General features: G+C 32.6%; 7 protein-coding genes and 1 non-coding gene across 10 annotated transcripts; 4 read left to right on the top strand and 4 right to left on the bottom strand.

Moving 5' to 3' along the window:
• The first annotated feature begins 12,284 nt into the window (after nt 1-12,284).
• On the top strand, nt 12,285-15,772 carry LOC113392671 (dynein regulatory complex protein 9-like). Its single transcript, XM_026629211.2, has 7 exons — nt 12,285-12,345; nt 12,665-12,749; nt 12,944-13,090; nt 13,165-13,270; nt 13,385-13,555; nt 14,623-14,754; nt 15,546-15,772. The coding sequence occupies exons 1-7, from the start codon at nt 12,285-12,287 to the stop codon at nt 15,747-15,749; spliced, it is 906 nt and encodes a 301-aa protein (XP_026484996.2). The 3' UTR covers nt 15,750-15,772.
• Nucleotides 15,773-16,673: 901 nt separating this feature from the next.
• LOC113392650 (uncharacterized) lies at nt 16,674-54,379 on the top strand. The gene is made up of 11 exons (XM_026629180.2): nt 16,674-16,896; nt 22,549-22,759; nt 45,883-46,064; nt 46,719-46,814; nt 47,554-47,662; nt 50,066-50,199; nt 50,490-50,684; nt 51,279-51,419; nt 52,095-52,240; nt 52,844-53,017; nt 53,206-54,379. Exons 2-11 carry the CDS (start codon nt 22,563-22,565, stop codon nt 53,275-53,277), a joined length of 1,446 nt encoding a protein of 481 aa, XP_026484965.2. The 5' UTR covers nt 16,674-16,896; nt 22,549-22,562; the 3' UTR covers nt 53,278-54,379.
• Nucleotides 54,380-55,319: 940 nt separating this feature from the next.
• Nucleotides 55,320-84,933, bottom strand: LOC113392624 (ATP-binding cassette sub-family C member 4-like). 2 transcript variants are annotated; one of them, XM_064220764.1, is made up of 27 exons: nt 84,619-84,933; nt 84,296-84,392; nt 84,113-84,198; nt 82,238-82,394; nt 75,425-75,632; nt 72,229-72,451; nt 67,909-68,065; nt 66,877-67,079; nt 66,397-66,645; nt 65,784-65,952; nt 65,098-65,240; nt 64,811-64,963; nt 64,096-64,289; nt 63,636-63,836; nt 63,199-63,407; nt 62,465-62,628; nt 61,925-62,151; nt 61,339-61,489; nt 59,483-59,609; nt 59,098-59,201; nt 58,833-58,950; nt 58,521-58,760; nt 58,092-58,278; nt 57,807-57,979; nt 57,472-57,571; nt 57,058-57,198; nt 55,320-56,380 (listed from the first exon to the last, which is right to left on the bottom strand). In XM_064220764.1, exons 2-27 carry the CDS (start codon nt 84,370-84,372, stop codon nt 56,336-56,338), a joined length of 4,206 nt encoding a protein of 1,401 aa, XP_064076834.1. In that variant the 5' UTR covers nt 84,373-84,392; nt 84,619-84,933; the 3' UTR covers nt 55,320-56,335. The 2 variants fall into 2 exon arrangements, with proteins under 2 accessions (XP_064076834.1, XP_064076835.1); XM_064220765.1 differs by having other exon boundaries at nt 65,784-65,931.
• A 696-nt stretch (nt 84,934-85,629) lies between these two features.
• Nucleotides 85,630-87,662, top strand: LOC113392663 (beta-1,3-galactosyltransferase 6). The gene is made up of 3 exons (XM_026629201.2): nt 85,630-86,497; nt 86,595-86,785; nt 87,373-87,662. The coding sequence occupies exons 1-3, from the start codon at nt 85,859-85,861 to the stop codon at nt 87,653-87,655; spliced, it is 1,113 nt and encodes a 370-aa protein (XP_026484986.2). The 5' UTR covers nt 85,630-85,858; the 3' UTR covers nt 87,656-87,662.
• A 690-nt stretch (nt 87,663-88,352) lies between these two features.
• Nucleotides 88,353-94,226, bottom strand: LOC113392653 (UDP-glucuronic acid decarboxylase 1). Of its 2 annotated transcripts, none has more exons than XM_026629192.2 (9): nt 93,978-94,226; nt 93,521-93,815; nt 92,992-93,171; nt 91,312-91,417; nt 90,818-90,931; nt 90,280-90,467; nt 89,703-89,835; nt 89,492-89,628; nt 88,353-88,821 (listed from the first exon to the last, which is right to left on the bottom strand). In XM_026629192.2, the coding sequence occupies exons 2-9, from the start codon at nt 93,680-93,682 to the stop codon at nt 88,705-88,707; spliced, it is 1,137 nt and encodes a 378-aa protein (XP_026484977.1). In that variant the 5' UTR covers nt 93,683-93,815; nt 93,978-94,226; the 3' UTR covers nt 88,353-88,704. The 2 variants fall into 2 exon arrangements, with proteins under 2 accessions (XP_026484977.1, XP_026484976.1); XM_026629191.2 differs by having other exon boundaries at nt 93,521-93,840; nt 93,978-94,225.
• A 4,514-nt stretch (nt 94,227-98,740) lies between these two features.
• Nucleotides 98,741-100,030, bottom strand: LOC113392662 (glycerophosphodiester phosphodiesterase, periplasmic-like). Its single transcript, XM_026629200.2, has one exon. The coding sequence runs from the start codon at nt 100,013-100,015 to the stop codon at nt 98,900-98,902; it is 1,116 nt and encodes a 371-aa protein (XP_026484985.2). The 5' UTR covers nt 100,016-100,030; the 3' UTR covers nt 98,741-98,899.
• Nucleotides 100,031-102,240: 2,210 nt separating this feature from the next.
• On the bottom strand, nt 102,241-104,110 carry LOC113392660 (uncharacterized). Its single transcript, XM_026629198.2, has 2 exons — nt 103,911-104,110; nt 102,241-103,599 (listed from the first exon to the last, which is right to left on the bottom strand). Exons 1-2 carry the CDS (start codon nt 103,929-103,931, stop codon nt 102,466-102,468), a joined length of 1,155 nt encoding a protein of 384 aa, XP_026484983.2. The 5' UTR covers nt 103,932-104,110; the 3' UTR covers nt 102,241-102,465.
• Nucleotides 104,111-124,831: 20,721 nt separating this feature from the next.
• Trnas-gcu (transfer RNA serine (anticodon GCU)) lies at nt 124,832-124,913 on the top strand. The gene has a single exon. It is a non-coding gene; the product is annotated as a tRNA-Ser (tRNA).
• Nucleotides 124,914-127,007: the final 2,094 nt, after the last annotated feature.

Here is a 127,007-nt window from a genome sequence, read left to right as displayed (position 1 = left end):
TAGGGCTACTGATTATAAATGAGTAGATATGTACTTAAGCGTTTCTGGATATTCTACCCTAAGGGGTGAAATACAAACCAATGTGATCAAAGAGGTCTTAAATTAACGTAATATTTTAAGTTAATCTGTAAATATATTCAACTTCCACGTAGTATATTAAAAAAATTAAACATCGTGGACAGGAAGTGCACAAAAAAGTAATTAAATTGGTGCGCATATTTTACATCTTCTATTTATCGATGTCCGAAAAACTCCGCACGATTTTGATTTTATAATTAAAAAAAAAAGTCGATTCCCAACACTCAATACTAAACCATACTATTGTGTATTTTAAAATAGACTTCAGAAGAAGGATGATAAAATCTTAAGTATCGACAATAAATTTCAGGACTTTTATTTATTTTATGTTTGAATTTTGTGTTTCTTTAAAGAGTTATAAGGACTCTGTTTTCAGTATTACTTATACTCTGTAACGTTAAACATATTATTGATTATTATAGAAACGATGAAACAAATATCGTTCGCTGCTTAAATTATGTTCGAATTTTGATATCGATGTATTACTTACCTATTATTTTAAAACATTTTTTTTTATACAGATTATTAATTAAATTCATCCTCAGACATAGGCTATTTAAATTTAATTTTATAAAATAGGTTTTGTTAGTATTTCTGTCTTATATCTTAATCGTAATGCGAAGTACATGTTCTTCTGCCAGATTTAATTTCTATCTATTAATGATTGAGAATCATTGCCGAATCATTTGATAACATGTGTAGGAGCATAAAAACCTCGTCATTACCATAATGAGTCATTGCGAAGATATAAAATTCTAACATTACGGATTGAAGTGCGTGTTTTAGCTATTATTGCACATTAGTATAACAGTTGCGTTAATGCTACGCCTGAAGGCTCGCCAGCGGGACGACGCTACGAGTCTACGAACGTCAAGTGATAATTAAAGGTGATTTAATTTAAAGCGGCGTGCCGAGAGCCACATGATTTTATTACCCACTTCTCGACGCGTTTTCGTCAAGTAAAGAGCCCTTTGCATCGCCACTTATATTAATTGCATATTTTTGTAATCAAAAAAATGGTAAAAATAGTCGTACATTTTTTTTTTAAATTTCATTTAAACGAAAACTTATTTACGTACTATGTCTATACATATAATATTACAGTAAGCGTTGTAACCAATCGCCACGCGAATGTCAAACTGTTGGCTTCTAATATATATTATATCTTACTAGTTGTCGCGCGCGGCTTCGGTCGCACTTTATGGTAAGTCCACACGACACAGACTGGGCACAGACTTTTATCCTACAGATATCTGTACAGATTTACAATTCTGAGTAAAAAATTCTATCAAAAAAATATAAAATATAAATAAAAAAGGATGTCCTTCCTTCATCATAATTTAATCGAATGTGGTTGTATTTTGAATATGAAACTGTAACAGACAGACAGAGAAATTAAATTTCGCAATTAATAATTGTTGTCTGTCTATTTAATCTTTATAGGACAGGTATATGAAATTATAAAAAAATATAATTAAAAAAATATGTACTGTGAGAATATACTCTTTCTTTCTGTCTCTGCAAGGTATTTTATCCCGTGTATATATACTACGGTTCGTTATATCGTAACTTATGAATTAAAAAATATATATACATATATATATCCCTATGGTAAAATAATCTAAAATCTTGAGATATCATAGCAAAAAAATGTAGGTGGAGGGTAGAACTATATTAAAAATAACCCTAATAAAAGAAAAATCTTAATTACCTTGCCTTGAGATTAAATGATATAGATGTATATTATGTTTATGATGATGAAGAAATATATATTAAACAATCTACGCAGAGATTTTTTGTTTTAAAATATTTCCAGAGAATTCCAGTACGCTTTGTAAAACTTTTCTCATTGATGTGAAAACGCGATTTTTTACAGCTGAATTTCTTCTTGAGAAAGTTTTAATAATATTTCTGCTTAAATTACAGCAAATTATCAATTTAGCCTTGCATTATTTTGAAAGTATTTGTTTAGATGTATAAAACTAAAAATCAATTATATAAATCTCTATATACCTCATTAGCGCTTAACGACAATGGAAGAAACGTGGTTATACAAGCTTTAAAACTTTATTTTGAGTCATTTTTTTGCTCAGCATTGGGTATTACATTATTATTACTACTATATTTTAAGATTCTATATAAGTTTATCAACGCTGCTATTGAATTAAACATTTTAAATAAAATTGTAAAATTGTTTAACTGAATACAATAAAATAACTTTTATTTTAACTTTTAAAGGTACACGTTATTTTGAAATTGCATTCGACAATGAACAGTGAAATTATATTCAAAATGAAATTTGAAATCTCTGTGCTTGACTTTCTAATTCCATAGTTTTTTATGTTGGAGGGAGTTTTAAAAAGCGCGTCACAAAATATATGTAGACATTGTACCAGTCTTGTTTTGAATTCATATAAACTTTTTGATTTTGATTTTTATATAATTCTCAATACATAAATTAATTTAAAAAATCAGTACAATCAAAAGTGCCGATACTGTTTTTATTGATATAATGCATTATTATTTGCATTTAAAACCTGCAAAACCTTTTTTTATACTACTAAAAAGCCACTTGTACATTAATACAAGTTGTAGAAGTGAATCTCGTCACCTAATGAAGTTATGTGAAAAAGTAAAGCCTGTAAATGTCCCTCCGTCCTCTTAAGAGCATGAAGTCTTCAGTTTGGAAATAGTTACATCACTCTGCTGTAGGTGTATCGGTGAGTACACATATGGCACATTTTCAGAGGCAAATTAAGCACTTGAGAGTGATCTGTGGTGTCGCATTGTAGCAGCCTTGTGGAATCAACTCCAAACATTCTCCTGAATATGAACGTGGGACGTTTACACACATCAACAAATTAATTTTACTAGCAGCTACTTATTTATAAAATTAAAGCGAGTCGGATAAATGTTTCTGAAGCCATTAAAACCAACAGACAGTTATATTACTCCTCTATCCGTTTCTGGTGTTTAATTCATTTATAACAATACTAAAACGCTGAGTAAAATTTTATACCAAAACTATGTAAGCTAACCATTTATTTTTGAAGTTATAAATTCTTTTGTTTTCAGTAAATTCCTACGGTATTTTGTTTAATGTTGTATTTAAATAATTTTAGGTAAAAGCGGTTATCATGAAAGGTAAATTTGAAATGAAATGCGGTTAATAGTTTGAAATCTAAACGAGATTGCACACCATACCTTGTGTATATTGTTTTTTTATTCAATTGCGATGCATACTACACATTTTTAAATTACTATAACTAACAGAATGTAATATTACGAAACGTCAGTTTAATTTTTGTTACAATTCTGTATATATTAAAAATAAATATTAATTTGGACGCTTGTTAGAATGTATTATTAGTCTGGGAATTATTCTTTTAGTAACACATATCAGCTGTCTAACCAATACAACCATAATAATAAATCATATGCTATGGAATTTTTGAAATCATATTAAATGACCATATTGTTCTGGCTGAATTCGGCGCGCAACCATTTCTGTAGGGGCTAGCCAACTACAAATAATACGACTACATACTGCACAAGTGAGTGCACAAACATGTACACTCTTGTTCTTTTACGAGTATAAGAATTGCTTGCAAACACTGAGCTAGTACTGATAAATTCATGATAGAAAAACCAATAACTTATAAGCAGCCGCTGGTAGTGAATCTTGGACCTCGGAATCAATGGCCTCACAAGCTAGCCACTACACCAAGGAGGCAGTTGTAAAAAAATGAAATTATAATAAGCTCTCATACATCAGGTAGTGAGATGGGCGCCTTGCCCCTTCATCATCCGACTGTTTCATTCACATAATGATTGATCAAATATAAGTCGTTGCTAAGTGATGGTTCTATTTATAGGCGAATAGTGTGCCACGTAAAACATCTATCATCTATTGAAAAACACAAAATAAAAAAGTTAACACCTAGAAAAAGCATCAATTCCTTGACAAATATGGACGGAAATGGAAGGTAAGTTCATTAATTTAGTAAATTTAAAATAAAACACGCCAGTGTATATACGCAAATTGATGAAATTAAACATTATAGAATAAAAATTTACTTTTTGATAAAGCTACACGATAACATCATCAATGATGATCAATAAAGATTTAATCTGTTTACTGCTCTTGGTTTTTAAACAAAACAAGCAAGCGAGAGGTGAAGTGTTGTGTGACATTCATTGCTAATGTCTATAAACGACGACAGTAGGATTAATACAGAGGTTAGTTCACGACATTTAAATTGTAAGATATGAATCTATATTTCAAAATATTTTTCTATCTATTGAGTCTAATGATTTTCAAATGCTGACCTTATATGCTCTTCGTCCTGGATTCTTACAATTTCAATTCTGTTCAAACACATAATTTTACGCGGCGTATATTACGTTTTTAATACGGCTTGCCGCTTGATGATTCTAACTTTATAACAGGTATAAATTATATTTATATCGTAATTTGTTATTAATAAATTGCACCCGTGTGAAGCTGGGGCGGGTCGCTAGTCTATACATAATATAATAAAACAGTAACCAATCGATGTCTGTACATGGAAAAAAAAATATTTTATATAAAAATAATAAACGGTTTAGATCTTTTAATTATAATTGTCAGATTTTTCATGTTTGTCTTCGCGTTTGTTATCTCAGTAATGTCTTTACCGATTTTAAATAAGCTTGAATTTACATTTAGTGTTAGTTTTGTATCAATCGGCTTACAAATACAAAATACGCGTTGTGTTGAAACTTTGGTTAACGATATTCTGTTGAAAAATAATGAATAAAACTTTATATGAATAGATAGCTTGAAAAATTTGTTAGTTCGAAACGGCTAAGGGTCACCAGAACGTACAAACAAACTCATAACTTTTTAATTGACACTCCTAATATTTTGATATACTTTATTAATAATATCGTATTTAAAATTAAGTTAAATTACTGTATCATATAATTTTCAAGTACGTCATCTATATCATAAAAGCGAAAGTAATTCAGTGTCTCTCTATTATGATTTCACGGGTAAACCAATTTAGATGAAATTTAGTATGAAGCAAGCTGGACCTCTAAGAACGGAAAGGCTTCCTCCTATTTGAATTACTTTAAGGTTTAAAATATTAATATTTAATAATAGATGTGATCATGTCGTCCGGCCAACTTCGTTTACGGCGGCCTATCTCATGGAATAAAAACTACCAAGGAATAAAACTAGACTAAACTAAACCACGACATATAATACTGCACAAGTGTGTACTCTCTATAGCTCACTCTCAGTACTTGTAGGTATTTTCAAGTCCGTCAGTCTCATACGCCGATGGGACGTCAAATCCAACACGACCGGAAAGAGTTCAGGTGCAGGACCAACGGCTTTACGCGCTTTTCGATCAATGTGAATGTACACTTCCAACTTTCAGACTTCGGGCTGTTACTGAGATTTTATTGACAGAAAAACCCAATAACTTTTTATCGGCCCGATCTGGGATTTACACCCAGAACCTCAAGATTAGTGGCTTTATATTAAGCCACTAGACCAACGAGGTAGAACAGTAATGATAAGCTGTGAGTTTTTTTTTAAGACGAATAGAATATATGGGGTAGTAGGCATTACAAAAAGTATCCTTGGGTTTGTGCAAACCTTTCTCGGTGGGTACCACTTAACCTATATTCTATCGGCAAGCAGCAATACATATTATTGTTGTGTTCCAGTTCGAATTGTCAATGAGCCAATGTAACTACAGGCACAAGGGAAATAACATAGCTTATAAGGTCGGTGGCGCATTGGCGGTGTAATAATATTTCTGACAACATCAATATCTATGGGTGATTAGTGGTGACCACTTACCATCATTATCATCAGATTAAGTTTGTCGTGAAAATTCAATTTTTTTTTTTGGTGTTTCTGTTATTAACTTTATTATTTTCACTATTAATTATTATTTTATTATCTTATATATTCAATAAATATAATCAAAATAAAAGAAGTATGGCTTCCATTTATAATTATTATAATGATCATTATAAATAACTAATTTTAAATAAATTTAAAAACGCCCAGCGAAGCGGGCGGGTAACAGTACCTAATAATAATATTATAAAAAATCCCGTACTTTTGTCTAGAATATGGACACTGATTTTAGATATTTAGACACCTTAAGGCCTAAAGACCTCAACATTAAGTATTCTTAATTTTTAAAACTAGGCATGTATAGATCGATTTATCCAGCAATAGAAATAATCAACTCAATTTTAAGGTTTTCCAACTCCAATCTGAAATAATTTAAGATGTGTTTTATTATATTTTCTCCGTTTTTTAAGGTAAAAAATTTAACCATAAAACGAATTTCTTTATTATCTCCACAAACTATAAACAAATCGCATTCAATGTTGGATAGTTTGGTGTACTCAAACCAAACTATCTCTCCTTTCTAATAATTCAATTATTTATGTATATAATTCCTATATGTAGTTTAGATAAATTACTACCTGGCGAAGAAGCGGTTTCAAATAGTAATTATTATAGGTTGATATATCCCTCAATTCAATACATTGTATTTCATTTCCTCTATTAGTTAAGTCAGTGCATATTTCGCACCAATATAATTTGTAGACTGAATTGAATTGCACCCTACCGTTACTAAATATGGTGACAAAATGTTATTACTAAAACAATATTGTTATCTACATAATATATATTAATATAATAAGATAATATGATTAATTAGGATTCACTGAAAGGCTTCAAAGGTTCCATGTGAAATATTTCTTTGGCAAAGTCTTTAAGTACGAAGCAAAATTAAACACATTTGACGACATATGACGGAAAATTACCTTTCTGTAACGCTCTTTCTTTTTTTTCACAAGCTTTTATTTAACTTTCAATGTACATAATTATGTTCGGATGAAACCTTGCAACTCAATTTAGAAGCTGATATTTTTAACCAGTTAAACTGAAATTTGGTGAACATTTTATTCAGTTTGGAAGACAAAGCATAGTTAACTGTGTGACGTCATTCTAAATCCTGCATGGCGGAACACACACATGAACACAAAATGGCGGATATAAGTATATTTTTTAATTCATTCCTACAATATGGGTATCAAATAATATAAATAAACTTTATTACCAAAAAGTAAAAATAAATTAAAAGGGTTTTCCTTTTTAAAAACAATCATTTATTTAATAAAAGCTTGTTATGCTATGTTAAACTTTTACTGTTAACTTATGACGTCATTTCACATTTGACACATTTGAAAGCTTGTTTTTAAAAAGGTTTTTATTGTTCATTTATTTTAATAAAATTTAGATTGGTATTCTATAGTAAAATTTTGTTGAATAATTTGATAAGTATTATAACCATCAATCAGTAATCAGTTCTACCAAGGCTAGAGAACAAAAGCTTAACATCAATTTACATCGGAAACGACTAATAATATTTTAAATTATAATTTAAACTCTACTTCGAAAACGAATTATTTTAGGAAGATTCTTAGGATGCTAGAAGTTTCGTAACTTGAACAATTAGATCCAAGTTTTAGTAGTCCAGGTTCTAAGGTGCCCAAAGTTCTTAAAGTTGGTAGTTTTGAGATTGATGTGTGTGTTGGTCAAAATGGTTTAATGTCTAGCTTAATAAGACCCACACCCAGGGGATTCAGATTCAAATCTCGGGTTTGGAATTTCACTCGAGTAAATCTCAGTAGCAGAACGAATCAGGAAACTAATGGTGTCATAGGAATACTTTCGTCTCTCAGACATCATGTAAAGTCATCTCACCTAGAAATGCACCTGTGTTTATACAAAAATTTGCACCATAATATGCTCGTATCTCCAACGTAGTGGATTAAGCTTTGAGACAGGTTACTAAGCTAAAATTCAGTGTTTTATTTTCTTCGCATATCTTAAGGATAAATAATTATGACTTGAACCTCAAAACAATTTCATCCGATTCATAAAATACATATCAATCATGATTATTTTTTAAATAAAATGAATAATTATTTATTTTGATTGAGTTTTTATTACTAATATATAAAATGTATTGCCTCTTAGCATCGTCAAATGGCATGATGATAATGTCGATAAACTAAAACACACTTAAACCTTTTTTACATGTTTTTATTTAACTTTTCCTGTTTATAATGCGCGTTCGCGCGCATCAACTATTGGACCTGAATATTTAATCAGTCCCACTCAACTGAATGACCAAATATGTTGCACACACTTTCGGTACGACTGATAAATGTTGTATATTTTTAAAAATAAAACCAAATGCTTTAAAAATATTTCACTCGAAAGCAATCGTGTTGATAGTTTTAATATAAAAATAGCTTAGTGTTTGAAGTGTGGTTAACGAACACTACACTAAAGGTAGTGTTCGTTAACCAGAAGAAAATATAAAACTGTAATCTCAAATGTAAATAAAATCTTATTAGATTCATTAACCACGTAAAAAATTAAAAAGTAACAACGTATACTCTATTCCAATTGAAGAAAGAGTTAAATAAACAAACCAGAAGTTTACATATTCCATGCGATTTGCTTATAGTCTAGTATATGATGAACTACAAACAGTTCTTGATTTTTATTAATTAATTAAAAACATATCCCACTTCACTATCAATGCATTATAATTTTGGATCCAACGTTCCGATAACGATTTCGGCGAAATTTAAAACGCCATTTTTTCGCGAATCCACAGTGAATATCATCGATTATTATTCAAGATCTCGACCAATGATATCGCGTCAATTGAATGTCAAAGTTATATATTTTGTTTATCTTGTAATTATTGTATCTTATGGTTGGAATAGACTATAGAGGTTTATACATAGTAATCTTCGGTTACATCACTCATTATTTTGTAGGGAAATATCATTTTGCTTTGTGTTACCGTGTTGTTTTAAATGTAAAGATACCACCGGTTCGGAAAGTAGATTCTACTGAGAAGTACCGGCAAGAAACTCAGAAAAGTACAATCAAATTCTCATATGCCTGCCTAGAAATTAATAAATACTAAGTCTACGATTTATTTAGCAATGTTTTTTTTTTGACATGAGCTTAAGCAATTTTTTTAATAGGGCAAGTAAAAAAAAATCACTGTGGAATCTTAAAAAAGAAATGAATACCGTGCGCCAGGAAGGATGTATTAACTTTGCGAAGTCGGAAACTAGGTATTATTAGTTTACCTTTCCTCTTAGTTTCTATACAATGATTGTCACCGTCTCTTTAAAAATATTTATATTATTGTGAATATACATAATATTGTTGTTTTTGTTGTTGAAGCAACTGTAAGTATACTCACTTTATTAATATAATCCTGAGCACTTTTAAAAAAAGGGTATATCCGGAGCGATATACCCTTCTTTTAAAAGGGTATATCGTATATCGTATATCGCTCTTAAATATCTTTATAATATCTAATGGAATAACTCGTTCAAATCATAATTCAACGCTACGTTTGGAAACATTATTTGTTAGTAATTTATTGGGTTCTAAAGTAGATGATTAAAAGGGAAGTTATTTCGGTGGGTATTTTATTGAAGAAAATTCGTAAGTATTTGCCACCTCCAAATTCAAATGTTCATTTCTATTTCCACGGGTTAATTCCATACCGAAATTTTCTTTTTAGGTTTTCAACAAATACTGTTAATTACATTTCAAGTAACCTTGATTTTATTATTTGAATTTAGGATTTTATTTCTTATATAAATAGAATTAGCTCGAATACAAACTAGTTAGAATGTTTTCGGAGTATAATATAAACGCTTTCAAATGACATCAATTGCAATATTCCACATTTACGAGACGCATAAAATTACTTATTGTATTTTTTCCATTACATTCAAGCGTTTATCTTGTGGTTGGACTGGTAGGAGTGAGAACGGAAGTGACGTAAGGTGTCAGGATAGAGTCTGGGAATTTTACATCTAAGGCGTCTTTTAAACCGTTGAGCATTTGAGACTTGGTTGAAAAATATCTTTAAAGACGAAGCTTAATGTTTTTCAAGTTAAAAAGATTATTTTTGTTTTACCGTATTTGTAATCATGAAACGTTTTGACAAAAAACATTTCCCCAGACACCCTATTAAGGGGCTATAAAAGTGATCATCTCTTCTGATAATTACAGAATGTCCCTTAGAATGACAACGCCCAATGTGTGTATGCACAATCTTTAATCGGATTTCCTGCGTTGAGGTCCGTAACCGCATACGAGGTACTTATAACATTAACTCACATAGGCGTGTCATATAAAAATATTATAAATCTTTGTATTGCCAATATCATATGACAAAGCACAACTTAGTTATATATTTTTATGTAACAATAGTTACTAAACACTTATATCTGGACTGTTATAAATGTGATGATGATAATGTCGCGCTGCAAGACGATTATATGTTCAACGCATTCAACTCTTCGGGTATTAATAGGTAATTTAAAATTATATATTTTATTTAAATTAAGATAAAAAATTGTTAATTTTAGTTCATAAATGATAAATCCTCTCCTTTTGAGAAGATGATTTGTCGTACACTTCAAATGCAGGATTCACATGTGGCTGACTTTTATGAAGATTTACTCACGATGTTTTCGCTCATCGTCGAGTACGAGATGAAAATTAACGCAAATTAAACATATATAAAATCTAGTCGTTTTTGGCACGTGTTTGAATCCGCAGTCTCGGATTCACGTGTTCTAACAGCCATTCATCTTGGCAATATATAAGTAACTTAAATAGTATTATTATAAAATATGAAAGAAAAGTAGTTTTATATAGATTATGAATAAATAAAACGTCAAAACCAATATGAAAAAAATAATGTTCCTCGTGCGCGTTATAAAGTTAATACGATGGTAATGATACGGAAATTGCATTTCGCGACCACAAAATGTTTAATCAGTAAACTGTCACACAATGCTTCATCAAGTGAGGAAAAAAGCAATGTTTATATGCGTATATAGTAAAAGTAACTATTTTATTGGTAGATTAAAAATACATTTATCCTTGTCTTATTTGTAATAGGATAACAGGCAAAGGGGCAACTTTTAAAATTAAAAGTAAATACATATTTGAAAAATAAGCATTTAAAGAATACAATTTTTTTTTATTTATTTATTTATTATTAAGGACCGTCAGCAGTTACTTACGCATGTTATACATAAAAAAAACATATTTATACTTAATATAAAGTGAGCGACTCTTTAAGACGGCCACAACATGAATTTGTGGCCGTCTAGTTACGGTACAATATATAAGTATATTTATTTTACTAAAATAATTCTATTACACTAAATTTCGTGTTTATACTGTTTCCCGTTGAGCAGTTCCAACGTCTGGAAACAATCCTGAGCTTAAAAACAGGTCATGCTTAATATAAAATTGCATTGTTATCGGAAATGAACTGACATGTTAAATTTCAAGTCTGTAGGATAAAAGCAAGTGCTTCTAATTTAGCTTGTAAGATTTAATCTGAATCAAAAAACATTACGAGTTAAATAAAAGTTTGTAAAACAAAACATACTTTTACAAACCCCCTTTTAAAAGTCATAATTGAAGATTAAATTAAATTTAAAGTGAATACTGCTTCGAAATATAGACTATATCCAGAAGAATCAGCAACAGAACAATAGTTACTTTTTTCTAAAAAATAAATTACTAACTAAGTACTGTATAATTTAATTTAATTATTATATTTTGTGAATATTGATCCTGGATGACGTTCAGATGACGTTTAGATGTCTATGGTATTAAGATATAACATTTGTACGTCATTCACACGTACATTGATTGTTTATTGGCTCACTTAACATTCAAACCAGAGAACAGGAATACAAAGACTGTTGCTGTTTGGTAGAAATGTTGTGGTCGTGACTGATTGGATGATACTGACCCAAATGCAATCCCTACCAATATATATTGCTAAATCATTATACGTTAAGTTATAATTAGATTGTTTGAATGGCCACTTATATAAAATTATAAACAATATGCTCTTATAAAAAATATATTATTTTTGCTTTATTGCAACTAGGAGAAAATAAGATTGTAGGTATACGTAATTCGCCATTTTCATTTGAACGACAAAGAAAACATGATTAAATTGAATTCGTGATCTTAATGATAATACACGCTCTTGTAATACAGATAATCTTGGCTAATATTTTGATAAAGTTTTTCTTATAACAGAATAGCCATTATGGACGCATTATTATTCGCCATTGACTTAGAAGTCGTGTTGCTTCAAATGGGCATTTTAGGTAAGTCATATTTATTTTATATTTTCTTTACATATCAAAACGATATATTTTAAGCGCGCCCCTTCATGTTCAATTATTATCAGCGTGCAATAGCGTGAGTGAGTAACGCTCATGTATACAAGATGTCTTAGTGTGCGTGAATCGACTGTGAGTAAAGACAGCAAAAAAAGTACGAATTAGATTATATTTGTTAAGTTTATTGCATTAAAACATAATTAATTTAACGTAGAAAGCGCTCCTCCGTGAGTGAATAGATCTATAAATTTGTGTTGAATTCATTCTACCCCTGGCTCCATCTTTCGACATTATAAACTTTTAGAAAGGAGTGCTCAACGAAGATTTCCAGCTTGCGGGATTCGAAGTAAGAAACAAAAACAACTCTATGACAAACTTGTTAGAGATCGGTGAGTTCCACCAGTAATATGTAGATGGCGTTGTAGCGCAATCGCTATTACTAGATCAAACAAACATTCGTTAATACAAAAAAAATCAAGTATGATGGCTTTTAATAATTTCTAATTTAACATAAATAATATATTCTACCTTTCCTCTTTAGTATCACAATCACATGTCCTGCAGATATTTATTTTTATTTCAGTAAAATTGTAAAAGAAGTTTTTTTAAGAACTCTGGTTGAATTGGTCGAAGGTGGTGATTGGTATACGCTAAAACAAGCTGTGAATATGTTGGAAGCCACAGCCAATTCCGGCGCATCTCTCAAGGCTCAATATCAAAAGACAAAAACGTTGGTAAAGTATTTATTTGAAAAAAAAAACATCAAAAACTCGTTATTTAACCATGAACTATTTCTTTTTCAAGGACAATAGAAGATATCACGATGGAATTGCAAAGAAACATGCAGCAATGGTCACTTGATCTTCGTAATTGTGACATAAAAATAGCGTTTCTTCGTGATAATATAAAGGTAAACATAAAAAAATATATAATAATACTAAAAAATAGCATTAAAAACAATGTTATTTTTATTAGGTAAGTATATATTTATAGATTTTATGAATCGTGTTACTTTTATTTTCAGGATAGCGTCTTGAATACGCGCCTTCAATTTAACTATGTGGATAAATGGTCAAGCGCACGTGCTGAATCTGTGGAACTACAAACACAAACCAAGATCACACCAGCACCACGGCTTGAGTTTGAGGACTGCGTGCATGATGAACTGCTACGAGCTTATACTCTACAGATAAAGGTTATATCGTACACAAGGCTCAGACTTATCTTAATCCAGGGTGTAAGAGGTGTAAAAAAACTCGGCAGCAGATGATGGTCAAGTCTTGGACTATCGAGTCAAGTCGACTCGACAAGGTCTCTTAAAAGTATTTTCAAGAGACCTTGCAGAGAGAATGAGAGGTTCACCACGACAGTGCTTAGTCTTAGAATATCGTAATAGCTTTCGCTCAAACTTACTATTAAGTTTAAATGCTTTTGTTACACATAAAACTATTAACTGGGATTCTTGAAGTTTTATAAATGCTTTTCTTTAGGTAATCAATAGACGATAGAAGCAACTATGTAAGATAAAAATAATTAAACCAAGAGTTTTAGCAATCAGTTTTACTTACTTCCTAAAATAAAAAACGAAAAAAAAGCGATGATATTGAGCTATTGCGGAGGTTTTTAATATGCCGATAAAATGGGCGCCTTGTCAACGACGGACCTCACGTTAAGACAAGGCTGTCAATCTCGAGACCATACCTAGCATTATTAATTAGGTAATCTGACAATCGGAAGAAGACGACCAAGCATTAACAGTTAATAGAAATAATCTGTTGGCGATCCTAATGTTACTAAAAAATATTTTTTCATAATTTTTCACATTATCAGCTAAACTAATCATTAAAAAATAACATCATTAACATTAAAAATATTAGAAATAAATAAGCGATTACATATTATAGCGACTGCTTTTAGCATTAAATACTATATATAGACCCCCCGCAATAGCCGCGATGTAAAGTAACTGGAACTAACTGTATATAAATAAATGAACCCAACATGTCAGGCTGTAACTGTTGTATCTAAGTATGAATTACAGAAACAAACTATCTTTCATCTATATTACTTTATTTGAATAATTTAAGTATAAAATAGTTGTACAATACAAATTGATTACATGGTTGAAAGGACCGGACAATATACTTTTTTCTACCACACAGTAATTTTATTAATAATTATAAAGTTGTTTAGGAATTTCAGAATACATGTATGTTGCATCAACATCAATATATATATTGTTGTTTATTTTCTCCCTTTAAGGAACGGGAAGAGTTATTGGAATACTGGAAATCGCGGTACGCTAATGATACTGTCGATATAGAAAGTCGACTCACAGAACAGTGCGAAAAATTACGAGTCACAGTGAAACGCCGAGGAGAGTTAGAGTCTTTGGTAATTCTAAATAATATTATAAATTAAATTTTACCTTATATACATTATCAGGGGTATAGAAAGAACATGGAGTACCGAACATCTGATCCTTCACGTATACTTGCTTAACTTATATTTTTTGCATTATCTTTGCCAACTCAAATTTCATTATTTTAAAAGTATACAATTAATAACATTTGCGCGACCAATCTAGAGCATAGACTTCTTAGCTAAATTGCAAATTGTTCTCGCTCAATCAATTATTATATAAGTAGCTTTCAATCATGATTAAGGATGGATTATTATTATTTATGTGAAAACATGTGGTTACTATCTACCAATAATTATTTTGTACATTTTTATGTTATGTTCCAGTAAAAACTGATCATTTATTTAATGATAATATTATATATATACGGATATATTGCAAATATGAATATATATATATATATACTGTTATTGGCTTTTCATATCTGATATCAAAAAAATTGATGCCATCTTGATTAATATTTAAAAAAAAATTATCCCTTAAAATGAATCAGTTATCTGTAATAGGATAGAGAGGAGAGAATAGATTAGATTTCTATTCACAGATAAAAAATATACAAAAAGTAATTTTAATTGACGATTTGGTATTGGCTATGTCCAGGTCCTAATGGTCTACAACAAGCCAAAAGACTTACTGAGCAGTTTAGAATATATATTTTTTATACCAATTTTAACATTTATATGTATATTTCTGTTTGACTCTTATAATAAATACATTCTAACTGTTAATTAATTATAATATTAAATACTTCTATGTTCTGCAGTACAAATTACACGAGGGCGAGATGCGTGCATGGCTGACTTTCAAAAAAGAGCGCGCAGCCAGACTTGCCCGTGAAGACCGCTTGCGCCGAGCCGCTACGCGCGTTCAAGCGTGGTGGCGAGGCGTCATGGTGCGCCGCGCGATAGGAACGTTCCGTTACTTACGGAACGTAAAAAAAAACATGCCTAAAAGTAAAAAGAAATAATGTCTTGATAATTATAAAACAATATTCGATTCCATTTTCCCATTATAATAGGTTTGGTATATATGTATATAATATACAAATATTTTTCTCTTTTATATACTCTAGAATAAAATTTAAGATACAAGTATGCAGGGCTGGATTTGGGGAAGGTATATAGGGGCCCTTACCCTGCGGCCTCTTCAATATGGTCAATGTTTGAATATGACTTCTAGGACAGTAAATCCTTTTAATCCGACCCTACAAGTGAGCAAAAAGTTATGTAATGTAATAAAATATTAGCCAGTATGTTGATTTTCATTCAAATAAACCTTTTACCTGTCATATTTCATATATATGTTAAGAGGTAAAATAGTAGGTTTTATACAATAATTATGATTCATTATTCGATAGCAGATTTAACTGGTCCTAAAATTAATTGCATATGACTGACAAGGTTAAACAAAATTAATAGGTAAAAAAAATCGGATTACCAAACGTTATTAATTTGATCCGATTACGTTATAAAATGTCATAAATTCACAGCGCAAACATAATTATAATATAATATATAATAAAATAGCATAATTATAATGTATTTAATGTTATTAATTAAAGATTTATTAAAACCATTATCGAATTAATATTACGTTACGGTATTTTCAAGATTTGCCCATTTGTTTGCCTTTTTTCTGCGATTAGAAATTACTCAAAAAATGTATAAACAATTATACCGTTTCATCAGTGTTTTTAAATATAATATATTTTACTAGTATAAAAAATGTAAACATATTTTAAACTAGTCGGTCATTGTAAAACGGAACGCCCGAAGCTTTTTTTTTTTAATGTTCAGACTGTCAGTGTCAACTAAAGCATGGCTGTCGGAGAGTTGTCAACTTCATACAACACTGACACATGACAATTCAGTTACGTTTTCACTTCGAAACCTGACATGTCGTTAATATTGTAACGAATATTTTTCTTATTATTATATTTCGATTTGTTTATTTATTACAGAAACTTAAATAATATACTTAAATCTAGTTTAGGAACTTTATAATATAAACTCTTACTCAAAAATGTGTAGTGACTAAACCGTGCCATTGTAGTTTGAAATAAGTTTTTGCAGTTACATTTCTGGGAAATTTGGATTTTATCATCTTTGGTTTTGGTGAGTAACGTTTTTTACTTGGAATGGTTCTTTTTCAGCAATTTTATCTACTAAGAAATACAATTTAATGCTTTTTAATAATCTAAAATGTATTTAATTATAACTTATTATTTAATAAAAACCCAAATCATTGTTATATGTAAATTACTATAAATTTGCTGTTGATGTGGGATTACAACATATTTTTAAATGTTTCATTTGGTGACATGTTTTCACTTCTAGAATTAAGTAACGATTTAAACAAACAAATGCTATATTAAATATAATATCAAAAATATTGTTTAAAAAAAACACTATTCAATAATATTTATAGTATAAGCATATTTTATTTTAAAATTAGTTATTATGTTTATTGCTAAATCGAAATCAAACTCTAAACTTAAAAGTAAATTTTGTTCCTGTTTCTTGGGACAATAAAATTATCAAAATGATTACTGAATAAGCTTAGCTCAAAATTGGTAAGTCTTTGAATAAAAACTTCATGTAAATTAAATGTGCTAAATTTATAATTCATTGATTTGATAAAAAAAAATCTTTTCAAACTAATGCAACAATTGAATGTATTTAAATTAACAAACAATATTTATTAAAGAATCATATAATTGTTATTAAAATCATTACTAAGTTTTCAAAAGCTTTCTATTTAAAAATAATCACATTTGAATCGTTAATAGTGCAATGGTTTAAGGGTTGTCTAGCAACGTAAAAAGTCGCAGGATTGAACCTATCATAAGTTTTTATAAATTTTTAATTTTTTTATTATATTTATTTTAATAAATGTTTGATATAAATCTTCAATTAACATTAATCTTTATTTATATACTTCACCTTTATGATTATGAGTACTGCAAGTCAATGTTTTTTAAATATGAAGAAAAATAATGTTTTCATTAGCATATTATATAGGTTTTTAATTTTTTTTTATTTATATATGTAGGTATACTGGTTAATAGGGCATCAGATGGCATGGTTGTCACCACAGCCCATAGACAGTGATATAATTAAATCCTTACATCACCAAAGCACACCTTGGGAATTAAGATATTATGTCCCTTGTGCTATAACACTGGCTGACTCACCCTTCAAATAATAACTCAATAATACTAAGTATTGCAGTTTAGCAGTTGCATATATGATGAGTAGGTGGTCTAGGTGGACTTGCACGAAGCCCTACTGCCAAACTTATGATTCTTTTTTTAAGTTTTGTCCTCAAATTTTAAAGTAATGGCAACTGTTTACTAGGTCAATTTTTCTTTAGAATTTATTATTGTGAATCAATTAAATATAAATAAATCGTGCTGTGTAAAACAATTGTTTTCATAATAACTTTTGTATAATCTTAGTAATAAATTAATATATAAATAATTAGTTTATATATATTACAAAGGCAGGATTGCATAGTATTTTTAATAGCTAGCGTATATCGCTACAGATCCTAAGCTCGAAAATTTTGAGTTTATTAAAGAGTTATTAGTAACAGCACGGAGATGCCCACAGTTTTCAAGTTGCTATCTTTGTTTGATACAACTGTTTGTGTTGGATTATTATTCCATCGAACTATCATATTAAGGGAATACAGAGTAGAACTGTGTGTTTCCACATAGTTGAACATTATAATATCTCTTGGGTATATCCTTTGCCCTTGCGAAAATATGCCGTGGTTGAAATTTATCGAAACAATATTATCATAGGTCCAATTATTATATAAAATTAAATAGCTGTTATGATATAAATAAAATATATATAGTACTAGTTGTCGCCCGCGGCTACGGTCATATTTTAGGGTTTAGTCGTCAGGTGTTACGTATAAAAAATTAAAAAGCCTTCCTTGGGAGTTCAAGCTTCCTTCATACCGTATTTCAACAAATTCGTTTAATTGTTTAAAAGAAATCAATACACAGACAGACAAATAGAGTTACTTTTGCATTTGTAATATTAAAATTGATTAAAGACAGTGGCATTCAGCTATCAGAAAAAACAACAAGACTGTATTTTTGTTAGTATTTGCTTTTAGTTCTTACTTGTTAAACAGTTGAAAGAAATTCTTACAACCTTTTTATTGCATAGGTACCATGATTAAATCAATATTCATAATATTATCTCCTGTTTTGCTTAAATTATCCATTAAATACTGATGTAATTGATAATAAATATTTATATATAATTTTAAATTGTATATCGTAGCTGAGTAAGTTATTTCCCAGAATAGCTTTAATTACACCTAAATAAAATATGTAGAATTGTATTCTGTATTTATTAAATAAAAAAAAAATCTTACACAAGTCATATATGTAACTTAACAAACGAGTCTAAGTCGATCTACCTTATTGCGTATATAGAGAAACTAGTGAGATTTTTTTGCTATACCTTTCCGTTCCGTGGTATACGGCGGCGACAGTGCGCAGTAATTAGTACGTTAATCGCCCTAGCGCAGCACACTTGATGCAACTGCTTTTCCGAGAAGGCGAGCAGCAGAGCTTGCGGAGAGGGGCGGCAAATTGCCCTCAGATATGTGTGCCGTTTGTCGGTAATTGCAAAAATCACTCGTCTCGTCGCAACGAACGAGCTTTTGTTTCTTGTCGTGTATCGCATGAGTCGATAGACGTCCGCTGACACTATTGTTTGCTTTGAAAATCTTCTAAATGTTCTAGAGATTTTGATTAAATAAGACTTCTAGATTAGTTGCCTTGGGTACTTAATTTTACTTGTGTAGTTAAAGTTGTTAAGTAAAAGAAATAATTTTATGATAGTTTAACTAATCAGCCTCTATACAGCATTTAAAAAGTATTTAAAGCCGTAGAAGATTAAATGTTTAACGATGAAACTGTCTCGTCCTGTTTTTTATTCACTGTAACCTGACAGGCAAATGTTTTAATGAGTCACAATGAAAAAATGGTCACTTCTTTTAATTAAATGAAAATGTCAATGTAAGAAATTGTTAGGTATTTACGTAGCTACTTACTAAACTATTGTTATTTTTTTAGGATTCAATATATATTTTTAATTAGGATATAAGACCTTTGTGCTATATTTGCACTAAGTTTTTGTTACCCAATCTTAAAAATAATGTAACATTAGTAATAAAAATACTAAGTATAAGGTGTTCTAAAAAATCTAACTCGCCCGCAGCTTAAGTATGAATCGAAAAAACTACGTAATTCATCCATTATGAATGATAAATATTTTTTATGAAGTCCAGAAAAGGGGTTATACTTATTCATTTTTATGCATATCTCTGGTCTTAGAAGAAATATTGTACGTGTTCGCCATTGATGGCATTTATAATGTACCTACCTATGAATAAAAGTAATATCAGACGTTGTTCAATTTTTTAATACTAAGTTTGAAATCAACAGTACTATAATAATACACATTTAGTTTTACTTACTGTTGTAAGAACGAACTTATCCTAGTAAAATAAGTACCCAATAATTAAACATCATTTTCAGTAACAGAATCAAGACTCGACCCATTTATTTTCAATTCTTAAGTCAGTTTAAATATATTTTAAAATATTAAAATGCGATCTCTGACTGAAATACTAAATATCATATTACAAATCAAATGTATAATATTCAAGTAAACTAGAGTAAAACGTTATCGAATCGTACATACTTTAACTCTACCACCATTTCGGAAAACAGCTTCAACCTAAAAAAAACGGCAAGAAACTCATGTAGTTTAGTTTTTAATTTAATGAAACGTATTCGTAAATTAGTTATACTTATATCCACTACATTACCAATGTTACAAGTTATTATATTTAAAATAAATTTGTATACTCTTTGTAATGGATATTATCAAGCAGATACAATTTCCTAAAATCTTGTATATAGATAAAGTTTTGCTTTTATCTAACTATATAAATTTCATAAGCGTCATTCCAGAAAAAACACAATTTTTCCCAAACAAAAGTTACCTTTTTTATAATTAATTATTACTATTATTATACTGTATATACATATACAAGCAAATCTCGGTTCCTACCAAGTACTATGACTATCATATAGCAAAAATTATAGGCTAGAAATGTCATCCAAATAAATATATATCTATATAACAAAACATCAGGCGTGTCGATTCAGCGCGGTCACTTAAGTTGAAGTTGTTTACGTAACTTCTAATGCATTATGCTATTAACTTGAAATTCGAAACCTATTATTCCGAGAGGATTATTAACCGAATGGAGTGGCTGTCAGTAAAAAAATAATTAATTCTAATTTATTGGAATTCTAATATATAGGGCTGGCAAGTATAAAAACAGAACTTCAGATACACACATTAGTCTTTCTTGGAAAACACCTATTCACTTGCGAAACTACAACATTCCTGGAATTGTAGTCATTCGGTTACTACACTAGGTATTTTGTCCTGGCATCTAGGTTATTATATCCTGTACATTTACGCCTTTTGAAGAAGTTTTTACCTTTAATTTTTTGTGTGCGCAACTTCACTGACGAGTCTTGCGAGCTATGTAAGTCGGCACTCGTTTCTCAAGATAAGTTTTTAAGTTAAACAAAAATTCTAGAAGTACTCGTTTTCATTTCAATATATTGTCGTTTATTTAAAATACAATCAAAATTATTTTAATTTACTTTGCAAAAAACTTTTTTGCACGCCCATTAAACAACCATGTTTAAAATAATTGTTTTTTTTTTTAAATCGTATATGGGATTATTTATTATTAAAGGCATTTAAGTTTAAATTTTACGTATTAACCCAGAATGTACTTTAAGCCTTCTTTTTTAACAAACCTATATAAACAATTTATTAGCCATGAGTTAAATGTTATTTGTATTTCTCAATCAACATACTAGTAAAAAGTAATAGGTTCATAATTTACTTCTATCTTTTACTTTTATCGTGAATTTTATTCTAAAAGATATAGTAACTTTTTAATTGAGATATTATTTTGGAAATAACGACAAAATAAACATTTACAAATAATACAAAACTAATAGTTAAAAAATCTAAATACATTTAATTTAACTAAATTTGCGTGCACTTTTAAATCGTAATTTTACAAGATTATATTAAATGTAAAGTAACCATTAGGTAGGATTATATCGAGACGAACCGGCAAGAAACTATATAGGTAGTTACTTTTTCGAATAATTATTAAAATAATAGAAGTTACTGAAGGACAATGAAATTCGTTTATCTTGCCTGAAAATCATCACAAACTCTGACATAACTCGACTCGATGCATTGAATAATATTATAACTTTTTTTCATAAATTTAAATTTATAATATGTAATATGATTTATAATATGAGTTACGACTAAACATCTAATTGTCCAAATAATTCTTAATCTTCTACTTTTATTATTCTTATCATAATCCTCAGCTTTTCCATAAAATCGATACAATTGATTATTTTCGCTTCTAAAACCGGTTCGAACTTTCCAAGCAGGAGTAAAACAATTAGCTATTGTTAATTCTGTGTAAAGGTGATTGTCCGTTGACGACGCTTTAACATCCGTGATTTATTATGTTCATTCATTATCTTTGACAATGAATTACAATAATCTAACGAAATATATAAAAATCTCGCTTTAACATGCCTACGATATTTCATTCTAATCAATATCATTCATTCATCGATCGTTCATTCATAAATTTTTAATATTGTATCGTTTCTTTTTTCACAGGATGTAAATCCATCATGTGGCTTATATTGATGCTGGGTGTGGTGGCGAGCGCGTCAAGAGTGCTTGCCGCCGGGTACTGTTCCACAAACACATTCCCAACGAACACATCCTCGATGCACTTCAGCAAGGAACCGATCCCATACGAATACGGTTTCCAGGACAAGTTCAAGAGCATTCACTGCTGCGTGAAACGATACAGGAGCATCGAGTGGTGAGTGGCAATTCTTTTAATTATGTAATAAAATTTCACTCACGACTATAAAATTGCTCTGTCAAATATTTTCGATGGACAATACACAGGTGTCGATCGACGAACATTAAAACTCTTGGAATTTTTATCCATTGTGTTCGCGAATAAAATTATAATCGCCTTTAGTGCGTCAATGTTGGGTGCCATGGGAGTCTACGATTATTCAAATGTCCTCAAGTACTGTCTGAGCGAACACTGTCTGATAATAATAAGCGAATTCTTGTAATACCGTCTAACATATTAGTCAGTACGTATTGTCGTAAAAAAATCACAATACAATATATTTTTAAATCGTTATAGGTCGTATTTAAATAACTTAACTTTTTTATAAATGGACTGCATTTGAAGTGCCTTCGTTCCATTTCCGAGGTACAATGAAAAAAATATATTTCCTTCTATTATTTCTTTCAATTATTATCGGACTTCGTAGAATCGTATGCTAGCGGCGTTTTATTCGCTTCTTTAATATCGGTACGTAATTGTTTTCCTGGGCCGCTCCTTCGAATAGCTCGTATGTATTTACAACCAGTTTTCACATAGCAATTACATTGATTGTGTATATACGTATGATATAATTATTATACCGGGTCAGTTTATTACCTATATTAGCATAACTTATTTTCTCATACTTCCACGATTCGATCACAACTATGTACTATACATATATAAGTATATTTATAATGCCACCTATAATGTATAGTTTTTAGTATTCAATACCTAACCGCTTACTTTCGGCCCTGACTGTAGATCCTGAAAAACGCATTGATTTTATGTTATTAGTAGTAAGAAATACGTGATTGTAAATGACACGGAACTAAAATTTCTATCTATAGGCTGTGAACAATCGCGTTCATAGCGCTAGCGGTCAGCGTTGGTTATAATAAAACATTACTTGATTGCACCTGCGCAAAAACAACTGAGCTTCTCAGAAGTGCTGATTGCTGCTTCACTCGACATCACTCGATTCGCCCACGCCTACTTCTACGTAACGTGTTCCATCTGTGACAATAATGTGTACTTTACTCATAAATGAAACAAGATGATATTATAGCTTCATAGCGGATACTAAAGCGAATTGAAAGGGATGATTTCTTGATATCCCTCCTCGTGTCAATTTAGTTCTTGATATATAGTTGTACAAATATCACTAGATTCTTAGTAACACGTAGTAGTATCAAAATGCGAATAGATTTTGCACACTCATTAGCAAAATTATATTAATACAACCTAGTATCCTACAACTAAACCTTCTAATATTTTCGCGTAATATGAATCAAATTAAAATAATGTTTAAAAGGTTTTTTTTTTTAAATCAAACTTATGTCCGGTTATTCAAGAAACGATTTGATTTGTTTACGGATGCTAGAAATGGCTACGACCGACCGAGGTTAGACGTCGAAAGTACATGACGTAAAAACTTTTAGGATATACTTTAACGGCGAGTTAGTCGTAAGTCAGAAACGAAAACAGGCATTAAAAAGCAATCACATTATAATTGTCGATTTTAATCGTAGAACATTGTTTAGTCAACGTGTTAGAAAAGAGATAACGATCAAGGAGTTTATCTAACAATAAGCAGTAGGTTAATAATAAGTATTGTTCAAATGTGTTTAATTGATTCGCGTGACTCACAACATTTCTGATATGAAACACTAGGCCGGCGGGCCAATGGATTATGTCATTATCCACTTGTTTTAACTTGTTAAATTGCAATGTATAAAATCATCATCATAGATAGACAGTTCTAAGAAGTACACGCTGCTTGTGACACGAGAGGTTGTTTTTTTCCTTCGATTCGGTTCCGGGGTCGTGAACATTCAATACGAATGCTGCTAAAAATAACTCTATGATTTAATATCTGGGTGAATTTTATAATTTATACATTATTTATAAAATTTCTGAATAAACTCTTGTAAAGGATTTGTATTAAAATGTGCTACATAAGAAGCTGACGCAATCTATTTCTTAAAACTGTAATTATATTACTAGTTGGATCGGTTTTCCTTTTAATACGAGTTCTCTTTATTTTATACAATAAATAAAACATTAATTTGATAACAGAAAAATGTTGGCAATTTAAAGTAAACATGCTTATTCGGATTGAATTTTAGACACCGAGGCTTAAGTAATTTAAAACTTTAAGATAAAAATGTCGATGAAGAAATTAAACATTTCAAAAAGGCTATCCCGTGTATCGCTCTACGTATCGACATACGTCATTATTAACACAAGTATATTATATGTATTGTTGACACGCTTACGAATGTGTTAGTTTATTTACCGGCAGCAATTCTAAGAAAATGCGGTAACGACTCGTTGGTGTCTTTTTTTAATCAAATCGTTCTTAATATAATCCGTCAAAAATATTACATAGTTTTTTATTACCGTTCAATGTTAAAATCGTGACACCTGGTTTATCTTGAACTTGAGAAAAATCATTATGATACATTAAATATTACTTCATACATATTAATATCTCAAGGAAATTATTCTTTGAATATATATGTAAGTAATTATTTTCATATTAAAATTAATTATTCATAATCATAATACATTCATAGATAGTAATTAAGATTCCTCAATTTATCGACCGAAAATCTAACCAGCGTGTGTGTGATGACCCATGGAGAATCGAGAAAATCGTCTCTAGTCCTCATAAATCTAAAGGCTGCGTCCGCGCCGACGGACGAGTTGTTCGTCTCCTCGGGAACTAATTTTATTATCCCACTTTTACTTTCACCGGTACTCTTATCTGCTTCAAACATATCTAGTTTTTACTTGTACTTTCATAAACATCGCATATCATTATCGTGTGACACAATTTTCGACACGTGATCAATATTCGATACTTTTCCGTGTCTTCGTTTTTAAGTTTTATTAGAGCTACTGCGAATCATGACGCTATCGTGATTCGTGTTCGCACATGTTAGAATTCAAAACACTTTTTTGTGCTAACTTATCAAATTCTAATCTATCGACGTGACTTTTTTGTATGTCGTCAAGCTAAATCCGCTCGCTGAATTTCCAATAAGTACGAAACTCGTTTAACGAGTACCGTAAACCGTTGTGTCGTTATGGTTGACAAAAGGGCTCGGTGAGTACCTGGTCGGTCGCAGCCCGTATCTGCGAAGGTATCGCACGTCGCAAACCTGTATTGTGGCGGTTCCCGGAAGGCTCTTTGTTGCGCACCGCGACCCGTTCCCCCCCTCGTCTCGCCCCTACGGCTTGCATCGCCCGCGCAGCCTGCTTCGTGCATCTAGTGTGCATTCTATGAGATTTGCTTGTCCTTTTATTACATCCTCGCAGTAGTGATTGTCACAGTTAGTTTCTTTTATCTATTTGTGCAAAGGACTGTATTTTTTTCTATTTAAATATGAAACCTAATATTTAAGCGTTATTATTGTAATTTGTGAAACAATATTACACAATGAATAACTCAGTTGTTTACTTTATTGTAAGTTCGTTTAGTTATTTACCTACGTCCTGTACAAAAATGTCTAGTTCCAATTGTTGGTTGACGTAGAAAAATGTTGCCACGCTTAACCGTATAAATTAATAAAATTAAGTACCTATCTATTCTTTGTTTATTTTACTTTTAACCTTCCCGCTAATCTCTGATGTGTCAATAAAGGTGTTCCCAGTGGTCGTTTTAAATTCAATACAACTAATGAAGTGGCCATAAAATATACAAAACATCTAAAGGCGTCCCACTGTTTCCTCACACGAAAAAAAAAAGCGAAGCTTGTCTTGACATGTTAAAACGACTCGATTTGTTGAACCGATTATTTGGGCTTTAAAAGCCGCCGCCCGTACAGGTAGGGTCGCATTGTTTCACAAATTCGTTAGTCGTCCTTTGAATGTAAGAGTCCATCATATTTGACATGATACGTTTAACCGGGTGTTAATAATTTATATTTTATACGCTTTATTGTATCTAGAATTTTAAACACGGATCTTCATTATGTATTTATAGCAAATACGAATATAAATTTACACGAATAAATATTTTTCTTATAAAATCTTTTCAATTTAAAGATTAAATTCTCTATGGAATACTAGTCTAGTCAGTAATTGGTTTTTTTAAGGATAATATGGTTTTAAAACGAAATCTCAGTCAGTAGTAAGCTAACCTGGGAAACAGTCTAATAATAAACGGAAACCGTTGTTGAAATATCCTTTCTGAGTGACTTTAATGAATGATTGTGAAAATACTGAGTATTTTCGGTATAACTGCAACAGTTGGCGTTAATTAGCTAGAAAAAAACTTGACACGTTTTATTTCTATAGTTTGTCGATAATTGCCTGGCGCAGTTGAAATGGTCCCTGCGTCAAAGGCGTGAATTTGATTAACGTGATGGATTTAACCAACTTAAGATACGATAGATCCGTTTGTGTTTACGACACTATTTCAGAATTTACACGAACGATTTTTATAATTGTCTGACTGAAATGATCAAAACATTTATGAAGAAGTACAAATTATGAATAAAAATTAAAGAGCCAATTACAGTACTTTTCGGTTTTCGTGTATTCAATCAAAGAAACTAGGGACATTTTGAGGAGCTCTGAACGCCTTTTTTTAATTTTTTCGCATATTACTCATTCTTCTAGTAACTAAATATAACTAAGCTTCGTATTTATTGATACATATGAACTAACGTATCAGTCATGAAATAATGTAGTTATACATTATCAAAGTGTAAAATAGCGGCCGAAAGCTCCAGAGGACCTTCGAGTTCGTATTAAATATTGTTATGAATAGCAGAGATCGGGCCCATTAAACACGAACAGTTGCAGTGTTCACAATGGTCCTTTTTATTTATCTCTTGTATGATCTTTGACAGTTCACTGTTCTCGCATCCACTTCCACTCTCGAAATACAATAGCATTGTTAGGATTTTTTTTATTGACTTCAGAAGTAACTGGGGGACAAAAGGTTCAGTGTGAATAATACTTAATTATAAAGGTATTATTGATTTTTGTACCGAGTCAAGAAAGGCACGCCTATTGACAAAATAAATATTGGCTTACTCGATTTATAAAAGATACGGTTGTTGGTACATAAATTATTTTATAAACATTAAATTTAAAGAGATAAAACTTTTTAGTTCTTTTTTTTAATAATTGGTGTTATTCTGTATTTCTTTTATGACTTTTGCATTTTGTGGTTGTTATTATTAACGACAATACGGCACATAATCGCGGGCTATGTAATGAAAGGTAATTTAAAAATTGATCATATTATGTGTATAATATATTATACATATTTGGAATATATTTTATTCTCGTGTCAAAAATTTTGAAATGAATGATATCAATTCAGAAAGAAAAGATTAAGATGGTCATTGCACTCACTGGCAACGAATATTAGTCATTGCAAATTCTTGATAAATGTTTTTTAATATTCCTTTTCGTATCGTATTTCACACATTTCAGCATTCATAGTCGAATAAATTTAATATAAAAAGTGAATGCCACTAGGAATTATCGGCTCGGTAAATAGTTTTCACATGTTGTCAATACAAAGCAGTGCATCAAAAAAAAAAAATTGTAAATAACAAACAACATTTTGCAATATCTAGTATATATTTTTTTAATAATTTCAATGTTATACCTATGGTCTGACATTTTAAATCATTCCGAAATTAAATCGTTACGCAAAGTATAAATTAGTTTAAACTGAACTATCTACGTAAAAATTAAAAAATATATATATTGAGCCTTATTTTAAAAATGTATAATTCGAATGGTCTTGACCTAGCTTAACATTAAATTAAGAACTGTAACACATACTTCGAAGTATATACGAGTATATAAGTTATAGTTTAGCCAATTAATACATTTAAATACCACGTTTAAAACACTGATAAATTAAGCGTATTCCTCGATAACAGATTATGAAGACGATAAAAAAGTGGAGTTAGCGTTCGTTGATTTTATGCAGGATAAATAATAATTCAATTGTATTCAATTTACATACCCAGGTAATTTAAACGCCGTTAGAGAGTGACGACTGAATTGCTTTCTCGTTCTTCACGCTAGGTTAAAATACAAACCAGTGATAAATTAGAAATGATGATTAAAAAGTACTATAAAGAGTCTCATTGAAAAGAGGTTTTATTTAGAATTTTATGTATAGTATTTACAGTAATTGCACCTATTGCTTATGAATTTATGAAGTTGATTCAGTTCCGTATTATTTTTTAAATTGCTGGAGGCTGTTCTATTCAAAATTCTCAGACGCTCGTTGAATACCCAATAAATTGGCTCTCACAACCGTCTAGTCGTCTACCTGCCCAGTGAATACCATACTGCAATATACTTATATGATTTCTATCTATTTAAAATATACAAACTTTGCATCGTTTTTTATTGAGAAACTATTATATCTAATTAATTAAATACCTATATACTAACGAAAGGTTTTAATACTTTTAATTTAAAATAAATTAATTAATAACATATCATTAAGTCAAAAAAAAAAAAAACTAATTATATTAATACAAAATATAAATGTTAAGTACACGAAATATCAAGTTTCTATTTCGAACAATGGAAGCAAAGGGAAAATGTTTGATGTGATTGTAGTTTTCTTGTCTCTTTTAAAAGTCGAACTATACACGTATTGTTTACACGCGTTTAAATGAAAGCTAATGAGCGGTAATGATTTCAAACGGAAATGTCAGTTTGCCGAGATCGGATACCCCGCAGCCTCCGCCCGCGATAGTTCACACGATCCCTTTTGCTTCTAGTGTACACTTCTCTTCTATACAAATATCGAACCACAGTGATGTTGACTCGTCGGGGGCGTGTATTTGACTGCTCCGAATATTATAGTTTCAATATTATATACTAGACAGTTATATAGTTAAGAATCCTAAATTATCATAACATAGTATCACATAATCCTATATCAAAATTTTTTGAATGAAACAACATACCACTGAAATATAATGGGAATATACATATAAGTGGTAGGCAGGTAAAATGTGCATAGTAAATACCATAATAACTTGCTCCAAGTTACTTTTATTTTATTAAAAGTAATCAGGTATATATATTTTAAAAATAAGAAATATGAGGCATTTCTTAAATATGCTTATACGAATACTGGACACTATTATGTTGGTCATTTAAAATAAATAAAAAAATATTTTTCTTTGTTATTGTTCGACATCATTAATGATGCGAATCTTTCCTACATTATTGTTACACTGTAATGATATATCTCATCTCGGGACCACCGTGTTCGCCGGCAGCGAGCAATGTCGTATGGGAAACTTGACACCGAAGTTCAAAAGAACCATGAATGGAATCACGCAAGGCGTATTCATTGTCACAACAACAAAGGTGTCACCTTTACTTATAATTAGATACTTTTAACTCACGAACAGGTTATATAAAATTAATTTCTAAAATATTGAAGACGAGGTTGCTTAAAGTTTAGTTTGCAGATAAGTCTTGAGTGAAGATTACAGGTCCAAACTCGCGAAGCAACACTAAATTTTCATGGGCTAAATTTGTGTTTATGTCATCTCTCGCCGGTGTAGGAGGACATCGTAAGGTAACCTGTATTTCTCAGATACGTCTGTCTCATATATCAAGCCATCTACCAACACGCATTAAAGCAGCGCGGTGGAATAAGCTCCAAAACTTTCTGCTTATTTTGGGAATCCCAGCTATGACACATTTATAGGATATTTATTACTTAACTTAAAATATTGCTGAAGTTATATTTAAAATCTTATTGATGCATGTGATTACATTAAAGCAATTCAACAATTCCTCCCACTGCCTTCCTACATGAAACTCATGCATAACAAACGCACCGATGTAGCGAGTATGATATCTCTAATACGAATTCAATAAAATCGCATAATAATTCATGCAATAATAGACATTGCACGGCCGTCGTATCGTATGGGTTTCGAGAAATGTAGCGCGAGCTCGTTAAATCGCCTGTGCACGTCCGTTAAATGGCTTCATCGTGAAAATTAACATTCGGCCAGCATCACGGCGAGCCGGTCACCCTCCCCCCATACAGCTCACCTCTTAAATAAATATTGGACCATACTCCAGACCTCCGTCGAGGTGTTGCATTCTTAGTACCGGTACGTACACAGTTTTTTACTCATCGACCAAAATGAATGAGAAAGCGACTCTTCAGCGCTGTTTTTACGCGATTTTTAATTAAGGTGAGGTAAGATATTGCGATCGCTTGGGTGTGCTTATGATAGTAGTCATAATATTGAGTATATTTCCTTAACAATAGCTATTTTGACATAATATGTTGATTCGTGTTCTATAACATTAAGTGAACTAGTGAGTCAGGCCTGACATCACTTTTTACACTCAACTTTTATTTCCTATTAGTTAAAAATTAAACTTACAGCCTGTAAACGTCGTCTTGTTACTGCCAAGGTCTCTTGTGCCAGAATTTCATTGATATTAGACGAGATGAATTAAAAACACAAATTAAGCTCATTGAAATTCAGTGATGCTTGTCTGGGTTGGAACCCGTAATAATCGGTTAATATGCACGCGTTCTCACCACTCGGCCAACCATCTCGGTTCTATTTCCTTTTAAGAAGCAATAAGTACAAGTTAGAAAGGTTCAAGGACCGCATGTCATAATAGTATGGTTTAATTTTTTATCCCACATCGTGGCTTTTAAAGACATCTCCGTAGCCTTTATTGCAATTTGCATATCCCTACTTTTTACTTCATCACAAACGTCGCGTTCCAACCAGTTCTGTAATAGTACACGTTACTTTTTTCGAATAATGACTCCACTCGACAATACAACGAAATTATTCTTTAACTGAGTCTCTAATAAGGATACATTTTTTAATTTTAATAAATAATAATAGCGCGATTTGCTACCGAGAAGACTAATTGCTAAGTGAGGTCGGCGATACAGCGTCCGATTAGCTGGAAGATCGTTGCGTGCGTATAAGATCTGCCGACGGGCCCTCGGGCCGACCGCCGCACTGCACGCGAACACGCATTGAAGTTCTCTAGTATTGCAAGTAGCGTTGCCAGATGGTCGGGATTCGTCTGGATTCTCCTAACTCGATGGATCAAGCGATGTGACTCCCGACAAATACAAAATCCTCATTGACATAAAATTGAAGCTTGATTGATATTATGTCAATTTTCTGAATATCTAGGCTACGAATTGATAGACTGGTTGAATCAAACATCAACCCAAAACATGAAATGTAAAATATATATATATTTTATGGCATTGGTTGGTGGAGGAGCATATGGGCCACCTGATGATAAGTCGTCACCACCGCCCTTAGACAAAGGCGCTATAAGAAATATTAACCATTCCTTACATCACCTATGCGCCACCAACCTTGGGAACTAAGATGTTATGTCCCTTGTGCCTGTGATTACACTAGCTCACTCACCCTTCTAACCGGAACACAACCATACAGAGTACTGTTATTTGGCGGTTTTAAATATCTGATGAGTGGGTGGTACCTACCCAGACGGGCTTGCACAGAGCCCTACCACCAAGTAAATAATGTCTCATAATGTATTAATTAAGCTCTTTAATTAACTAATATAAATGTTAAGGCCTATTGTTAGATAATAGTATTATTCTTCTATCCCAGATTTTTAAATTATGTCCTGAAATGTTTTTCTACCGAGCGAAGTGTATGCAATGACGATGTCAAGTCCGAATTAGATGTCGTAAAGTTTCGAAATACATAAAACGTACCTTGCAGTTTTACATTTCACAATCGACGAACTAGGCCGACTTCAAAATCTTATTACCATTTTAGAAAAGGTAACAATTACACAACATTACATTTAGAACAAATGAATGTCAGATATTTTATACGTATTAGTAATAGTTATGTAGTTCAGAAATTTAAGAACGAGACTTCATTTAAGCGTGATATACAACGCTATTAATTTTGAGGCAATTTTCATTTTTTAAATGATTTGTTTTCTTTATAACGTTTTTCTAAAAAAATATCAATAAATAAGGCATTTCATAAAAATATAGATGTTAAATTGTGTTGATATGATAAAATAATTTGTTCATAAATTATAATCTATATAAAATAATAACTACTGAGTTTCCTGTCGTTTCTTCTCGTTAGGTACATTCGGAGCTGATGGTAGCTTAACGTTTAATCATTCTTGTAAAGAAAAAAGTCCACGTAAGAGAGAGTAAGTATGGATAACTATTCCGCTTCTATGGTTTATTTAAATAAAATTAATTATGATTTCATGAACACAACTAATACACGTTCCTGCTCATAATAAGCAGGCTACTAATAAATATGAATAGAGCCTTTGTAACATTCGTCAAACAACGAAACATTACAATTGCTATTAACGGATGAATGGCACCGAGCCAGGTACTAAACACTTGAATAATACATATTTCAATATTAGACGATATATTAACTTCTAAATATAAATAACGATAAAGCTTTAAACATTAGAAACTAATATTGCCTATACCGCGATATCGTAAGGTTGTAATGTATAAACGGAGCTCGTCTAAGGTGCTATCGCACGCGCATCTTGACAGTGATGTCCATAAGGACTTTATTATGCTGTCGCCGTGCACTGCTCGTCGGCCCCCATCTCCTGCGGTGGTCACCATACATTACTTCGCACGTACGCTTTGGAATAACTTACTCCTCATATCTAAACTCCGTATTCGCATGGTTTATGTTCGTTTTATGTTTTATTTGGTTGTGGTTGTATACGAACATGATATAACACGTGGTGTATTATTATTTGATTCAAATATGCCCGGACCCCTTGTAAGAATACGATCGAAACGTGACCTTTATTATGAGCGATGTCCCACGTCCGCGCCTCAAGAACGATGTTATCGAGGAATTTGAGGAAGAGCGGCGCCGTCGGAGCCCTCGTCATCCAAATCGATCATTTCACGCACCCGTCGTGCATAATGAAAGAGCCATTTCCGGCCGATTCGCGGAATTTGATATTTAATATTTCGCACAATCGAATACACGTCGCAAGAGCACGCACGGACGATTCTGTAGTCTGTGAATACCTGCCTATTTAACATTCGTCGCGTGACTTATAGCAATAATAAATTCCTGTGCACTTGCAGTTTCACGTAGTGCCAAGAAACCGTGATCGGCTACCGAATGTTAAATGACCATTGTTTGATAAATCTTCAAACTGATACAATATAATGGTGTACATAAGTCGATTGCGATACCTACTGCAAAACTTATGATCATCAGAGGTTACGATATATCCTGTATTTGTTATGCTAGGCTTATCACCAAAAGTTGATAGGTGAATGGTTCCTGTTTCCGTCTACACTCACCTCATTTAAATACAAAGACATCGATCCAACACCGGTAGCGTTCGCACTACTATTATGGATACACGTCCGCCCAAATCGATGCAGTAGAAAAACCATCGTTAATGCCACCGATACATAAACTACACTCACTTGTTCTTAGAAATCATACAGGATAAATAGACATTCGCTAATCGATTTCTTAACAAAGAAATAGTGACTATTTTAAGTCTATAGTAAATCTATTACAATAAAACTGCCAGCTGTATAGAGTCAAATGACTCATCGGGTAAACCGAAGAAATCTTAGACCTTTGTCTGGTCATAATGATACGAGCGATACTAGGAAGGCCGTTATCAAGTACCTGGATCGAGTTTTACAGATGTATAGCGACCAGTGCGAGCTGACGGGCGTCATGTTCCCAGGCGAGGCAAAGCGCGGCGGCATTCCTTGCCCATACGCAGCCGCGCGAGCCACCTGTCTGTTCCGGGACGCGTCATTACGTACCTCTAGAATACATTCCCTGGACACCAAGACAGCAATCACAAAGTGCTCTCTTCCTCTTGGTAGTTTTTACCGCGTTTCCTGCGCGCTACCGTCGCCGAGGAGCACCGCACTCGCGTTATATGCGTTATATGACTAAGCTACTTACGTAACCCGCCCTTACCTTTTTATGTGAAATAGACACTCTAAATTTCATATAAGGCAGAGCATGTAGCTAGAAAACTTGTAAGACACGTTAAATACACATGTGTTCGAACACCTACGTGAGGGTTAATAGCCTAGTATGTAGGTAACATTTGTAAGATGGCATTATACGATGGCAGCTCGAAAATTAAAATTGATCGGTTATTACAAAAATAATTCACTATATTGAAGTTATTGTTTGTTAAGCGTAGTATTTTAACGATATATTTCACGTTAAAAACGTTCCAGGAACATAAGTTTAAATATGTGCATGACAGATGACGCATCTCTTAAAATCTTATTCATTTCCTAAATATAAAAGCAAATCAGGGCAAGGTAGTCGAATTCAAATGATTACAAGCTTTTCGTTCGCAAATTGTACTGTACTATGTTATGTTCTTAACAAAGTAGTAATGCTTGTTCATCTATAGCAATAATGACTCCGGTTTATTAACAGAGCGCCTGAGGGGCTTCGTAACAGTTTGTTTCGCTGTTTCTAATTTCGCACCGCACATCCCTCATCACGTCCCGCGGTAACTGTAAGAAGTGGCGATACGAGTATTACCGGAGGAACGCCACTAGTGCCGCCACTCGCTCGCTAGCCATATTATTTCTGCGAGGCTGCTATTAATTGAAATGCCAACATGTAGTTCAACATTCTTTGCTCCTATATAATTACTCATGCCGCCTTTGTAACCGGTAACAACTAGGTGCCCATCATTCTTGCAGGAAAAACTTACGTCGTATCTTAATTGTTCGGTCGTTCTCGTAAAAAGAAATATATGGTTGTATAATATGTACATCGTTATATCGGTAGGATTTATTAAATGATTTCGAATATCAACTGGACATAAATTCAAAGAGAGGATTCAATAAATCATGAGTTTATCGCGGATCGCGGTGTATGTGGTGCGACGCGTCGCGTGCTGCTGCTTGTGGATGTCCGTTTATTGACGCGTTGATTTTCTGCTTCGTAACTTCGTTAAGAGCGATGACACCATTGCGAAAGTAGAAACTCTTTCAATGTTTTTTCTTAATATTACGCCATTGAATGTATCGGAAATTCAATTACACAAGTAGGTATTGTGTGTCTTATTGATTTAATGATTGTATCTCGTGCTTCATGAGGTTTCTTGTAAGTCAATTTTCTCATTGAAGTATTTTCTTTGACACAATAGAAAACTATACACTTTTTCCTACACGAATATTATTGCGTATGTCTATACTTGTGTACACGGCGTACTAAAAAGAGTTGAACATTTGAAATTTAGATTGATAGAAACAAACAAAAGTAGGATTTTTTTTACGTAATCTTGGTTGATCGTAGTATGTAAAATAAATTTATTTGCCGTTTTTAATCTTTGAGATAATGATAATACTGTACCAATATATTTTAGGAACACCATTTTAATAATAATCATTTTGAAACTCTACTCGACCGGTTTAATACCACTTTAACTATATATTTTATGGAAAGTAATCAAAATAGAAATGTATTTTATTGTAGTAGGTAGTAACTTTTGTATCATAATTTTTCATGAAATATAAATGTAAAGCTACCAAAGCAACGATTCGGAATTTAGATTATGATGAGAAGAACCGGCAAAGACCTCGACTACTTTCTCTTTTTTCATTCATTGTAAATAAATAAAACTTAATTAATTTTAACCGGCATCATTTTATTCATCGCTGCACTCGCGAATGTTCCGCGACAGATATATAAATAGCAAAGGCATTATATTCTTGTTTTTAGTAAATAACAACGTTGTTTATTTTCCATTTCCCACAAGCACGCAGTTGATAGTACCATTATTGTCGTCGGTGCGTGACGGACAAACATGTGATTATGGAGCAATGTAAGGGCGATGTCGTTTCACCGGCGTGTGACAAGTGAACACAAGAAATGTATATAATTGTGGTCGTTTCAAAGAAACGATCATCATACCGACAACAAAGGGTGCGATGGTTTGTCGGAGTTTCTCGGACGGATGTCAATTTGACAATTACTTGCCTTAATTGGCGATTTTGGTAAAGTCGTCGTCACCGGCCTCTCGAATATTTATTACTAGATAACGTTACACTTAACTATGTAAATGTTTTCAGTCAAAATACAAAAATCTCAGACGACTTTGCGAATGTAACCCGAGAATCTTAACCAATGATTTAAAAACCAATGACTTTTCACGTGGTTTATGTTTTTATAATATTTGCAACGAAGAAAGATGTCGAAAGAAAATCTTCAAGCCGTGGGATAGTGACCAGCAAATATATAATGTATACTACCAACTACAATAAACATACAAAAACTAATTAAACGATGTATCAGCAATGACAAATCACAACAACACCACATTGGTGACTTCGTTCCAGGATTCCAATTACAAGTGATTGCGTATTATGATTACATATTGAATGGCAAGTCATTTAGTTACCATATTTGAATTCTTATTATACCTATTCGAAAAACTTCATATTAAATAATTGCTTCGACAATCTTAAGTAGAAATCAGATTTTTGGTTAGTTGGTATAATGACTAATCATATTCAGCCCAAAATATATCTATGTATTTTTATGATTCTTGGTACAATACATCGACTTTAAAAGTAGTTTTTTTTATCATAAATACGTTTTATTCATCTTTCAAATGTGTAGCGAATGAGAAAGAAAATGATAAAATTATTATCTCTAATACGCTTAATGACCGGGATGAACTAAGTTCATTTAATTTGTATTATAAACCGGATCTATTTAATAATAATAGGTGGCTAACATTAAAGTTGATAACATGAAAAAATATGATGATAGGACATTATTACCCGCTGGTCGTACACATCCGCATCTTTGGTCTAGGGGCTAGTTTATAAAGCTTCAGTTCTCGAGTTCAAAACCCGGGTCGCGTCAAAAAAGGTTATTCGGTTTTTGTGTCATGAAATTCTCAGAAGCTGATTATGAAGAAGACGATGATGAAAAATATACTTGTACTCCCGTGCGTCGGAAAGCAATTAAAGCCGTAATTTCTGCGCCTGAATTATCTCGGGTAGTATTTAATTAACGTACCAAATGATTAAGGGGGTGAGGGAATAGATGTGTTTTTCTCTAGTCACCATTAAAATCGGTTGGCGGTAAAAATAATTGGTCAGGAGGATATTATCTCCTACATACGAGATAGTATAAAAGTTACTTGACCTTGACGCTATATTAGCTTATTAAGTCAAATAATTTGTTTTCTATTTAGTTCTTTTAGTCACAGTTAAGAATATAATTGAAGTTTTGTGATTCCCCTTGTAAGTGCTCGTTTAAAAAATAACCCTGCATTCGGCTTCGCCGTAGTCGGGTAATACAAACCACAATAGCTTGTGGTATGTAGAGTTTTACATGACTGTTTGCAAATCCAACAAATTATAATCATTTAATAAAAGAAAATTCCCCGCCGCGTCTGTCTATCTGAACGTACGTGTAGTTACTTTGTTTGTCTTTCATAATTTGTTATGTAAATTTTATTGTCCAGATAAGAAATGTCTTTAGATGTAATTTTAACACTATTTACCTGTGAATAATAAGAAATACTTTTAAATGTTATGCTTTAAATGATTATATAACTCGTTTTGATTGAGTAAATATGATTTGGAAAACCCTGACGAAAAGTTCACTGTTCGAAGGTCAAGCCACTTGGAAAAGCAAGGGTTCACAAATATTACATTCTATTATTTCTAAAGTTGTTTAATGAAATAGTTGGTATTTCTTCGGAAAGTCACTTGTATGATTTGTTTTTGTTGACTACTTACTTAATTATTAAAAAAAACTGTTACAGCAAAACCGTTTTGAAGAAACAATTGTAACCAGTTTTCCATTCATGTACATCTCAAAAAGGTTTTATGTTTTACTAGGTTTGTCGTTGTTATATCCGTTTTAAATTTGTAGTAGGTTATCCTTGTTTAATTGCCTAGTCGTCAATGCCTAAGTTATATGGTGCAGATTTCAAAGAGCTTAGATTATCAGGGTAGAACCAATTAAAAAATAATGGTTTTAGAATACTGGACTCTAAATTCCAACTACACTAACTACACTACAACATCTTAACTAAAAACTACACTAATCTATACTCCAATCCGATCCTCTGAAAGCACGTTGTTCCTGCGGCCGATTTTTTCCGATCGTGTTACGAGATATGAGATTACGTTAATGAATAGAGATCGCATTTATCAGTGCTTTTGTGCATTAATCTTTCCTGCGCAGTTGGAATAGTCAAGCTTGCGTCATGTCAAATTTCATCAAATTCAATTTGGTGGTTTGGCCGTGAAAGAGTAACAGAGTTACTTTCGCATTTATAATACTAGTATAGGTAGACTTGGAATATTAAATTATTTAAATTTTTTCCAATGAAATATTTAATAAGAGTAAGGAAATTGTTGTCCAAAAGTCGTTTAACATTTTTAGGTAAATAAAGATAATTATGTCGTATCTTAAACGAGTTTTATTACAAATTCGTATCGTCGAACCAACTTGAGATAAGTCTATAATTATTATTTAATGATCATTTTAATTAGTTGAAATCATTAAAAAGTATGATTTTATAGTAAACCAGCGACCCGCCCCGGCTTCTCACGGGTGCAACGCTGCAGTTCAAACGTTTACAGTTTTTCGGTCGTTAGACAATACAAACCGCTATGTCCCTGCGTTTTAAATCTGTAATATCTTAGAAAATATTCATTTAAATTATATGCTGCAAAAAAACCATATTGATCTTTATTAAATGCACAATGTATTTAAGGTACTAATTGGATAAGGATTAATGCTGTATTGCTTAAAATTGCTTCGAAAATAAGCCATTATATCTCATAAAAAGTAAAAGATAAAAAATGGTTATTGTGGGTTTTCCCTAAGAGATAGACATATACTATCACGGACTTTTTTAAAGAACTTTTTAAGGTGTACAATACTGTTGTACATTATTTTGATCTATCTCGTAGGGTTCAGCCAGCGTTTACAATATAAGCGCAAAAATGTGTTTATTTACGACATCACTTCAGAAACCTCTAAAATTATCAGTGTTTCTCTATTATATTGTGCATGTATTATGCATATAAACCTCTTGAATCAATCTATCTATTAAAAAAAACCGCTTCAAATTCCGTTGTGTAATTTTAAAGATCTAAGCATACATAGGGACAGATAGTGGTAGGCGACTTTGTTTTATACTATGTAATGATGTCTATATACTTAATGTCACAATCCCTTTTGTCTCTGCTTACCTTTTAAGTATATTATTATCAAATAAAATAATATTTTTCAAATAATTTCTTATTTATATTTTACTAGCTGAACCTGTGGCTTTACTCGCACACGAAACGTCAACCCCCATTTTACAATAGACGATTGAATTAAATGTGGTAGCCCTATATCTTGCCTCTGGACTCCAAATTATCTCCACAGCGTATTTCAACTAAATGGGTTCAGCGGTTTAAGCTTGAAGCGGTAAAAGGGTTACTTTCGCAATTATAATATTAGCATAGATTTCAAGTTCTCTTAAATGTTAATATTGTCTTTAGTGAGCTGTTCTCATATTCAGATATCATTTCTTACAATAGTAACTAAAGTTTATTTGCTCTTTTTAAATTTAATTATCGTGACGTGAAGATTTTAAAAATTAATATTTATGTTCCATTGCTGGGCAAATACTAAAAAGCTGATCTCAGACGCTGCTTCAGCACATTAGTATATATATTAGGATATACATGTGATAATTTCATCCAATACACAGTTGTTACCTCGTGATTTTTTAAATTATTATCGAGCAGGAGAGATACTATTTATGACTCGAGTCGGTGAAAACTCAATAGTGCTTCGATTGAGATTCACGTGTTCAAGCGTTTGGCCAAATCAGATGTTTTTCAAACATCATAATGAAACGTTAAGTAGAACAGGCGCGTATCTATTTTACCATAAATTCCAAATATTTAAATTTGTTAACGATCTAAGTATGTGTGAGGAATATTATTTATCAGTACTTAGCGTCAGCCCCATCATTCTTCATCTCAATGCTATTGCCAGTGTACATTCTTTTGAAACCTCACTCATGGCTACCTGGTGGAATAACCGTTTGAAATATAAGATGGGATAAAACAAAAGCTCTCTTGTTTATGTGTGTGTATAAATACACACACAGGTTATATATGTGTTCGTTTTATTTGTACGTATCCATTGTGCGGTGTTGGATGCACGAATGATTTGTGGCTGGATCCTGACTGCAATCCGACACTCGGGTCAAAGACCGGTTCGCCTTTCGGAAATATTCGCGAGATGCATGGCCGGACGAGACGCAATGACCTCATCTCAGAGATTTTTTTTAATTTTATTTCGTTTTCGTATCATTCATTTTATGTAAGAAAACAGATTTTTTTTTGGTTTTGAAGGATGTGGAGGGATTTCTTTTTATCACACGAATGCGTCGCTAGGATAGTTATTCAAAACTGGTTTCTGCTTACGGGTTTGCCTGAGTTTAAGGGGAGAGGGGCCCTATGTCCTCTTTTGTATTGAATAGTTAAGAATTGAAACGTAACAAACAAACGCATTTTCCCAATAATAATATTAGTCAGAATTGCAAGCATAGAATTTCCTGTCTAACTGTATTTGAAATGTAAATAATGTTCTAAGAGTGCGTACGACAATGTCGACAATAGGCCAAGGGGTCAGGGCGACCTTAAGAGTTGCCAGCAAGCCCTTCTACCGTTAAACTATTATTATAGGTACTATTGACATTTAAATGTTCAAAAAGGTTCTTTCTATTTCATACCTAAAGATTTAACTATTTAAATAAAAAAATATTATTAATAATATTTGTTAGACTTGTTCTTTTGTTGTAATTTAAAAAAAAACAGAATGTTTTAAGTATAGACCATCCAATAATAATAATATAATTAAGGTACTAATTTACTCCGTTTCACAGATTATACTCCTTTTCCCACAAAATATCACAAAAAAAAAATCATACACTGACAGACTAATTTCAAAATAATTGCCCTCGAGTTACCGGAGACGTCTCACGTCATGAACATTCGCACCGAGATACAAAAAACATCGGAGCGGAGCCTACAAAGTGCACCGCACTCCGTCTGCATTCGACTTTTTATTCTTTTTCCCCTTTACTCTGTTACAATGTTATGGATTTCCGTTGGCAAAACCGCGTGCGTGCAACACAACTCGTTTCAATAATTTTTCTTCGAATCTTCGCTCTTGCGGAAAAATAATTGCCAGTGAGTGACACACAGTTGAATGGTTACGTATTACTTTACAATATTATTCGTATTTTGTATGATAATATAATTATACAATAAGTTCTTTACACATTTGGAATCAAGTCCATCAATTATAATTGAATTTTGTTGTGTTTTATATGAACGATGCATGAGTCATTGTCATAAAAGATATAAATATTGGCAACGTTCTCCCAGGGACCGAGTTCTGTAAACATACGCACACTTTTAAATACTTTTTCTGAGAAGCACATTGTAAAGTAAACTATGTACGTGTTTTGCGTAATGGGAGCAAGCAATATGTGGAACGATTTGAAAGTTCCATCAGCTTTAAATGTTCCAAGATAATGTTTCACGGTACAGTTATACACGCAAGTTATCTTTGCGAACAAGCGGATATTACCGGTGAATCTACCTAATGGATATACACCAGGCTGCGCTCCGGCGCCGATTCTCGGAAACGATCCCCACGCGGCCTTGCGATGAAACATCGAACAAATGTTTGTTTTACTTTCAAACGATTCAAAAACGGCTACCGCAAAATTTTACTGTTCGCGGGAATCGTTGGTTCTTGTGACGTTTTGTTTGTGCGAGCTTCGTTCCCTGAACACTTTACAGCTGGTATGACTCTATCGGAATTATGGGAATCTAAATATTTAGCCTTCGCCGTTTCTTAGAGGTACTCGCTCTCGCTCACGGTGAGATTTAACGTCGCCTGAATGTCATTTGAAGCCTTAGAGAATAACGATTTCCCCGCTTGCGAGAGTTTAATAATGTAATCCCCATTTCTCGGAATAGCTGACAATCGGCAGCTGCAAATGCATTGCGCCACCGGCTGCGACGCGCGACGCAACCCACCGGGCGCTTCCCGCCATCGTCGTCGGTCCGCGACCGCCCGGAATGACAGTCCACTTGGCTTCCTAATTGTTATCTAGTGTCACTGAATCTGATCTTTTTTCTTATCGAACGCCATTGCGAATAATAAGAACGCACAATATATCACACATCGTGAACGTTTGTTATGAACATTTTTATGCGTTATCTCTACGATCTTTATCTGAATTAATGTAAATTGTTTATACACAGAATACAAATGACGTGATTCTGTGATAGCATCTGTATCTATATTATGATACGTCTATTGAATAGACTGTTTAAATTTATAAAATTCAAGGAATCTGTTTCAGCACTTACCTTCTAGGCTCGACGGGTGTAAGATAAACGGATGAAATTAGAAGCACATTATACATATGTCATCATCCGCATGTGTTTTCGTTTGTTATATAAATGCTCCCACGATTTCGATTCTTATTGCGTGCGCGCCGCCTAGCAACCTTCTCGTTCAGGGATGACGTATATTGGCAAAAAGTTGGACAAATGACTCACTATAAAAGGTAGACTTTTGATTACGTGTGTTGCGTAAATTACTTAATGTATACAAGTTTCAAATATTAATTATTCGCGACAAATATGGCTACCGTGATTATATGAGCTCGTTAACTGACAGTATTTCTATGATGAAATAATTAATAACGAAATCATAAATTAATTTATTAACTACTAGTTTTTTAGTTAATGATAAGTTATCGTAAAAATAAAAACAGTAACTACATTTTTTTTGCGTTAATAACTACCGTATGTATTTTTTTTTGTTTGTCAATTAACAAAAAAAAAAAACATTTACTTTCTGTAAATACTGATCGTTGGTGATTTGTTTCATGAGAACATGACCATTGCATTGAATATTCACGTATATCAATAGTAAGGTAAGGGCTTTAATTGTGCCACTCCCAGTAGAGTGAAGTGAGGAGTTTATTCCATTACGCTGATCCAATGCGACTGGTAGATACACATGTGGCAGAATTTCATTGAACTTTAATACGATGTTTTCCTTCACTACCTAACGAGACGAATTATTAAAACAAATTAAGCACGTGAAAATTTAATGGTCCTGGACAAGGTTTGTACCCGCAAACATCGGTTAAGATGCACACGTTTTTACCATTGCACCATTTCGAAGTAGTTTTATTACGTATTTTTATAGATAAAAATTTGTTTTCGACACAGTTTTCATCATACAAAAAAACTCACATGCACTTCTAATTTGCCAATTTATATAATAATATATTGTCATAATAAACTGTTTTTATATAACAGCCATATACATTTAATTAATTTGATACATTATGTATACATTTATTGTATATCAACTATATACATAAGTATTCCATTCGATTAGTAAAAGGATAACCGAAATTCTTGCCGGTTTCTCACTAATTCACCAAATCGTTGATAGCACTGGATGAATTAAATTTAATTTAGATAATCATGTTCATTGATAAATTGACAGTACATGTAGTAAGATATTATTAGTAAGATATGGCTAAAATATTTATTAATGTTATAAAAAAATTAGCGATTTGACCCGACTTCGCACGGGTGCAATTTGTACGGTACTGGTGTACCTCTACACTACTGGTGTATCACATGGGAATAATATTTTTTTTTTTAGAATTAGACACTTGGTTCCAAGGAACGTTCTACCAAAAAATGTTTAATTACATTTGATATTCAGTTCTTCTTGGATTCCTTTGATTTCGCAACGAAGATAAAAACTTGACAAAAAAAAATCTAGTTACAATTTTATATATGTACATAGATAAATGGTACCTAATTACACAGTAATTATATTTTTTACATGTTAAAATTATGATATGCGGAGTGAACCGATTTTATCTTAATTTCAATTTCAATAAGATTGAAAATATTACGAAATATCGTTATCGTTACAAATATTGTACAAAAAAAGTACACTCAAATTATATATAAGATACTAGCGGAACCTGCGGCTTTACCTGCGCGAAATTTATAAAACTAAAGCACACAAACCTTCAACCCCATTCCTCTCGACGAAAAAACTAGCCTATGTCTTTCCACGGAGTCAAATTATCTCCATACCAAATTTCACCTCAATCAATTCAGCGTTTTAAGCGTGAAGACGTAACGGACAGAGCTACTTTCGCATTTATTATAAAAAGTACCTACTTGCCTGTTTCACTATATCTTATACCTACTTTATTATATTATATATAGTTCGAGATAAATTGTTCGCTCGATATGAAAAACAAAAGAAAAACGATTATAAATATTTATATTTCTTATTTAAATCGTGTGTAATCAAAAACAGACATAATATTGTTGAGTGTAACGTTCTTTGATTTGTTGAATTGAGACGCAATGATTGACAATATCAATTTAAAAACTATGTATCCAATATTTGTCGTACATTCAGATTCTCGTCTATCAATACGATATCCACATATGTGTTCTCCGCGATTTCGGTGTATCTTGATGTCGTCTAGATATACGTTATTTATGATATGTCTGCATAATTTTATTCCAACTACAATCAAAAAAAAAAATGCATATTAGAATTGCACCGTAATGTTGAAACAATTTGTAGTAGGCCTTTGTCTTTTTTTTTAGGCTTAGATCTTTTAAACTAGGCTACGGTTTTAATGCAATGTTCATAAATAGAGGGATTTACGGGGAAGGTTTATATGTATAATACGCGCATATCGGGACGGGTGCCTGGTTACATATAATATTAAAACTAGCATAATTATTCGATTGAGATTATAGACGGTCAAAACTAATGTCCAGACCATTATCGTTCCGGACAACAAGTCAGATTAGTCGCGGTCGAACATTGTTATGTTTCGGAACACTTTTACATATCAAATATTATGATTTATTGTTGATAAGAGATTCATTTTTAATTGCCTTTACTTTAGTGTGAAATATCACCATTAATTAATCTCTTTCGTTTGTCCAGGTTCAAAGATGGCGTAGCTTATCCTTGGTCTGCGGGTGTGTCCAACCTAATCCTGTATCCCGAAGCGGCGAATCAGACGCTCTACACGAGGCGCGCCGCCCGCGCTGACTCCGGAAACTATACCTGCCGACTCAGCAACGAGACGCACAGCGAGACGCATACAGTCAGATTAGATATATTAGGTGAGTTTTGAAAGTAACAGTCTGTAACAGTCCCACGGTTGGGCAAATGCTTTCTATCTTGTTAAAAGTTGGAAAAGGTTTTTGAGCTTGAGCTTAGTCTATAACGCTACTCCAAAGCGGTACGGGTGGTGATTCATAATTTATTTTAACAAATACAGATTATCTCAAGCTGTTTTGATTTTAAGTGAGCGATTATATTACAGCCGATAAGTATTCCATAGCTACGAAAGGTTTTCTTCTCCTCTTAAGGATTGGAGTCGCTAACACGCTGATGCATACACGACGTACACGATTGGTGTATGCACATGCGCTGGAATTTTGTCAGGTTACATCACGATATGATTATAAAGTCAAATTAAGCACACGATGACTCAGTGATCTTAGTCTGATTTCGATGATTTGGTTCATCGTAATTTGTCTGAAAAGTACGACGTTTAAGTATTTAGAAAGTATATTGCTTCGAGCCTTTCTCAGCGTTACATTGAGATCTAAATATAGGAAAGTTATATTTTTACGCTTTCACCCGAACGAGAATATATAAATATTGTCTATATTTAATAAAGATTCTTATCGTAAATAATTTTTCGTTATTACTAATAAAAGTATGAAATATAAATGACCGCTTGAAACGTTTTAACGAACGTGTTTTCACAGAAAAACCAACGGATGCGCCGAAAACAATGTTCATTTCGAAGGACCAGTGGGCGGAAGAAGGGATCGAACTTCGGCTGTTCTGCGAAGCGTTGATTGGTAAGTTTTCACTTTTACAATTACCGAAATAAAATATTAGCAACACATCTCTGACCCTTTATAATTGACACTCGTCCGCTCACGAATGTTGCCAACGGTTTTCGTAGAAATTAGCCGGCTGTATTTTTAGCAGCTACTCATTACGTTACCAATTAAAGTGACGAAATATACTCCGTGGGCGTGTATTGTTATTTTATCTAATATATGTAATTATTTTATTGTATTTGAGCTCTCATTTAATTCTAAAATATTTGGGGTCCAGCGGCGTAGCGATACCAGTGTAACCAATGCGGACACATTGGGTCCGATTCAAGCAGGTCCCAGCGAGGCACAAATGATTTTTTATTACAAAACTTTTAAAGGATTTTCATAAATACTTAAAAGTTTTTTACGAGGACAACTAACGTGTATAGTATAGAAGTCCTAGAGTAGTTCTTTGAGTTCAGTCGTTCAGCGGTCCATTTTCGTCTTCAAAATAAGTAAAGGATACTACCATTTATGTTGTTAGCTTGTTACACCACTGTTATAAAAAATAACTTAATAAATGGCTCTTCGCCGCGTCTTTACACTTGATCTCTCCCGTGTTCTATTGTCCGTGAACTGCGAATAACATCCCGTTCGATATTCATCTTTTTTTACTGATTGTAAAAAAATAATATTCGCATGCGTTTTCAGAGTCAACATGATTATTTTTTTATATTATTGTCTCAGTTTTTCTCAATGATACATTTAATTATAGGTCGATCGTACTTGGCGGATGCTAGAAGCGACCTTCGTTGGTGGAAGGTGTGGCCAAATGGCACTGATGGTGAACTTTTAGTAACACAGAACGAGACCAAAACCACGAGGTACGTATCAAATTTGAACCGCTAAGATGTTTATTTATTCATATACAATAACTTATATTTTATGATTGGGATATCGTCATCATTCACTTGTCCTCATCTCATGTTCGGGTTTACGTTAAGACTCCTTAGAAATGTCTTAGTTGTTCAGTTGGTTTCGCGCCGCCATAATGGTCCTACCCCATTAGATCAGCATGGTGGAATAAGCTCCAAAACTTCGCCTCAAGAAAAAAGCCCCACTTTTTCTTGTTCACGCTAAAACCTCCTTTGACAAAATTTAGGTGCATTTCCTGGCTATTACTTTACTATGTTAACTCGTTGAGTACTCGATTAATAGATGCGATTTAAAAAAAAACTTCAGTTGAATAGGTTACACTATACCTCTAGAAACCCGGCCTTACGATAAATACGTATGTATATATAACATACAATGAGAACGTATGTAATGTTCATAGTTCAGGAAAAACTCAATTTAAATATATTCCGTGTAATTTTTGATCGTCTGAAAATACAGCGGAAATATGTGCACGTAATGTCATCTCCGTTAAGTGGATTACGGCTTGCATCCATTAGCAAAATTACTTAATTCAGTTCTGGAAACTCAGAATTAGATTTTCCGCGTATTAGAGACACATAGCGAATGATGGCTAATTTTAATATAACGCGAATTATTATAGTTATGTTTCATTTTCGTATGAAATAAATGTAATTAAATCTCATGTCTGAGTAATATAAAAACGTAATATTTAATCAGTTTTGAGGTTGAAATTCGAAGTGAAACCGGACGTATGTATTTGTAAATTCATAAAAATTATTCATTTGAAGCAAATTCGATCTGTGATTTGAAATAAGAAGTAATTAAAGTTATTTAATAATATACGGACAGTTTTTTACAATTATTCGGTCATAATAACGGATACAGAAAATCGTTTTTTTTGTTTATATAATTACTAAGATATTTTAATTTTAATTGAGATAAAGTTTGGTACCAATAGATTGCTGATTATCATATCGAATATAAATATGTATATTAATTTAATTACATACATAAAAATAAAACATTGCGTTGATTAAGGATATTTAAGTTTTAATTGTTACGTAACTGACGTTTCGAATATGACTTTCCGCAACGATTGGAATAAACGGGAATGTGTATAAGTGTGAATTATAAAGTGGCTAAGTAATATTATGTTAATCTAGTTGTCGTCCGCGGCTTTACTCCCGTTTTACAAGTATTAGACTTAGAAAGCCTTATGTCCTTCCTTGGAGTTCAACCTTCCTCCATACCAAAATTTAATCGAAGTTCACTGGTTTGGTCGTGAAAGAGCAACAAACAGACAGATAGAGTTACTTTCGCATTTATTATATCATTATAGATAATTATACAACGCAGCAATACTTAGTATCTTTGTGACGAAATACGTTCTCATTATTAGTATGTTCGTGATCAAATTTTCATATGGCGCTAATAACTGTGATCAGTTGTTAAGACTTACCATCGGGTGGCCCATTTGCCCGTCCGCTAATCTATGTCATAAATATATATACTTACACAGAACATTACATTGGTCTTTTAATATTTTTAAAGTCATTTATAGCAATAAATACTCTTCAAAAATATACATATTGAATTATTTTTTTTATCCGTTTTATTTACATACATTTTTATTGTTTATTTATTTACATTTACAAAATACGACAAATTATATTATTCTATAAAAAAATACGGGTGAAAAAAGCCCGGCGTTCGAATTGGTTCATTTCTACACAGGATTTCCTAAATGGAATGATTAATTAATTGATTAGTATTAGTAGAATTTATATTACGAAAGTGATAGCTTACAAAAAAACGGTACAAGTAAACTCGTATAAGGCTATTTAAATAATATTTAATATAATTAGTGCCGAGTGATGAGAATTTTACATCTTAACCGATGATTGCGGGTTCAAACCCAGGCAAGCACCACAAAATTTTCATGTGTTTAATTTGTGTTTATAATTCATCTCGTGCTCGGCGGTGAAGGAAAACATCGTGATGAAACCTGCACGTGTCTAATTTCAATGAATTTCTGCCACGTGTGTATCCACTAACCGCATTGGAGGATAGAGGTGGTGGAGGATGCTCCTACCCTTCTCAAAAAAAGGGAGAGGGGGTCTTATCCCAGCAGTGGGAAATTTACAGGCTGTTACTAATATATATTTATACTATTATATTTATATTTTATAGATTTACATATAATAAAAAAATACAGTTTATTTTTGTTTCGAATATCAAATCAATGAAGACAAAAAGAGAAAAATAAATATTTAACTAAACGTAAAGTTATAAATTAATGCAACGTTTATAAAGATCGCGGTTATCATACGACATAGATGTTTAAAATTAAAGAGTTATTAATATTTCAGAGAGGACGTGAAAGAAATAATCGGTTCCTACCTCAGCATAAAGCGGGTGTCTGCGCAGGACTACGGCACGTACGTGTGCGTTGTGCACAGCAACGAGGTCGTCTCCAGAAACTACGTCACCGTGCATTACAAACGTAAGGGAATTATTAATAGAACTATTTTGTGTTCCTTTCAGATTATAGATACTTTTTATGTTGTTGGTCCCAATTTGGGCTTATTAATTTGAATAGTTCTAATTATTTGTCGCTCTAGATCGGGTCTTCTCTAGCCAGTCAGATTCCAAGATACTGTTGCTTTCGACGTCTAGTAGCCATAATATGAATGTTTTTCATTTTATCGGTTTTTGGTTGTACTTTTAAGTATATATTTAATAAACACTATTTTTTCTTTAATGGTAAATATTGGCTTTTCTGTGCGCATGCAGATAGCGGGGCGGCGGGCGAGGCGTCGTGGTGCGGCGGCGCGGAGGTCCCGTGGCGCGCGCTGGCGCTGGGCGGCGCGGCGGGCGCGCTGCTGCTGCTGTCCGTGCTGGCCTGTCACCGCCGCTGCACGCCGCGCCTGCTGCTGGCCGCGCGACACGCCCGCGCGCGCGCCGCCACCGCCGCGCACCGCGCCAGAGGTACCACACACCACCACAATGCACCGACAACACATGCACTTGCTGCGTAGTTTGCTAACTATAGGAGCTAAAGCGTACCCTCTGAGAGATAGATCCAAGTATACGAGCTACAGTTCCCGACTTTCCCGATGCTCTTCACAGAATTAACATTGACTCTATTTTGTCTGCTCACATAGGGGGGGCGGAGGCAGATGGGTCGAGCTCGTTCAAGACTCCTATTGGCCCACGTCAGAATTAAAGTAATTCTCTTATTAAAAAAATATGCCTACGTCTTCTATCTATACTCTTTTTTCCGATAGCAAAGAAAAGTAAATTTCCAAGAAACTAGGGTTTAGTCGAGACGGTGTTGCCGATTTCGTTCTACTCAATCTCTTGATCTTAATGCACAGAACTCAAATACTTGCCTGTTACCGTTTTCTTTAATGAGCATGCTCTCATGATATATCAATACTGTCCCGTTGAGTCAGCTCAGAGATTGTTTATAACGGAATCGGCAGTTCGGCTTACAACAATTTTTATAATCTTCGAGTCTAAGAAACGCTTGCTACGCCTCACTGCTAGAATAAGTAATGCAACTGTGTGTGATGCCGCCAGTGCTGGAGAAGGAGTTCGACGTGGTGGTGAGCTGGACGGCGGTGGACGGCGAGCTGGTGCGCGGCGCGCTGCTGCCCACGCTCGCCATCAAGTACAAGTACCGCGTGCACGCCGTTACGCTGTCCACGCAGCCCGACCACTGTGAGTACCACCCGTCCGCCCAGGGTAGCCGACACGTCGAGCACAAGTGTGTGCACTGCTGCACTCTTAAAGTCCGATGAGAATCCGAAGCCTCATGATATAAAGTCGTACTAGCCAGGCACTAGACCAAAAATATGAAAAAGACGCAATAAATCTCAGTTAGGTTATGATCGACTCCCAAGAAAATTTTAAAAATATGAGTAAAGTTAAATTAATTCTTTTTGGATAGAACGAAGGTATGACATACATGATGGTATAAATTTCATAGTCTTTATGGTGGTAGATCTTTGTACGTGCCTATCGGGGTTGTTACCACCCACTGATTACATATTACCGTCAAACAGCAAAACTTCGTATTTTCCGTCGTGGTTTAAAGGGTGAGTGAGCCAGTGTAACTATAAGTACAAGGGGCTTAACTTCTGTGTTCCTTAAATAGGTGGCGTATGTCGATGTAAGGTTTGATGGTTGGTATTTTTATTATGTATATGTTATAGGTGGTGGTGACCACATACAATCAGATGACTCTTTTATCAGTCTGCCTATCTATTATCAATAAAAAAACGTTATTTAACCATAAAAAATAACATCATCAACAACATAATTAAAACAATACTATATAGTAAATACAGTAGAAGGAAATGTACGCAAATAAATTGAATATGATTTGGTCCTCAGGGTACAGTGAGCTGGTCGGCGAGGTGTCCCGCGGCCGGTCGCTGGTCGCGGTGCTGTCTCCCGCTCAGTACACTCCGCAGCAGCTGCTCACTGCGTTGAGACAATTGCGAGCCCTACCCGTACCCCCTGTCGTCGTATTGCTGCAGGTTCGATCCAATGATAAAACAAATTCGTTAAAATATCAATTGCAAGGTATTCTCGATAAATAAAAACAAAACTTTAAGGTTTCTCGGATATGTTAAGAAATATATGATATAAGTAGACTTATGATTCTTACGTGTTTGCTTCGATAAACAATATGTGTAATACAATATAATACAGTAATCTTCAATTTATTCAGTAAGTAGGTTAACAAGGAACCCAAAGATAATAGTATGAAATATATTGTGATATTTAAAACTTGGTGGTAGGTTTGTAAGGTTTTCAAAAATTTTGATATTTCGATCAGGTGACACCTAGTCACCCATCAGCCAGTCATCAGATATTCTACCGTCAAACAGCAATAGTAAGTGTTATTGTGCTGCGGTTTGTAGGGTGAGTGAGCCAGTGTAACTACAGGCACAACGGACATAACATTTTAGTTCCCAAGGTAGGTAGCGCATGGGCGATGTAAGGAATGGTTATAATGCCTACAGCGCCAATTCCTATGGACGGTGATCCCATTTGCACGTACGCCTATTTATATCACAAAAATATATATATTTGTAATCGTATTCTGTTAAATGAATCAATACTAATCGAATGAACAGGATCTGCCAAAGCTGAAGCGCGAGGCGAAGGACGCGGGGGAGAGCCTGGTGGAGGTGCTGCGCCGCACGCGCCTCGTGGCGTGGCGACACGTGCACGAGCGCGCCTTCTGGACCGCGCTGCGCCTCGCGCTGCCGCTGCCGCCGCCGCCCAAGCCCGCCGCGCCCGCACGGGAGGTGGGCCCCCCTATACTATGTCACGAAAACCTATTGGAATAAAAATACCGCTAGACAACAATTGCCACAATTGCATTTCTCTTTGTGACGGCACTCATTCGCGACATGTTAACTTTTACCGTTCTTTGCCTTTAGTTTTAGGTGGACATTAGTGGATTAAATAAAAATGCATCATTATGTCGTTGCAGGAAAAATCGAAAACGATTGAAACGGAGGAGAGCAAAAATTCTCGCTCGGGAAGTCTCACGGCGCTCGTGTGAAACACTGCATGAAGACTTCGTCCCAGACTCGTGCACAGCTGTACAGAAACGAGGCAGTTACGGAATGTGTATAAAGTAGTGTAGGTGTGTAGGTGTGTGACACGACAAGACTATGTTGCGTGGTTTTCATAACGAACATCTGTGCCGCCAATAGTATGAAGACTGTGAGTAGATATTAGTTATAAAAACTTTTCGATCACATTAATGGTATTTTAGTTAGTTATAAGTCAACTTGAAATCTGTATACAGTTTTCTAAGATCTCAGTATCTACTTCTCTCATACTTACGAACTTCTTTCCATTTCTCTTTCTTGTGCCAAAGGGAAATTGCAAACATGACAATTAATATTTAAATGTTCGGTTGTATTTTATTTATTTTATTTATGTTTATGCATAATTTTACTATCGTAAAGAAAATGAGTATTAATTTAATAAGTGTTTCTGTCCATTTGCTATTTCCTAGTTTCGTCGATTTTTAATTTAATTTCTTGTAAAATGTCTAAATTAAAAAAAAAGTGACGGTTTTGAGGTCTGTGATAATCGATACGTAGAATGTACAGCAGTGTGTGAAGACGTTCTGTATTTAAAAATATTACATTAAATGTATACGCCACCTGATAATTGCAAATATCGTTAATTATACGGTGACATATACACTAGAAAATTTAACAAAAATGTACTATTTAAGGAGGGTCGTCCGACGTGAAAACTAATTCACAAAGTAATGATAATAGAATTTTATTAATCTTTAAATAAAGTTAACGGACTGATTAAATAATATTATTTATAATTTAATTATCATATTCATAACGAATGTCCTCCATTGAAATTTCGAAAAGGCTGCTATAGCATTTAGTACTGTATAATTTTAAACATGACGTTTTACTTCTTAACACACTGCCGTTTCTAAGTCTTGCAAGTGTTTGTTTGACTGTAAATTGTTGCATAGTATTTTCCCACATTATAATGTGTAGTTTGTAAAACCAGTAGTTCATCCTTTGTAGTATTATATACTCATTACATTCCAGATTTTTTTATAGTAATCTTAAGTTAATATAAACTTACTGTATAAAATTATATAAACTTCAAAATAAAATGATAAAGTTAATTGTGGTTTTATTTGTGTTTATTATTTGGTAATATGTCAATTATGCGTGTATTTTAACGGGTTGCATACTGACAATTGAGTAAGTATGCATAAATGGCAGATTTTGAAAAAGGAAAACATTTCGACTTTAGTGTTATGTATTGCAATAATATGTCCTGTGATTATGAGCTGATATTTATGTTTTTTTCATTAAACACCTTACAGACTCAATAATATGAAAGGACTAAATAATTCTCTCAGTTGAGTAACATGTTAAGAAAGAAGCGTAATCAGCGTAATCATATTTAGATAAAATTAAGTGTAGATAGAGGATTTGCTTCATTTGTCATATTTTTGTAAAAAATATTTTGCATAAAAACTTCACATTTATGAAATTCGAAGGATATCGACATTAATTTAACTAAATATCTATCTTAGATTCCAATCTAAGATATACCATCACATTTTCAAGATTAATACTACACTTTGAACACAAACTGAATTGTATTTATTTATTATTATTTAACATCTAATACCTTTGACTCTCTAATATTTTTGATCCAGTGACTAGTTTGAGATATTCTATGGTTTGACGTTGGCAGTATTAACACATGTATCTTTGATTGCGGCCTTTAAACCGAATAAGCACTGCGTTGTCATGAGCTTAATTTGTTTTTATAATTCATCTCATAATATGTCAGATTTGTAATAACCAAAACTTTTCTGGAGTTTAGAATATGCTCCGAAAAACCTAAAGAAGACTGCCTAGTTAGGTACTTTATTGAAGGATTAGTTCAGTTTTCGTTTTAGAAAATAACCCAAATATCTTATATTGATCCCATAATTGTTAAATGTAAGTTGTTTATTACCTAAATAAAATATTCTTTAGCAAAGCAATAAATAGCAATATAATGAAACAATAAAACCGGTGTGAAACATGGAAATAAAATACTAGATTAGCAAATATAAAAATTGTATTTCGTTGTAATAATGATCTAACAATTACTCATTAAAAATAGGTTTCATAAGTAGCCAGGCACTGGACACATTACATTCAATATCACACATATTACTTTTAAGTAACATTAGGAATCACTCTGAGAAACTCAGATTATCAAAATCTTCATCAACGGTAACCAAAAATCACAAAAATTCATCATCATTTATTCTAAGTACATTATAATAATTTAACATGATTGCGGGACGCAATTGTGAATATAAGTAACAAATTAATTAGACATGCTTACATTTAAGTACACAATCCGTACTTTCGTATAAAAAGCGGCGTTCGAAATTGGTAGTGTTAATTCAGCTAAGTCGGTTAAAGAGATGCTTGCTAATCTTCGATATATAAACAATATATTCTATAAAATTGCTAGAAAACCAACGCTTTCAATTTCATGTGTAACCAGTACTGCAACTATTTCCGGGATCCCGAAATTTAATTAACCCTAATAAATATATTTCGAGTTTATAGAATTGTATTTTCTCTCCGACCTTAGATAATTTATTACTACCTATTTTAATCACCGCGTATGATAAGTAAATCAAAATCAATTATGACTCATATTAATAATTTATATCAGGAACATTATTTTCGATAGTCTCTTGAATATTACAAACCTCAAAATTTTATTACGATTCGTCTCATTTAGTGATAGAACGGCACAAACAATTTCGTTTATAAGTTTCTATAAACTCACGTAACATTAATTTATATTCTATTCTTAATAATAAGATCTATTAAAAATAACCTATAATGATTTAGGAGTTGTATAAATTTTTAATATACAATTGTTTAATAAAATAATAGCGTCAACCCCTAATTAACCATAGGTTAAAATTATGTAAACGACATTTTAAACACTTTTTGAAGCATAATATCATACATCTTAGATCTTTCAAAATTCGAAGCAGTTACTAATATTAGTTAAGTAAACAATCATTCTAATTTTCTACAACTTATGAAGCATCACTCCGTTGCTTCTTGTTCTAGTGAGTTCTTTTTTTTGTACGCCTGGAACAAAATAACACAAATATTAATGTAACGGCGCACTTTATAATATTAAAATAACCGCGTTTTATTAAATGCATATGTACATATGTATACATGGTACATATATTAAAATAACATTTTTTTTTTCAATTTTTGTCTGTCTGTTTGTTCCGGCTAATCTCTGGAGCGGCTGGTCCGATTTTGATGGGACTTTAACTTAGGTTACAACGATAACTTTTTTGTTAAATTCAAACGCGCACGAAGTCGCGGGCACAGCTAGTCACAAATATTACTGAAACGTGGCCAGAAATAGAACTGATGTTATTTTTTTGTATTGGCTTGTCATACTTTGTTTGGATTTGATTCCAATGGCAGAAAGATGAGCAAATGTTACATTTACTATTCCACGCCATTTGTTTAAAGCTTTTCAATATTATTTACTCTAAACAGCTTTTGATCAATAGGCTACTAATACAACACGATTCCACTGAAATACTACTATCAACTTCAATTGTAGTATTCTAATAACAACATTGTCAATATTCAATACGGCATCTTTCCACGAATCTATAATGAATGCCATAGACTGTCCCAGATATGTCTATTCAATATTTAAGTTTTTCATTTTGTTCCGACATGAAAGCTTTGTAGAATCGTGCAGGCATTTATGCTGATATTGATTCAGTGTTAAAACTTACTTGTAGTGCAACTCTAGCGAGAGTCTCGGCCATTGCTCGGCCGGTCTGGTCCACCATTCCGCGGAGCACTCCGCCCTCTTTCTGCAGCAACATGTGCGGGTGATCGAATTCTACCATCTGACCCGCGTCCATTACCAGCACCTAATAAACAAAACATCACCTATTACATATATTGACAACCAAAATGTAAATACAAGGCATCTCATAAATCCATTCCATTAAAAAAGTACATTTATGTTAAAAAGATTATTTATTTTATCAATAAAATCAATAAAAATCATACAAACATTTTAATCATGATATATGAATATATTGTATGGCTGTTTGTTTAGCCGAAATTACTGAAATTTATTTTATAACACTTGTTTAAGATATTTCATTCTATATAAAGTATTTATTTAGAGGATGTTGTACCTTATCAGAGTCCATGACAGTGTGTAATCTGTGAGCAATGGTAAGTACAGTGCAGTCCGCGAATTTGTTTCTTATCGTCGTTTGAATCAAAGCATCCGTTCTGTGAAAGATCAAAATAATTAATAAAATTATTTCTCTAATTTATTCATCTCCTTTAGAAAGCTACAAACAAAATACAACACCCAGTCAGCAAAATCTTAAAGGAAATAACTTATTTTGGACTATACGTGATTAATTTGGTCTCTCTCGAGCCCCATTAAGCAATCAAGGTGTTTCTCGGAGAGTCGGGCGCGAGTCGCACAACTCCGACATGGCGTATGAGCGAGGGCACTGACTGCGGGTCGACGTTGGCCGTGGCCTCGTCCAGCACGAGCAGGCGGTTGCGGCGCACGATGGCGCGCGCGAGGCACACGAGCTGGCGCTGCCCCACCGAGAAGTTCCCGCCGCCCTCCGACATGCGCGAGCTCAGCCCGGCCGGCAGCTCCGTCACCGCCTCCTTCAGCTCCACCTGCGACACCACATGGACAGCAGCTCGAAAATGTCCCACCTCGGTGTTCATCCATTGTAGGTTGGTGAATAATACATTATAAAATTTAATTGGAAGAACGAAAAGCACAAACCTCTTCGAGAGCCCGCCACAGAACTTGATCCGGATACTCGTCGAAGGGGTCTAGATTATGGCGCATGGTGCCAGAGAACAGAACGGGCTCTTGTGGAATGATAGATATCTGACTGCGCAGCTCGTGCAGACCCAAGGTGGAAGTCTCACGACCGTCTATTATGATTTCACCTTCGATTGTAGCTAACCTGTGAAAGAAATAATATCAGTGCAATAATTTATTAATGAATTATTAAAACGTTTTTGTTACGACTTTATTGCAATTATTTTATTTACTTATAAGACCATGAAATCTTATATAATAGTTTTGATATAGACCTTGTTTGATTTTATGTTTATTAATCGTGTTTTTTCTGCTATAGATATATAAGAGAGAAATCTCGTATAATTTTATGATTATAATTTTGCTTATAGAGTATCAACCAGTTACCTAAACAACGCATTTATTAGCGAGGATTTTCCCGCACCAGTGCGACCGACAATTCCAACTTTTTCCTTCGGCAGTATGTCCAGAGTGAGGTCCTTTAAGACCGGAGGTTCTTCGGGCGAGTAGTATAGATACACGTGATTAAAACTCAAGCGACCCATATCCGGCCAAGATGGCGGCGGCTTCTTGTTGGGCTCCGACTCTAATGGCGGTTCGGATTTGATGTGCGAATATTCTTGTATTCTGTAAAATAAATTTATTTATATTAAGAACGCTAGGTAATACAGATTCTCAAAATCATCTTAATTCCCTTGCCTTTCAACGCTGGTCATCTGGTTCTCTAGCTCAGTGGACTGTCGCATGCCCCACTGGAACATGCCGGTCAAACCCATCGCCTGCGTGATAGCCAGACCGACGTTACCACCGTACTCTTCTATAACACGAACATAATACATACATTTAATAAAATATAATTAAAGAAAAGGACCAAAACAAAAATCGTGAAGAACAGGCCTATATTATTTAAAAAAACATCGAAATTATTGAAGCAATTCAAATGTTTATATAAATATTCTCTTACCTTGACCGAACACGAGAAAACTTAATGTGACTACAGCTATGTAAACGACACACACAAGGTCCAGCCAAAAACCAAAGGCACGGGAACTCGCGATGAATAAATACCTATAACAAGGATGACGTCACTGTTGCAGTCAAGTTATGGTGTATAACATTACAAATTCTATTCTAAGTTTAGTAAAGAATTTGTCCTAGTTTAATTAAATAATTCAAGATGTCATCGATTCTTTTTGTGTCATGTGAGTGAGTTAGACGACAGACAGATTAACGACACAGAGTAGTAAAATTCTACGAAATATTTCTATAAAATTGCACATAACAAAAGCAATACCCGATATTTAAATATGAAAGCGACATAAACTTGCACAAAATGATAAACCACTCACCAAGCAGAGCTATGAAGGTCTTGATGGTTATCAAACTCTCTTATAAGAGCTTCCTGAGCACCGAACGCTCGTATTGTCGTGATGCCTTGCAGAGACGCGTTGAGATGAGAGAATACAGGACTACGTGCTGTGGGGAAAAGCATACACTATAACAGAATTCAACTTCATTATCTATTGATGTCGTCCCAACAGATCTCTCGAAAGAAAGACTGGCCGCCTACGCAGGACAAATTATAAATGCACAACTGCGAAGTACGAAGGAGAATAAAAAGTGTATCAATACGCGTGTGCGTGCGTTGGCTCAGTATCCGATGGTACGGTAGATCCGACATGACCGGAGACTTCAGGCACAGGTCCAACACGCTTCTGTACATACTTCAAACTTCCAGACTCCGGGCTTAATTCTACAGAAAAACCCGTTAACTTTTAATCGACCCTCCCCGGAGTTGGAACCCAGGATCCCAAAATCTGCGGGCTCATATCTAATCATTAGATCAACGAGACAGTAATACATTATATTAACAAATATTATAAAGCTGAAGAGTTTGTTTGATTATCAATTGTATATTTGAACGCGTTAATCTAAAAATCTACCACCAATAGACAAAAATATTTTTGCCTCATTTAAAAAATGTTTTACACTGTATTCTTTATACTTATATAACATTACCACACCACCGTTACCCACAGGGACCATTTTAACTCGTGCCCCCCCCCAATACATAATTATAATGACACAGATAATACAAATGTATATTGGTGTTCAAAACGATTATATATTTTTGGACTCAGACAAGAGTATGGCTGTCTGAGCACAATTCCCGTATGAAGGTGATAAAGTAGGAAAACCACTCCTCACACCGACAAAGCAAACTAGGATATCTAAGATGTATATTCTTAGTGTCTGTAGTCACAGTGACTTGAAACTTTTCAACGACCGGAACAAAGCAACATATCTTGCTAGAAGCCAATAGGTTTTGAGTGGGTGCAAGTCACACCTTATTGGTTAAAATAATTTATTCAATATATCATAATTATAGCATTAAGTATATAGTTTTTGTCAGTATAAATTATGTACACAATGACTTGTGTTGAAAAATTAAAATTTTACAAATTTTTTGGTCGATGTACTTTAAATAATGTTACTTGGTTAATGTTACTCAAGACGGGCTTGCACAAAGCTCGTCTGAGTAAGTACCACCCACTTATCAATTCATCAATACTTAATATTGTTGTTATGTTTGAAGGATGAAGCCAGTGTAGCAAGTACAGGCACAAAGGACGTTAAATCTGAGTTCGGAATGTTGATGTAGCACTTGGTAATGTCTATGGGCAGTGATGACCACTTGCTTTTTTGGTAGCCCAAATGCCAGTTCAACAAAATATGTCATAAAAAAATTTATAGGAAATATAAAAAAATAATTTGGAGAGGGAGAGACAAGCTAATATTAAAAATACCTTTTTAAATACTGCTTAAAAAGGCATTTATTAATTTTAGCTATGTGAATAACTTATCTAAAGAAACAATACTTATGGTACTTAAATTTGCTACTTACAAACATTATAATAATTAAATAAAAAAAGTGTGCTTGTTTACAGCAATTACAGCTTAGCATATATCATATTAAATAAAATGCAACAGATCATTACTACGACACAGGACGCACGGGTAAGGAAAACTCGCTATTAAGACATTCACATGAAGGTGCACTAAATTAGTTCAGTGCTAAACAATAATCATAACTATACAGGAAGCTACGAAACTGAATCGAATGTAACTTAAATATAACAGTTAAAGGTAGTGTATGTATGTGATATAGCAAGGGTCATGGCAGTTAGCCTCAGAGATGACTCACTCACACCCTCGAGGCGTTTGATGCTGCGGCTCGAGGCGATGTAGAAGATACGTAGCCCATAGAAAACCAACCCAATGGCCAGCGTCGGCACCAGCAGCCAGTAGTTTACCACCGCCACCACCACCACAATACCGATCAGCGAGAGACCGATCTGTAAAATTTATTTTATACAAACTAATAAAGTAAAAATAATAAACTTTAGTTCGCTTTATTCGTCTCATATTAATAACCCTAAGCATTACACTTTACCTGATGAGAGGGACTTTTACAAGCCCGTCTGGTTAGGTGTCTCCCACATATCATACATTCTACCGTCATGCAGCAATGCGTAGTAATGTTGTGCTCCGGTTTGAAGGGTGAGTGAGCCAGTATTTCCATCTTAGTTTCCAAGGTTAATGGGGCATTGGCAATGAAAAAATGGTTAAAGAAATTACGCCGCCATTGTCTATGAACAGTGGTTACCGCTTAACACCAGTTGGCCCATTTCCCCGTCCTCCTCCATATGGTATAAGAAAATTAACAAATAATAACTCGAAACTTATATCGGTTTTCACTTTTGCTGTATTAAATTTTTTTCACGACTGACCTGCAATACATCAAGTAAAGCAGAGGGCAACACTTCATCAACAGCCCCCATGTCCTTGGAGAATCGGTTCAGGATCCGTCCGGACGGATTGGTGTGGAAGAACCGCATCGGCGCCCGTGTTATGGACGAGAACATGTTGTTGTGCAGGCGCGTCGACGCTCGCATCGCCATCGAGAAGAACATGAAGGAGCGGAGTAGGGAGACTATCACTAGCGCCACCACCATAACTGAAAAAATATTACATATTAATCGACAACATGATAGGTTAGATTGAACCTTAAATATACCTTACCCAAATTCGATTGAAACTTAAGAATTTATTCTTAAATACCTCAATTTCATGACTACATTTTAATTTCAATACTGCGTAATAAATACTTAGATCTCCATTCGGCCCTCTTTACACTGTGATAGAGTTGACAAAACAAATACCTTTGTCATATTTTGAGCTATATTCATCCTTTTATTTAGTACTCAAGAAAATTATTAAGAAACAACAAAAAAAAAACAGGCTAAAAATATTTGAAATTATATACTCACTTGTATAAATATAAATACACTGATATCTAGTTAGACCAGATTTAAAGTATGCATTTTCAGGAAGCGATCTCGTGAAGTTGGTTGTAAATTGCAGTGGGTTGGTCACGTTTTGCGAATCTAAGTTTTCTATTACTGATCTTGGATGATCTTCCTCTTGATTGACCCTTTAAAGAACGCGCACAGAATTTGATAAATATCGTCACCTAACAAATAAAATAATCCTGAAAAAGTTCAACGACGTATTCATACGACCATTCTCTCATTTGGATACTAGCGGTCTGGAAAAATTACAGTGCATAAATGTGTGCGCATAAGCAAATGCACACTCATTATTCGATGAGAAGGAAAATCCACCACGATCGGATAGAGATCATGAGATAAACAAACGCCTTCAAATGCTTTCCGAGGTAAGGGGATGTAAACAATACCGAATGCGAATTTTTCGAGGCAATAACCCAATCGAGGCAGTCGTTGCAAATATTCTTGCATCAAAGCTCATTCTGTTGCTAACGTTAAGAGTGAATCAGCTTTTGTAACCAACAAACAAAGGCACAAGAGTCAAATAATTTAAGATCTCGATTGAATCGCTGCCCGTTTGGTTGAGCAACCACAAACCCCCAGTGAAGCTACCGCTTAACATTATTCCTCTGTATTGGTTGGTCGGAATCTAGTTTGGTTATATCTTACGGTTTGCGAGTCGTTCACGATATAATAAGAGGTGCGCGGTAGCTCACCAGAAGCTGGTCCACCAGTCGGAGGCGGAGCCCAGCAGCTGCGCCAGCACGGCCACGAGCACCATGAGCGTGACGAGCAGCGGGTGTCCGCTGGCGCGCAGGTAGGCGCCGTACACGCGGCCCGACACGGCGCCGGCCGAGCGCATCTCCGCCTCCTCGCGCGCGCCCTCGGGCGGCGCCGTCGCCGTCAGGTTGTCCACCGAGCTCACCTGAGGGCGCGGGTTTTAGTAGCACTATCGCTTATAAACTACCATTAAATGTAATTAACATGACCTAATCGTTTTTAAAAAGTAAAAAAAAAAACAGTTTTTACTGCATGATTTTTAATGATTTCAATTTGTTGTGACAAACGAACATTACAAATATTTGATTTTACAATATTTACATAAAATTAACTTAGATTCTTTCATAAATTTCTTATAAAAATAAGAACTCACGGAGTGAATGCTCATCTGCCTCTTTCTGAAGCTGCCCTGCAGCACCGACTCCTCGTTGTCCGTGTTAGTTTTGTCGTCGGCGTTGGGTTTGTCGTCGTCCTGTTCGTCTCTCGCGAGTAACGTCGCAAAATCAAGACCGGATGCGCTTAGTGTTTCGAAGTAACCTGCGGCCGCTATAGAGCCGTTCTTCAATATGATAATCTATTGATTCAATTGTTTGCTATTATCATTATCAGTATTTACATATTATTAATATTTAACTATTCCTACAAAATTTTACAGCCTATATAATTATATTATTCATCGTTAAAAATGAAGCTCCTGGTATTTATTGATATTTACTGTATATTTATTTATACAGAACGATGGAGTGAATCAATGATAATTTATTATGACAGTCACAGTTTAATTTTTGTGAATGCAATTGTGTTATTCTGTTAATAAAAGATGTATGTATGACCTGGTCGACGTCCCTCAGGAACTGCAACTGGTGCGTGACGAGCACGCGTGTGGTGTTCCGCAGGTAGCCCACCACGCACGACTCGAAAAGGTGTCGGCCCACGTGCGCGTCCACCGCCGACAGCGGGTCGTCCAGCAGGTAGATGTCGGCGCGCTTGTACACCGCGCGGGCCAGCGAGATGCGTGCGCGCTGGCCTGGAACGGGCAACATACACACGTCGCTACTAGGCCGAGATATTGTCAAAACCAGTATAAACAAAATCACGTTTTCCAGGGCCTTCCATTAGGAGTATAGATAAGCAAATCTCTGGTATATTGTACATTACGAACAGTTCTTGATTGATATCTCATTATTTCAAAATAATGCAATTCCACTTTCCTACATATTCACTTTGAATCCTCTTGCAATTGCAATACTCTAGGTAGCTCTATACAGACGCTTTTTTTCATAATTACTTGCGTAATAATTAATAACTTGTATCTATAAGTACAAATAACACTTCAAATATTTCACTCCCTGCTGACAAATGATTCATGCAGGTACACCGAGCCTTTTTTTTTGCCAGTACCCAGCGCGCTTAATGCGCACTGGTACACCGGAATACCCACTTAAACACCAGCGCTACTCTCTCCGTCACTTCGGGGGTGTCATGGGATTGCTTGCGCATGGTACCGCTACAGGGACACAGTACCCACTAAGCGATGAGGGCGCTTACCCCCGCTGAGGCTGACCCCGCGCTCGCCGACGACGGTCTTGTCCCCGTGCGGCAGCAGCGAGAAGTCCCGGTCGAGCGCACAGCGCCGCACCACGGCGTTGTACCGCGGCCGGTCCATCGCCTGCCCGAACAGTATGTTCTGCCGCACGCTGCCTGCAGACCACACAAGTCTCTTTTAACTATTTTTTCAAAAGTACAACTTCAGGAACATTTAAAATAAATCAGTATTGATATTAAAAAACATAAGGTAAATAATGATAAATATTTTTATTCTATGACTCGTTTACCTGCAAATAGCCATGGTTCCTGACTGGCATACGAAATGGTACCACCGATGTGAACACTGCCGGACTGAAGTGGTAGCTCTTTCAGCAAAACATGCAACAACGAAGACTTCCCAGCTCCAACTGGACCTATTACTGCGATTAACCTGTAAAATTAATAGTTTCTTGAATTCACTGACATTTATTATATGTTCCTTATAATAAAGGCCAACATTAATTTCAATTAACATACGTCTTTTAAGCGATAATTTTAACAATCCCTTTGGTCTAGTAGCTAGCTTATTTTGGCTAGAACTTCGGGTCGAGCCTATAAATTTATTATGGTTTTCTGTCAAGGATTACTTGGTAGCCCTAACAAAAAGTATGATCGTGTATTAATGTCCCAACGAACCTACGTAAAATACAACATAACCATTGAGGGAATAATGAGTTCACCTACATATGTTCACCTTCAACTTTGTTTTTGTCTGTACCACAGACTGAGATATATTAACTGTTCCTTATATCACCAATGCGCTACCAACCTTGGGAACTAAGATGTTATGTCTCTTGTGCCTATAGTTACCCTGACTCACTCACCCTTCAAGCCGGAACACAACAATAATTAGTACTGCCGTTTGGGGGTAGAATATATAGTTACATTATTTAGTATTTAATAAATAATTATATTATTAAATAATAATACTAACTTGCCAGGTTTCACGGTAAGAGATAGGTCAGTCAGCGTGTTCTCGGCGTGGGAGACGATCCACTTGGCGTTAGCGTGTTTCAGTCTGACCCCTCTCGCGTTCTCTTCAACCCGAGTTGCCAATTCTTCGTCGTCCTCCTCGCCCGATTCTACTGGTGCAATACTCTTATCTGTTAGCAATGTCCAAAATACCACTCAGTACATGCAATATGTCGGAAAATAGATCTTATTATTTTAAATGATTTCTTTGATATTCGGAATAAAGAGTATTCTAATGATACCTCATACACCGAAATTGTGATTTACAGTAGTCGAATGTGATGTGTAACATCTGACTTTTCACTTTGGTAATCAGCAACATTAATTTATGCTTTTAGGAAATGGGTTGGCACCATCTGACAGCCAGCGCTAGAACCGCGCGCGCTCATTGGTCAAATCAAATAGCGATCGCTTCCCCGGCTTCCTGTTACACACTCCCGTCCCTTTTCACGAAATCACTCCCACAGTTTGCAGAAAAGCGAGAGGGAAGATGTTACACATCAATGAGCCAATATAATTTGACATCGACTCCCCTTAAATGTCAAAATTAAATGAGAGCCTTCACTGTAACTCACCACTTAGTTTCGCTTCATCTTTCTTTACAAGTGGACCCAAATCTTGGGCGGGTAATGTTTCTTTAGTCTCCGGAATGTCTTTGATTAACGGAGCAGCTTCTGTTTTTTTCTCCTTCGAGTTTTTTCCTTTTCGTTTCGCAGACGTTATGATGTCCGCCAGACCTGGCACTGGTTTGCTCGTGTCTTCGTATAACATGAAACTTTGAAGTCGTTTTATAGATATTGAAGCTTCAGCCACTTGTGCTATACCTGAAAAAATAAACGATCTTCGATTGTTTTGGTTTTACAAATATAAACGAAACAAAAAATTAGTAATTTTTAAGCAATATTCGTGCAATTCATAATATTAAGAAGATAAGTAATATATTTTAATTACCAAATCTTATTTTCTGTGTGTGTGTGAAATTAGAATGTATACGGAAGTAGATTATTTGAAATTCGTAAAATATAATATTATTTTAAAGTTAATAAAACACTCACCTTGGGGAAAGAAGACAGTCATTGTTTGTCTCAGTATGTTATAGAAGCTGGTGACCACGAACACCTGTTTGGCGCTTATAACGTTGTTCTCCAGCACGTAGGCGAGTATCGAGCAGAACAAACATATTCTCGTTGTAAACATTATAAACGAAGTCAGCACACCACGGATGTACGACGTTGCACGTATCTGCTTTATTTCTTGTCTGTAATTAACAGTTAAATATATTACTTTTCTTGAGAGTCTAGGCCTTGAATCCGGGTAAGCATTATTAAGTTTTCACGCACCAAATTTATAAAATAATCTATTTTGCGGTCGACGTCAAGGGGTATGGTTGAAAATCTCGAAGTGTTTGATGAAATTTTGCCTCATTTATTATACTAAGCCCGTGGGGCAGCGTGGAGGAATAGAAGGGATACTTTTAACCCGAAGTGGAACTTTTAAAGACGTTACTGTGTATAATTTTAATAAAAGTATTTACTATGTATTATAATATTAATCCATTTAATATTATATTAAATTGCTAATTTTTGATACAGTTCCAGATATAAAGTGGTATTTAAATATCATTAATGTGACATTAACAAAAAAATATTTTAATTGAATTGTCATATTTTATACCTTCTAGAAATATGCGTTTGAGTGCACAATACCATATCTACTTTTAATTGTATGTCTAAAACCTAATTGGTAAGTACATATAATTTAACACTACAAATCCATATCACGACCCCTAGTCGTATATTCAAAAAGCCTTGATGGTCCAGTTATTAGTAGAAGTGAATCTTAACCGATGATTCTGAGTTCAAATCCTCCACTCGTGCTCAGCGGTGAAAAAAAACATCGTAAGGAATCCTGCGTCACATGCCGACTAGACCTGCAGCAGATGATGTCTCAGCCTAGTAGTAGGACATTAACAGGTAGTTAGTTTTCTTTATATACATATACATACATATGTATAAATACAGTTCAGTTATATGGTTATATAGAATTATATGTGCATTGTATATTGATATAGTTTATATAGTACTCACTTTCTGGCTTTTGCTACTAGATCCGCAAACGGCTTCTCCCACGTGTACATCTTGATCACCTGGATGCCGGAGAGGATTTCGTTCATGAGTCGCACGCGCTCGTCCGTTCTTAACGCTGTTTTCAGTCGTAGCACTGACGTACGCTTGCCCAAATATGCTGTTTAAAAAATATATAGTAAATAAATGTTTCTTATAAAAATTACACGAGGTCACCGGAGTTCGTATAATGTGTATTATACAAAAATTTTACAATGTAAAATTATGCATTTTGTAAATTACAACGGTCGATCCTTTACCTAACGATAACTTTGGGAAGCTTTGGCTGGTTTCGTGTATCGTTAAGACTAAAGGGCGCTTAAAATACAAAATATTTTAGTCAGCTCTTGTTGTGAAAGCAAGTTATATATTGAATGATTTATACAAAGCGAAGCTCAATCAAATGTCAAGAAAATCATATGAACGAAAAATAATATTATCTATCAAATTTAATCTCGTATGGATGTGTAAACTTATTTCTTTGATGTTCTTGTATTAGTTTAGTATTTCGGTAGTTTCCGAAACATTTCCGAACATCCCGGTGCATTTTATTTTAAAACTAGTAACATTATAAAACAAAACATCAAATTTTGTCCTTCGCCAGAGGTGATATGATTTAAAATCTTTAATTATACAAACATCTATCACAGTTACACCGAAACCAACACAATAATATTTTTACAAATGCTACAAGGTATTAAATAATTTTATTATTGAATAATAACAAAACAAAATCCAGTTCAATAGCCGTTGCATAATTGTAATCAATTGATATTCGTTCGTCTCGAAGGACGCCCTCCCCTTTATCTCTTTGGATCCGACTAGATCAATGCACCGCGTGACCTCGACCTATCGCGGGATTTTTGTTACGTTATAAATTAAAAATAACATACAAAAATAGAGTCAATTATTTTCATAACAGCTAATTGATTAACTTATATCGTAATGTTAAAATCGCTGATAAACATAATTAATTAAAAATATCTTATTTGACTAAAAATTATAGAAGCAATACATTTCAGATACTCTATAATAAGTGATTCTTTGATCGCTGATTTGAAAATGGAAAACTCATCAAGAGGTATGGCTGTGGTAGGAGGTACGGATATTTTGATTTTGATATTTCGAGAATCAAAAATCTAGTAAACTTTATTCGAGTACTCATAAAAGCACTTTTGAAACGTCGTATTTCAATATTGAATTAATAATGTAAAGCTACCTCTGGTCGGAACGTAGAAGGTAGTACCGAGAAGAACCGGTAAGAGATTCAGTAGTTACTCTTTTCAACTATTTCAATTACAGTACATAAAGTACAATTACATTTATATGAATCCTACCTGGAAATTACTAAGTTTTTTATCATTAATAACCATAATTTTGTCCAATAGCAGATTTCAATTGGCTTAACGAAGACGTTTTAATTAAACAAGATGTGCAGCTGTCTCGGACAAGTATAATATCACATAGCATGGCTTCAACGACGAATAATTTAGAATGTTTCAATCTACATAGATATACGATTAACCTTCGAAATCCGTATAAGGTAAGCCAGTACGTATTAAGTAAGATTAAATCGACTCTCTAATGATTTTTCCACAATTTACACGTAACCGGGGATAATACTACTTCTACTAACATGAACTAGATTTATATTTATACTAGCTTTCCGTCCAGCCTTTACATGGGTTATAAGGATCTATATGGAATATAGATTAAATTAAATAAAAGAACAAACATAAAAATAAAAATATCTTGTTTTTTTCCGGCTGGGATCGTTGAAATTCTCGGCTTTTCTCTACATTATGTTAATATTATATATAAACCTGCCTCTTATATCATTTTGTATATACGCGTACAAACGGTGCGAAGCGGCTTTGTTTTATACTAGTGGGAGATTTTGTCCCGCCCGAACAGACGTTTTTTGAGGGTTTTATTTTTTTCATGTTCAACATTTTTAAAAAGAATTTAGTATAAGTTTTCCTTAAAATATTAATTGTCCGTCATTGAAGGTCTCGTCAAAGTCGGTTAAACCGTTTCGGAGATTACCGGGAACAAACAGACAGGCAAGAAATTTTAAATTTGTATATAATTGTTTGAGTATCATGGAAAGTATCGTAAGCACTTATTAAATTTATATAATTTTGAAAAACGATGATTTTAAAAATTCTAATATTCAACTTTTTTAACATAACATTCTAAATATTGCAAGGAAATAACTTAAGAGGCAAGATTGCGTAATTGACACGTGGCTGTTATATAAAACCGCAGGGTCTAGCCGGCCAAGATCAACAGTTTTCCGTTTACAAATTTTTTTGTTATATTTATAAATCATTTCGTACTCATCGGCGAAGGAAAACGTCACGAGGAAACAAACGCGAGAAAAAAAATGTACTACTGTACTATTTATATATTCGTGTCTGCAGTCAATTAGCGCGGTAGTCGTGATAGGATAAACTCGAAATCGTTCTATTCAAACTTTGTAAGAGACTCTTGTCCAAAAGTGACAAACATTTAAGAGTTATTCGTTTTTTAATTTATTTTTTTTTATTTCCGGGCAGACATATGACTCCATTCCATCTAATGGTAAGTGGAAGTGGAGTCAAAACGCGAAGACAAAAAAAAATTAAAATGAATTAAATTAAATTTTGCCAAATTTAAAATTAAGATTTGGTTTGTAAATGGATCTATATTAATATTTTAAATTCGCATTTATAATATTATTATAGGAATATTATAAATCTGCCAAGCCGAGATGGCCCAGTGGTTAGAACGCGTGCATCTTAACCAATGATTGCGGGTTCAAACCCAGGCAAGCACCAGTGAATTGTCATGTGCTTAATTTGTGTTTATAATCATCTCGTGCTCGGTGGTGAAGGAGAACATCGTGAGGAAACCTGCATGTGTCCAATTTCAACGAAATTCTGCCACATGTGTATCCACCAACCCGCATCGGAGCAGCGTGGTGGAATATGCTCCAAACCTTCTCCTCAAAGGGAGAGGAGGCCGTAGTCCAGCAGTGGGAAATTTACAGGCAGATAATGTAATGATAAATCTGCCTGTTACGCTTTCACGGCCATGACTTTCTAGATTGGATATATAAAAAAATACTTGTACTTTACGAACATACTATGTAATTAAAAGGGTGAAGAAGAGTAACTCCTGAGTTTCTTGCCGGTCCACTCGGTAGAATATAATTTCCGAACCAGTGGTAGCTATACATTTCATTCAATACTGTAACATGACTATTCGAAAGTGCTTTTATGAGCCTAATTTAATAAAGAATATTTGATATGATTTCTTTTGATTTAAACCACAGGACTGAATTTAATGAAATTTATAGTCACTAGAATTATTATAAGATTAACTTGTGATTTTATAATAGGATATGTCATTTTATATTTGCAAACCATCTGATAAGTTTTAGTAGCGAAACTCAAACTTATTGTATTACCGAAAATTTTACTTTTGTTGATTGTTAATTTCTTAAAACAATTAAAACTGTCAACGGTTTAAAGAATAAATTTCGAACCTCACCATAAAGTGAAGCTTGAGTGTTGTAACACGATGTAATAGCTTACTGACACCGCACACCATTCGCGTCCAAAGATACAAACATGAAAGCATTGTTGCTCGGCAATTGAACAATTACTAAGTACACCAGACATAAGCAGACCATGAATGCCTGCGTTCTGCAGTATTGAAAAACATATTTTGTTACTTCATCACGTAAACGCAAGACGTTGAAGAATTCGGTATCAGGAAATTCATTTTCTCAAGAAAAAGTAATAAATAAAATATTTGAAATTTTACAGTAATAAAATTATTTATAGTTAAGAATGTGGATCCTAAACAAAGATCGCAAATTTAAAGGTTTTTTTTATGTTCATCAGCGTTTGGGAACAAAGTAATCAGCTCAAAATCAGACATCTCCAGTGGAACATGTATAAACAAACAGCCTTAGATACTTAAAACCTATTTTTCATAATTCAGCATTTGTATGGTCTATCCGTAATAATTATGTATTTGATTTTAGTAAAACCACACATTTGTTCATATTATAATGAAAATTTCCTCTGAGAGATTGCTTAAAGTAATAAAGTCAACTTTGTATGCTCTTAATCGAATAAGTTAAATAAATGTGTACAAAAAGGTATTTTGTTGTATTTCTTGCTACTTTTTTCACTATTTATTAATAATTTATATAATACCTCGATGCAGTTCCACATCTGCTTACTGCTCGCTGTGTCGTAAATATACATATCCTTGACATATATGAAATCTTACCTTGCAACGGTATAAACGCGAGCATGAAGCCGACGCCGACGACCGCCGCCCAGTTAATCTCGCACCACATCAGGAATGTTATGATGACAGTCGCCAGGGGCCCGATCCAGAGATAGTGCACGAAGATAACGGCCACGTCGAAGCGGTTCACGTCGTTGGAGAGCAGATTCACAACTTGACCGACTGTTGTCTCCCCCAGGGCGGTCTTCGAGAGTCGTAGTGACTAAAGACGAAGCAGATAATAGTATTAGTAGACTTAGTTTTCGTCCACCGACCCATATTGGAGCAGGAATAAACTCCAAGCTATCTCCTGACATACACATAGACATGTCTGACATACAAACTGGTATCTATTTATAATAAATATCATTATGCAATACACTACCAATTATTCTATTAAAAACGTGATCGTTTTTTTACAAGATTTTCCTTTAATTAAACGGCTTGAACTGAAAGCTGATATCTTAGTACTAACAGTACTCGGAGGAGGATTTATAGACATGATTTTGATTCTGAGCAATGCAGTCTGTTAATAAACACAACCAAAGAAAATCGAGACCTATACTTTTGAACATATTTTCTTTACTTTTTTTGTGATTCGGTAGTTTAATTTTCTTATGATCATGTCGCCTTTAGATAAATAATGCTAATGATATTTTTATAGGTATAACCCAAAAAAAGTCTGATTAATATAGTCGTGACAAAATACAGTTCCCTAACAGGCCCAAATGTAACATATATCTACGTATAATTAACACAATTGAAATACTGAAAACTCGCGTATACTTACATAATTTACGAACATGGCAAATTACTCAACAATAACTTGGACAAAGAGTCAAAATTTTAAAGATTCTCTGCAAATAAGACTGAAAATGAGCATCTAATTATAAAATCAATTCATAGTCATCGGTCAGACTTGAAAGATGGGAAATACTCAAGGCAGTCGTTACGTAAACAATGACAGTTAATGACTACTCCGCACGCAATTTCCTCCAACTGTAAATACGAACGTATGAAACTAAATACTGAATATACTTTTTTACGGCATTTTTTTAGATGTATGGCAAACGCAATTCGAATAATAAAAGCGCTGTATGGCAATTACATTTTGGAGAGTTAGTGGACATTTTGAAGTTTTTCAATAATAACTTTTAATTTTTTATGTTCATGATAACAAGCCTAAAAACTGAGGGGATCTCTTATGATAAATGGATACACGTTAATTTTTACATCGATAGAGTACCGAATATCAAATACGGATCTTTAAAATTTGGTAACAAGTTAAAATATAATTTTGCTCATTCCTCAAAACAAAAAATGTTTCATAAAACAATAAAACCTTATGTAATGTAAAATAATATAAAATATATATACTAATATTATAAATCCGCAAGTAACCGTCTGATGCTCTTTCAGGGCCAAATTACTGAACCGCATTTGATGAAATTTGGGATGAAGCAAACTTGGACTACTTTGTAAAGCCTGACGATCAACACCTACAACAAAAGCGAACCCAAGGGCGTTTCAATATTTTTTATATATCTTATCCAAACCTGAACCAGATACTATTGGCACTTGTGTATAAATTTTCAGCGAAGGTCATCTAATCATTAATTCCTCCTAGTGACTCAATTACGAATTTTAATGATTCGTGGAATTTGGATTTAAAACGAACATACAGAAATTAATAATCAGGGAAATAAATATATAGGTGAATACGAAAAGCATTAATGCGTATGTAATTAACAATACACATTTATAAAAATAAAAGGGTAATTGATATTGCTTCATTTGGATGTAGAATTTAATGGTAACAATAATTGGTCAAATTGTACCGCGTCATCCCTAAGAGATAAGACCTTTTGGTATTTGTAATTTTTAAAACAACTCTTAAATACCTATATTCATTTTATAATAAATTAATGTTTATATTTTTGATATACACACGTCGGTTTAGCTCGTTATTTTGTCTAGTTCGTTAGAAGTTAAGAATACGTTTAATAGGCAATATCTTGTAGATTTGAATCGATTTTATAGAACAGTTTAGTAAAACCACAGATTACGTTTTAATTATATTATTAACTAGCTGAATCTGCGGCTTTACCCGCGCCAAATTAAAAAAAAATTAACTTTACTGTCACCCCCATTATACTCAATCGAGGGGTGAATTAAAATAAATAATATATAAATAGCCTATCTCGTTCCCTAATCGGTTCAGCGGTTAAAGCGTGAAGAGGAAACAGTTACTTTCGCGTTATAGATATACCTTTAAATTTTAATGTTTTATTTATTAGGTATATTATAAATTTCATACACTAAGTATATTTAATATTGCTAATATGTATATTATAAATTTCATACACTAAGTATATTTAATATTGCTAAAAAAAGAAATGACACACTACAAAATAGTTTTTCAAAATCTTACAAATCTTTTCAAATAAAAATTACTTGCAATTTTTTTCTCCGAACGCATCGTGTAGACGTTATTAGTAGATACGAAAATAATGTGCGAACATTTCGAGGCTATTTAAACACCCCATCCATGTACATTGTACACGCAAATAAAGATATTCCATCTAGTCTCAACTAGTAAGTAAATCCTATATTGTTTGTATACATAAAAGACGTAAGTATAAATATAAATTAGTATACGTTTTATTTATATTAGGTTTAAATGTAGCGTGATTTAAACACATTTGTGTTACATAATGATAACGATAACGATACAGCCCTTTCGAAAGTAATCACTTATTTAGGCAAATTTTTATCCTGCTGACCTCGATTCTTACAGAATATGACGTCACAGTGATACAGCACGCAACGTTGTTATTTTACTTATTCCAAGACAAGGCGTCGTAACCTTGTCGTTTTACATACATTTCGTATTAAACCGCATAAGTAGGAAAAAAACTTGTTTCGTTCATTCAGTGTTCTGTACAATTTATATTGAAATAATTAACAAAGATTTTCAGAGTTAGAATAATAATAGTACTTACCCCTGCATACTTCAGTGCGACAGACTTAGCGCGGATATACTTTATAGAGATGTAAATCATTGTTACGTAATTTGGAGTTAGGAGTTTTGTGAACCTCTAATTTTTTTTTATTGCACAAAAATAAAGCGGCTGACAGACAACCTTGATTGGAAACTGATGTATTGCATTTATAAATAGTTATTTATCGGACTCACCTTTCTATATATGAGCGAGCAGCAAGCGACCCTGAACTTCATACCCATATGTAGAATAGCCATCATATAAGGATGTACGACGAAGACATTGAGCGCTGAACACAATACAACGGCACCCGCGTAGAGATAAGCTTCAGTTGGCTTTACTGTTTTCTGATCAGGACTGTAGTATTCCACAAGCCATCCGAGGAAAATTGGCTGCGCGATGCTAGAAAAAAAACTACATATTAATAAAATTAATCCTATTTATTACAACCAATACTACTTCAATATGATTCTAAATCTATGTATTGAATACTTATTGTGAAAATAGGATAGGATTGTTTCCATTTCAAAAACTGTTATTTTCGGTTTTTTAAATGCTAAGAAGTGACCACACTTTTTCTAACAATTATTCTAACAAAAAATACAGTATCATTTTCTAACAACTTACATTGAAAACAAAATTTCCAATTATTCAGCATTAGAAATATATACTTACTACCTAATAAGAGTAATCACTATATACCTACTGCAATTGTACGGTTGTTACAGCAGACTGATTGTACTCGAGTTCGCAATCACAATTGTATTCGAATTAAATGCGTGTTTTCACGAAAATAAACTACCAAAATAAAGTATAATTATCTAATATTTTTTTAAATGAACATGGTTATTTTTATTACTAACAGTATTTAAAACGGGATTATCTACGAATGTCTCTGAGACATTATCGATCAATGTCGAAATATCGAGCTCCACCAAATAAAAATAAAAAACATGGTAAACATCCCGTTTTAAATACTGTTAGTATCTAATAATTAATCAATTATTAAATCGAAAATCATCAATTATCGCAGAATAAATACAATTAGCTTGCCGGTCCACAAATGTAACCTTAATTAAATCTAAAATTAGACTACGATCGATCTACCTCGGGATCATTGAACCTCTTACGGTACGAATATATGGTTGACACGATTTCCGTGAAATTCCATAAAAATGATCATACTATGTCTATAGTCTTAACTAACAAGACCAATAACTACACTAATTGTTTTTTATTGATCTCACTTTGTGAGTGTGTTATTTTGCCGCACACGCATAACCTTTCCTTTGAGGTCCATGAGACGGTTATGCATAAAAAGTTGATTTTCTTGTCCGAAATAGCCGATGAACAGACCGAGCATCCGTGGCTGTTGGATACTACGAAAGATAAATTTGAATTATAATTATGATTTATATATACGTATACACTGAAGTCTTTCTTTAGTATTATACTAGCCCTGGCTTCGCGCGGGTGCGATGCTGATACTAAATATACTACAAAATGTCTTTACATACAGCTTTTTTGTCATTAGACAATACAAACTGCTATGTCCCTGCACTGTAATATCTTCGAAAATATACATTGAAATTACACGGTGTAAAGGCCATATTGATCTATATTAAATGCACAATGTAAGGTGTTAAGGTACTTAATTGGGTAATAACTAATGCTGTGTTGCTTAAAATCGCTTCGTAAATAAGTCATAAAAATTCTAAAATTATCAGTGTTTCTCTTCTATCTTATGCAGGAATTATAAATATAAACCTTCCTCTCTTGAATCACTCCATCTAATAAGAAACCGCATCAAAAACCGTTGCGTAGTTTTAAAGACCTAAGCAGGGACAGCCAGCGAGAAACGACTTTATTTTATTCTATGTAGTGATTATATGTTTCTAGTATATTCTAGTTTCTAGTGTAAGTATTCAAGGATAGCCATGCCTTTTTTTCTCCCGTTATGCGTTTCCCCCGCGTGAGATGGTGTACCTGGGACTCGCCGGTACCCAGGACGCCTAATGCGCACCAGTACGCCGGAATACCCGTAAAAAAACCAGCGGTAGGTACCCCTCCGTCTATTCGACGGGCGTCACGAGATTGCTTTCGCATGCTACCGTGACGAAAGAAGTCTGCCTAAAGGATTCCAAATAAATTCTTGAATCGAAGATAAACCGCATTATAATAACAAGGAAACTCGACGCTGAAAGATGATTTCACGCCTTATCTGTATCTATTCGAAACGCTTAGTAAGTGTTCATGAAACGTCACGTACTTGTACATGTTGTATAGCAAATGTTGGAAAAGAGTACTGATTTTCTTGCTGGATCATCTCTATAGAATCTGCATTCCGAATCAGTGGTAGGTATAGGTTTGATACAATTGTGTAAAATTCCGATTCAAAAGTGCTATAAAATAACGGTAAACGCTTACCTGAATAAAGTATATTTTGATTTGATTTGCACAAGGGACATGGTGGCGCATTGGCCATATATGGAATGGTTAATATTTCTTACGATACCTTTGTCTATGGGCAATGTTGATCACTTACCATCAGGTGGCCCTGGTAGTCATCCGTCTGCCAATGTTATATATATATATATATATATAAAATGAGACACAAATAAGCCACTTATAATGGATTAATTTTAGGAATCATTATTTTTCAAACATTCTTTAAAAGGTCCGGTCTGGTTAATTACAGTGTAAAGACTACAAAAGCCAAGGCTGCATTTTTCATATCAGGATATTTTCCGTACCTCCTTGACATTTTTTTATGAATTTACGATTCACAGTTCACAATTGTGTATCAATGAAATAATTAATGAGTTTCTATTTTATTATAAATGAAATATTTAATTGCAGCTGTTCAAACTAATCATGCGGTAATTATGTCGAAATATTTTCCGCGCATGCTAGTAAGAAATAAAACCCATTGATGAGTCTGTTGTTGCCTTTCTTATCAGAAAATGCGTAGCTATTGAATAATATATGTAGGTACTTATGAGTATTGAGCGTTTTAGAAATCCAACAAATTTATTTTTTTAAACTATTAGATTACGAGTAACCCACACCGGCATCGCACGAGTGCAATTTTTTAATAATATATGATATTAATATAACTTGTACCCTATAGCATTAACATATATTGATTAGACCTTATCATTTATAGTTATCTACTTTACCAAGTAAATTAAAAAAAGAGCTGTACAATTTATATAAAAACTAAATTACGTACAACATAAACCATCTAATTTACATAAAATGGTGTTTTATTTTAGACGTAACACAAGGTTGTACGTACATATAAATGACACAATTTATACGAGAATATCAAAACGGATTATTTGAGTTTTATGACCAAATTATTCATTTCGGAACTTATTTGTATACCTACAGTTAAACTTTATGACCTTTTGAAATAACAATTTATACATATGTATTCGATATAAAACATTACGTAGTCAACAACTAACCAATAGAAAATGTCGAAGGTACCTAATCATTTATATACAAGCGACCAGCCAGTTCTTCACTTACTTCTAAAAAAAACTGACAGTGCAATAAAAATTACAGATTAATCATCGCCTTGACAAGCGACTTCCTTACATCACTTTTATAGAATTCGTTTAATGTCTATCGTAAATGCTATGCAAAAATTACTACGAGTGTAATTATCAAAGGTATTTCTAAGTACGCTGTTACATGTAAAACTGTCACCATGCTAGTTATTAAAATATGTCTAATGCATGTCACGTAACGACGTAACGTATTCAAACAGTAAGAATAATAGGTAACTAGAATCAAGTGTGGCCGAAAATCACTCATATTTATTTTGATGGAAGGCGATCGGCAACAATTATATAATGTACTCCTAACCGTATACGAACACGACGACCAAATACAACTATGTAGAATTTAGATAGATATATTTGTGTGCAAACTCAGATGCGTACTGCCTCACTCCCATAATCTCGTAACGGTGGGATATAGCATACTAACACTCTAATTCTAAAATGTTAATACGAATTTCTCACCAAAAAAAACTAAATTTTATTTGACCAACTGGGATGGCAAGGCGTTTAATTTTTGAACTGAAGTGTTCTCAAAACCTAGATACTAACCAATGAGGCAGCACGACACAAAAAAGAACGGTAACAACTGTTGCACTGATTATCCTGCACTAAAATAATTCCCATCTCTTTTTAATCCTATAAAATTATTCTCAAAATGCTCCACTAATCAAAGGCAAGTTCGTTACATTACAAAATACATTTGCAAACAGAATTAATTTTACAAATTTTCCTCTTTTCGATAAAAAAATAGGTAGGTATCTGTTTACGGTGTAGCTGTTTACTGTTTCGTATTGTATGTTATATGTGTAATGTGTATATTCTTCGAAACTATACAACAGATTAATGCAGCGTCATATTTCATAATTACATCCGACTCTCGTTGTTCTTTGTTACACAGAGATAGATAAATATCGACTAAGATAGATTCTTTTTTATGCGTCAAATATATTATTTTTGTTTCAAGTCAGTATACCTCCAATATCTAGCCAATATTACTATCACCGACACAGACATACTATATTAAGTGATATACTTAGCACAAGCGCGTCATGTTATGAAAAACATGCACGATTTTCTGTACGTACTATCACGTAACGAGAACCATTTAGTTGTTTGAATACACACGTACATTCCACTTACGAAGATATTCTATGAACCAGCTAAAATCGCTTTATCTAACGATACAAAAAGTATTTTGTTAGGAATCAATTCGTATTTCGCGTCATAGTCGAGAGCCGCGACAATCCATTATATACGGAGGGCGTCCCCATTTTTATTCTAATAAAGGTACTTGTATTGCTAAAGTAAGTCTACTAGACTTCTACCTTTTAACTCACTGGATTTGTCACTTGTTCCATGTGCAGATTACAATAAAAAAAAATTAAATGGAATTATACAACGTGATCTTATTTAGGGTAACCTGATGTAGCACATAAATCCAAGTAAATTAAATAACTCAGTTCTATAGAACTATATTATTAAGAATAATCTGAATTTATGTTTTATTACATAAAATCGAAAATATTATTATTTTAATTATAATATAAAGGCCTATCTTCGTATGGCAGATTATGACATATACTTATAACAAATAATTTGTAATATGCCACAAAAGAAACTGAATTTCAAGAAAAAGTTATTTGAATTCAAATTTGGTTATGAGGTCATCGTATTCATGAAACAGACATTTAATATATAGTACTAGTTGTGGCGCGCGGCTTCGGTAGCGTTTAAGGGTTTGGTCGTCAGGGGTTACTTATAATTAAAATTAAATTTTAATTTAATTGCACTGGCATAGCTATCCCACTGTCCTTAAACCGTCTAAAACAAACAATAATACGGTCAAAGGGCACATGACAATGACTCATTTAGTTGTGTTACGATTGCAATAAAGTTATTAAATTGTTTTGGTGTTACGAATATTAAGTTAATCTCCTAATTAAACAATTTATTGAGTGTCACTTCACCTTGTCCGCAAATAAGAATACGTTAACCCCCGGAATATCGAAAACATCACGCGTAATTCGCATAATATATCTCGAGAGTAATAAAAATATATTATTTCGTTAAGAAATTGCAACACAACGATAAATACCTAGTTTATTTTAATTAGTTTTCTTTTTACAAAGTATAAATGTATTAAATTGTTTTTTTTTATACTATATATTACTATAAATACGATTCGTGAGTTTATTTATTTTATGTTACAGGTTAGAGGACGGGCAGCAATTGCGCGTAAGAAAAAAGACCCGTTACTTTCATCGCTAGTGCGCTACCTTGGAAACTAAGATGTTACGTCCCTTGTGCCTATAGTTACCAGCTCACTCACCCTTCAAACCGGAATACAACAATACTAATTGCTATTTTGGGGAACAATACCTCATGAATGGGTGGTAACTGATACCTACCCAACAGGCCTGCACAGAGTCCTACCATTAAATAAATTCTTGTGTTTATTATGATTTCACGTCTTTACTCCTTCTCCGATCATCAGGAAATTTGTATATATGTTGTCAAAAGTACAGAAAAGGACATAGACAAGGAGTGCCTAAGACCTTCCCCACACGTGAACGCGGTCGAATTTACCGATTTAAGATTGAAATTTCAAAATATTTGACGCAATAAGGATTTTAATCTTTGTCACGTGTGCGTTACACGTGCTATGTTATTTTTCAATCATTTTCAAAACTTTACTGAATTTTTTTTTTGTTGCTTTTATTTTAAAAAGCTATAATGATATGAATGAGTTGTCTTTTGACATATCTTTTCAATGTTTCTTATCACCACATAAACATACAATCATTTAATGTTTCGTTTATCATAAAATCAATACTCAGGATGAGTATTGCTGCTTCTTTATAAGTACTTGGGTATTGATAATTACTAGTTTTAGCATCAGTAGCGCAATGGTTTTCCGGGTGGCCAAGTGATGTAAATAATCGCAGGATCGATCCTGACCCCTTGTAACACCAGTGATAAGCATAAAAGGAAGGCTAAATAGGAATTTCAAATATTTGACATATTACATATATCAATGTCTGTCGATTTATGTTGGTCTTCTTTCTTGGGTGACTACCCAACAAAAAAGATGTTTTAGTGCATAAGTGTTTGCGCTTGCACATTACGCTTTTACTCTCATAACCAGTGGAACAGCGAAACCGACACGGCCGCAGAAAGTTTGGACGAAGGACCAAAAGCTTTACGCATTCTAAGTCATAGGATTAAACACTGTCTAAACTCCGGAGAGCTATTATTATAATCTTACTATTGCCTCGACCAGGGATTTGTTTTATTAGCTAGCCACTAGACCAACGAGGCGACCAACGGTCTAGTTATAAAATGGATTTCGAGCAGAATTTTAATATGCTTAATTTTTAAAAAAGTAAATCAATAATAATATATTTCATAATAAACTTAATAGTATTGTTAGGAACTTACCGAATACCGCATTCCATAAAGCAGAGGACGAATCCATAAAGCATGCATCGCGCTGCGTACGCTTTAAGAATCACTCTTAGGAGGCTGGGCGTACGTTTCCCTTGCGCACGGGCCACCTCCTCTTCCCACAAACGAGCGAACTTATCTCCAAGAGGACCTGATTGAAATTAGACAAACGCTATAATAATATATAAGTTTATTAATCAAGACAACTAGAAATATTTAGATTACGAATAAACTAAAGACATTTTTTTTGTATTTTAAAATTGGAATTAAGATTTTCGATTTTTTATAAGATAAAAACGCAAGACTAACAACAAAACAATTGCATTAGATTCAAAATAACAATAACGTGAACGTAATTATTACAATCGTAGTTAAATAATCGAGATAACGTATACAATAAATACTTCATGATTACAAACATTCAACTTAAATACAAATTCATTAACAACATTTCTACATCAGTAAATCCTACATGGTATCAACACTCAATTACCACAGAACAACAATTATACCGGTTGTATAATAGGACAGTATGTGTGGTCGAAATTTACGTATACTTATATGGACAGAGACAATAGTTTCTTTTCACGTTACGTAAATATCTGTGTTTGGATTGCTGAATTTAATTTCCCTTCCATTACATTAAATATAATAGTTAAAAGAATATAAGACAGGTATGTTATGGAGCTCCTTAACCGTAACCGAAACCGTCGGATATCCGAAATAAAAATCTATCTTTAACTGTAATCCAAACAGTTTTTGCATAGTGTTATTTATACTTTAAAAGAGTAGCTAATTGTATTTTAAAGCTATTCGTGTTTTTAATTTTCTGAGATTATACCTAAAACTAAATAAAGTCAAGCTCATATATTGTTTTTTTTTCTTTTAGATATTTTTAAATAATCTCATATCTGTAACTGAAACTATCCGAAACAATCATATAATCCGAAATAAATTATTAGCCATAACCATATCTGAAACCAGTAAAATGTTTTATTTTCCTTTGAATATGATAGTCTAAGGATCTACCAGGCAGATTGGATAATTTATTTTTGCATCAGCCTATTTAATGACAATAACAGAGTAGTAATGTTTAACATGGGGAAAACTGTACCGAACAGTTAGTATTAAAGTATTAAAGTAAAGACATTTATTAAAATTAAATTAAATTTTATAACAATTTAATTACTGTAACAGCTTTTAAGCTAACATGTGCTTCGTAAGTAGTATGTCTCATGTTTGTTATGAAATATAAACGGTCTAATGAATATTGGCTGCATGTCAATTAAAGAATAAGACAAGTATGTCACGACGCTAGACAGTATAAAGATCATTAATCATTTGTGTATAGTAGCAACAATGCTGTAGCTTCCCTGAATATTTTTCATTGATACATTTAAATAAACTACTAATATGTTAATCTTAATGATTGTTGTATTATATATTTTATAGCATACATAGATTTCATATTTATTGTTTAATAATTTAATATTGTTTAAGAAACCTGTCTCACTTCACCCTATAGCCCTTGGCAATATTGTAGTTTTATACCAGTGAAAATTTTTAGAATTGGTTCATTTGTTCCAGATATTACAAACAAACAAACAATTTTCTTTAATAATATTAAAATAGAGATGGATATTCCTATGATGTAATTTACTCAGGCCAGAAGCAATATTAGTCTGTGTAAAGATTCATAATAGGTAGTTTACCTTGAGTAAATTGAGACTTTCTGCACTTGTAGTAAATGTGACAAAATCTAATAACATGAGCCAACTAATGCCATTAGTTTTTCATTATCAAAATTTGAAGAATAAAAAAACAAGTTACTGTAAAATATAAAGAGATTTAGTAGGGAATTAACCTTACCTGAGGCATGTTCATCTAAAGGTTCATATAAATCACATTCTTCCAGTTCTTTCTTAAGGCCACTCCAAAATATTGGTAAAGTCCATCTAAATATTACAATTTATAAATAACAATATTTTATTTTAATGTATTAGAATATGAATAAATATAACTTATTTAAATATTATTTTGAAAAAAACTTACGCAAAAGTCAATGCAGAAAATGGGTTCGCCTTAGCCCGAGGATGGGGTGGCTTACCCTTTTTTTTTGTTGATTCCATTGTTTATAAGTTTATTGAAACTGCAAGAACAATATTTTAATACCTAAATGCACTTAAACAACTTATAATTTTATTTATACCAAACACATTTAATGCATTATTAAAAAAATATGAGGGTATTCAAATTATTAATAAAAGTTTATTTTTTAGAATTAATTTACGAAAATAAAAATAGTTATGGTAACATAATTTACACAACAAACAGCGAAGTATTATTTATTTAGTAATTTCAAATACTAACTCTACGTTTTTGTTGGTGTAGAATAAGTTTAGGATCTGATAAATAAGTGCATGGCGCCACTTCAAATACACAGTTCTGTGCCAATTTATTTTATTTGTACCCTTACAAATTTGCTATCACGAGTAAGTTTATAGTGATTCGCCTATGAAAATACGTAATTATGACACTAAAATTGTATAATTTGTAAATATTATGTAGTATGAAAATTGTTATTTATTTATAATAATATTATTTTATTCAACTGAAATTATTTGCACCGTTACAATAACCTATTCGCTACTACAGAAAAATTGGTACTAATTTGACGTTCAAGTCATTCCTGCAGCTGTCTTATGCCTTGCACACTGACCGTCAATAGCTTATGTCATTACTTTATTATGACTCTATTACACGTTATGACCTCAAATAAATGCGTTTTAGTTTCGGTTTCCATTATCAAGTTTTGCTCAAAATATATAATATATTGTATGCTTGTTTATATGTTAGGTATTTATGTGTATGTAGGTACAATATCTCGGTCTTAGCCCCAAGACAGATAAAAATTAAGAAGTTGTATATAAGTATAATAAGGTAGGTGTTTAATTAGTTTATAGTATATTACTTAACAACAGGGTTTAATTTATTATTGGGTGTAATATGTAAATGTAACCAGTTATTTTATACCGTTAGTTCGTCATTTGTTTTTAATTGTATATTATATTATGTTGTTTATTTAGAAAATAAATAAATAAAATGCACTCTTAAGTTCCAAATGCTGTTTATGTATAATCTGTGTTTGTTCTATCGACAAAGTATTTTTTTTACTATACTATTGTTTTAGTTAAACAAATTGTTAAGTTAAATTATTATTATCCATACGGAGCTTGCGCTGAATTTACTTCTAAGCAGTTCTTTTATAAATCATAGTAAAAATGACAGAAGTTGGTATGACGAGTACAGGTAACGAGATTCTCCTTATTGTTAAATGTCAACTTGTCAAGTATTAACTGACTAACTGTCATACCAGCAAGGCAATAGCTGTTCGAGTCTTTAAGCTATGTTTAAATTTATTTTGTTTGGCTGTGAGTTTTAACACTTCAAAAAACCTTATTAGTTATCGAGAGATAGCTTTTCAATATTATTTACTTTAAAATCGGAATGTAAGTGCTAGGAACATATTATTTGATAATTTAAACAATTCACAAAACAAGTAATTTTAGTGATCAGACTCATTTGAAGAATGATTTATCAATTGTATTATATAGAATGTTTGCTGTGTTCTTAAAACGATATAAAGGCATGATCCTCGCTAGTATATTATTTTTTTATTTAGGTTGTGGTATTACTTTAAGTTTCATTAGGATAGAATGTGCATCTCCAACATCAAATGCTAGCACCAGAAAAATTAAGGAAAACTTTGAAAACAATTTAGATAAAATAGAATATGCTGTATTAATCATCAGCAACCCCTTGAATGAGGCGAAACGTGATGCAATAAGAACTACATGGGCTAATTTTATTGATAATATATTTATAGAAAATGGTGAGCATTTATATAAATGGAATCATACTTGGACTGGGAACAGTATTAAACATGAACTTATTAAATGTTTTTTCGTTGTGGGAACTGAAGGCTTGGACACAGAGAGGATGAAAAAGATCCAAGCTGAACACACTAGAAGTAATGATTTACTACTTTTCAATAATTTTGAGGACAGTTACAAAAACTTAGCTAAAAAATTAATTCGCTCTTTAGAATGGATGAGTAATAATTTAAAAGATCTAAAATATGTCATTAAGTGTGATGATGACTCATTTGTTAGAGTTGACTTGATTGTAAGAGATCTTGAGGCTTTTGCTCCAGAAATGAGTGGACCAATGATCAGCCAATATGTCACTTATAAGGTACATAATATACCTAAAACATATATTTCATATTGCATAGTTACATTTAGCTATACTCAGGATGATTTTCAAGCTAAAAATATTTTATTTGTTTCAGAAATCTCTACCTACATATAAAGGTTTATATTGGGGTTATTTTGATGGTAGAGCGAAGGTGTTTTTAAATGGTAAATGGCAAGAAAAAGAATGGTTTCTATGTGACACATATCTACCGTATGCACTTGGGGGCGGCTATGTAATTTCCCGTAGTATTGTTGACTACATAGCCAAAAATTCACAATTTCTAAGGTAATTTAAGCTTCTTTAATTTAATTAAATATTTAACTTTCGACAATTTAAGCTTCCTTAATTTAATTAAATATTTCTCAATTTGAATAAATTGTGGTTTTATAGAATTTTATAACACCCAATTGCTGTGTAAGAAATTTTTTTTTTTTATGATACATATATATTATGTAGTTATCACACAGACATAATATATAATATGTCAAATAAGCTTTAAAAGTAAACTACCATCAATATCTGTAATAATAACAACTTATATATGTCACCATATTTTTTTTTATGTAATAGGTAGGCCACCTGATGGTAAGTAGTCATCCATGCCCATAGATTTTGGTGCTGTAATGAAAAATAAATATACCATATAGCAAAGCACATGTCTTATCACATTAACAATATCTTTGAATAATATTAGGCTCTATTTATATTTCCTTGGCTCACTGCAAACAGCCACTTAGTACTTAAGTTAATTGGTATTCATTATTTATTTATGTAATTACACAAGGATATCATATATTTTGCCTAAAACAAACGAATTTGTATCATACATTTTTTGGCAAATATAATAAAAACAGTATTTGTATTGTTTTCAGTCATTATAATTCAGAAGATGTTTCAATGGGAGTTTGGACAGCGGCCCTTGATGGTATCAATAGAGTGCATGATACCAGATTTGACACAGAATGGAAATCTCGAGGCTGTGACAGCAATATGCTTGTCCGCCATAAACAAACACCCAGTGATATGTTCCAGATGTATAAAACATTAGTTCATTCACAAGGAACTAAACTATGCAAGACTGAATCAGCTTTAAGAAAATCTTATCATTATAATTGGAATTCACTGCCAAGCATATGTTGTAAAGAGAAATATTAGTACATTTTTATTTTTAAAAAAAATAATCTCATCACAACAACTCCTGGAAGAAATGTTTTACTATTTCTTCTTTTTTATAAATTTCATGCATACTGACTTTGAGTAAGTGTCATATAGAATTTCTAGTCTATATTATAATAGTATTTTTTGTATTTCTTATTAAATTATGTGGACTCTGCCTTTGTTTAATTTGAATTATGCATTTCGTTTTATACTATTTGACAAAGTATGTGGTTACTGCTGTTCTGTAACTTAAAATTGGGCTTGTACTGTGTGTGAATATTTTGTTCAATTTATATATAATATATTTAATTAAGTCTTATGTGTAATGGTTTGAATAAAGTAAAGTAGGCTTGATTTACAAAGTCAAGATGAAAGTGAAATCATTTTCAGCAATCAATAAAAACAACTTTTATAACAGCAAGAATTTTTATTAAGAAATTTGAACACAAAACATTTGTCAAACATAATAATTGTAATAAAAAATAATAATATAAATAAAATGCAAATTTAATAAACACATTAAAAAAAAACTAACATTTATTCAAGTTGAAAGCTTAAAATAACTTATTTTAATGGTAATGAAAGATGTCATGGAAATTAAATCCCATGTGAAAAATGTGTGCTGTTTTTTATATCTATTAATCTTATTAAATTATCAAAGCAATTTTCTTACTAAGTACTAAAAATTTAATTGATATACTCACCAATGCAATATGCTATATATAAATGTTTAACACAGAAAACGCAACTTTTATGACAGATAAATCTGACAGTAACTGGGAACCATAGACATCGAAAGCTCCATAAACTTAGTTCTTATTAAAGATGTGCGTAAATGCAGATCTAATAAAATTTGTTATCTGTGCTAGATCTACATAAAAATTTAAATTCTCACTCGTTTAAATAACGTCAAAAATAAATGGAATAGAATCTCAACACAGAACGCCATTTTTATAAGAGATTTTTAGATTCGATTTCCAGATTCTATTTTGAAAATACCTACAGTAATGCTAATATCACATTCATAGAGGATTTCTAGTTTATATCTAATGTCGGCTTTTTACTTTTACATCCATGTACGTTTGGTTGTTGTAGAAGGTTGTTCTCGACAACTCCTCTTTGAAATAATCAATTGTTCTTTGCAACCCATCTTGTAGAGATATCTAAATAAAAAAATATATATTGAAATCATCGTTTATATTATATCACTATAATTGCGTAAGTGTATAAGAAAGATGTTTTTTCATGATATAAATAGGCAGATGGGCAAGTGGGCCTCCTGATGGTAGACATTGACGCTGTAAGATATGTTAACTATTCCTTACATCGCCCAAGCGCCACCGCCCTTGGGAACTAAGATCTTATATCCCTTGTGCATGTAGTTAAACTAGTTCACTCACTATTGAAACCAGAGCACAACAAAACTAAGCATAGCTGCTTAACGGCAGACTATTTAATGAGTGGGTGGTACCTACTTAGATGGGCTTGCACACATGCCTACTACCAAGCAAACCATCATGAATATTAATATTGAAATTTGTTTGTGAACTGACAAGTGAGAGCAATATGCTTATCCATCACAAAGGACCAACCAGCGATGTACAAAATATTCATATGGGAAATATAAATATCATTTCTATTCAAGAAGTATCCTTTTATAGATAATATAATCTAAATTGGTATCTAAACCTAATTATTACGGTATACATCTATTACTGTTTAAGTTTCTTAGTTGTATTTCTTGTTTATATTTCGTATAAACATGTCTTAACTTGGCTTGCATTTAAATCAACCAAACAATATATTAGACAAAACATATATAATTGATAATACCTTAGGAGACCAATTGAGATGCGTTTCAGCAAGGGTTATATCTGGACGACGGCGCTGAGGGTCATCTTCGACAGCAGCACCAGTAGCCACGGTACTACGGCACCCGGGGACTAGATTCTTTATTATTACAGCAAATTCTGGAATACATTTTCAAATTATTTAATTAGGTCTTACTTTGATTGGAGTGTAGTAGATGAAGAAGAAAATGTACCTTCTATAGTGTGTTCTACTGGATTTCCAATATTAACTGGTAAAGTGTAACTGGAAGCCATTAGTGCTAGCAGACCATCTACCAGATCTGAGACATAACAAAAGGACCGCGTTTGTTTTCCATTGCCATAAACCTGATAAGAAATAAATGTGAAAATCTTAGAAAAAAAAACATGCTTAAAATACTAATTTCTTTAAAGAAATAGAATAATGTACAAAATTATATTTCATAATCCGGCTATGAAAACCTTGTGATTGTATACAACATTATTTAACAGAAAACAAAAACTGTTCAGTAAAATAATGTGTGTATTATATTTGCAAAAATATTTTTGGTTATGGTCTCCTTATAAGCAATGGACGGCAGATCCAACAGGACCCAAAAGAGTTCAGGACCATGACCAACAAATTTACGTATTTTTTTAAACATTTCGTGCTTAACCGACACTTAACTTCCAGACTACGAGCTGATACTAAGAATTGCTTATTGACCCATTCCAAATTTTGAACTCAGTACTGGGCCTTAATTTTTTATAATCTATCAAATATTAGCTTAAAACTATTTATTGTTTCCTTACTGTAATAGTCAAATTTTGTATAGCTTGCATGATGAAATTGGACACGACTCTTCCATCCGAAACATGCATCCGAGGTCCATAAGTATTAAATATTCTGGCAACTCGTACAGACACGTTCTCCTGCTTAGCGTATGAGTACGCTAATGTTTCTGCCACTCTCTTGCCTTCGTCGTAGCACGCACGCGGCCCTGTAAATAAAATATAAAAAAAACTCACTATAACAGCCTATAAATGTTCTTCTATGGTTAAGCTATTGAGTACTAATGTAATTTCTATACATTTTGGTGTTTCTTATCTGTCATTTGTATACGTTGTTTGATTCGATTTGTATATGTATATGTTGTAAAAATATAGTTTACTTTCCACTTAAGGTCATTAATTGTCATATATTTGTTTGGTACTTTTATACTAATTTCATAAAGTTTTGTTTTTTATTCGAATGTTCTAATCTCAAGAATTTCGCACTGGATGAGGTAACAGTACGGTAAAGCACGGGCGATACGGGCAAAATAGGTTTTGATAGTATTATGTTACATACCTATTGGATTGACATGGCCCCAGTAAGATTCTGGTTGTGGGTGAACCATTGGGTCACCATAGACTTCTGAAGTGCTTGCTATTAAAATTTTCGCCCCCACTCTCCTCGCTAAACCTGTAATATGTTTATTGCACAATTAATTAATATGAGTCTAAAATTAGTCTACATAAAGGTCACCAGGTGATAAATTCACCATTTCAATAGACACTGGCAAAGTAAGATATGTTAACCATTACTCAATCAACGAACTGCCAACCATGGAAAGAAAATATATCTTGTTTGTAATTTAATTCATTCCTTACAATCACCTCGAGGGTGAGTTGAGTGTGTAAATGTTGAGTGGGATACCTACCCAGACGATCTAGTAGAGACTTGGTTTCAAAAGAGAGTTTTTAAAAGTTTTAAAAATGTTATGTATCAGTATTATTAAGTAGTATGTATTTATTTATTGATAATTTGTTTAATACATGTCATTAACAATGAAATATAGTTACCAAGCATATTGATTGTTCCCAAAGTATTTGTTTTGATTGTCTTCACAGGGTTTTGCATATAATGAGGTGGGCTCGCAGGACTAGCTAAGTGATATATTTCATCTGCCTAAAATAATAATAAAATGTTTAAAGTTTACAAGTAAAACCTATGGAGTTTGTCACAACTCAAAAGTTTTTTTCTACAGAATAAGTATGTTCGTAAGGGGCAACTTCATGGTAAGTAATATTGCCCCTAGACATTGGTGTTGTTAGAAGTATATCACCAGATATGTGTCTGTAGTCTTATTGCCTCACTCACCCTTCATATCGGAACACAAAAATACAATGTATTGCTGTTTGGTGGTAGAATATGTATGTGATGAGTGAGTGGGCCTACCCAGAAGCTTTACCAAGAAGAAAATGTTTCTTTGGAATATATTATATTTTTTAGAGATAAAAAATATTCGTAAACTTAGTTAGTACACAGTTGATTTTAATGTCTATTTAGGATATATTATTTAATTAGATAATTCGAGAACTGAAATCGTAAAACAATGTGAAATTTAAATCTTTTTTAACGGAAAAAGTTAGGTATATGAAGTTGAAGTTCATGTCATATCATAGTTATAACCTTTAAAAAAATATTAAATGAAAAAGTCCAAACTTTTTATAAGAAATTTATAATTGAACTTGTACTTTGAATAACAGTTCTTAACAACAACAAGTTATCTAATTCAGCTTAATTTATTTATACCAATAATACAAACACACAAACACTATTAAGTATAACCTTAGACGAAAATGTATTTGAACATTTCAGCCATTTTTAATTTCTGCATATTGCAACTTCATTGTTGTGAATAATAGGATAGGAGATATATAAAATAGCAATGGATAGGTTAAAATGCAAAATAAATAAGTATATATTAATAAAAAAGTATATATAACGTAAAATAACTTTCAATCAACTTTCTAAAGTCTGGCTAAGTATGTCAATATTTTTCAGTTATATGACCATCTTAAACTTTATATGTAATAAAAATATTATGTATTAACATTAATATTGTGACAATTAGAATGTTCCATTTTATCGTTATTGAACTATTTTTATTTATATTCAATATGTAAATACTAATAAATAATATCTTTATCAAACACAACAAACAAAAACATAGTCTTTAATAAACTACCCTTTCCTTTGAAAGGGTAGTCTTATCACTATACTTTAAGGGAACATGCTTGCAGGACACATGGAACAAGTGCTATACTATAATACATAATATGTATGTACAAAACAGTATCATTACATGCTCAGAGTAAGATACAAGACATGGTCCCATATGGCATAATATTGTGACAAATTTGACAATGTGAAATAAACTGGTGTGGCATAACATGTGAAAGTCAATTTATTCAATTTCATTAAAAGTTATTTATTTTAAAGATTGGTCTAAGATAAAAATTTCAATCAATACTGTACATAAGCAAAGTGGGTCAAACTAAGGAAATGTCTGTGTCCACTTTTGTTGAAGACTGAAACTATAAATGCAAAAGTAGCTCGTGTCTGTCTGTTTGCTATATTAAGCCATACAAAAATTGTCAAGAAAATTACCGATAGATACAAATGATGGGATTTTTTTAAAAACATGGGATCATTACGGCTTAGATCTTATAATATATAAACATTTGTATTTATCATACCTCTATATATAATGGATTCACTATGTCATGATGAATCATCTCAAAATTTCTGTGTCCAAACCAATGTTCAACATTTCTTTTGCGGCCAGTGAAAAAATTGTCAACGACAATTACTTCATGGCCTTGTGTCATGAGAATGTCGACAAGGTGGGATCCGACAAATCCTGCCCCACCAGTGACCTGTAAGAAATAATAAATAAAACTCACAATTATTATTCTATTTAAAAATACTTTGATACAAGATATTAAGACTTGAAATATTGTAGAATTTGATGTTTATCAGAAAACAAGAAAATTTTGGGAGAATGTTCATACAAAGAATTTGTTCTAAATTAGAATTGGTTAATATTCAAATATATGTTGGGGTTCTAATAATTATATTAATAGGACCCCAACTTGATAAACTTATCAAATCTTTGTTTCTAAGATTATTATGATGTTTTTTTACTAGTTTTATTTCATTTGACATGTAATAGCAACAAAAAAAAATATATTTACGAGCATGTTCCAGTATAAAATGAAGACATACCAATATTCTCTTTCGTTCCTTATATCCAAGATATTTGACATCAGGATATTTCTGTGGTATTCTCCCTTCTAAAATAGCTAATTTTTTCTCTAATAGTTCTATTCGTGCTTTTGCTTCAGCGAGCTCTTGTTTTGAATTGTCAGCAACTTTATTAGTATCCATGTCTTTTAAGATATTCTGATTGAAATCATTTTTCTTTGGTCTGTGATTAAAATCTCGGTATGCTATGTCCTGGAACTCCTTATCTATTCTTTGGTTTTGTCTGACGTTTCCTGTACTATTTATTTGATCTTGCCTAAGAATAAGAAATATAAAGATAACTGCAAAAATAATAGTAATATATATTACGTGTTGAAATTAAATTTTACAAGCAATCAGGCGTGTATATTATTCGTGACAAGAAATTTATTATTGCATTTAATAGCTAAAATACAATTATTTAAGTTTATGTACTTACGTAAAGATAAAACACAAACGATGGTTACAGTCTTTCGAAATTTTAATGATTGTCTTATCATTTCTGAAAGTACAAATTTATTGCTTATGTTCACATTTCGTCCCTTCAATTGATTTTTTGATTTAATGCAACGTTACATATTAATTTGTCAATTACTAGTTTATTATCAAACTTTTGAAAAATAAACAAACCACAAAATTAAACTCATGCAACTACAGTATGATTTTGACAATATTGACTTTGACAATTTGACGCAAGGTGAACAACACGGAATGACATTAATATTTTTTTATTTTAATTTAAGGCTTTGAGGTTAAGCCTTTAAATCTTAATGCGTAAATGAAGGCATTTACTCAGAGACCGTTCGATTAGGGAATTGAACGGTCTCTTTGAGCAATAAGTTGGTTTAGTACTAAATGTACGGTCTACATTAAAAAAAAAGTAAATATGTTGGAATAGATTAATAATTTAAGTATATGGGATGTGTATTCTTAATTTTATACGGAATATTTTTTATGTTTAATGTTAATGATTCGAAATGAATTTCAAAGTACATAAATAAAGTGTATTCCAAAATAATTATAATAATACTATCTTACCCATACTTGCTTTTAGTATCTTTTGGTAAAATCAAATTGATTATACGTCAACTCAGTTCGTCATTTAACTAAGACTACCGTTCGTGTCTTTATTAGTATCAACGAAAGAATATATATACATTAAGTAAGTTTATGTGTTTTAAGCGATGCGGTACTATAATCTAATAATAATAATAAAAAAAATATGATCACATTTATTATTGGAATGTTTAAAATAATATTATTTTAAATAACATTATTTTTATTAGAAAATGTAGGTCATAACTATACATAAACTATCTATATATGTCTCAATGTATTATAGTTAAGACCAAAGAAACGATGGATAGGTTGTGTGAAAGACGATATGGTTATAAATAATGTTACTTGTGAGATGACGTCCGACAGAGATGTATGGAAAAAGACATGCTGCGTCGATCCCAAGTAAAATTGGGATAAGGGCAGGCAGGGCTCCTGGAGAAGCCCAGGAGGATGATGATGTATTATAGTTAAGGCCTATACGTTCACATTATATACTTTTTAAAGGATATTGATTCAATTACTGCGTGTAAATAGAGGATAATATTGTGTGATCTCTCGGGTTACCAGAAGTGCGGACCAGTTCAAAGGTAGGTTTTACTAAAGTAATTAGAGTAATTAAGTACATCAGCATTAGCGGCTTTACAAGGCGTGTTCTGGATATGATCTGCTGCCAAGAAGTTTATGGCGGCATCACTTTTGTAGACAAAGAAGTTGCATATCACAAATATTCGTACGTCTTATCATTATAGTCGCTTCGTCGGGTCCAAAAGGTCTACGTAATGCTGGTAAGTCGTTTGGTAATTTAGGGTAGAAGATTTGATGCTTAGATCAAGCAATACGTTTTTAAGAGATTTTGTGTTTATAATTTTAATATTAAACACAGACAAGCGGCCGGCGACACGTACGAAGTCTTATCACTTAACTTAAATTTTGGGAGAGCCTTAAGCCAGTTCTAACATTTTCTTTTAGGAAGAATTTTTACGCTGTTTGTATGAGAGGTACCCAATTATAGTTTTAATACGGGGAAGTTTCAAATTGTTTCTGATAAACCGATTCTGAGGGAAAGACTTCAGGATTTTAGACATTTTCGTGATCACTTAATTTATATAAACATTTTAATCCTTTATTAAACATCAGTATTAAACAGACAGTGATAGACCATAGAATATAAGAGAGCAGGAACGTATCAAATTGTAAATTTACAATTATGGCATTTGTAATGTAATAGAAACAAAATTCCAAATACCCAAAATTCTACAGAATATAAATAGCCTTTTTAGGCTATTTTGAAATTAGATTAAACTTTTCTAATTAATTAATAATAATGTAATAATTAGCATTAGCGCGAAGATAAGCGTTGGTAAATATTGATGAATTTTCAATATTATAACACCATATAGTCAAAATTTTCTGAAATTTATTTTTGAATAACTTGAATACGGCTTGCCGACTAAAAAGATTTAACGCGAATCCGTTTAAAAAGTTTCTATTAGAGTAAACTAATATTGAAAATGCTACGCTTTTGAGTAGTAAACCAACTTGCGCGAATTCTCAGTATATAAAAACTTGGTATTTGGTTGGAAGTGAGGGTGAGGTGATGAAGTAGGAACGTTTAAAACATAAGTATTACTACTGCAATTTCTAATCACGTCGCGCGTCGGTATACACACGTCCAATCACAAATACAACCATGAACGAACAAACATAAACATCATACAAACAACAAACATACACCATATCAGTGTGTTTGTTGTATCATTAACGTAAACAAACTAGTGTGAGGACTATGTAAGTCCATAAATATCGATAGAGGACTGAGTTATTTATATATAAACCTTTTAAGTAAATTATATAATTAATAACATACAATTGATATACCTTCTTTATAGAATTGCCTTTATTGGCATATTGATCAAATATAGACTCGATAGAATCTATATTTGTAGATTTTTGTTTAAGTAAGGAATTAAAAAAATATATATAATACATAATTTTACATAAATACAATTTAAATTCAAAGACAATCGACGGCGAAGATGATGAGTTCGTCACGATGAATTCTCTTTAAGGCTTATCTAGTGATTGTTTAGTGCTGTTTCTCAAAAATGTTTTCAGACTCCTCAACGAGTTAAAGTATGCTCTAGTGTTGCTGTTGGCGCTACATCTTCACGAGCAGATTGTGAATCATGGGGACCATTACTACGTTACAGTTTACCAGAGCTTTAGTGGTAGTAGCTCAGTGGGCCCTTGCGCAGTAACTATTTTTGACCACTTCGCTTACCAGGGCCATAAAAGTAGATTGCGCTATGCAGGTCACAAATGCTGACCTAAACTTCTGTGGCATTTACAAAAATTGTTTATTATTGAAAAAAGACATCAATCAAATGATTGGCTATGTTTAGATTGATGACATCTTAACATTGAATCGTGACCAGCAATTAGTTAAAGCTTTTCAAAGCATGGGTTATAGTCAAAATAATTAAAACGCATCACACCGTTGTGTCTTGCGACCCATCGAGTTTCGCACATTGCTAATAATAATATCTTGTGTCAAGAATCTGGCATAAGACTTTTGATTGATTCTGTCAGTACCCTACAGTTGAACGTAGTGTAAATGTGTGAAAAAAAAAGTGCTCGTCAAAAATTTCTTCTTATTGAGCACCGCTGAAACTTCCACTCATCGCTGAAGCACCATCATAGCCTTTACCAATACAACTTGTAGTAATTATTCCATTGATTTCTAACCGGTTGCATGTACGATGCTGCCTTCGCCAGTAAGATCAGAAATAAGGAAAAATTTAAATTGAAAACATTATATCATAAATCCGAAAATGGGTAAATTCGGATGTAAATAAAATTAATAATCACGATTAAAAAAACATTACAAAAATTTCTGTATTTTTATATTAAAATTTACATAACATAATAAACATATTAAAATTTATTTATTACTAATTTAATATCATTCATATTAAATTAGTAATAAATAAATTAGTTCGTTTATAATCATTCAGGTTTAGATAAAATGAAAATAACCGTATAACTTTATGTTGCTTTTTTATTAGTTTATTAAATTCACAAAATTGTTGAATTATTTATGAATTTAAAGTTTACGAGTTGTTTCCCTATATTCTACTATTGTTGCCACTACAGTCTTCCTAGACTTGATTCAGTATACTGTTTAGTTCAATTTTCATATTGTTTAATTAACACGAAATATTTTTTGTCAGTACCATAACCGTGATTCTTATATACCAAAACCCCCTCAGCCTACGGCTATGCCTGGGCTACAGTATATCTAATTTAACAAGGATTCATTTTTAGTCAATTTTTCTTACTCATGTGCATAAATAACTTGCCTTAGCCTTTTTGGTAACAAATAAGATTAATTTGTTAATAATTTGTTGTTTAGTATGGCATTACCCAAATTTTTTAAATTTCATTATTATATGTATTTATAACATTGGCATGCGGATGGACAAATTCCTGGTTTCCTGATGGTAAGAGGTTAACCATGTATACATACGTTGGCGCCATAAATAAAAAAAAATTAACCGTTCCTTGCGGTAGAATATGTGACGAGTGGGTGGAACATTTTCCATCAGGTGGTATATTTGCTGGTCCGTCTACCTACTTTATAATATATGTATTATATCTTTTGAGACCTTTCATACTGTATATAATTAGGAAAAAAATATTCTGTTGACAACAATTTTGATAACAAATCATTTAATACTAATTCTAAGTCTATAGAGGATAAAGATTATAAGATCGATTAAATTATGACAAATGGCATCGAAATTACTAGTCACTGTTAGTTGATATTTTTTAAATATATAGACGTGAAAGAGAAATTTCTCAAAAGCACGAGATTTGCGGGTATTCCAAATTTTACAATGAGAAAAAGTATATGGTTCGTTCATGAGGCACAAATTGTGATTTTTATCCAGATAAAGTCATCTAGATTTAGTCTTTGTTTTGTTATACAGTATTGGGAGTTGAATTATTCTTAGGTTTTAAGAGACGCATATTTACTTATATGTGTAAAGTAATAAATAAAGAGTTTATGTATTTACTTACTTTGTTGGGGTTAATGATATACGTACACGTAAAATATTACCATCTGTTTTTGGAAATCTTCGAAGCAGTAAACATACAATTACAATTACAAAAATGAGTTGTTATTCAGATTTTAATATATAATTTCAGATAATTTGTTTTTTTTTTATTTATAAATATATAACATAGGTTTTAGTTAAAAGTAACATGGGACACTTGAGATATGATTTTAGTTAAATAATGTCAGTCACTGCACTGCCCTCGAACGCGCACCAGTATATCAGGCTGGTCCACAAATAAACCATCCACACCCGCGTCTAGAAATGCTTTAATTTCACTTTCAAGATCACCAAATGCGATAGATGAATTATTACTTTGGAACTCTTTTGGCAGGTATACATTTTCTGCTCGAAAAGTCCATGGATGAACTTCAAGGCCCGCAGCATGAGCATCTTTTACAAAATTTGTTGGCGAACCCAAATTATTCGCTAGATTTCGAGGAATAATATAGCTCTTTTGTGGTCCAACAGCTGCAGCATATTCAGCTACATTCGCAAGTCCCTTTGGAGTTGCCATTCTAGCATAAGTAAGCCAAGTACCAAGTTCAGCTTGATCAAACGGTCTTGCTGTCGGAGCCCCATATAATTGCAAAAGCCGAAGATTTGTAAGTTTTTTGAGCTTTTTTAAATTGCTGACTTCAAATGATTGTATATAAACCGGATCATTTTTCTCAGTATATCCGTTTCTATGAAATATGTCTACTACTTTTGGTTCCATCGCTAATCCTAGGTTTTGGAAATGCAAGCCATATTTCAATTCTGGATAAATTCCAATTGTACGATTTTCACTTATTTCTAAGGCCTTTACTAGATCAATTATTTCTTGGAATGTTGGTATGTCATAGGCTTTATCCAGTCTTGCATTTCCCGGCCGTATGAGTGGTATTGGCTCTGTGGCTCTCAATGTTTTTATTTCTGCTAGTGTAAAGTCTTCTGAAAACCAACCTGTAACAGTTTTTCCACTCACATTTTGGGTACGATAACGATTAGCAAATTCAGGACGTTGGGAAACATCACAAGTATGGCCCAGTTCATTTTCATGGCGTGAGATTAAATGTCCGTCACTAGTCATCACTAAGTCGGGCTCGACGTAATCGGCTCCCATTGTTATTGCCAATGCATAGGCACCAAGAGTGTGTTCAGGTACATAGCCACTAGCACCTCTATGGGCTACAACTACTGGTTTGCAATCATCAGCACCACGTCTCTTTAAGTTCAAATCGGAAAACGATGTAGCGTTTACAATATTAAAGACGAGAAACTTAACAAGGAGTAATATAACACGTCTTTTTTCCTTCATGGTTGAATTTATACTAAGTTATCACGAATACACTAATAAAGATAAAACGAATATAATCAATCTGGTCTTAAAATTAAAAATACGCAAATTGATTAAGCTCTTTGTAATTTCTGATTATGTTATTGAATTTATTCTTTGGTAAATGGACGTAATTAGTTTAGTATTTATTAAATTATTTTGTTATTTAAATTATTTTCGCAAATATTAGTAAAAGAGTGATTAATAATAAATAAAAGTTTAAGAAAACAACTTCTTAAATGTCGAAACTATGACATTTGACCGCAGAAACCATTTTAACAATACATACAAAATTTTGTTATGTTCATAGGAAAATCCATGTCCTTTATTTTAACCATCGTTAAACTTATTCAGGTTCATGAACTTTTTAGGTATGATTCACGATGTCGCGCCCCACTGTTTTTCCCGATCACTATAGTGCAAGTATGAAATGTAAGCTGCTGGTATGAGTTCTATTGCTGCGGTCAGAGTAACCAGTTTAATGTCAAATGAGTTTCATAGTCTCCCCTTGCGGGAAAAAGCGGGGCGCGTCGACGTGGATTTAACTGACTAAAAGTGCTTATAACAATTGATTGACTGAACCGATATTGATGAAATAACTGTACCTGAGAATATTCGCAATAATAAACAAATATTAACATTGGTATTTTTCCGTTTTTAAGTTTACTCCGGACAGGCGGACGAGAATGAAATGAACAGTTGATTTAATTTTGGTAAGTTGCAGGTAGCCATATTAAAAGGCAGTTATTATGAAATCACAGAGATCAATATTATATTTTTATGTTGATTAATTTCATCTTATTTTAAATGTTATTAATTTATATATCTAGTTTGTTTATCATTAATCCTTCGTTAATTCTTTACAAAATGATAATTTGTATAGTCAAGCAAAACAATTTTTGTTGAACGATAATAGAAAAAATGCCTGCATTATATATCGTCATATATATTTTGTTATATTAACCGGCTAGGCGTATGACTCCTCTCCACCTGATGGTAAGTGGTAGTGGAGTCCAAACGCGAAAACGGCAACTACAGTCAAGGAGAATGAACTGCAATAGTCGCCCACGCTATGCCGGCACGCAAGATGCCTCTTCATGCCTCATTTGAGGGAACCCAGGTTATAAGAGGAGGGGCTGAAGGTTATAAGAGCACTTGTGCTGGTAGAGAATTCCATTTTTTGGCGGTGCGACACAGAAAAGAGTTGCCGAATTTCTTCGTTGTGCGTTTAGTTGGCGCTAGGGCTTTGTGCAACCGCCCACTTATACATGAATATTCTACATCTAAGCAACAATAATTAGTATTGCAGTGTTCTTGTTTGAAGGGTGAGTGAGCCAGTGCAACTACATGCACCAACAGCTGGTCGTATTGGCGTTGCAAGGAATGGTTAAAATTTCATACTCAACAAGCGCATATTAAGTCATTCAATCGATATTATGGGTTTCCAAGCAATCAAAAGGAAATTGTGGTAACGTTTAACTAGTTTTAAATATAATTTTATCAACTATTCTTTTAAGTTCATGACTATTTATAATTTAGTATAAATTATTGTTGTAAAATAAAATAAAATTTGTGAAGATATTTTTTTTAATATTTGTCATTTGTACAATAAAATAGTTGCAATTCCAATAACCATAGCGACCTCAGATATACTATCTGTTTACAGTAAATGAAATGAGAAAATAGGACCGATTTACAGAAACAAGACTATTTAGCTTAAACACAAATTAAAATAATATGTTTAATGCGATGTTTAAAGTTTTACACTAAAGGTCGGTGTTTGTGATTGTTAACAAAAATGTATCGGTGAGTTTCTCAAGAGTTGTTATAAATGATAAAACTTAGGCTAATCAAGGGTTGACGGATATGTTATTTATTTACGGTCTTACTATGTACTCGTAAAAGCGTTGCTTAGCGGGTGCTTAATTAAAATTAGATTTTTCTCTTTCTGTCATCTTTGAATTGTCATTCGGAAGAAGATATAAAATTTCTTTTAATGATTAACCAAAATAACATTCACATTATTCTAATACTGTGAAATACGTTCTTATATGGAATAACAGTAAATAAATATACTATATAAGTATATATACATTTACTATACATTGTTTGTTAATGTATTAATTAGACGATACAAATATTTTAAAAGCAATTCTAAATATTTCAAAAAAAAAATGTTACTTACTTAATATTAATCATGTTTGCTTTTGTTCATATTCTATGCTACATTTGCATCAAAAATGCTTCGTTCGAGTGATTGAATTGAAACTTTTGTTAATCTTTACGCGAGTGCCAGCAACTGCTGCAACTGTGTCCGCCGTAATACCATTGACTAACGTAGAATCGAATCAGACTATTATTATTTACAGAAAAATAATATAATATTAGCTAGTATTTAAGTATAAATTGCATACTACATAAAATCGGTGGGCTTATAAGCATGGGCCTCGTAGCCGTACGGCAATGTCCGGCTGATCTGAGAAAAGTCCATCAATTCCAGCTTCAATAAACTTTCGCAGTTCACCCATTAAGTCACCGGAAGCAGATTTTGCTGGATTGTCACTTTGAAATTCCTTAGGCAAGTAAGTGTTTTCAGCACGGAATGTATAAGGGTGCACTTTTAGACCGACTGCATGAGCATCTTCGACAAAGCTGGTAGGCTCGCCGAGAGTATTATCCTCGTTACGGGGAATTATGAAGCTCTTGTCTGGTCCAACTGCTGCAGCATATTTTGCAACTTCAGCTAATCCTTCCGGAGTAGACATATTGCCATACGTAAGGCTGGTATTAAGCAAAGCTTGATCTGCTGGTTGGAGGGATTTGTCACTTTCGAATAACTGCAGTAATCTAAGATTAGTTAGTTTCTTTAATTCTTTCAAATTATTCACTTCAAATGATTGAATGTAAACCGGAGAGTTGGAATCTAAATAACCATTTGCATGGAATGTATTGACGACAAGCTCTTCCATTGGCAAACCTATATTACTGAAGTGACTACTATGTTTTATTTCAGGATAAATACCAATTGTTCGTCGTTGACTTCTTTGCATACCTTTTACAAGATCAATAATTTCTTGGAAGGTAGCGATTTGAAAAGCGCCGTCCATTCGTGCATTGCCTGGTCTTATATCCGGTATACGTTCAACGGCTCTCAAAGTTTTAATTTCAGCTAAGGTAAAGTCCTCCGTGAACCAACCACTAATTTCGGTTCCATCAACTGTCTGAGTCCGGTGACGATTGGCAAATTCTGGATGACTAGCAACATCTGTAGTTAATCCTAGTACATTGTCATGTCTTGATATTAGATGTCCGTCTTTTGTCATTACAAGATCAGGTTCAACGTAGTCAGCTCCCATCGTTATAGCGAGGGCATATGACCCAAGCGTATGTTCTGGTACATAACCACTTGCGCCTCGATGTGCAATAATAACCGGTGAACAAGAATCAGGTCCATTGTTGATAGATTTGTTTGGAACCGACGTAATGGGAGTTGCAAATGCTACCGTTAAGCCTCCAATCACAAGAAGCACAACTACTCCAGTTAGACTTAACGCTTTTCCTTTAGTCTGAAAAAGTAAATTGTTTTATATTAGATTTTTTTTACATAACAATTGATTACAGTAGTTTTTTTATGTTTATATAATCAATATAATTTACATAAAATGCATAAAAATGATAAAATATTTTTGTAATCACGCTTATGACCTCGAATTTGTTGCAGTAAGTGTACAAGGTTACATTATTTACTAAACAAATAATTTGTCAGATAGACATTAATTACTAAATAAATCAACAAAATCACATTGACATAATAAATAGAGAGCTAAAATATGTTCTTATATTTATTTAAAACGTTTTTTAAAATACAATAACTTACCATTTTCCATTCAAATAACATGCAACTCGTAAAGAAAAACAAAGATTCACGAAGTATTATCTGTCGAGTACCTCCTTAAAATATTTACAGGCGAGTAATAAATTGTTTAGTTCTTATTTCTGCGCTATAACTTTTATTATTTTTTATTTTAAATAAAACCACACATCTGCTATTTGCCGTCACATGAGATAAAATGAGTTGAGATTGGTAATATAATAAGTGAAGTGTCGATGAAACTATTACATTGCGATTAAATTATTTTCCTGTTCGTCATTTAATACTTTGTATATTAGCGTAGCAAAACAAATGTATTTTTATATTGATTCTGTTGTGGGAACGATATGACTTTTAGAAAAGATACTTCTGTTCTTTGTAAGGATTTAATCTTGTATGTTTCTTGTTAAGTAGTTCACAGACGAGGTCAATATTATATTCGATAATCACGTAACTTAATTTTTAATAGGTTTATATTTTATTTCTTTCACTAAGTTGAATGACTTCATTGAGACTATTCGTGTCAGATTTACGTATTTTGTAAGTAGTTACGAAATGATAACGCGTAACGAATTGTGAAATCATTAATATTCATATGTTGTGTAGTGTTCGACTTCGTCGGTTTGGGCATACTTTATATGGTATGCCATATGTATCCTATGTTGTTACGATTACAAGTGTTTTATTTTTTATAAAGGCAATCGAGCAATTGTCACGTGTTGTAAAATCGTCTTCGGTGACAAACCAAGTCTTCCATCTCCACTACCGTTACCAACCAACCACTTCCCATATCGCAATTGCGCCAATAACGGAAATTATATTATGAATTTAAAGTGATATACCAATTATACCGGTAATTTGATTGGTTCACCATTTTCATTGTCCTTAGAATATCTGAAAAGTTGGTGGTAGGGTTGAGCAAGCTCATTTGGGTACGTACCACCCTCTCATTGGATATTCTGCTGCTAAAAAGCAACTAACTCTGGTACAAGGGATATAATATCTTAGCTCCCAAGGTTGATGGCGCATAGGCGTTTAAGGAATGGTTAGTATTTCTAACGGCCCCAATGTCTATACGCGGTGACCACATAACATTAGGGGCCTCGGTTGCCTGTCCGTCAACTTATCATATTAAAGAAAACCTAACACCAACATCAGATGAGTATCATAAGTGTCCTCTGCCAAATGTCAAGTGTCAAACCTAATTCGATCTGCAGAAAATAATGTTATTGTCATGATTTATTAAAATAATTTATACTGTTTCGAAATATTCGTTTACTATATGAGTAAGTAATAATGTAGTAAATGAATTAAGCGATTATTAAAAATAGTCTTCTCATCTCATTTGAAACATTTATTCCAGATTTAGTGAGACGCGATCGTTATTCGTTCCGCATTTATGATATATTTGTGAGTTCTAGATTATAATTAAAAAAAAAACTGAAAAAATGCATGCAGTTTTTAATATAGTGAATTCTTTTTTTGATTGTACATTATTGTTATGTTTAAGATAAGGCAGATAGGTACTTAAGATATCGAATATGACATTCCGTTTGGAGTTAGATAAGACTAAGAAAGAATCAAGAACGTGACGCCATGAGATTACTTATTAATTCTGGTGTATATCTGATTAATAAAAAAAGCATGAGATATGCTTGTGTTGCAACACCAGTATGTACCAAAAGTGCGAAATGTCAGCTCAATTGGTTAGGTTAGAAATTTGAAATCAGTTACAATATCTCTGACGAATGAACAGGTAATTAACTTAATTAAATAATAAGCAGTTCTATTTCACAACATAATTGACATTTATATTAAATTCTTTTCGAATGTGTGTGAGTAACAAACAGACACACAAACCAACTTATAACATTAGTGAGGCGTCTTGGGATTGATGCGTGACCGACTTGTGATTATCACTATGTGCGCACGCGGATTTACCCAAAGGTGGTTTACGTGATTTATTTCGTTCATTGATTCTTCTACGTGAATTTTATACATGTTTATCATTTCATTTATACTCATAGCACGTTCATGTGGAAGGCTTAAAATATTGTAAAATATTGTAGTACTTTTTGTCTATTATTGTTATAAATAATAACATATTTAAAAGCAAATTCCCCATTTGAAGGTAAGTGGTGATCTCCGCTGTCGAACTCGGCCCTGAAGATTTATATAAATTTATATCTATTCTCACGACTGATGAAATTTTAGATATTATGTCCCGTGTCTATAAATAAACCATGTAACACAATCACAAATTTCATATATCTTGTATATTAATAGCGTCAGCCGATATTTGTCCCAGTGATTATGGGACGATATCTGCATATAAAAAATCGGTTATGGTCTCATTTTGAAGAGCTCCAGCCGTAGATATACAGAAAAATAAAAAGCGTTCTTGATTGCAATTAACTAAATTGTTGCCTGACGCCAATATTAAAAACGCTTATTCTAATATGATGATTTTATTACACTAACCTCGGGAACTGAGATGCTATGTCCGTTGTGTCTGTAATTACTGGTTGCTTGTCAGTCGCCACGATACGAGCTGTTGAGTACTAAGTACTCTATCATATTAATATATATAGACCGAAAAAATTCCTTAGGCTGCTATAACAAAACTAACAAATTAAGATGGTGTGACTAATTTCTAATTTGAAGGAAAATTACACAATCCACATATTAGGTATTACTATGTTTATCAAAGTCAAGTCAATTTATTAAGGTTAAATTTATTATTAGTGCCGTTGTGAATACATAGTTGCATGGCTTATAAATTTTTTTTTATATTTGAACTCTTTTAATGAACTTCTTATCTCTGTTATGAAATAGTTTTTATCTTTAACAAAATGACGATATTTTAAATGTAACTAGTATAAACGTTACTGCAGTGTAAATATGTTTATTAAAAACGTATAGATCCCCCGAGGCAGACAAAACAACCCCGTTTGTTGACACACAGATTTGATAAACTAGGGCTGCCGCCTAAAAAAATGTCGCTTTTATATAAACTAAATAAAAAATGAAATATAAATAATCCAAAAAATCTTTGCGGTTATAAATTACAAATGCAATTTGGTAGTACATATTGTCTTTGACTTACACTATTGTCTGACTATTTGACTGGACTAAATTATTTACAATGTTTTTCAACTCCATTAGTAAGAAAGAGAAAACCCTAGTCTTATCAAAATGGTGTACAATGGAATCATATTAAATCAGTTCTATTTAACATAATCTTACTCACATGCCATTGCTGTTATGATAAAAATACTTAACAATAAATAAAAGTAAGTACACAGAAGTATAAAATGTGATCATTGTTTTATTTAAGTATATATATCTTGTGTTTGTTTATTTATCTGTACGAACATGGAAGAAAAAAGACTGATTTGTTTTTTGTTATGTTGGTACAGTACATTCATTTTTTTTATTGCTTATAACATTTTTTAATTAAGGATGTAATTGTTATAGCTCGATACCTTAATATTCTAATGATTAACAAACGCAGATTAGATTTGAATCTAATCTTTTCGGCTTTTATCGAACCTACCACCACCATTAACAGCATTACCAACATTTACCAACAAGTATACAATTATTGGGTACAATATTTCTGATATATATCTGTAAAATAAAAAATAAATATGTATAAAAGTTAAAGTACAGTTGAATGCCCTATTCGAGGGAGTTTAAAAGATCCCTCGGCGCCGGATCCCTTGCAAAATTCGTTTGTTTTTTCCACCTACCCTTCACTACGTGGCATCATCTAATCCCAGCAGATCGAATTAATAAAGTTTGTCGTTAATCATTATCGTAAGCTGCGAATACGGAATTAGACATTGATTACAGCAAGGGTGAATGGTTAAGTCGAGTTTATTAGCCAACAAGATTTACTGTTGAATAAAAAAGTTGATTATTTTTTGATTAAGAGGACTTAGGACCGTACAACAAAAACCAATAAACAGAACCCTATTATTAAAAAGACAATGCATCAGTATTAACTGAATTATAAAAACACACCATAATATTAAAGTTATCAATCTATTATCAAAACTTTAAAGATTGTTTATATAAAAAAAGGAAGCCAATATATTTTTATTTCATATGGGTGGTAGACTGATAAATATGCCCCCTGATGATGAGTCCTCATCTTACATCGCCAATGTGTCAGTAATCTTGAATATTTGATGTTAGGTATGTTGTGCTTATACCTATTTACGCTAGCTCACTTACTATAGAAACTGGAACACAATAATACTAAGTTGCTTGCTTCCTTGTTCGGCAGTATAATATGTTCGTTTCGAGCCGAGATGGCCCTTTGGTTCGAACGGTGGCATCTTAACCGATGATTGCGGGTTCAGCCCCAGCAAGCACCACTGAATTTTCATGTGCTTAATTTGTGTTTATAATTCATCTCGTGCTCGGCGGTGAAATAAAAATCGTTAGGAAACCTGCATGTGTTTAATTTCAAAGAAATTCTGCCACATATGTATCCACCAACCCGCATTGGTACAGCGTGGTGGAATAAGCTCTAAACTTCCTCAAAGGGAGAGGAGGCTCAACTGTTGTCGGTAGAATATGTGATTAGTGAGTGTTACCTGGGCTAGCTTGTACAAAGCCCTACCAGGAAGAATTAAATATGGATTGAATCATATAAAATAATTTATTAAGCTTGTGTGCTACTAACGATCTAGTGTACAAGATCGTTAGTGACAGAAACCATTATTGTTTTTTATTTAAATTGTTATAGAACATTAAAGTTAATTTGTTTTTGAAGCATATCTTGTTTTATAAAAGGAATTCTTTGTTAATAAGAATATGAAAGTTTCATATGAATCCGAATTGACTCTCTCGTGATAAGAAAAAATAAGTTAATGGAAACAATTAAAACAGAGAAGATCGGTAATCTTTTAATTTAATTTAATTTTTGGTGTACAACACCTCTTTATAATATTAGTATGATTTAAATAGTATTTTTTCTATACACTCACTCGAAAGTAATAACTGACATCGTACCACAGTCGTAAAATGTTGGATACCGATTTACACATTGATACACTATTTTGTTTAAGTGGACCATTTCAATGTTATATTTATGCCAACGTCAATTCTGACATTTCACGAGCATGTTCTGCTGTGACTTTCGATTTTGTAGTACCAGTACCAGAGTTTGTACAAAAACAGTACTATTTTTACTAATTTATTCAAAAAAATTAAAAAGTAGAATTTGAAATCATATTTATTAAAATTAAAATTTTGCATTTGCAATGCACTTTTAGTGGCCAAGTTGTAGGTACACAATCTATGTATAATATTTGTAAACAAATGCCATTTAAATAACTGGCAATAATTGTATTAGATCGCACACAATTAATTTACTTTGCTTTCCCACAGTTACAAGTGTTTGTGGCAAATCTAATTATATAGGGGACAAAAATTCGAACTAGTTGCTCCCAGAGGAATCTCTTCACGGGCTCCCTTTTGTAACAAGGTTATTTCATTTAGCTTTATACAATATAAAGTACTTTTGTTGTTTTTAAAGGGTTACCTATTACTGCCCATTAATTTATAATTTAATAAAGTTTAAACTTAAACTTTTCAGAAATAATGAATATATATAGATAATTATTGTAATTAGTCCACGATACATCACTAATAAATATATTTAAATATGTTGTGTAATGTATTTCTTCGCTTAATATTTCCTAATATGTTATGTTCTTACTTAATTTTTTTTTTAAAGTTAAAATTCTTTGGGTTTATATTATTTAAAAATCTTATTATGTTATTTGGATACAATTATTATTGTTGGACATTTATGATAATAACATTAATTTTGACTTTCATTACTTTATTTATAATATGTAAGTATTAGTACAGTCTATTTATCTCTTTGACTTACTCTGTAGGTAATATGACAAGAAATTGTGCTCCTTATAGTAAGTAGGAATAGAATATCATAATCTCAAATAATTATTAAAAGTACTTAATCATCAATCAGTCCTCTTTTATTTTCGCCTTTATGATAAATGAGAGTTAATTTAAGTTTTTTTTTTATTAACAAATATTTGAACAAAAATAATTTATTTGATTATGGCCAACGCGAAAAAATTGTACGCTTTGGGCTACAAATAAATTATTTGATACAGAAGTGATTCGGTTAAGTGGATAATAGCCGGGTTGGTCATCCAGGGAGGAGCAGCCCCGCCTACGAATATTAAGATCCTTTTATTTTTTTAAAAAAGGATCGCTTAAGTATTTGAGTAAACATTCCAATAAATAAAAGGTTATAAATCTCTTTAGATCAAAGTACTTAATTTGAAAAAAACTGTTCATAAATTTACGAGGTTTCGTAGTAACAGCTATTATTTTACAAAACTGAATTAGTGCTATAAAATATAATGTTATTTTTAGGTCTTTAGAATTAATCTTATAATTTTGGTAATACGTTTTTATATCGTATGTCGTTTCTAATAGTTTTCGTAGCTCTATATAATAATTTTTATAAAAATATATATCATATTGTATATATTTATATATCACCAATATACTTTAACACGGATTGACTGATTACCATGAAACCTAGTACCTATATATGTTTATTCTAGAAGTTTTTTTCTTATACTATTACTTTGTCTCACTAGCCGCTAGATGGCGCTACATCACATAAACTTGAGATAGTTTCATTAGCCATGACAATATATATGTATACATACATACACAAGCAGGATAACGTCTGCCAGGTTTTGCTAGTATTCCAGAAGGGAGAATTATTTAGAATTATAAGAATTTATTTAGAATCTTTTTGTAATTGACGAGTTATCAGATGAGCAAAGTAGGTACTTACCACTTTGTTTTTACAAGCCTTTGTGCAAGCCCGTCTGGGTAGGTACCACCCACTGGGTGTTATAAGATATTCAGTATTGTTTGTTCCGGTTTGAAGGGTGAGTGAGCCAGTGTAACTATAGGCACAAGGGACATAACATCTTAATTCCCAAGGTCGTCGGCGCATTGGCGATGTAAGGAATAGTTCATACTTCTTAAAGCGCCATTGCGGAGGAGCGGTGTTGGTATCATCAGGCTCATTTGCTAGTCCGGCTACCTATATCATTAAAAAATGTTTATAATTCATCGTGCTTGGCGAGATTAAAAGATATTACATCTAAGTCCATCAGTTGTACATATATACGTTGATTTTTTACTATACGTTAACAGACGCGGAATAATAATAATAATAAAGTCCTGAGAGGACTTCAGATAACGTAACCAATCAAAAAGAGTATTCAATTTCGAGGAGATAGTTTGCACAGGGGTAAGTCGATACGATTGGGCATTTGTGTTTGAACCTGGACCTAAAGGATCTGTAATAAGCAGTTAGGCTGACGATTCAGGTGTATTTATATAATGCAATTTTTTTTTTTGTCAGGACATTTTTTTTTTGGTATGTTATTGACAACTACCATGCCATCTGAATCGTTTAAAACGAATTTCTAAATTATTATTGAGCTTAGTTCGCTAATAAGACATTGAAATCTGTAGGTTAGAGGTTGTAACCTTAGAAAAAAATAACCCAGATAAAAAGTCGGTACATTAAATCAAATATTACAAATAAAATGTTTTATATATATAAAATCGACTTAGTGTCGTTATCGTATAAGAATCAAAATACATTGAAGCAACTTCGTCTAGCAATTTACTTTACTAGTTGTGCCTCTATAAATGTTATTAGAGCTCAATAGTTAAGCTATCGGTCAATCGCCGATGCCTACAATCGTAAAGATCGACACGAGCTACAACAATAACAATTATATTAACAAAAAACCGCTTTCTTATGAGAGAGCGTGTCGAAAGCACCAATAGACTAAATTAAAATTACTTATAATGTTAAAGGCGTGGATTATTAATTTATCCGACATTGTCCCGATAGAAAAACATTATGAATAGAATTGATGAAATTAAACTCAAAGTAGTGTGGTCATCGATAGAAGCCATTGAACCACGTTCTTAGTTTACAATTCGATATTTGAATTTATTTATAAACATGACAATTGTAATAACTGGTAATGCCAAGGATTTTTTAGATTAGATATATATAACCTTTTTGCATTCAAATATATTTATTGAAATTTTATTTTTATTGTGAGGACGAATAAGTAAGAAGTTGGATAAAAACTATCAAATTAATAGACCCCATCGCAAACTATCAATCAGTGAATTAAAAATTAATCGATGTTTCATTTTGTCGAACCTTCAAGGTATAAAATTTAAAGACTTCAAAATACTTCATTATACGTGACAATCGACTATCAATCATCCTAAAGCTCGCAAAACAATAATCACATTATCATTCTCCCATAATAACAAATGCATCCACGAAATGCATAAAGAATCCGCTTTGTAGTCTTTTTTTTTTGAAAATAAAGAAATTTTGAAAAATATCGTTCCAAAGCTGCGTCTCGCTCGAAATCGAACAATGTAAACTTATGACCAAACGTATTATTTATTGAAAGCAAGAAAAAAATGAATACGAACGGGCTTGACATATTGTTAAAGGTCCTTATAAAATTATTTGCTATCACGCCATCCGAAGCTTGTTACGAAGAAGCAATCTTCGAAACGAAACAAGACTGGCTCGTCGAATAACGTTTATAAAACGTCATGTCCGACCAATAAAACAATAAAATATATATACATGTATCCGAAACAGTCCGCCGGGTTAATTGATGGACTTCGGTCTTAGGGTAGGTAAGTAATTGTTGTCTTCTCATTTTAATAATCATATAGAGTCCATTTCATGAACGCTGTTAATAATGCATAGGATACATTTTTTAAATTCCCAAATGTCATCCAGCTTATTAACAATCGTCATTTTTTGTTTAGCTTTTATTTGTTTTTGAACGGAGCGTTTTGGTTTTGGCGCGGTCTTTTCGACCTTTCGTTTTTTGTCTCGCGTCATGCCATCTCCGAAGATGAAATATTGTTTACAGATAATTAGTTCTCTTTATTAAAGTATTTTCTATGAACATTTTTAATATTTAATACATATTCAAATGATTAAATAACGTTCTTTAATGATTATTAAAAGCCAGAAGTGTATTATGTAAACACTGGATATTATTATTACGTAAAAACTTATTTTAAGATGCTAATTAATAAAATTATAATTAAATCTGATAATATTTTTTGAACCGCTTTTTGATAATATACCTAAAAGTCCTAATTATATTTAGCATACTCAGTACGACCTTTATTTTCCAAAAATACAGTAAGTAAAAAATTAAATCATTAATTTTACGTTTCATGGTGCCCACCAATAAAAGCCATGTGCAAAAACATGCGACTAAATGAATAAAATTTAGATTCCACAGCACGTGATCGATAGACCCGTAGATGCGATCTATAGATCATATCGATTCGATAATGGAATGCGTGAGTAAGACAAAAATATAATTAATGATCGGCGTTCTAAATTCGAATCGGTCTGGTGCAGACAAGTTGGCGTCGTCGCAATAAACAAAAGGCAAAAATGTTTTGTTTCATTTTTGTTATATTTTTTATTTCTGCATGTAAAACGTTTGTAGTTTCGTACAATTAATCATTCGAAGTTGTATTGTTGCATCTGTTGCGCCGACTTGTAGATCGAGCAATCCATTGTCAGAGATGGATCTCTATACCATTGTTAAGTTCAAAAACTTCACCACCTGTTAATGGAAATAACGGTTTTGATTGAATTTAGAAGGAACAACAAAATAAATTACGATAAAATTGTTGTACTTTATTACTAAAACCTCTGAGATTTTTTATTGTATAGCAGATAAGATCATCTTAATAGTTATATTAAGAATCATAGTTCAAAAGATAGACAGCACTTGATGATAAAAAAAATATTGAATAATTTAAGTCATAATAATATATCCTACTAAACTATGAATACCTCTCAGTATATTATGTATAGTTTTATAAATTATTAAAAATACTTATTTTCTCTATTAGAAATTATTATGACTTAATACTACAAGCAATACATGAAAATTATATTTTTTACTTAAAGGCTTTAAAGTTAGTTTCTTGGTCAGACTTTTTACAATGTTATAAAATCTAATCAGAATTAAATTAACTTAGAAAAATAATTAAGACGCATAAAGGGTCTTCGTCTTTTTGATAAATGTATAAAGAAAAAATCATGTATTCAATAGCAAATAGCAGTAATATAACAACAATTGCGGTTGATTTACAGGTATTTATTGAAGAATTCCGTTATATGTCTACGAAACTCATCATCAGATCTTTACGACATTTAAATGAGACCTTATCGGAATAAACTCCAAGCAAACAAAAAAAAATTGGAAATCCAGTGACGGAGTTACGCCCGACCATATATTAAAAATACATACACATTCAAATTTAAACCTCCTCTATTATTGAAGTTTTTTTAAAAAAGTCCAAGTAGTCTTAGTTTTAAGCGGTAAACAATTTCTATATTAAAGGTCTTAAAAAATAGTTTTTACTGTATTTGTGAGCTGATAATATAATTTTTTAACGTTTATATTGAATTAGTTGTCATCCGCGGCTTTACTTACGTTTAGGGATTGGTCGTTATAATATAAAAAAAAAAAATAAGCTTCTCTGTCTTTCCTTGCAGTTCATCAAGCTTGCTTCATAGCAAATTTCATCAAATTCGGTTTAGTGGCTAGGCCCTGAAAGAGTAACAGACAGACAGAATTACTTTATAATACTTTAAAGGATATAATACTTTGACGACCTCCGTGGTCGAGTAGTGTGTACACCGGTCTTCATGGGTACGCCACTCCGAGGTCCCGGGTTCGATTCCTGGCCAAGTCGATGTAGAAAAAGTTAATTAGTTTTATATGTTGTCTTGGATCTGGGTGTTTGTGGTACCGTCGTTACTTCTGATTTTCCATAACACAAGTGCTTTAGCTACTTACATTGGGATCAGAGTAATGTATGTGATATTTTCCAATATTTATTTATTATTAAGAATAGATATGCTGGTTCTATGTTTTATGCCGTCAGTTCAGTATCAGTTAATATACTTCTATACGTATTGTACTTCTATATAAAACGAAAAAAAATAAGATGCAACATTTATGTCTAAAAAAAATTAAATTTTACCTGTAAGTCATCAATCTGAGTATTGATCGATCCAGACGATGTCCTGTCATGGGAGTCGTCCGTCAGACTCGTGGTAACTCGTTTCTTCGTGGGAAAATAAAGATCCGTGCATAAATTGTTGCATATTTATAAATGGACAGAACATATTTAGTGATTTCAACACAAACGTTATTAAAATTATATCTGATATTATTTTTTATTGTACATAGATTGAATTAGCAGCTCTTGAATGACACACTGCATAGGTGTCCCGTAGTTTGTCGAGAAGTCTGGGGGTCAATTCTACATATAAGGGTAATACGTTCCCGATTGTACTCCGATCCAACTTCAACTATTTGTTAAAAAAATAGCCTCAGATTAATCGTAACTGAGTACCAATACCGAAAGAGTCCATCTCCTTTCCACACGGGCATCTGTGCTCAGAGCACAGCGGTGTTAAAATAAATCCAGTAATTAAAAATAGCACGTACAATAATGCTAAATTGATTTGTCAATTATTTTTTTAATAATTGATTTTATTCATATACATGAACAGCGTTCCAACGGTGCAGCGATACATATTTTTCAATGATTAATATATATTTATAGTATCGTGGTAAATGGTACCTATAATATTATAAAATATGAAACGTTTTCCTAGAACACGATTCATTTATCTATTCCGAACCACTAAACTGTAACGTGGGTTAACATATAAAAAAAAACAAACGAATGTGCGACCACTTTTTTCACCTGACAACACCAAACCTTTGTTTTTTATGTAGCCGTTTTGAAAATTAAATTATAGGTTATAATTTTAATATGATAGGTGTATAATATATTTTATCTCTGAATGTTTGATACGAGATGTTATCTTCTATTATTTTTTATTTGAATCGAACATTTAGTAAACAACTTGGAATGTATATACCTTATTATATTATAGCGAAGACCGATGCCGATGGTCCAATTGTTAGAATACGAGACTCTTCGCCGAGAATTACGAGAAGATTGCAGATTCAAAATCGGACAAGCATTGAATTTTTATGCTTAATTTAAGCTTCATGTCGTCTACTTAAAACGAAAGTATGCACGAATAAAAACCCAGCAGTGGGACTGAAGATATGCAAAACTTTTCATTGTAATAGGTAATGCTTAACAATACGCTTAAAATTATATTTAAAGAATGTCATATCATTTTTTTGTTTTTTTAACACATCATTTATAAGGATATATTAAATAAATTAATGAATACATTTTTTGCAAGGATAGGCTACTAATTTTATATACCTACCACCTTCTTTGTCCTTAAAAACATCAACAATTAAATTAAAGCTAAGTCAATTTTCTTAATTTAAACAAAAAAAATGTATCTCTGACATCGACATATTTTAAAACAATAAAGATCGGATCTATAAAGTAATCCGCGTAGGCGATGGCGGTTTGTGCAATCAATGCTTTTTTAAGACAGTGTTTTTTATAAAAACTGCGGCTGCGACAAAAGATGATGGCTATTCGAGATAAAAGGGTCGTAAATAACACTAGGTTTTAGGGTTGTAAGGGGCACCCACTTTTTTATCATTAATATTTTTATAGTTAAAATGTTTAACTGGAATAAAATGTTTGATCTTGTGACTTTAATATTTTTGACTTTTTTATGGTGTAATTAAAAAAAAAACTTACATTAAGAAAGTTTCGTGTGACCATAATAGATACAGGTGTACATACCTATATAATATAATTATCTTTTTATAAATGCCTATATTTTATCATTGTAAAAAGTGTTTATCTTTATTTTTTTCATGTGCTTATATTGTATAACCATGAATGTGTAAAGAATGTAATTGAATGGTTTTGTATATTTATTTCAATAATTAGCCGGTTGGTATTTCCATATGAAACAATGCAGGAACTAGGTATATTGTCATTACACACTCTTTCATCAAATATTTAACACTTGAAGGAATGAAGGTTCTAGGAAACTAGAACAACGATCTGCGGCTTAGCTTACGGCCACTATAGGGGCAACATATGAAAAATAAAACAATTTAAATACTTATAAGAAGATTATATTTCCAAACGAAAAGTGCGAAATAATGACTAGATACTTTTGTTATTACTTAATTACTCTTAAAAAAATCATCTGCATTTTCTTTACTTTTGGGTACTAACTTATTTTTGCAACTCCGCACTGGGCACTGGCGCTCACAAATATAAACAAAAGTTAAAAATTATAACTTCTAAAGTGATAAAACTTCATACAAGATTTATTATGGTATGAATATTTTCTAAAATGCTGATTGATGCAGTTTAATTTTGTTTATAAGCTGAATCTAGCTGGACTAGAATAAAGCTAGACTCCAGTGTTATATTTCGAACTTCTAATAATTTCCATTCAATTCATCAATTATTCACTTCCTTTAAAGGTTGTATTTTTTAAATTAATATTTTTTTAAGACTTACTTACCTACGTTTGCTTATACGTAAACCTTCATGCTCATAGACCTACTGAGAAACTTCACCACGGTGGTAATCCTTGAGAGAGACTAGGTGGATGTGCAAACATAAGTGTGCTGTATATTTTATCCCTCACTAAATCCGAAGAGAAATCTGCCACAACCGAAAATAGTTCCAGTAGAGGAACAATGACTTTCGCGAGGCGCGAGGGCGCAAACACATCCAAATTCAGGCTGATATCGAGATTTTTTCGACAGGAAATCGCATTATTTTGCCCAAACGTTACTCATTCTTGCAAATCAGGATGCTGCTGTCTTCTGAACCAGCCACTACACCAACGAAGCAGCTTGTTTAATTAAATGCCAAAGAGCATATGAATTTGGAAACGAGAAAATGAGTTATTTATTTTACATATAATAGAAATAATTCGAAATATTTTTAAATATGAAAGGATTATAACATTTATTTACGTTTAAGCTTATATCAGAATAATCATAATAATAATAATTTAAACAGAACGATCTCAACGCTTTGATATTATTCTTTTATAATGAAAATAAAATTTGTTTGTGTTGTGATTGTTTTGTGCTCGTCGTTCATGCCGACGAAAGAAACGAATTATTAACCCTTGGAACTTATCGTGTATGTAAATCGGAACAAGCTACCATCATATCATATCTTATTTCATTAAATATTTTTTAAACTTATGTATCTGGTCATTGACAAACATACCTACTTCACGGTCATTTTGTTTCAAATGTTGAGAGAGTTCATAATCGTAATATGAGGTCATCGTATAAATATAAAATATTTAATAAGATGATGTGGAAATTTATTTATAATATTTATACTGTTATGTCTATTCAATCATACAGATTGACATTTTAAATTGATACCTACTGCCGAACAAGGATATATCCCGTATATAAGTATTATACGAGCATATATTTACTTATCATCTTAAACAACTTCAGAGCACAATAATCATAGTTTATATAATAGTCTTAATATATTGTGAGATCGAAATATTTTAGAAAAGAGTTGTATTTTATGAAACATTTAGATATTTTTTTTTTATAACATAAATAGATTAAAAAAGCTGTTCTATTGTTTTTATAATAGTTTGAATATCAACATCAGCCAGTTACAAAATACTAACACCCATATTCAGTCTTGCACTGTTAATTGTAAAATCACAGCTCCACAATGACTCGACGACAAAGACTTTCAATATTGTTACACAGTACAGAGATATACCGTTCTTACTTCGAACGCAAAAATTACACTATTTTTAAGCCTGCATTAATTGCACTGAAATTAAATATAGTATTTTGGTATTCACAAATAAATAACACATAGTTATTTTACGACTTAAACTCATCGTTCAAGGTACCGAATTCGTTATGATATGTAAGCGTAGCGTAAAACAAGATATTTTCTGCCCCGGGTAAGGCGGGCGTGCGTCGCTTGGCAACGCGCGGCGGGTGGGCGTGGCAATCGATACGACCCTCGCCTTCACCTCCTGACATCCCTTTTCCTTTCACTCTGCTTTCACTTGAAACATACTGTCGGCAGGTAATTGTGGAAATTGCGAATAGGTAAACAAATAAACGAAACATTGGATCCGAGTGGTATCAATGACCTCTGAAACGACAATCGTTAAAAAGGTAAAAAAAATATATTGTTTGCGTGTTAGAGTTACATTACTTGTAAGTTTTAATAGAAAGCGACTGCATATAATTATTAAATTTGAAACAGAGGGCTTTTTACTTCAATTTTTCATTCAACACGTTAACAGTCAGGTTTTTCCTTGTATGGTATTAATTGAAGTTATAGAAATTAAATTAAAAAAAAAAAGTTGTTTAAAGATTTTGACTCTTGATTTATTATTGTGCAAGATACATTTTTGCCATAGCAAAAAGATAACAATTTGACACGTTGTGTTATGCATTACCCACGATGAATCCAGACTCTACTTATAATAATAGGTATTTACTGAGAAAATCCACAAAAAGACCGAAAAGCTACATTATATTTTAATCTTGTTTTAATAAGTTTCTTAATTATTAATAAAAATAGGCTTGTTAATTAAATACCATATTACTACTAAATAATTTAATTATTATTGCTAAGAATGATTTACCTAATTGATATATATATATATATATATCTATATCTATAGTTTTTTTCCTTATTACTTATATAGAAAAAAGTAAAGTACTATACAATATCACAAATGTTCCAATGTTAGGGCCCCTTACCTTATTAGAAGGTGTATGGTGTAGTCTTGTAGCAGAATTTTATGAGATAAAGTTTTTCTCACGATGTTTTTCTTCAGCACTGATGCGAAATACATTACAAACACAAATAAAAATCATGAAACTCGATGGCCCTTGACTGGATTTAAGCCAAACCTTCGATTTAGATACAAGTTCAATTATGCTTTTGCATTACTAGCGAATTTCATAATTAATTTTGAACAACTTATTCGTTAAATTAGTAAATAGTAATTATAGTATAATGTGGCTTACATAGTAGTAAGTAAAATCGTGGGCCGAAAAAAATTTGACGTAGAGCTTTATGAAGAAATTTGATAATTCTTACTACTTAGGCAGTAGCTCGCTGCTATACCAGTGCCTCTTAAAGCACATACGGCTGCGCTGCGCTGCGCTTGATCTCTCCTCGGCAGTGTTGGTTTGCCGATACATGCCTCGCACAACCACTCTGTGGAACCAGCTTTCGCCGGCGGTTTTTCCGTACCGATACGACTTGGGAACCTTCAAGAAAAGAGCGTACTCTTTCCTGAAAGGCCGGCAACGCACCTGCAAGCCCCCCGGTGTTGCAGATGTCCATGGGCGGTGGTAGTCACTTTCCATCAGGTGAGCCTCTAATATAAAAAAAAAAAAAAACATGCTACGGCTTATGAGGGTGAGGATAAAGAAGTCCATTTATATATGACGACTTCGAGTCGAGTAGTGTGTGCACCGGTTTTCATGGGTACGCCACACTGAGGTCCCGGATTCGATTCCCGGCCGAGTCGATGTAGAAAAAGTTCACTAGTTTTCTATGTTTTCTTGGGTCTGGATGAATGTGGTACCGTCGTTACTTCTGATTTTCCCTAGCACAAGTGCTTTAGCTACTTACATGGGATCAGAGTTTCATGGGCCAATATTATTATTTATATATGCAATTATTATAAAAGGAGCGAGAATTTTAGAGAGAAAAGGACAACTTAGACCAACTGTTCCTATTCCGAGTGACTCGCTTACAGAAATGAAAGTAATGTAATGTAACACATATATACTACCCACGTATAATACGAAAACATATTTTTAAAGTTTTGGCTATGAAAGAGTTTCGCTCTACGTCTTTTACACTTTTCAGTGTCACTGATCATCCGTATCATGTATAAAGTATCTTATATTTTTAATTTTCCCTTTGTATTAAACAAAATAATTTAGTAAACTATTTTGTTTAATAGTAAATTTAGTAAATTTAGTAAATAAAAAAATAACGAATTAAATAATCTTACTATTTATTACGAACATGTTAAAGTGTGTTCGCTTCGAAGTGTGTCATTTAATCAAAGCTCTAAATTTGGGATAAAGGATATAAAGACAACACCACACACAGTGCCGTGCAATTCTAAAACAGAAAAAAAAATCATCATACATAGTGATAATTGGAATTGGAACTCTACAATTAAATTTTGATTATTGCAATTTGTGATCAATTCGTTCTTAAACTTTGCTGTCAAAAAGAAATTGCGTTTCCTCATTTTTGCGGGGTGTCAACGGCAGTACTGATACAGTAGCTACGATTAGTGTACAAAGGTCGCTGTCGAGTGCAGCGAGGGCTGGGGGCGCGATTATAAGCTGTCACTAGCAGGATATACCTGCGACTAATTCAGACGTTTCCCTCGTGTCCCTCATGTGGAAGATATGGATTTCATAATCGTTTATTCATTTATGTTTGTGGATATTTTAGCAGTTATATTGAAAAACCATGTTTTTTAAACCACTCTCGCTAACGACCATTACAAATTAATAATATTTTAAATTATAATTTAATATGTTATTTGAGTAAAATAAAAAAAAATGTTTAAATAAATGTTGACAGAGGTACATTTAAGTCAAAGAAAGTTAGATTTATTATTAAGGGCACAGTTCTAATTTTTTGTCTATGCTCGAAATGTTCTAGATGAAAAAAAGTATCCTTCACGGACAAGTATTAATTACCTGTTGTTTGGTTCGATCATTATGTAAACAAACACTATCGAGTTTGTTTATTTAGTATGGATGGGCCGTACCGTCTCGTCTTCTAATTAAAACTAATCGCCTTATTCGGGCCCATAATAGTCCTTCCCGATTTTCGACCCCGAGTGACGCTCCATCCATCCCGAAAATATATGGACCATAAAACCGCAATTACATTTTATAAACACTGCATTTATAACTACTTTATGATTGTATTATTTATTTTATGTAATATATTATGTTGTTGGAGACTTTGATTTTTTTTCTAAACCGTATAATGCTTTCAAATATTTAAAATTTCTGGCAGAGTACACTCCATTAATTTATAGTATTGGGACCCGTCGAAAAAAGATGGAGAAGGCTTCTTTTTATTCGTAATAATAGTTTTATTAAGTAGTATTTGAGCAATACAACAATTGATTTATTTTTGTTTTTCTTTTAACGTAAAGTAATATTAACATTCAAATCACAATGATTTAAAATTTTTGCTGATTGTAGTATTCCCATTCAAAGCAAGCATATTGTATTGCAACGTTGACACTAAATATGTTCTGCATCCCTGCAACATACATAAAATTATTTTCACAGCTATATAAATATTGACTTGGAATAAAAGGAACATTTAATTTATTAATGTAACGTTTTAAACATATTTATTAACAACATATGTTTTATATTTAACTTATGGCCAGAACAAATAAAGTCCGTTTCCATGGCAGGCATCATCAGGCCCGAAGGGACGCAGACTCGCCCGTCGCCGCGGAGCGCGAGCGGGACGCGCGTACTAAATTTGAATATTTTAATCCTTAATTTAAATTTTTGACATTTTTATTTTATGTTGGTATTCGTGTAGTTTCATTTTTGATGTTATTTGTCATATTCAAGCGGCGGTGCAAGGCGTCACTGGCGCCTCGCTGCATTTGTTTATGCTAAGTGAACTGTCACACTTATACCTTGAATTATATTAGATTCATTAAAAATATAGTATTCTTCATGTCGTAAAAATTATATTCAAACTGTAGTTTTTATTTAAAAATTAATTTACATTTTTAATAGCTTATTTTATAAACTGTACCAATTTTAACGTAAGTTTTTTTTTTACATGTATTTTTTCTTATTATTGGTTAAAGGATTTTCACGTAGAGCCAGGGGCGCAGGTTGTGGTAAGTCTTGAAAAACATACAGATTAAATACAAGATAATATCTATCTCATCAGATTGTTATTCAAGGAGTCATAAAATTTTATTAAGATAGGCTTTAAGATTAGATAACATTAATAAAGATTAATTATACGTACTAACCTATAATATTATAATAATTATTATATTTAATCACTAAGACGTTCTGTAATATGCATTGGTTACAACCGTAATTTTGAGTTGAAATTTAAAAAGTAAAATGGTTATTTTTACAAAAAAAAAAACAAGATCAGATATTGATATATATTTATGATTGATCGGTGTTAAGGAATTTGTAATTATATTTTTATCTTTAAATCAAATATGTTTTCATATTGATAAACACGTAAACAACACGGGTGTGTGATTTGTATCGATTTGAATTATTATCGTAATTACTTACTGAGTATTTAATATTATAATGTAAAACATTCAATAGGTACGCAAATTGAGCCACTAATTTTCTTTTTTAAATATTTGTTATATTTAATGTCGAGATGTAAATTAATAGCGTAATGGTAAAGGAGGTGTTTATTAATTCAGCCTTGAAATGAAAAAAGGAAATTTTATAGTTTTCATATAGAGATGTTTATATTAAAAATTTAAAAAGAAAACCGACATCAAATATTAGCCAGTATGTATTTTATATAAAATTGTGCTTATGACTAATTAAAGTTAAGTTTTGTTTATTTATTTTGGGAAAAAAAATTCACTTACTATATTTGGAAGACAACATCTTTTTTTTAGAAAGTTTTTAGCTTAAAGCTTAGCGTAGTCTTTTTTTTAAATTTATGTACTTAATCTGCGGTTTTATAGTAAAGATTTGGTATAACTTGTATTGTATTGAAGTATTTCAGTATATATTCGTATTTTAAATATATATACTGTAATGGCATGTAACGCTGTTCTTATACTTATTTGATAAATGTGTTAGCGCATCGGTCATCCGATTGAGTTGAAACGTTGAGGTTCAAATGTTGCTATTAGGTTTTTGACATAGTGCCGTCAACGCCATATTCCATAGGTAGTGTATTATTTGTTTCCTACAATCATTAGTTTTTTACGCGATTGCCAATCTTTTAACGTACGCGCGTAATAATCCACATTGTTAAGTTAAAACGCTAGCCTAGCCTAAAAAACACTTCAACAGGTTGTTCTTTTAATACAAATGTAACGCGTTTGTTTACGGGAACATACACGATAACCATGACCTTCGTCTAATCGACCCGTTTGCCGTGTCATTACTCCCAGCACACTAAGACAAATAAATAAAGCCATATACGTTTTTGTGATTCGGCAAACGTTACGCGTCTTAAACAAACATACACTTTAATTGTAACATTTTTTATAATCAGTACGTTGGACGTTTCGTTGGTTCCACCTCAACAGGACAAATAAATAAGGTTCTATATGTAGGTATGTATGAGGTTCGACTAACCGCGTTTGCGTTTCGATATATTTTTGAACTACAGTTAATACGTTGGCAAGTCCTAGCCTATTTAAAATTAATGGCCGTTAATACTGTAACTGAAGAACTGATACCATGACTAATCTTGCATATTTAAAAAAAAAAATGTAGTTTTTTTTTAATGTATTGTAGAGCAATCGGCCAAAATAATTGATCAGTTTTATTCAATATCCTGACATTGACTTGAACTAAGAATACGAACACACACGAGCTTACGCGTCATAATTAAAAAAAAAACAATTATTGAACGTCACCGATTTTTTTTTTCAAATATTCTGAATTAGGCTATATAACTTTATATATAACGATATAATAATTAAGAAACAAGAAATAATAGTGTTAAGTTTATTTGAATGTGCAAAAGAGAAAGTGATGTATAACAAAATACATTTAATGAAGTTGAAGATGATCTTAAATAATGTTATTTTGTATTTTGACTCGTCCCGATATGACGAGGTGGCCGAGTGGTTAAGGCGTTGGACTGCTAATCCAATGTGCTCTGCACGCGTGGGTTCGAATCCCATCCTCGTCGATTATTTTTAATAAGAGTTTTTATTTTCAAAAATACATTATATATTATATTTTTGCAGCTTGTTTTTTATAATTATATTATATAATATATTTACATAAAATATGAAATTTTCAAATTTAATTTTATTCAATAGTATATTCGTTTGGCAGTAAATCATTGCCCGATCATTAAATCATTTTCCATTCTATTAGAACTCGGTTAAACCAGTGTTTACATTGAGGGGTTCCTCCCCCAGTACCTAAAGGGATCGAAGGCGTAAACAGTATTTACGCAAACAGTTGCGTAAAATACAATGTAAAGGAACCAGTTGAGAAAATAACATACTTACTTACGTATAGTTTTTTTTTTGTTCAAATAATAATTATTTTTTACACAAATTATTTTAGTGTATTTTGTTAATTACACAGATAATAATTTATTCGTTTTATTGTTAGTATCGCATTTTCATTTTGAAATTTAAATTTGGAATGTATGTATGCTACAAACGTTCTTTTGCTTGATTCTTGATGCAAATAATAATTATTAGACTTTGTGCTTTGTAATTGAAAAAATGTTTTTCTCGATTCGTCAATTATTTTTATTATTATATTTATATTATAAGATATAACGTTCTATAGATTAACCCAATGGAGATCAAATTATGAAACAAATTCTGTACTTTTTTTAAATTGTTTTTTTTTTTGGATTAAAACATAAAAAACCATCAAATAATATAGTACAATACAGTATAAAACAAAGTCGCTTACCGTTATCTGTCCCTGTGTATGCTTAGATCTTTAAAATTACACAACGGATTTTGATGCATTTTTTTTAATAGATAGATTGATTCAAGAGAAAGATTTTTATATATAATACCTGCACAGTATAGAAGAGAAACATTGATAATTTTAGAGGTTTCTAAAGTGATGTCGTAAATAAACACATATTTTGCGCTTACATTGCAAACGCTGGCTGAACCCTACGAGATAGATCAAAATAATGTTCTACAGTATTGTACACCTTATAAAGGTCTTCAAAAAAGTCCGTAATAGTATATGTTTATCTCTTCGCTCGCTATTTAATTTCGGATCGCTATTATTATATAATATTTAACTTTAAAAAATAGCAATAAATATAATAATTTTTTAATCGGTTGAGTGAGCATTATGAGTTGTGTACTTTTGGCTTTTTGACTTTTTATATGTTTACTTTGTATTAACAGTGTACACACGCACACAGATGCATATCAGTTATCACACACATTTATATTATATTGATCTTGAATACATATGATGATATTGAGTATTGATTGAGAGATGACCCTTAACTAGTCCGACTTCGAAATATCCGCAATATGGTTGGTTGGTTGTATGGTAATTGTTTTAATTATATTTGATTCAGACATTGAGACAATAGGTGCTAGCCATAGCGGCATTACCCTGCCTGTTTTTTATATACATGTTGCAATTGCCATGGTGATGTTCTACAGCGCCATCTATTGGGGGGTTGGGATAAAGTGAACATTATAGAGACCATCGCCATGAAAATAATACAATGTTTTTAAAACCTAATATCATCGTAATCGGTTAAACAGTGACAAAGTCTATTAATCTCTAACATATACGAATGTCCATTAATTTACATACAGTATGGAACTAACGGAGATCCTGAGCTAGATTAGATATAAATTGTGTTAGGTAATGCAACATTTACATTTTTGCTTTGCAACACTTTTTTCTTGAAAACAGGTATTAGCCATATAAGTTTTTTTTTTTTTGTAATAGGTAGACGGACGGGCAAATGGGCCACCTGATTGTAAGTGGTCACCACCGCCCATTGAACAATTTCATTTCGCTTGAAGAAATAATAACCATTCCTTACATTACACCAATGCGCCACCAACTTTGGGAGCTAAGATGTTATGTCCCTTGTGTCTTCGGTTACACTGGCTAATTCACCCTTCAAACCGGAACACAACAATACTAAGTATTACTGTTTGGCGGTAGAATATCTGACGAGTGGGTGGTACCTACCCGGACGGGCTTACACAAAGCCCTGCCACCAAGTTGGATTTACGATGAAATTGTATGAGAATAATGAAATCAGGGGGTCTAT

Source organism: Vanessa tameamea, chromosome 5, assembly GCF_037043105.1.
Source record: "Vanessa tameamea isolate UH-Manoa-2023 chromosome 5, ilVanTame1 primary haplotype, whole genome shotgun sequence".
NCBI lineage: Eukaryota > Metazoa > Arthropoda > Insecta > Lepidoptera > Nymphalidae > Vanessa > Vanessa tameamea.
The sequence above is the reverse complement of the archived record's forward strand: the minus strand, read 5'-3'. Positions and strand labels throughout refer to the sequence as shown.

Bases quoted from the DNA above. Each gene is read 5' to 3' on its own strand.
- LOC113392671 (XM_026629211.2), top strand. From the start codon at position 12,285: ATGGACGCATTATTATTCGCCATTGACTTAGAAGTCGTGTTGCTTCAA. The intron at 12,346-12,664 runs GTAAGTCATATT...ATAAACTTTTAG, and splicing joins GCTTCAAATGGGCATTTTAG to AAAGGAGTGCTCAACGAAGA. The intron at 13,271-13,384 runs GTAAACATAAAA...TTTTATTTTCAG, and splicing joins TTCTTCGTGATAATATAAAG to GATAGCGTCTTGAATACGCG.
- LOC113392650 (XM_026629180.2), top strand. From the start codon at position 22,563: ATGTGGCTTATATTGATGCTGGGTGTGGTGGCGAGCGCGTCAAGAGTG. The intron at 22,760-45,882 runs GTGAGTGGCAAT...TCGTTTGTCCAG, and splicing joins CGATACAGGAGCATCGAGTG to GTTCAAAGATGGCGTAGCTT. The intron at 46,065-46,718 runs GTGAGTTTTGAA...GTGTTTTCACAG, and splicing joins AGTCAGATTAGATATATTAG to AAAAACCAACGGATGCGCCG.
- LOC113392653 (XM_026629191.2), bottom strand. From the start codon at position 94,038: ATGATAAGACAATCATTAAAATTTCGAAAGACTGTAACCATCGTTTGT. The intron at 93,172-93,520 runs GTATGTCTTCAT...TATTTCTTACAG, and splicing joins AGGAACGAAAGAGAATATTG to GTCACTGGTGGGGCAGGATT. The intron at 89,629-89,702 runs GTACATTTTCTT...AATGTATTCCAG, and splicing joins AGTAGAACACACTATAGAAG to AATTTGCTGTAATAATAAAG.
- LOC113392663 (XM_026629201.2), top strand. From the start codon at position 85,859: ATGTTTGCTGTGTTCTTAAAACGATATAAAGGCATGATCCTCGCTAGT. The intron at 86,498-86,594 runs GTACATAATATA...TATTTGTTTCAG, and splicing joins GCCAATATGTCACTTATAAG to AAATCTCTACCTACATATAA. The intron at 86,786-87,372 runs GTAATTTAAGCT...TATTGTTTTCAG, and splicing joins AAAAATTCACAATTTCTAAG to TCATTATAATTCAGAAGATG.
- LOC113392662 (XM_026629200.2), bottom strand. From the start codon at position 100,015: ATGAAGGAAAAAAGACGTGTTATATTACTCCTTGTTAAGTTTCTCGTC.
- LOC113392624 (XM_064220764.1), bottom strand. From the start codon at position 84,372: ATGGAATCAACAAAAAAAAAGGGTAAGCCACCCCATCCTCGGGCTAAG. The intron at 64,290-64,810 runs GTAAGCGCCCTC...TGCCCGTTCCAG, and splicing joins CGGGGTCAGCCTCAGCGGGG to GCCAGCGCGCACGCATCTCG. The intron at 62,629-63,198 runs GTGAGCTACCGC...CGTTCTTTAAAG, and splicing joins GACTGGTGGACCAGCTTCTG to GGTCAATCAAGAGGAAGATC.
- LOC113392660 (XM_026629198.2), bottom strand. From the start codon at position 103,931: ATGTTATTTGAATGGAAAATG. The intron at 103,600-103,910 runs GTAAGTTATTGT...TTACTTTTTCAG, and splicing joins TGTTATTTGAATGGAAAATG to ACTAAAGGAAAAGCGTTAAG.